This window comes from Eutrigla gurnardus (assembly GCF_963514095.1).
Source record: "Eutrigla gurnardus genome assembly, chromosome: 17".
Taxonomy (NCBI): Eukaryota; Metazoa; Chordata; class Actinopteri; order Perciformes; family Triglidae; genus Eutrigla; species Eutrigla gurnardus.
Genome location: NC_139928.1, coordinates 10877299 through 11019083, shown reverse-complemented (window position 1 = coordinate 11019083; position 141785 = coordinate 10877299). Strand labels below are relative to the sequence as shown.

The window sequence follows — 141785 nt, the reverse complement described above, 5'->3', positions numbered from 1 at the left end:
AGTAATTTTTATTAAAGTTACCAACCATAACTTAAACCTTCAGTCATCTAAATTGAATCAGTGACAAATCATTACTCCCACCAACACGACCATTTACATGAACTCTAAAAAAAGAAAAGAAAAAGAAGCTCCGCACAGTTTTATTTTCAAATTCTACTTTTAAGCACGGGGGTTCCTGTCAGACTAATACAAACCCAGCCACCTACAGGAGAGGAAGAGGCCACAGCTCTGCCGTAGAAAATGAGCATGAGATGCTGCTGTTTGTGGTTAAAACAACAACAAAGGGGCTAAGATGCTGGAGACAGAAGGGGTGAATGGGTGTTGGTTTGAAAGGCACTAAGGAGAGAGAGAGAAATTCAATGTCTCATCGAGTCTGCCATTGATTAGTAGCTACTGTACGGTTCAGGCAACGGGCCAAAGGCTGCATCTCATCCCAGTCTAATAAAAGTCTGTTGGGCCAGAACGTTCCAGAAACATGACAGAGAGCCGATCTCCTGACGCCACATCCCGGCTGGCCAGAAGTGACTTAATGCAAGCTCTCATTGAGGTCTTTTTCTGGCAAACCTGTTCCTCGGGTTAACAATCCATTTAGATCAGTTGTTCTCAACCTTTTGTAACTCGAAAACCAACTTCAGATTGTTGGCTGTATTCTGCTTACTCGCACTGCCTGTCATTTATCAATACGAATTGGGTCATATTTCCTCGCCACATGCTTTTGAGCTTTACTCACTTTTTTTCTGTTTGAAAAACCACGTTTGCTACGTGTGCTGTACCTGATGAGGTTGAGCACATTTTGATCAAATAAAAAAAAGAAATCGCTTTGTAAATATCTCTTTAGTGAGAATAGAGAAACGGGTTATCTAATGCAGCTCTTCCCATTAGTGTGTAAACTTCTCATGAATTAAACAGAACACTTCTTCTTAACCTTGGAAAATCAGAAGCTCCGCGTTGTTTTGTTTTTTTTCTTTAGCAAACTGAGGTGATGCTCCCATGTCAGCCATGGATATGTCATCTCTGCAGCAGTCCATGAATGCCTTGTTGTGTCATGATACATGCCCATCAGAGGATTTTGAATTATGGATCAGCTGCTTGACATTGACAAACAGGACTATAGAAAATCATTCTGCCAACATCAATGACAATGAGAGAGGGCCTTTACCTGCCCGTTTGACATTTTTTACATTCAATCGAAAGGGAAACAGAGTACGTTGCTGACAGATCCTCACAGTCCTCATGCTAAGCCCTCTCTAAAAAAAGAAAATGGATAGCTTACGGATGTAAACACTAGTGTAACCTTTGCCCAAAGCTCCTCCACAAAGAAGATTTTGTTTCAGTGAAACATTTGACAGTATACTTGGAGGGAGGTAAATGCTGTGTGAGGGGGCATTTCACGGTCAGTTGCCTGTTTATTAGGTACACCCGGCAGCTTTCTATCCTGCCGTAGCTGCTTTTACTCTACAAGCAAGCGGGTAAATTGATCATTGATCATATAACACACACACACACACACACACACACACACACACACGGAAAGCCTGAATGAATGAGTTGATGCACGTTTATTGGTTGGGGTTTGCTACAGGCTTTTATTTGATATAAGAAGGATGAGAAGACTATCGTATCTGGGAGAACTGAATCTTTTAGCTTTTCTTAGAGAGGACTGGGAAATGCGTGCTGTTAGTGGGGAGCTTTATTTAACACGCAGTGTTGCCGTCTTTAATGCATCTTTGGAAGCCTTTAAAAGACTCCTGAAAACCTACCTGCTCACCTCGGCCTTCGTCATGGACTTCCTCATTGTTGTTCTCTGCTCTTCTTATTTGTTCCCCCTCCATAAGTGTCCTTTCATCCCTTGAAAGGGGCTATAAAAATGTAGCTATTGTTTTTATGATTTATTGTAAATCCCAGAAGGGGTCTTTGCCGTGTGTGAAGAGTAAGTGTTAATATAAGGGATAATGTACAGCGAGCCCATTACTGGGAAATGCAGGACCCTCGCTGTATATCATTGCTTATTGCATGGCTATTTATTAAAGAGATCAATCATTTGATACAACATATTTGATTTAATTGATTTGATATGAATGTATTACCTCGTTCAGAATCTATCAAAACTGTCTATAGCAACAGTCTGTTATTCACAGCAGAAGTCTGCTATAGAGAAACAACACTAGAATGCATTAATTGACCAATCAGAATTGAGTATTCAGAGTGTAATAAGATTGTTCTACTAACTAATTCTCACCTTTTAAGAGCAGCTTTCAAGGGGTCACATGATTAATCACATGTATGTTCACTTCAGGATTAGCCAATCAGAGACAAGGATTCATATATTCATATATGCAGTATCCTTTACTCTTCTTGCTTTGACTCTTTTTGTAAGGCTTTTTTGTGGATTCGAGTGGAGCTGAGCGATTAGGCAGCAGATTTTGGACAGAGCACACAGCGGCATTTTTATTATAAAAGTATCGGTCCTTGAATTGGTTCAAGCCCTAATAAAAAAAACAAATTGTTTGGCTTTACTGTGAAGCCACAGTTATAGAAATGTTTATCATCCTGCTCACAGTGAGCTTTACGTTTGACTTCCTGAACCAGCAAGTCAACTTTTTGTTTACATACTGTAAACAATTTTCTTGCCCACCCTTTTTTCTCTCTCTTTTTTTCACCAGGGTTGGGTTTCTTTCTTCTTTGACTTCTTGAAATGTCGCTTTTGTTCATTGATTCCTTGGTTTGTGTGTAAAAAATGTCTCAATGAAAATGTCAAAACCACTTTATGATCAGAAACACCTTATAAATAAAAACAAATGTGCTGTATCGTTTTCAGAGACTGGCGACCCCACTATCCCCGGAGGTGACTGAAACATAAGAATGCATGCTTACAGGACACACGTACATTGTTGCTTTCATGTGCAAACTTAATTTTGACACAATACATTCATTTCCATGTTACCAGAAGAATATCTCAGTCAAAGTAATGAAATGGAGCCCCACTTTGGGAACCCCTGCTCTAGTCTGTGGAAATGCGGGTTCTCAGAAGGTACAGTTGAACCAACTGTAACATTTCACACTCCTTGTGTTTGAGACTAAACCATGGATTTTCTGTTTGCGTTGCAGAGATAACAGCTGCACTATTTAAGATCAGACAAATGGAACTATATTGTCACACATTTTGAACGCACTGGCTTAAAAGAGTTACAAGATACAGACAGAAATGTTACAACCGTGCGGGTCTCCCCGGGAATGATTTCTCATTGGTTTCCTAACTGGTTTCTCTGGTTGGGCCCGAGGATATTTAAATGTGTGTCCAAGTGTTGAACGCCACAGTTCACCGTGTGACAACCAGAAAGAGACATCCAGCCCCCTTACTCTGTGGAAAGGTGAGCGCAAAATGCTTTTATTCAGCATGATAATCTGTTGTTGAACAACGACGTTGACTGTTTTTTTTTTTATCTCTACTCGTAAGCGTCACAGAGTACTAATTATATTGCGTAATATATTGAATTGTGTTACAAGTCGAAGTGAACCAATCCTTTTTAAGTTTTTAGGTACTGCTTGTACCTTCAGCTTGGTATCAGAGAAAGTGATATTTTTTCTAATGCAGTCCTTTATTTTTCAGACTGGTGATTTAACTCCTGCTGTAGTTATCAAAGTGATCACATCTGTTTCTTTTCTTTTTCTTTCTTTCTTTTTTTTTTTTTTGCTTCCACAGATGATGACACAAGCTTCTCAGAAAACACAGTATTTTTCAAATATAGCCGCTTTCTGTCTTATCTGCTCTATCGTTGGATTATTTGTGTATTTTGAGCCTCCATCTCCTGTGTGCTCATCTACGTTAACATTAGCTGATGAGGGAAAACGTAATGGCTCATATCCACATGAAAAACCCACAGTCCTGCTGTGGTTCTGGCCTCTCGGTGTCAAGTTTGATTTCAAAACTTGCTCGACCCACTTCAACATTGATAGCTGTGTCCTGACAGATGACAGATCTCTCTACAGCGAAGCACAGGGAGTCATTTTCTTCCATAAAGGAATAGACTGGAACTTGAAAAACATGCCAAAGGGGCCACGTCCGGCTTTCCAGAAGTGGATTTGGTTCCACGTGGAATCCCCCACGAACACGCAAAAGATACCCGGTCTAGACAACCTGTTCAACTTGACCCTGAATTACAGAAGAGATGCCGACATCACGGTGAGGAACGAGCTCTCGATCAGGAAGGCGGAAATTAAGGATGACTTTGTTCTGCCCAAGAAAGACAAACTAGTGTGCTGGATTGTTAGTAACAACAACCCAGCAACCGGAACGGCCTTGAGAGAGAGATACTATCGTGAACTGTCCAAGCACGTTAAGATCGACATCTTTGGTACGGCCTTCACGGGGCACCTTCTGAGTTATGACGAATATTACTCGACCATCGCTAGCTGTAAGTTTTACCTCTCGTTTGAGAACTCGGTGCACAGAGACTACATCACGGAGAAGGTTAATGGGCCCCTCGTGGCCGGGGCGGTCCCCGTGGTTTTGGGTCCACCGAGAGAAAACTACGAGCAGTTCCTTCCCGCTGACGCCTTCATTCACATAAATGATTTCCCCGACGCCAAGTCGCTGGCGACGTTTCTGCTGGACATGAAGGACGAGGCGTACATGCGTTACTTTGAGTGGAGGAAGTCGTACACGGCCGCCCCTCATCTCCTGTCCATGAACAATGAGTTCATTCAGCCCATCTGCCTCGCCTGCGACCGCATGTCGTGGGACGAGGATTTCCATGTCGTTCATGACCTTTATGAGTGGTACTTCAAGTGAAAATATCAATAAGAAGATCCTTTGATGCACATTGATGCACAGATTATATATAAGTAGTTACCGACGAGCTAAAATAAGCCAAAGAATAGTTGTAAAGTGTCATTCTGTGTTTTCACTGTAATTGCTGGCTGGCTCATTAACATGTTATATCTTGTGTATTTAATCACTAGGAAAACAACAGTGTATAAACAGGGTTATGTGCTGGACTATTAGTATATCCAGGCTAGCTGTTTCTCCCTTTTCCCATTTGTACGTTAAGCTAACCAGCTAGCTGTTTCCCCCTGTTGAGTGTATCTATAAAATAAACAGGGCAAGCTGTGGCTTCATATTTACAGGTTTTAAAAAAAAAAAATCTTAAGCCAAGTGATGCAAAGTAGTTGCCCTGTTTTTGCATAACTCGATGAGACAAAATGCAAATACATCAGTATGGGCTTAGATGCATCGCTCATGTCATACATTTATCATGCTTTCTTTAGGTTTTTCATAAAGGGTTGGGTGGAGAACTGAAGAAGATTGATGGGGAAGCAAATCAGGTTAAAACACCATTTGTTACGCCGGGTAAATACAAAGGAACTGATTCTCTCTGTGACTGTGCTGCTACTCCTGGAATGTCAACATAAATAAATGAATATACATGTCTGATACTGGCTGCTAACGCAAATATATTGTATTACGGTCAAGGTGATTTGTTTTACTCTGTAGATGTAATGTTTCTGGGTTTTTTTTAAAAATATGAATTCAAAACAAATGAATGTGTGTCACTAATTTAAGTTATTTTACAACATCTTGCGATACTTGTTCGGCTCAACAATTCAGATTCAATTAATTAAATATAAAGAATGTTTCAACATCAGTATTCAAAAAAACAATACTCAACTTCTATGAAAATCAATAGTTTTTTAAATCAAAACTCAGAGTTTTTAAATGCTTTGCTGTCTGTCCTGACAATTATCCTTGAGTTGAGTTTCACGTCTCTGACCTGTGCAGATTCATTCAGCATCCTGCAGAACGTCGACACACTGGCCTTCACTTCGACAGGGACCACATTTCCCACCAGCTTAACACTTTTTAGGGCATTTTGCTCATTTGCATTGGAACAAACTTTATAAATTGCATATTGATATGGTCTAAATGCTATTAGGCTGTATAGACTGTATTGACATATTCATCCTGTGACTACCGGTGTTTGACCAACAAAGTGACGCCTGTGGATGCATACATTCACATTTAGGTCATCGGTTACAGACATCCGTCAGTTAAGGACTTGGCATTCAAATAGCTCATATTTACTTACCCCTCCTGTCATCTGCAAACATCATTGGTGACAAGGGTGTGTGTGTGTGTGTGTGTGTGTGTGTGTGTGTGTGTGTGTGTGTGTGTGTGTGTGTGTGTGTGTGTGTGTGTGTGTGTGTGTGTGTGTGTGTGTGTGTGTGGGTGTGTGTGTGTGGAGCTTGATGAAGTGACAGAAAAGACAAACTGCTTTTTATTGTTCACATGTTGACACTGTTTATATTTATTCTAGTACTTTTGAACTCTTACTCAAGTTAATTGAGTACTTTTGTTGTTTCTTTTTTTGCTTTGCTGGCTATTTAGGAAACGTTTTAGATTGTGAATGGACTTCATTTCACTTCTTTGAGAATTTAACAAATTACACACTGCCAAATATGACTTACCTGAACATACTTTCTGTGTGCCATCCATAATGAGGATTCTTCTTACCTTGCAGGTTTCAAATGGCTGCCATGTTTCATGTGGTACGAGCCTCCCTGGCAGGGATTCTCATGCTGACTGGATTCCTAGTTCTGGTTCTAATGTACTTCAAGTCGCCTCCGTTGCCTAAATGCTATCCTCCCATGGCTCATTCACGCCACCAGACAGACAAACCTGTGCTGCTGCTGTGGTTTTGGCCTGAAAACAAGCGGTTTGATTTTCGAGACTGCAAGACGCTTTTCCAAATTGACAGCTGCCACCTCACAGATGACAGATCTTTATACCCCAAAGCTCATGAAGTTTTGGTATTTCACAGAGCCATCCAAGACGATCTCTCCAACCTTCCCACCTCACCTCGAGCCCCATTTCAGAGGTGGATCTGGTTCAACATGGACTCGACCGCGAACACGCGCAGGATAGCAGGCGTTCAGGGCCTTTTTAATTTAACCTTGAGCTACAGGAAGGATGCGGATATCCACGTTCGCTGGCACCTGGCGTTGAAGAAGAACGCGGTTGGAGATTTTGTGCCTCCCAAGAAGGAACGATTGCTTTGTTGGATGGTGGATAAGGATGACCCCTTCGTGAACTCTGGGGAGGGATACAACTACTACAGAGAGCTGGTGAAACACATCAAGGTGGAGGTTTTTCACAGCTCCTCTCCAGAGCACTCAACGGGTGAGAACTACTTCCTGACGATCAGCAGCTGCAAATTCCACCTTTCCTTTGAGAATTCAATTCACAGAGATTACATTACAGAAACGTTCAATGGACCTCTTGTGGCCGGCACTGTGCCCATCGTTCTGGGCCCTCCGAGAAAGAATTATGAGGATTTTGCCCCGGCTTCTTCCTTCATACATGTCAACGACTTTCCGAATGCCACAATGCTGGCTGAGTTCCTTCTGAGGCTGGATAGGGATAATGAGGCTTATATGAGGTACTTTAATTGGCGGCGATTCTACACCGCAAGACGCCATCTTACTGAGGAGAACCATAAGTTTGCTCATGCTATCTGCCAGGCCTGTCATCACGTGGGCACGAACAGGGAGTACAGAGTCATAGCTGATCTGTACAAGTGGTTCTTCCTGTGATGCTGTCATCGATCTCCTGTTCTCCCGATTAAAAAGACAAGTTAGAATAATGCTATGCAGAGAAATGCTTCCATTAAAACTATATTGAGATGTACACTCATATTTTATGTATTATGTATGTTACACCTGATTGTATAATACATTTCAGCTCAGCACAAACATTTTTAAGCTGTTGTCTTTAAAGTTTTTAGTTGATTTAATTTTGTTTTTAATATGATGTTAAAAAAACAACTTTGTTTTGACTGAAAGACGGGAGTCAGTTCACCGATATTACTATAAAACAAAAGCATTTTCATTGTTTTATCTGTGTGTTTTGTGAATAACAGCAAGATGGGGACACTTTTGTGACAAATGTTGTTCCCAAAGTTGCTCTTTGACTTTTCCTCAGCGTAAATTTCATTCACCTCTGTGCTGTACTGTTGTGGAGACAGAAACCAATATCTCAAAACATGCATATGAAACTAAACCAAAGCCAAATATCTGCATAGATGCCACTAGATGAAATTGAGGAAATGTGTTTTTGTTTCGTTCGTGTTTTATGTTTTGAATGAATGAACCCTTTGATATCACTTCATTGGAGAGCAGCCAATTTACACAATTAATTTCCTCCATTTTAAACATGTCTCCATTAATTTTTGTGTGATTTAAGTGATTGCTGCCATGATGATAAATACTTCTCGCATAGAACTCTGACTATGAATTTGTTCAAATTAATGTTAATAAATGTACTAGATGACATGCTTACACCTGAATGGGTGTTTTTATATTATTGTACTCATATTAAATGCTATTGAATCACATAAAGGGCTGTATGCGAGTTTGATTTGACCAGGAAAATTCCATCTAAGCTTGTTTTATTTATTATTATTATTATTATTATTTTTTAAATCCTGTGTATAAGCATGATTTTACATTAGTGTTCTATCCCCGTGCCTTTTCTATGTTGTTGAAAGGTAAACTTCTCTTGCCTGAGTGTTTCTTCAGCTCATCCAGAGCCTGTGATCTCATCAGTTTAATGAGCAGCACAACGAGCCTGAAGACTGTCGGCTCGAAGGTGTTTGGAGGTTTCCACACGTGGGCGGAGGCAGCGAGTCGTTGGTTTCCTGGTTACGGCCCTGGATCGAGCGCGTGTACAGAATGTGCGCGCGCGTGAATTCGTGCATTCCGTGTGCGCGCGCGCGTGTGGAGTGGTGCTTAAGTACCTTGGACAGCGCCAGGCGACACACACGCGCTTCAGCAAGCGGAGGAACTTCAGCGAAGCGCGCTCTCTTTACAAACAATATCCAACCGCAGAGCCAGTTTGTTCACTTTAACCTTTAAAGTCAACTTGGACCTACTTTTTCTCTCCCAGCCGCCGTATGAAGCTGCAGGCGAGAGCCGCGCCGCCTTCGGAGCACCGTTAAGCGGTCTCCCCTTTCGCCCTCTGTCCGCCTCCTCCTGCTGGAACTGGAGAGATGCCCGGGGTAGGATGTGCTCCAGCCGCAAGATCCTGTGGAGCCTGCTCCTGCTGTCCGTGGTGGAGGTGGGCCTCGGGGTGGCGAGCATCGTCCTGGGAGCCGTGGGCATTAGCTGGGTCCGGGGCGAGCACAAGCCGCAGCAGGGCGACGCGTCGCCGGTGTGGAGTGGACTCTGTGTACGTCCTGGGACACAACTTTTGTCCTTACTTTCCCTTGTTTACTTGCAGAAAGGATAAGTATCTCCATTGAGTCGGGGTGGCTGAAAGTGCAGCTCAAGCTATCTTATCGGCGAGTATCTCAGAAGCATTCCTCAGGCTTCACTGTACATCTCTTTAAGTAAAAATACATAGAGTATTAATAGAATTATATTTAAATAAATATAACATTTCTAATGTTTTAAAAAGCACACATACAGTATATATATATATATATATATGTGTGCTATATGGACGTATAAAGGGAATGGTGTGGCACAACTACTACTCTCAACTACTACTTTGAAATAAGAGAAGGTTATGAGTTTCATATAAATGCTCCACATTAATACACCCCAAAATGTTGCAACGATGACTCTAACTAACCTTTTGATTCAGGAAAATATCATTTAAAAATATGACTAATCAGCACTTCCTTAAAAGGTCTTCTGGGCTTTTCTATTGTTCAGAACTCTGTTAAACTATGACACACTTTTACAGAGTAGAAAGCTCTGGTTAAACCTAGTGTATTGAATTGATTTTTGTCCAAACTGGTGGTTGTTTATCTAATGATGGCTTGGTCCCCAGAATTAAGATCCAGGGTACGGCGAAGACTAAATATTTTACTTACTTTTATGTGACTTAGAGAGAGACCCACACGTCTAGTTGGCCTATAGATGCCTCTCTGCTGGAGCTAAGGATCGGTTTCATTCATTCATGCTTGGATTGTTCCTCGGTGCTTTGGAACGTCGAAGCTTTTGCACACAAGCGTGCCCTCACTCCTCTGCATGTGTCTCCTCCTGTTACAGTGCCGCTCTCAGCCTCATTGTCTCGATTTTGTTGCGGACCGATGAAACGTTGAGTTTCTCGCATTTTCAGAAGCTAGACATAACCCTGAATCATCTTGGTTATGACTGCTGCTCCGGCTGAGGTAACACAGTCTGTCTGCTGAGAATTACTGTATGTGCCTGAAGTCACGACGAAGCTGCTATGCAGTGTGGCAGGTGTGTGATTAACCTCACAGCTGTTGAATGCTGAGTCAGCCGCTGTGTCTCGTGATTACCCAAATACTGACAGACCGCCGTCCCCGGAGTGGATTGGATGTCCACGTATCCTGCTGGAAAGTGATCCTCGTTCACATCTCATGTTTGTCAGGACTTTTGGAGTTTTGAAGCAGTTCCTTTACTCCTGAGATTACTTCAATTCATTATTTGTAATATTTTAAGCTACTGGACAAAACCCCCAATCTTTATCCAAACTAATCATTCCTATTTAGTTTGCCTTAAGAGACAGATTCTTAGGTTAATATTCATTATACTTGAGAAATCTAAAGATCTATATAAATCAAAGGATTGTGATATTTCGATTTTGCTGGAATAATAAGAATCCTTTAATAGTGGATGTGAGACACTGGAATTCCCACCTAATCAGTTCTTTTACATCTAACAATACAATTAAGAATAAACTGAAAGTCACTTGACAATCAATAAAGTTATGTTCAGTAGATTTATTTTTGCAGAGCTGTCAACCTAGCAAACAGCATCCTCCGCCCATGATGGAGCCGAAAGCTCCGTATAATCTAGTAAGAGCACCTTGAGTTACTCATAATAATACCAAAGGTTAAAACCTTCAACCTTGACTGAAAGTAGGCTGATTTTAAGTCGATAAATGAAATACAGGTACTACAGGTATACTTTAACGGCATGATTTAAAATGAGAGAGAGAGCCAAGGAATTACATCACACCCTCCTTTTTTTACACACACACACACACACACACACACACACACACACACACACACACTATTGTTGACATCCGGCACAATGTGGCTTCTCGCTAGAAGAATAGCATCCTCTATTTTTAGAAGGAGGACGTTGCATTTGAACGAGTGTAAAGAATACGTTCACCCTTCTCTCTTGTTGGGAGGATGAAGTGATACAAATAGTTTACATTTCATTTAGTTTCTTAACCATTCATTTTCTTACGACAACGTCTGAAACTGACATTTGTTCTCTCTCTCTCTCTCTCTCTCTCTCTCTCTCTCTCTCTCTCTCTCTCTCTCTCTCTCTCTCTCTCTCTCTCTCTCTCTCTCTCTCTCTCTCTCTCTCTCTCTCCAGTTTCTGCTCTGTGGGATGTGCGGAGTGCTGTGTGCTCGCAAGAGGACAGGTCTTATTGTAAGTGCATGTATATATTTAGTTGTTTTGTTTCCTGCTAGCCTCTTTTGTTGTCCTTAAGTATTAGTTTGTGGTCTCTCTCCAAAGACAACGTGTTCCTGCTGCAGCTAACAGTAAAGGCTCTCCAGGGATGTGACACGCGGGGGAGTCAAAGTGTTTTAAATGAATCATTTCACATTTTGGGGGAACTACAGCCAGCAGCTGGTTAGCTTAGCTTAGCATAAAGACTGTCCTCCTCTAGTCATCACTAAAAATCTGCAGATTACACATCATATCTTCTTTGTTTAATTCGCACAAAAAGTATTTGTGCGGATGGGTATGTGCCAAACTATTTCATGGTGGGGATGAATGTAACTTTATGGAGTTTCTGCTGGTTGCCTGGCAACTGGTCCCTGGCCAAGAATACTATGACACATAACTCAGACTTATAAAGCGTTGTTTAGTGAACTTTGGTTGGCAGATTCGGTTACCTTTAGACAGATCCAGCGTTAACTGTCTGCTTGTTTACTGCCTTTGTTTGCTAAATCTGCATCTACAACCGGCATTTCCTTTGAAATGTATATATCTTGAACACCGAATATGGTTGCGATGCGATGGGATGACTCAACAACATCATATGTCAGGCGCCATTCATAAGATGTAAATCCGAAACTCATAAGTTTGCACAGTGAAGGATGCAGTTATATGTCTGCTCTGTGTCATCAGTATTGACACATCATCTACCCCAGGAAGTTTACAAGTAAAGAAAGTTGTGTGTGTGTGTGTGTGTGCGTGTGTGTGTTGTCTCGTCCTGCAGGTGAGTACAGTGTGCTCTGAAATGTCATCTGAGGAAACCAGAGGAGACAAGCAGTCACCTCTCCTCTTCTCTTTCTGTCGTTCTATCCATCTTTTTTTGCTCAGTGATCGCGTCGCAGTCTCTCTGTTTCTCCGAATCCTCGTGTTTCTCTCTGACTCTCTCTCTCTCTCTCTCTCTGTCTCCTGCAGCGAGGGCACTAATGATGGATCAATGTCAGCACAATCTGCTGTAACAGAGACATCCCTCAACCTTTCTCTCCCTCTGTCTCACCCTATCCATCCCCTCCTATTGTCTCCGTCGCCATCCTTATCGTGACTTTCCCTTTTTTCATCGCCCTCATCTATCTTCCTCCTCTATTCCCCTCCCCAGTCGCTCCGATGCTCTGACTCGCTCCGTCTTCCTCCCCTCATCACTTGCATCCCCTCCCTGCTTGTTTGCCTGCGGGGTGATGATTGCATTAGGTCGGTTTGGCTCCCGAGTCCTGCCAGCCGCTTTCCACACTTCACCGGGTAATGACTGAAATTGGAGAAGCCCTTTTCCATGCGGTTGAAGGCACTAAAGGCATCTGTACTGGGAGCAATGAAAGAGAACCTGAACTCCTGACACAAAACACACACACACACACACACGCTTGCATGCACAATAAACGGAGAGCAGAATTGAATCGATTGGATTTTATTATTCTGATTGCAAAGTAACGGGACTGCAGTCATTTTCCCATCAGATCCTGCTGAGGAAGAAAAATGATTCTCGTACTGGGTTTGAGATTTCCAGCCGCTTTACTATTCTAAGGAGGCAATCCGTGAAATGTGATTGATTAAATACTGAAAGGAAAATCTCATCCGCCGTCTATACATAAAATCAGACACACACACAAGCACAAAAACAAGTGAGTGATGCAAACATATTTACAAGTCGTGCAATATGTCTAGAAGAGACAGCGAGCTCTGAGAGCGATCCAATTTTCTAATAGGAAATGAGATTTATTTAGGCTGATATGCATTATTCATCAGAGCAAATGTCCAAAACAGCAGAGTGATGGATATTGAAGTTCAATAGAAGTTTATATATCTCCCACCCCATCACACATTGTCAGTTTGCTTAGAGTTTTGTGGATGACATATGAATGCTGCTGTTTGCATAGACCACAGTCTCTCTCTCTGTCTCTGTCTCTGTCTCTCTCTCCCTCCCCCCTCTCTCTCCCTCAGATGATCCTGTTTTCAGCATGCTGTATCTGTGGTCTGATTGGTGGGATCCTCAACTTCCAGTTTGTCCGGGCGCTGAACAAACGACCGGACTCCATGCACTCGATCCATCTGGCCGCCATGACTCTGGCCTGTCTGGGTAGACAAAACAAAACAAAACAAACAAAAAAACATGTGATGCAGTACGGCACAGCTGAACACAATTATTTAACACTGATATTCAAAGGTTTAAATTAAATGGCACCAAATGTTGAGGGATCAGGGACATGAATCCAAATTTCACGATGATCCATCCGACAGTTGTGAATACATTTCAATGGATAGTGGCACACCACGAGCATGGCTAAAATATATATAAAAAAACAAACAAATGGGATGGCTCTCTCTTACTTTAAGATAAAGAACTCTTCCATTGTTTCTCCAGCTGTTTCCCCTGTTCCTGTCTTGTCCAGGGATCTCCTCCTGTACTTTATCGACATGGCTCACCTGTCGCCTCGCCAGCTCCGAGCAGCAGAGGATGTTCCTGGAGAGGGAACACTCGCTGCACCACTCGCACGAGATGACCGAGAAGGTAGGACATGACAGCAGGAGAGAGCCTCTAATTGGTCCACTTGTCGACGGGATGGCCTTTAGCTCGGACGTGTTGTCAGAAAAATGTATGTTTCATGACCTCATGAGGGTTTTAAAGTTTGTGTTGTGACGGCATAAAGTCAGTTAGCACGTGTGCTTGTGTGTCCCCTGACAGGAGATCCTGGACAACTCCAGTAACGGCATCCCTCAGATCTCTTACAATGGACACACCACCGCATCACCATGACAACGGATCACCAAAAGGCGACTTGCACACACTGAAACAGAGGCGCTTCATGAATTGTTTGCTGTCAGACAACAAATGCAGCATGTTCTTCGTTCTGCATATCCTGAGGGAGACGCAGTAACTATATCCTGACTGCAGGGAACAAGACTAGGTCTCTCGCCTTCGAACACCTTTTCTCTGAGTGAAAGACGGACATTTTGAGAACAAGAGGGAGCGACGTTTGTTCTGCTGATTATGCAAACATGGGTTCAAACCCCCTCCGATCAACTCAAACCAAAGCCGGGATGGAGAGCTGCCGTTTGGCGTCGTAACTCGGGTGGCAAACACCTACGTGGCATCATCTAACCTTTTAAGCTAATGAGCAGGTGGGGTCGATTTTATCCAATGAGATGCCTCAAAGTGATGAGCACAAACCACGCATGCAGCTGATTCACGTGAAGAGATCCTGCTCTTCCAGTCTCAATGTCTTTATTCTCTCTCTGTCTTGTTATGGGTTTATGGAATGCAGACCTTGAGATAGCCTAAAGTAAATTGTATGTATTGTTCGATAATGGAATGCTTTGATATGAAATACAGTGATGCGCAATGTACTGTATTGTATATCCATGCTTGTACATCAGGAATCTAGCCGTACCTATAAATCAAACATATTTTTATAAATGCTTCTTATAAAAGTGAATTAAATTAAAGTATGACAAATCTGAGTGGCTTGTGGATTATTTCAGTGAAATGTTGTGCACTATTTGTAATCACACACAGCGGGTAGCAATATAAAGAATAAAAATATAAAGAAAATATAAAGAATCAGCCTTTATTATTACACTGAACAAGGCAAATTACTTTTTGCATGTTATTACTAGTTGCCACTCACAGCATTTTAATTGTTGCCTTTTCGATCAATGAATTTATTAAATCTTAAAAGCTAAGTGTATAATATTACACATTGACTGCATATCAAACTGTCAACATAACCAATGTGTAGTGAGGTTTAGGAAGTCGTTGCATTATGCGACCACAGTTTAACTCTGTGATGTCTTTAGTTCTGTTCAAGGTGCACACACGTTCGTCATAAAGTTAAGTGCAGGACTAAATCTGTTTTATAGCTCCTATCAAACCGTCTCACAAACAAACAGTGTCATGTACACTCACATGCATGCACGCAGACAGACACACAGCCTCTAATGAAGATATACAACGTCCTGCTCCTCAGTAGCCTTCCTCATTATGTTGTTTGCCTGCGCCAGAAAGCACCACACTGTGTGTGTGTGTGTGTGTGTGTGTGTGTGTGTGTGTGTGTGTGTGTGTGTGTGTGTGTGTTATAGGGCCCTCAGCAGCAGAAGCCACGTGTAGCTCTTGCTGACTCAGAAATCTCATCACAATTTATCACTGTGACAACAGAAAGGAGTTGGCAATGGCGCCCAAGAGAGAACCAAAACTGCACACTGAAGTGTGTGTGTGTGTGTGTGTGTGTGTGTGTGTGTGTGTGTGTGTGTGTGTGTGTGTGTGTGTGAATCATATGACCTCCCGTGGTGCTGCTCTGTCAGAAAACAGTAACACTAGATTAAACTTTGTGTGTGCACAAAGTGTGTTTTTCTATGCATGTGTGTGTGTGTGTGTGTGTGTGTGTGCGCGCGTGCTCTAATTGACACCTCAGGTCACCCTAATGATCTTAATGTGCCGTCGCAGGTGAGAACAGGATACAGAATCAATGACCGCCTCTGATCAGATGAACAGCTTTATGGCATCCTTGCCAGGCTAGTCGGTGCACACATTGCAGTAAACAAAGGGCATGTTGGTGAGGAAATGCATCATTACATTACAGATCTTGTGATACACATAATCCTCCTTACGGAAGAGGATGAGGACCACATGTGAATTTTTAGAAGTTATAAATTCAAAGTCTTTTAAAGTCAGAATTCTTACTCTTTTCTCAGGAAAGTTTTTAAACTACAATTTATATTGTGAAAGAAATTATTGTCCATCACTGAGTCACTAAGTTTTTGTTTGTAAATGCAAATATATCTGTTATTTATTAAGTATATAACTTGAGTGAGTGTCACTATTGTAACTACTCATCGAGTGTAAGTTCACCTCCTGACCAGCAGGCGGCAATAAAAACACATTCTAACAGATGTCGAGCCTTCCGGAAAGCGGAAATGTCGTGTCTCTTCCGGTCTGCCCAAACAGCAGCATGGCGAACTTGGAGCATGTCGAACACCAACCAAAACACGTGAAAATGTCCGGCGACACGTCCGCCGCCAGCGCTGACGTCCAGCCGAGCGAAGGGCCCGGTGTGTCGGGCACCGACGTGGCCGAGCTCCCCTGCGCTATCCCGTCGTTCGCCGCCGCCGCGGAGCTGCTGTCCGCGCCGTACTCGTGTCTGGTCATGAACACGCACCGCAGGCACGTCGCGTTGCCGCCCGTCTACCTGAACAAGAAGAGGACGGGGATTCAGGGGGAGCTGGAAGCCGAGCTGCTCAAGTTCTCTCCAAGGTTGGTTACCGCACACGAAAGCACTTCAGTAAATAATAAATGCAGTAGAAAGTTAACTGTGCTTAGTTACTTTTCACCGCTTGGTCCAGGATGTGATCAAGGCTGTAAATAAACTAGTAAGCAAGAGTAGTCTGGTGGTTTTCAGTCCTGCTCTCATCTAATCTTTATTTTTTTTATTTATTTGTAGCTAAACATACCTATTTTAGCACTGCAATGTTGTAATGTTGTGCACATTTTGAGTGCTGGTCCTGCACGTGTTTAATCTGAACATACATCGCACACAATATGTATTCAGCTTATTGTTTTCCTTATAAAACTAATTAAACTTGACCTGTGTGACAGTCTAAAGGGAGTACCCCTGGCTTATGAAAACATCAGGATAGTGGGCAACAAGGGAAACATCTACGATGACAGCGGCTACATCCACATGGACATAGCGGCCAACTTTATTGTCTTCCAGCCCAGAAAAGGACAGAAACTGCTGGTGAGTAGATTTACTGCACTCGCAGCCTCACATCCCACCTACACACATTCAACCATATATAATCAATGAAAAGCACCTCATGAGGAGTTCTGGTGCAGTTCTGAGTGAGGTGTTTCCAGTGTGCTCTGATTCTGGCATCGGACAGCTGTTTTAAGTTTCTCTATGCAGACATTAATAATATATATTATATATTATAATATAAGACAGACTATACTTTTTAAAATAATTTATTTTGATAATTATACTTCCTAATGTAACTTATTTCATGTTGTTGAACTTTTCTGATATAAGTGGGAGGAATTATTTAAAAAAAAAAAAAAGTTTAAACGACTCTATTTCCTTACTAGTCCCTGTTGTAGAAAGACACACGTTGGCGTAGTCAACGCGTTCAGGCACTCATGCTCATAAATGCCAGCTGGTGATATAAAACGTTATTAAAACATTGGAATATGTGACCAATGCTGACTTCATCAGCTTTCCGTGTTCCGCCTGACTGATCACAAATACGTTTCCAGGGGAAACACTGTGGCGCAGATTCGTTTTGAAAGCTCGATAACCAATGATGTCATTTCACCGCTCGCTCAGTCAGGCAGTGACGGACTCTGGCGTTTATAGGCCTGGCTCCCACTTTTCTGCCGTCCAGCCAATAACGGACGTCTCATTTCTTCCCCTCTGGCAGGTTTGGCTGCACCTCTCCCGTCACTATGCTGATTACGATACTATGACACCACATCGGCGTAATGTCGTTGCTGTTAAAAATGACAGCAAGTGCTTGTTATTTTCCTTGGAAACAAAAACGGCATGGCTGGTAAAACACAAGCCCCATGCAAACCAAGAAAACATTTCACAAGCCAACAAGTCCGATTTAACCAAACTCCGGTGTGGTTTGAGTGGGCAGTTGTGAATACAGTATCTTCCTTTGGTGTGAACAAAACTTAACCAACCTGGACCGATTCAAAGTGAACCCGGCAGTTCAATAAGAGTGAAAACAATCCTCACACCCCTCAGCAAATTTATTTTATTTTATTTGGTGCATCGTAACACTGAACCTGACTAATGGCTTCTATGGCCAGAAGAAGATCTTTTATCTCTGACCCATTTTATGCAAATCTGCATTCCTACTGTGTTTCTGTTCCCAGGGTGTAGTGAATAAACTAGGAGTGAGCCACGTGGGCTGCCTGGTGCACGGCTGCTTCAATGCCAGCATCCCCAAACCCAACCTGGTTTCTGTGGAAACCTGGCGGGACGCAGGGCCGAGAAACGGAGCCGAGCTGGAGTTTGAGGTGACTGCCCTCGACGCCGACACTGCTGGGGTTCTGCTGATCAGAGGGCGGCTCAACAGGACCAGGCAAGTGTGGGTGGTGGTGGGGGGGGGGACTGATCTGGGTTCTCTGTTGTTAAACGGCAACAAACTTGATTAGAAAAATGTGACACCTGCGTGATTCGTGTGATGAAAGCTTCGGTTACAGAACGTTGGCTTGTCCAAATCGTGCAAACTTACGAACAATTAAATTCACTCTAGCGATACATACAGTAGTTCTATTCATTTTCTATGGAAAGCGAGCAGTTCGACTGTCATGGACGTCAAAATACTTGTTTTCGATGTAAGGTGGGCCTCTGGGCGCAGGTTAAAGGCGAGTTCACACCGGACCGAAAATCGGCGTCTTTGAGAGAGTCGGCATCCATGACATGAGTCTACTTGGTGTGGTCGCTCGAATCGGCCCACGTCGGCGTTCATTTCAGCCGATTCAAATGTATAATCCGCCATCCGAGTCGGTCATTCTTTTACCATTCTGATTGGTGGAGGCTAGCAGCTTGACTAGCGAATCAGTGAAGCCCGGAAGTGACGATGGTAAACATACCAGATAACCAGTGGAATCGGGTTACATTTTACATTTTGGATTTTTCCGTTCAGAGAGTAATCACAACTACAGTCCACAACCTCACTCTGCTGACAACAGTGACTGGTGAGGACAGCGTGCTCTGTGTTATGGTCTAGAGAGGACCGGCTACTTCCGGTTTTCGTGTTTTTTGTCCCACAATACAGATTAGCGCCGCCTGTTGTTTTGGAGACATTACATCTCGCGCAAGCGCGGAACGTATGGCGTCGGCCTTAAATCTGTAGGTGTGAACCGCCCATGTCGTTGTTCGAGTCGGCCATATTAAGTAGCCCGACTTCATTTACCGACGCGAGTCGGGCAGTTCTTCCGGTGTGGACTCGCCTTAACTCTCCAGAGAAGTGGCAATTTTATTGCATCCGTCCGCCGGATCGGCTCATCTGGTCTTCCCTGACTGGTACTTCTGTCAGTTGCGTGAGTCTGATGCATCCCGCCTGCCGTCCTCGCGTGTAGCGGAGAGAAGGAGAGGTGGTTGTGGATGAAAGCGTGTCAAGAAAGAGGTACATAGCTAAACGGAGACACGCTCGAAATTTTTATACAGCTTTCATATGTTGATCATTTTAGTTTAGTTTATAAAATGTCAGACAGTATTAACCGCCACAATTTCTCAGAGCACACGGTGATGTCTTCAAGTTGTTGTCTTGTTTGGGGGCTGTCACAGTTCTTCTGCTGTCTTGCACTACTTATTTGCAGCTACGCACACTGAAAAATACCCTCTATAATAATAATAATAATAATATCAGTATTTGTAACTTTTTAACAAAATGACAGTGTTCTTAGTCTGTTATACAAAGTTGTTGTGTATTGTTTGCCGCTACGCACACTAAATAATACCCTCAATAATAATAATGATAATTATTATTATTATAATATCAGTATTTGTGACTTTTAACACAATGACAGTTTTCTTAGTCTGTTATACAAAGTGGTTGCGTAATGTTTTTGAATGTGAAGTTAAACCCTTGATTGATTTCCTGTGTCCTTCTGTGTTTCAGGGTGCAAGAGCTGCTGGCAGTGGGCGAGAGCTCAGAGTGTGCCGTCCCCACAGACCAGCAAGAACCACCAGAGACGGAACCGAACCCAGAACCCACCGAGGAGTCTCCGGAAGACGCCCCAAAGAAGAAGAAGAAGAAAAAGAAGAAGGACAATGTCAAAGAGGAGGTGGAAAACGGGACACCAGAGCTGAACGGAGTGATGATCGACGCCAACGGCAATGAAGCGGTTGAGAAGAAGAAGAATAAGAAGAAGAAAAAGGAAAAAGAGGTGAAAGAAGAAGAGGAGGAGGAGGTTGAGCGTTCTCGCACGGAGGTCCACTGCAGTGACTCCAGTGGTTACATTAGTGACAAACCAAGCAAAAAGAGGAGACATGAAACGGGTATAAATATCACATCTAGTTTTAGTGAAGCTCCTGAACCCCCAAAGGCCAAGAAGAAGAGGAAAAGTGACATTGAGCAGTTTGCCTGAAAATATGAACGGATCCTATAGTGTTTGGAAATTGTGTTTAATAACTGAGGTGATACAACTTTAATGGTTCTGGGGGAATATACAAATGTGCCTTAACAATTAAACACAGTTTGTATCAAGTAAGATTTCTGGTGGGTTCTTCTGAGCTCCTCTAAAAACGTTTGAACAGAAGGAGCTTATTTAAAAGCACATGAGGGGATAAAGCGTGAGTTCTCATTGGATTGCAACTCCCTTTCACAGCCTGAAGGGGGAGCAAAACCGTTTCATGCATCATAGGTGTACCAAGCAGGAGTTTAGGAAATGTTTTTCTCTCTTGAATAATAGCTGCAATGGAAAGAGAATGTATTTTACTCCCAAATATTAATCAGCATCCTAGAAACGTTTCATGCACAGGAAAAAACTGTGCAGTCAGGAGTTATTTGTGCTGATTCGCCGTCTTCCTTCAGTGTTGCATTCACTGTTTTGTCATGGAGGCGTGTTGTCTGTGTTTTTAGATGAAAACCAGCAGAAATGGACTTTAAATATTCAGTTCTTATGCGATTAAAGAGCTCTATATTTAAAAATATTTAACCATTAAATGGCCATTATTTCTCATCAGACATTCAAAATGCTGCTTTTTTTAACACAAAGGTTCTGTGAAAATATCCAGTATAGAAATCTATAAAATTCCTTGATTGTGAGAATAATAAATCCCTTTAATGATTATTAGTACAAAGATCTCTTGTTTTTCATGGCAAATCCCTCCCACAACAAAGTCGTTTATGCTTCCCAGCGGGTGTCAGGTGATAAAGTGCTGAGCGACAGCCTAAAGATCTCGGTGTTTTCTTTACCCCCCACCACACGCCCCTCTGCCTTTCAGTAGGGAGTCATTAGCTGTTAGGTGCTAAAAGTTGGCGAGCTTATCGGGAGCCGTCTAAAGAGGACGGATAAGGAGCTGCAATTAACTTTGCTCATCTTCATCCGTCACACCTGATCACGTACATCTGTGCTTTGCTTTATAATTAAAAATCAACTTTGCATATCTGCAGACTTGAGGCCCACAAGTATTTATTCAGTTAAGCCAGCTAATTCACATGTCGTCTGTTTGATGGGAGGAAGTCTACTGGGCTTACTGGCCTGGCGAAGGCCAGGCAACTAATCATAGCCAAGAAATAATTCAACATTTCAAGGTTAAAACAAACACACTCAAGTGAAAAAGGCATATAAATCTAGTCCTTTAATGGATTATCAACCATCACATCTGCCTTATTTGGTTTCAACAATGTGGCAAAGTTATGTAATGCATTATGACTAATCTTAAAAGTACTAGTAAATTACTCATTTATACTTCCCCGGAAGATTAACTCCATTTAAAACTTTTTCCAATGTACTTGTAATCACATGACCATTACAAAAATAATCACCCGATGCTCCGAATGACCACAAATTCTGCTTCTTCAACTGTAAATACACAAAACACTCAAGACTTGTGCTCTTAAGCTCGATTCAACAACGGTGATGTGGAAAGTTCAAGTGGACTCTTAGCGGTTCACCGTCCTTTGTCCTCTCATGACCCCCCTCCTTACCGAATCCAACCCCGGCCCATGTGCCCCTCTCTTGCACCTGTACCCGCTCCCTCCATCACCACTCATTCATCTTGCCGTTCCTCCTATCACTCCCTCACGCCGACTTCCCATCTTCCCTTATCCTGCTTTCTCTCTTCCTCCTACTTGTCTCCCTGATTTATAGGAGGCGGTGTGCAGTTCACACACATTCCACTTGTGACGCCTCCCCCTCCAGCCTCTGGACTCTCATATCTAGGCACGGTCGTTTATCTTCATGATCCTCCGATGGAGGGAGGGGGGGGAGGGAGAGGGAGATGAGACAATAGCAGGAGAGTTGTTTTTTTTTGAGTGGGCCAGACTATCTCTTCGTGCACCTCCGTCTGCCTCTGGAGGAGTGGCCTCTGATGTGTGTTTGTTAATGTGAATAGATTGGCCGTGTGTCCGTATCTCCCGTGTCAAAGTTTCCAGGCCGGGCGGCTCCTACATGAAAGAGCCCCTGAAGTCTTCACGGAGAACAAACAGCTCCCTGACGTGATCCTCCAGGTCCAGGACACACACTCGCAAACACACACACACACCCACGACGAGCCGTGCCGCACACTCACCGGCTCACTCATGCAGACACACCACATCCTCAACCCGCAATCCACAAATCCCCATCCTCGCACCCCCCCGTCGACCAGGCCTAATTAGTTATGTGGTCGGCACTCTGCTCCATCCCAGAGCCCCAAATGGCAGCAGGTCATAAAACCCTTAAGTGTTCCACCAGTCAGAGCTGTGCAACCGTGGCCATATATCCTCCAACCCGACCCGGCCAGGGCTGAGTCGTATCAAGGCCCGTCTCTCACAGGCCCACTGACATCCATGAAATCCCTTTATGGCATTTTCAAAGGCCTTTCCGAAGAGATTTTTTGGCACTTCTGCTTTGCATCTCTGTTTTTTATGCTCCCTCAGGTAGGCAACAGGCCCGCGCTCACGGAGTCAGTCAGGCTCAGGCACTAAACACTTTCCCAAGGGATCAGAGTCCACACACACGTATACAAGAGCACATGCACACACGCTATTAACCCCAAAAGTAAACGTTGCTTGTGATTGGTGAGTTTGATCCCCATAGTTAGTTTGTCTCCTTGGCACCCGACACCCACCGTCTTCCCCTCTGTAACCCATGGCGACGACAGACGGGTGTTCCTTGTGACACCATTTTGCTTAATGGAACAGGGATCGGTTGTGTGTGTGTGTGTGTGTGTGTGTGTGTGTGTGTGTGTGTGTGTGTGTGTGTGTGTGTGTGTGTGTGTGTGTGTGTGTGTGTGTGTGTGTGTGTGTGTGTGTGTGTGTGTGTGTGTGTGTGTGTGTGTGTGTGTGTCATCTTTTAGAGTCACTGGACAGTTTGTGTCATGTTCTGCAGGTGAATGGACGTAGTAACAAATAGATTTTCTTCGGGTGCTGCCCCTCAGTAGAGCTTTCAGTTTTGTGAGACATCGTATTTTTTTTTTTTAAGTTAAAGCAATATTTAAAAAATATAAAGGCTGGATTATGGTAGAAGAGAAATGTTTTGTTATCTCACCGTGTCAGAAATCAAAAGTGCGTACAGCTGTTGAACGGCCACACTGGAAGGTGAAGTGAATAATCGGTGATAAGAGAGGGAATATTTTCAGAAAGTCTCTCCTGACAGGCGTTCATAGTGTTGCAATCGGTCGAAAAGAAAATTTACTGGTTATGTAAAGAATGAAAAAGACCTTTCAAACCCTGCTGACTTTCTAACCTCAACACAGCTGGCTAATCTCTCCACCAATTGGGTGCGAATGGCCGTTTGGTGGTTTTGAAAAGTAACAGAATTGTTGCACACGTCCCCCCCGAAGTATGACATAAGAGAGGTATGTGAGGGGAGGAGGGTTCCCGAAGTTGATCGACCGATTCTCCAAGTCGGTCTGATGAAGCGTCCTGGTGCCTTTAAATATGAAGCCAGCAGCCGATCAGCTTAGTTTAGCATGAAGACTAGAAGCAGGGCGAGAAAATCAGCTCACAACTTTGAGTGGAACAGTTAATATATTTGACTCAAATTGAATCAGTGGAATGTAATATTACATTTACACATTCACATTGTTCATATCCACATCATCTTGATTTCTTTGGTTATTCGTCCAAATATTTTATTTATGTTTTTTTTGGTCTGCATATTTGTGTGTGTGTGTGTGTGTGTGTGTGTGTGTGTACTTTTCTGGCCAGCAAGCGAATTGAGATTAATAGGGCTCAGTATAATCAGGAGTTAATGGGAGGCTCACAGGCGTCTAGACAGTGTTCAGACCAAACTGTAACTCCTACACCCAAAACACTGAAAAAGGTAAAAAAGTTTTAATCTTAATCTTTAATCTTTAATCTTAACTGTGTGCAGCTATTATGATAGTAACATCATCCACAGAGACGACGCTAATATTGAAAGAACGAGGCTAAATCAAGAGTGTGCAAATAAATGTTAAAGTCAACACGGTGAGTTACAGTGGAACAACAAGTCTAATGTAAAAAAATGTATTTTTTATCATTGCCTGTACCTTTTGCATATAAATCGAGTGGAGAGCAGAAATGTGGAGGGGAGTAATGAGGGGAGGGGTGAGAAGAGGAACACAGCATATCATCAGATTTTCAGTCACAACCTCCCAAAACCACAGAAAAATAAATAAGCCAAAAAGGGGCAGAAATAAATTGTACGCGTCTGGGAAAGAAGAATGATCTCATGTTTAGCCATGTAGCTTTACAGGACAATACCCAGGACACAGTCGAAACATTTATTATTGTATTTTTATGACAACCTCGCAGAGCAGATATGAAGGTACATGTAGGAAAGGGCGCGATAGAGACCGAAACCTGGGTGGCCAAAGGGGCTGCTGATGATGTGTAGCTAAGAGCCGATTGCTGGAAAAGCACTTATAAAGTCATTGATACAAAGATGAAGGAAAGTCCCCTGATCAGTGAACCGTGCGCTGACTCTGGCAGGCAGGATCACTCTAATTACCAAAGACTACATATGACAAATGTGTTTAACATAAAAAGAAAGATCTCCCAGTGAGCTTGGATGGTAAAGACAGCAGCACTTTCTCATGCTGGTTAAATAAGAGTCTCGGTTGCAGGTCTGCAAAGGTTCAGCTTTGGAAATAGTCATTGTTGTGTCATATTTAATTGCAAGATATAAGAGGAAATGTATGTCATTATGGGAACTCTGTGACGACTTCATCAGTAATCGCTAATTCAGAAGTTTTATTGAAGTTTCTCCTCAGTGCTGTCCGTAGTTTCCCGTTCGCCTCTTGTTCCTAAGCAGTTCTGGCACTGTGGTGTGTCGGAAAAAAAACTCTAATCTGTCTGGAACAGTCACCCGAAAGCATATTTTACTGAAACAATCTCAGTATAAAGACGGGGGGGGGGGCAGTGATTTCAGACATTATGATTTACAGCCCTCGTCTCCTTAGTCCTTTCAGGCTTCTCGGCATAAACCAGAGTTCCAAATATGTTAAAGCAAATGAAACATGGCACCCTTAAAATACACAGCAGAGAGCGGGTGACCTTCTTTCAGAAAGCAATCACAGACGTTGCTCAGACTGCAGGAGGGGGAGTGGGGGGGGGGGGGGGGGTGAGCTGAGGCAAGGTGTTGACATGGGTGACAGTGGGCGGGGGAGTCACGCAGTGAGGTTTTTAGTGCGGCGGCGGAGAGGCAGAGCTGAGAGGTTTGAGAGGTTTGGATTAAGAGAGAGAGGGTAATTTGGAAAGGAGGAGCTGAGGGCATGCAGCGGTTTGGGGAGAGGGAGGGGCCGGTTTGGAGAACGAGTGGGAGGAAATGGGACAGGGGGGGAGCAAGGAGATATATGATGTGGTATTGGGGTTTATCCAACTTCCACACACACACACACGCACACACACACGCATGAACCCTACCTTTCGTGGGCCACCCGGCCGTGTAATCACTCCGTGACTGGCTGTTGGAGAAAATGCCCAGCCAATCATGGCTGTAAGAGGAAGGTGGGACGAGTGAACCAATGAGTCAGCTTCTGGGTGTGGAGAGACAGAAGGGAAGAAAGGCCAGGAGAGTCCCAGTGACACAATGAAGAAGAGGCAGATGGGTCAGGAGTTAAACTCATCTCCCTAACTCCCCCTCACTCCCTCCCTCTCAAATATTCAACTGCAGATTCTGCTTTATTGGCAAGACCCTTATTAAAGACAAGGCTTACAATTTCAGTTTAAATCTGTATGTAGTCACTGTACAACTATCAGTTGTCTTCCATTCACAATGGATGAGAGGGAGCTGTACATTTGTAAAAACAAGAGATGAGAACGAGGCTGATGTGGAGGGAAACGACCCAGAAAAAAAAAACCCTGAGGAGGACGCGGTGTCAAGGAGAAAGGAAGGAGCAGAACGAGAGAGAGAGAAGTGTCTAGTGTCAGATTTACAGTGGTGGTGGGAGAGTTTGGCTGTGCTCTTACAGCACACCGAGGACCGAGCCAGAGGAGGAGTAGCAAGACAGATTTACACGGTGACAACAGCACCGGCTGCTCTGGAGCAGCACACTGGACCCATATTATTCTCCAGTGATGTCTATATTAAAAAAAAACAAAAAAAACACTGCTACAGCAGTGGGGTAAAGGCGTTACTTAAGAATATATGTCTATATTTTTTTCCACACTCAATCATCATGTGAGATAATCAAATCGTGTTTCCCAACACCCATTCTTCCCAGGTCCCCTAATGGTACTTAGATTTTACTGTGGTATTATGATTATATATGGACCCAGCATCCAGTAGGAGTTTACTGTCAAGATGGTTTTTCTGCTATGTGGTGTAAAATAATTCACGTACGATTTACGGCCTGAAGTGCTCGGTTGCATTTGGATATAAAAATGTATAACTCAACCTGTGTTGACCTGTCCTGAGGTTTGGCCAAAGACCTGCAGAATACTGAACTGAGATGGTGAACATCTGCATGTTAGTGTTGTGATTGTGAACATGCTGATGTCAGCATTTAGAGCAGCCCCTAAACTCATGTCAATAAAAGAAATCACTTCAACTTAAAGTCATTCATATGTTGGACCTAAAAGACCCTGGAAAATGCCAGCCCTGGAAATGAGTCTAGTCTAGGTTTACATCATGTTGCATGTCAACAGGTGTATTGTTAAGGTTTTATTGCACTTACCTACAGTAACAAGTGTAGTTGTCATCAACTCGAGTGATGGTTACTTCACCCGCTTCACTTCACTGTCTCGAACTCTGCTGGTCGTGTGTGTGTGTGTGTGTGTGTGTGTGTGTGTGTGTGTGTGTGTGTGTGTGTGTGTGTGTGTGTGTGTGTGTGTGTGTGTGTGTGTGTGTGTGTGTGTGTGTGTGTGTGTGTGTGTGTGTGTGTGTGTGTGTGTGAGAGAGAGCTCCTCCACGGCCCCGACACAGAGCAGGGGAGAGGCTTCAGCGTGATAATAAATACAATGGTTTATTTTGGGCGGTGTCTGTTTTTGGACACCTTCATACCTTCCTGGGGGTTAAGGAGCGGCTCGGAGGAGCGGCTTGTCACTCAAATGAGAAGAGCCACCGTAAACGCCATTCCACCTTAAGTGCCTGAGCCTAAAGTTGTGGCTTACTTCAGGGCTAACCCCCTTCGCACAGGTAGCCAAGATGGCGACCATTGCCGGTGAGAAGTGTCGAGCGTTCCACACTCAACTTTTTGACCATTATAAGTACACCATTCAGGCACTTAGTGCACTGCATTTTTCCATACTGCACTCAAAATGGCAAGTGTGAGGAAAGAAGTGTGTGAATTAAGGCAAAGCATGAAGTCTTTAATGAAGAAAAGCTACTTAACTGCATTAAACATACAGACTTCTTGACAACATTTCAAACCCCAAACTATCATTAAGCTCACTCTGTCTAACCAATAATACCAGACAAGCAGGAAATGGGCCATTATGAGTCTCTGTGTGAAGGTCCATCCTGTGTGTTTCCATTCCATCTGTAGGTGTGTGTGTGTGTGTGTGTGTGTGTGTGTGTGTGTGTGTGTGTGTGTGTGTGTGTGTGTGTGTGTGTGTGTGTGTGTGTGTGTGTGTGTTTGTGTGCCTCTTTTGGGGTTTTACTCCTTATTTAAGACCAATATTTACCCAGCAGCCCCAGGGTGAGATTACCTCATATTCTCCCGCCCAGCTGTGCTTTCTCAGCGTTTCCATGACAACCGGCGGAATGTCCCCTCATGTTTATCTGCCTGCCGGGAAAACAGAGAGGGAGAGGAGGAAGAGGCAGCGGAGGGAGATGGGGAAGATACACTTAGGTTGGATTGTGTATACAAGACGGACACTTACGCGCTCGCGCTCTAGTGTTTATGGAATAATCACACGGGAATGCATAGGGCGCAAAGTTACTGTTGGTATGTGACTGGAGTGACTGCTATCAGAGCATGTTCACACAACCAGGGGAACTAACAACATGCTCCTGAAAGTTGATGGTCACTGCCAAAAATATTTGTACCTGCCCGTACTCAGCATTTATAAGCAGAATATAAACCCTTAATTAATGGTTTATAACACACTACAACATTGTTGTAAGCAAAGTAATTGCTTGCAAATATGTTTGCCTGCAACAAAGCATCCACAGGGTATAAACGCTCAATGAATACTTGGCAACAACGTGTAACATAGCTCATATATAGTTACACATGGGACTAATTCTTACAGGGAAGAATTATATATCCTCATAGAACGGTTTGGATGGTTTCTTCAAAAAAGTGACTGTTTTCCCATGAATGTTAAGATACATGAGCAATCAGTGTGCTTGCACAAGTGCCTGTAGTGCAGTACCTGTTTAGGCAACAATACTACTTGGTTAAGATCTGGAAAAGATTGGGGTTTGGGTTAAAATGGCTGTTAAAGTGGTGAAAAGGCCCATGTTTTTAGACCCGACTATCCACCTGACCACCTACGGCCTGCGCCAACTTTATTGCCATCTACATCATCCAAGTTATAACGTCCTCATTTTTCAAACGCTGCTTATAAATGTTAATTATGGTGGCTTACATATTGTTACCACACATGCTAACATCATAGTCCTAAACATTAACATTCACAGTAAACTGCACAAGACCGATACTTGGAGGCTTTCACGTACCATGAGTGACCTGTCAACCAACTGCATGAATGAATGGCATCTTCAGCTGAAAAATCCAAATCTCTGCAAAGCTCCAGAGGTATTGTTCTGGCATCGACCGTAACCCCTGACGACACAGAAAGGACAAACCAAAGGAGAGCTTATATCCTCGCGGATCAGTCCATTTTTACAGTATTAATCTGATCAGTTAGTTAGACCATCTCTGTGAAGCTACTGTGAAGTTAGGATTTCCTTCGCCTCTGGAACAATGCGTCACCATGAGTGGGCTTAAAAAATCCCCAGCACACTGGCTGAGTTCTGAAACTTTTAGACGAGCGCAGGCACTCCTTCTTAAACCACTTGTGTTTCCTTTGAGTAAGTTCTTTAACCCCAAGAGACTAAAAGTCTGTTTTAGACTGTTTTTGTTCCGGACACGACTTGTGTTTGTGTATGAAATGCAACCTTTATTTCTATCCATTATTAGGATCGTCATTGTTTGTAGTCGAACTTCCATATTTAAGAATTATACAATGATCATTGAGTTGGTGTCCCCCCATATAACCTCAACAGCTACATAATAGATTTCAAATAATCTCTGAAAGGACTTACATGTTAAAGTCTCCCTGCAGGTCTACAGCTAAATATACTGTTTACTCATATCAGCTGAGATGGACACGGTGAATTACTTTCACCCAAAACCTCCTCATAAAGTTTGTGAGGTTGTGAGGAAATCCTGTATAAACCTTTGTCATTATTGCTTTTCAGAAAGCAGAACAATGCGAATGGATGTTGAGTAAAGTTTAACCTGAAAGAAAAGAGTATCCAGGTCAGATGAGACTGGATTCTTACTCAGCATCTTTGTCATCACCACCGTCACCAACACGTTTGGTCTCAGTAAATGCAGAGCCAAGGACTCTCTCTCTCTCGCCCACAGTTACACTAGTGGCTCTCACAGCAGTGTGGACTCTGTCCTGCCATGGAAACGGGCAGTTATTTGCTTTAATTTGCAACAGAAAACGGTGGCGTATAGTGACTTTTAGGGAATGTTCTATTTGGTCTTCTCCCGGCCTGTTTAAGTGATAAAAGTATCATTATTTAGCCTGTGAGGCAGAGGGGAGAGTGCAAACAACACTGTATGACCCTCTGTCAAGAGTCTTCCTTCTTCAGAAGCTCATTAAAGGCCTCCAGGAGGACAGCGAATCAATTCGCAGGGCCCGCCAGCTTCCTCTCTGCCTTTTTAAGCCTCTCTGTTCGGATTCAATGCACTCGCCGGCTGACTAACGTTGGAGATGGACTGGACTCGGAGGTGGAGGGGACATATAAAAGATGTCGCGCTGTGAGAGAGCATCAGCGACTTATTAAAACAGCAGGAAAGGCCCTTGGACTTGAGCCAAATAGGATCTCTCCCTGTCGCGCTCTGACCGGATTCGGAGACATTTGGATTTACTTGTTGCGATGCTGTCCTGCTTCGGTCCCTGTGTCCGGTGACTTATCCCTGCCAGTCTTGGGAGCTTTGGTTGGCGTACACTTTTGCGCTTGGCTGAATAGCAGACAGGCTATAAAATTGATCGTTTTTCTCTGCGAGGCTGCTGTTTCGGGCTGAATGTGGAGATGCAAGACTGCTTGGTGGACTCCAGGTTAATAGATTTTGTCAATGACATGAACCTGATGGAGTTCCCGCAATGCACTTCGGGACCAAAACAGCAGGTGGATGATGAAGCACCCAGCCCGGACAGTGCGACCAGTCTGAGCGACTCGCCCTGGAGCGACCTGGAAGACGGTGCACCGATGTACTACAGCCGCGGGGGGCACGGCCATCACAGCAGATCCAAACGGAGGAGGATCATCACCGTGGTCCAGAGGCAGGCGGCCAATGTGCGCGAGAGGAAGCGGATGTTTAGCCTGAATGAGGCGTTCGATGAACTCAGGAGGAAAGTTCCTACCTTCGCCTACGAGAAGAGACTGTCCCGTATCGATACACTGCGTCTGGCCATCGTCTACATCTCCTTCATGACGGACCTGCTGGAGAACACCTGACTCAGAATAGTCCAATATGAACGTTATTCCTTGGGGATGGATTGACTTTTATACTGGTGAACAGTTGTACATTTACATCCAAACTGTGATCTTAAACTAGACAACAAACAAATATTTGATATTATCCAAACTTTTCTTTCGAATATTTGAAAAACTCCTCTCAGAAATGTATAACTATTTTTGCCAATTACATAAATTTAGACATGACCTCTAAATATTTCACTCATGACTTATTGCTGCTTGAAAATAAATGTGCCGTAATTATGTTTGATGTATGTGGTCTCTGCATTTAATTGAAAGAAATTGAGACCAAAATAGATTAAATTAATTCAATATTTTTTTTTATATATTTTTTGTATCATAAGTCTCCATCCACAGTATTTTTAAATATATAATTGTTTGAAACCATAACATTTGGTTCAACTTTCAATAGAGGATGTATTAGTGTATATCCTCTGTTGAAAGTTATACAATATGTTTAACTTTCAATAGAGGATATATATAAACATGTTAGGGAGATTTCTATAAGTAAGACTGAAGCTTCAGGTGTGTTATTTCAGCACCTTGGAGAGCGGCGCAGTCTCACCTGAGCCGACGCAGACATTGAACAGGTGTGTTGAGAACAAGGGCAGCTTCTTCTCAAACAAAAGTGAGAACAGATATTATCTATGGTCTCTTTAAAGCCGTATCAACCGTGTCACGTGCAAATGAGTAAAGAGTCATGAATCGCAAAGCCCGGGCTCGCTGCCCGCCGCTGGGTGTTATCTTAGGCACCGAGGTGTAAATTGATTCCGTTCAGGGAGATCCAGGCCCGAAAGGCGCTTGTGGCTGTTCTTCCTAATGAAAAAGGGGGGACCAGACCGGGTCCGCTGCGGACCTCCTCGCCAGAAGTGAGGCCTCCCTGTAGATGATTCACACCACAGACCACCTGCAAAAGTTGCCAGATCTAGTTTCAGCCACATGTCGAGGTATCTCTCCTGGATTTTTTAAAATATTATATCGCGGTAAGCCCCAGAGCTGGGTGGTCATGTGTGCGTGTTTAGACTCTGTGTGCGCGCCTGTTTAGACTCTCTCTCTCTCTCTCTCTCTCTCTCTCTCTCTCTCTCTCTCTCTCTCTCTCCTCCCTCCCCCCTCCCTCCCCCCCAACAGTCCATCTTTATCACCTCCAGTGTTTGCATTGCACCCCAGCACCCCAGCCGTAAACCGCCTTCAGCGACCCCGCTGTGAGCGCAGATCCGCCCCGAGTGCTCCGTGGGACGGCCCGTCTTTTAAACCTGAGCCGTGGTGTCCAGATCCCTGCGGGAGCCGGACCCGTTTAAGCGCATACCTCAACGCGGGGCCGCTGACGGGAAAATAAACACCTCGGTCTGCTTCTAGGAGCAGAGACCTCCCGCTGCGACAACCTCCTGTGTTTCAGTAGGTCTGATATTTTTCACCGCCACCACTGCGCCCATCTCAGGCCGGTGTCTAGACCTGCACAGGGAGACTCGAGGCCTAACAGGCTTGTGGGGGCATTTCCATCATGCTCTCCTTCTGGTCCATTTTAAGAAGTCCACGCATATTGATGTGTGGTATATGACTTGGAAGATAGCATAACATTGATTATGAAACGTTTTGTTGCTTTGTTTAATTAACAGTAAATCCAAGAGTGAGAGAGATAAACAAAATCATGCATTTGGGACATAAAACCACTAACTGCTCAAATCTACACCTAATTCAATAACACCCTACACTCTCCCTATGCAATCTGCTTTAAAGGAGTCTTAAACTGCATTTCTGATATTATAGCTTCTCTCCTTCCCCTGTAGTATTATGTTACACCCCTCCTCACCCAATCACAGCTCTCCCCAAAATCCTCCTGCCCGCTCCCCGCTATAAGAGCCCCGGTCGTCCCATTCTGGCAGACACCTCTCCCTCTCCGTGGAGCCCACACCCCTTCGCAGGCCACACTTCTTATTACCTGTCGCGTTTGTTGATGTTGTAGCCAGTTCGTTGAATTGGGGTCAGGGGTTATTACGCTCCTACAGACCATAGACAAGTCTTGGAAGAGACGATGCGGGAAGAGGACTCCTCCCCGATGGACAGCGCGGGGAACAGCGAGGAGGAGACCGACCGTCAGCTGCCGCGGAGAGGCGCGAGGAAGCGGCGGGCGGCCCGGAGGCGCGCGGACGACGAGGAGGGAGACATGGAGAGTCCGGGCCCCGGGAAGAAGAAGTGCAGAAAGAGCTGCGACGGAGGAGGCGGCAGCGCCGGGAGCGGTGACAGCGAGGCCAGCGGCAGCAGCAGCCCCGAGCCCTCCTTCGAAGACCTGCAGACGCAGCGCGTGATGGCCAACATCCGCGAGCGGCAACGGACCATGTCCCTCAACGAGGCATTCACGTCGTTACGTAAAATCATTCCCACCCTCCCGTCGGACAAACTCAGCAAGATCCAGACGCTGAAGCTGGCGTCCCGGTACATCGACTTCCTGTGCCAAGTTCTGCAGAGCGATGAGCTGGACGCGCGAGGCACCAGCTGCAGCTACGTGGCGCACGAGCGCCTGAGCTACGCGTTCTCGGTCTGGAGAATGGGGGGCTCGTGGTCCTTGTCCACTACGACCCACTAGCAGGGCTGCTGATGCTCCAGCACGGTGAGATGAGCGACTTGTACTTCTCATCCTGCAGGGAAAACGCGCATTTTACGCACAAGCACCCAGATGGAAAAACAAGAGTTACATAGTTATTTATTAAAAGAAATATAGTTAAATATTCTAGTTTACTTTACCTGCAATATTTGTACTCGAAATACTTCTTAAAATGTATTCAATTAATCTGTTTCATTCCGTAATTCAAACGGTTATACTGTATTTCCACACTATTGTATAATTCACCATAAACGTAACTAAACTACTTAGTGAGGGTGGAATGTGCATTTTGTGTGGTGATTATATGTTAACATTGTTTGGGTTACCTTATGGGGTAAAGCAGATTTACTACAAATGAATGAACCTGAGTCCTACAAACGATACATTTCTATGTATTGGATTTATTTTCTTCATCAAAATCATGTTTCTTTCACAGATGATCCAGACTGATGGCCAGTGGATCAGGTCGACCCTTCATAGACTGAAACAGGCTAAACATAGCTGAGGGGCCAGGCGCACTTTGGGCCTCAGAGGAGGAGGAGAGCTGGCTTTTCATATTTCCCGTTGCAAGGACTGTTTGCAAGGGAGCACTTAGGACAGACAGGACGGATATGAAGAAAGAAAGACCACTGCGACTATGAATGTTGTAAAAGCAAAATGAGCTCTGAGAAAACCGCTCTGTTTTGAAACGTGAGAGAAAAATGACAATTCGTTCCACATTCCCTGTGACAATGTTTCACAGTAAATGAAGTATTTTGTATTTATTTTTTCTACACAGGCTCGAAATTCCTTTTCCCTGCTCAAATAAAACAGTTATTTATTTTTGTGATATCACAGAATGCTGATCAGGAGTCTGCACATTTTGAGTGTTGTAAATATTTGGTATAAATCTTCAATAAAAAAATATGAAAGTATCATTTTTACCTCTCGATTGTCTAGTATATACTTTATAACAAGAGGCTGGTTGATGGTGGATGTTTGAACCAAAAATGGTTTCAAACACATAAAAGTTTTGGAAACAAACTCATGTCCCATATTCTCAGTTTGAGCCTATAGAGAGTTTATTTTCATTGGTTGTTGCTGAATCTCCAGTTAACTAAACCACAGTGGAGGGGGCAAAAGAAAACATTTCATACCCGTGGCCTATTCTGTAGTGATTTCTTGAGCTCAGGGATCTGGGGAAGCCATAATTAGCTGGTGGTCTGTTTGAACAGGGTGAATGTGGAGCTGTGGGAGGCATGCATGATATTCCCAGATGTCCTCCGATCCACAGGTCAGCATGGGAGTCTCCTGCGGGTGTTACAGCAGCTCTACCCCAAGAGCTTTAACAGGTAAAAGGGGTGGACGCGGGTCATTAGGCAAACTGAATAGCCTGCGTGGTTACATAACTGATGAAAAAAAGTAGTTATTCACATGTGAACAGTGATCAAAACCACAAAAATGTATAATAGCACCGTGGGGAAAACAAAATAATCTTAACTCCAAACTATTAATCTATTTTTTACTGTTAGTTATCATCCGATATCTTGATTTTTACTGCAAAATGAAGATGTGTTCAGGCGGTAGCAAAAAAAACCTTTGCATGAAGAAGATATAACAAATATATGGATTTCTTCATTTGGGGACATACTAGTTTCAATCTTCTCTTAATTTTAGGCTCATAAATGACACATCAATCTACAGAAAATAAATAAATTCTTGAGTTTAATCACTTTTACAAGCTCAGAAAGTTTGCCTTTGTACCCTTCCTCCCAAAAATATCTCCATCACTATCATTTTCTGGACTTAAAAAGGGCCGTGTTGAGTTAGCGTAGGACTAGATTAGACCAGGGCTAGAGGACTAGATTGGAACCCATTGCCTTTACTTGCCAATTACTTTAAATGTCCTTTGATAATTGCTTAAAGTCCACACAGTGAAATACTCTAACGCTCCTAAAGAAAAAGGCTAATTCAGGAGCACTTGGAGCTCTCGTGGGTGAACAATGCTGAGATACACTTCATAGTGCGTTCCACATCTCTCCGTGGGGCTGTTGAGGGATGATTATGAGGAGCGTTGCTGTGTTTTTGCTTCACGGGTTGCGTGCGGAAGGTAAAGCCATCAGCTCTGACCCGAGGTCCTCGCCTGCCATCGGGGGGGAATCGATTCCCACCCTTAGATCACCGTGGCCGTGTTATCTTAAACTTGAGGCTGTTGCTCTGACACGGAGGAATGTCACCTCTGAGGCTTCGATACCCACACACACACACACACAACCACACACATATATATAGGCCGTACACACACAGAGAGGAAGATTTCTCACGCCTACCAAACAGGGATATACATTCCAGGGAGAGGGGGGGGGGGGTCCTCCAACTCAGCTCCTGCTCCACTTTGATGTATGAAGGTAATAGGAAGACGGCTTGTTATCAGCGTGAAGGCATCTGGCTCTCTGGTTGTAAGTGTGCTATGATAAACTCTTTGATGACTGACACACTCTCTTTCTCCCGCTCATTAATCACGGCTAATATCTCCTTGCTTGCAGTCCTTACACTCTTCTAAATGTCAAAGGTGCAGGCCTGTGTCTTTTACCACGAGCTGTAAATCTTTGCAAAATTGGATTTCTCGCGCCTCTATAAAATGGATATAGGCTCATGTTTGTTTGCTTGTTTGAACAAACAGAGGGCTTCTTGTCTTACCTCTCCTTTTACTTTCAGTTTGCTGTCTCCCTCATTTCCATCTCTCTCTAAAGTTCCCCATTACAGGGTAACAAGAGCTGGTTTGCATTAACCCTTAACAACACAGAAAGACGAGGGGAGAGGAAGCTGGACTGACACACACACACACACACATACACGCACACACACAGAAACACACACAAGGGGAGAGAGATGCTATTTGGAAGTCTGGTTTCCATTAGAGCTAATTATCTGTGTTTCATCTCAACCCGAAGCAGTTTGTGTGTGCTTTTTATTTGTGTTCTGTTGCTTTTGACTCATCCTACCCTAATCAGGACAATCATACCTGAGGACACTGAAATACTGCTTTGAATATCTCTGCTACCCCCTCCATGGCCTTATAGCAGAACTTGTGTGCATTTAATTTCCAGCATTTTATGCCTTTTACTTGATTATACCGGTAGTTTGTCCTGTCAGTTTGGTGTGATGCATAGAAATAGCAGAACACAAAACTATGTGATTTAGTTGATGTGTCCAAACATTCTCACTGGAAACACTCACTTAAATAGGCTTTATTGGTGTCAGATTTGGCTGACACACATACTAAGTCATATCTTGAGATGCTGATGATGAAAATAAAATAAATCAAACAAAACAAACAACAACAAAATACAGCACATTTTCTATAATATAATGAATAATACATAGATTAAATGTTATATATATAGAAATAAAGAAATATAATTAAAGGAGAGGATGATCAGAAAATGTCACAAGTAAATCCTCCTGGTTGCTTCTTTTGCTGTGGCAGGAAGTGACATATTTAGCAGACGACTTTTTTTTTGACTTTTTGTACTTTGTATTCCCCAGAATGGGGGGCGATTTCTCTCTTTCTGTCAGACTTTTGAAATCAAGGCAATTCTTTTACGATTTTGGGAAGAATTCCTCCATGACGTTTCTGTAGTTCTGGCATTGTGTTAGAAAATGTCCCTGTTTCTCACAGCCTGTCCTCTCACAATACTATAATATTAACTGTATAGTTATTATGAAATGAATAAAGCGTCTTGAGTTTAACCTGGGTTTTCCCGATCGAGTCCATATTAAAAGCTGGGCGTGTGGAGTTCCAAAGAAGTGGAAATCACTGGAGTACTCCTTTATTAACCCACATCTTATTTGGGCCACAAACATCGTACTTCTTTTAAATGTTAAACATGAAGCAACAAGGGGAGCCTATGGAAGCAGGGGGGAACGGAGTGACAGAAAGGAAGTCAGGGCAAAGCGGCCCTGTAACATAATGAGCACTCACTCATTCCCTGAGGACGGTGCCAATTGCACCCATCACTTCTGACCTGTGACTTCTCCAACTGACCCCGCTCCCTGAATACAGCGAACCCCAGCAGGACCACGAGCCACCGCGTTCACCTCCACAAAGCAGCCACTCAGTCCACTAATACCTCTCAGATGGATGGACAGACGGGTACAGGAAGACAGGGAGGGGATGGTGGAGAACATTTGAGTGGGAAGAGAAAAAAGGCTGAGTTTCAAAATGAACGTGCTAGTGAGAAAAAGAGGACGCCAACTCAAGGAAAGGAGGCAGGAAGGAGGGAACAAACTTATATGAATCCTCTCAGCGCTCCTGCCCTGAGGCTGTTTATCTTGCAGATTGAGTTAAGCGCAAGCCTCTTATAACTCTCCACATACCAGACAATATCACAGTGACCCCGTTTTACGAAATATAAACATACGCGCTTTATCAAAGACCAGTGCGGCTCATTCAAACACATAGGCTCTGTCTCCTAACTTAATTTACCTGGCTTCATACAACGTTCCTTTATTGGATTTGAGTTTTCTAATTCTGGCTTAAAGTGGGGGAACTTGAGGGGGTCCGCTGATAGAGACTGAATAGGTATTCTCCATGTTTACCTTATAAAACCACAGTGGCCTCTTATCACGCGCACATCTATGGACTATCAGTCTGGAAAAGGCCTGGGGTCACGCACAACACACTGTGTGTTATTTCTGCAGAGAGAGGCCATTGTTTGGCTGAACATAGGTCCATTCACGATGATGGGAGTGTGGCTGTCAGTGGGGAAATGTATGTTTCCTTGTTGTGTTAATGGTAGAGAAAATTGTCCCGACTCTACCTTAGACACACACACACACACACACACACACACACACATACACACACACACACACACTGGATGTTGCATCATCCTGGATGATATAAAGTTTTTAAGCTTTTCTCTGTTGAAAGCAATAACCAGAACACAGCCGCAGTTTAGTGCTGATATGAGAGCCAATGTCACACACACACACACACACACACACACACACACACACACACACACACACACACACACACACACACACACACACACACACACACACACACACACACACACACACGCACACACAGGAGTGAGGGATGACTTGGCAGTAAGAGTGACTCCAGCCTTAGTGTTGGTCTTAGGGGAGCTATGCTGGGAGAGAAGTAGACGTTGAAATGTGCAGCCTTCCCTCTGGTGTTCACTGTAGGGTGGTCTCTCTCCTTCTTTCGCCACCTTCTTTATTTCTACGTCCCCAGTATTTCACTCATTACTTTGAGGTGGTCCCTTTCTGCCAATCGCCCCCCCTTTGTATTTTCTCGTCTTATCTATCGTATAATCTTGTTTACTCAGTTTAATTTCTCCCCATGTCTCATTTCCTCCTCTCCTTCAAACTCCCTCCCCTTTGCCCCTTTTTATTTAGCTCCACATGCATATAAAAAAACAACCCTCATCATGCCTCACTATTCAGTCGGTGCCGTTTGTCAAAAGTCTGTTCACAGAGCCAGAGAGTGAGTGTACTTGGAGGAAAACCAAGCCGAGGCGAAGAGAAAGATGCTGGGACTGTAAGAAAACAAAGTCTTGCTGATTCAGTGATTATTGCTGGCCTGCATTTTTTCAAACCAATTGTACTCTGAATCACTGTGTGTGTGTTTGGGGTTTCTCTTTACTTGGCAAAAAGTTGACTATAAAACCATCATGTTTGCTTTTCTGACAGTTTGTTTTCTGCCGGTCGCCCCCTTTCTTCTCTCTCAGAAGGTGAAATTTGTGTGTTTTTACAAGCCTGGCATTTGGTGTCACATGAACTGGTTGCACGTTTTTTTCAGGTCCTGTAAAACAGACCTAAATGCCCCATAATTCTCTTCCCCTGGCTGCCTGGTGAGGGTTAGTGCCAACTTCCAAAGTCAAAGTCAAACTAACAGGAACTGTGTAAAGTAACACCACCTATTTTTAAAAAAGAGGCAAAAGGTCTTGTTGAAACCAAAAGCACATAAATGCAAGGAAGAACACATTAACACAGAGATGTGTGTGTGTGTGTGTGTGTGTGTGTGTGTGTGTGTGTGTGTGTCTGTCTGTCTGTGTGTCTGACTGTCTGTGTCTATGTGTTTCCAGCAAACTAATTTCAAGAAATGATAGCATAATAAAAAGCCAGGCGCCAGGATTACAACAGGGCAGAGGAGTGTGTGTTTCTGTGCGTGTGTGTGTGTGTGTGTGTGTGTGTGTGTGTGTGTGTGTGTGCGAGCGCATGCATGTGGGAGAGTTATAAATAGTTGGATCATCTGGAATACATTAGAGGTGTAGTGTATAAGTGAACAGGTCCGCTACCTGCAGCCGCAGAAACCTCAGAGCAGACGCCGCAGAGCCCCAAGCTGCTCTCTCTCTCTCTCTCTCTCTCTCTCTCTCTCTCTCTCTCTCTCTCTCACACACACACACACACACAAATTAATAACGGCAAAGAAATACAGCAAAACTGAGTTGAAGTAAAGTGCTGAACAGACAGACAGTTTGGGCGTCTGAGAGGAAGTGCCTCACACTTCAAGTGAAACAGGGTCATTAGCAAGGGCACCACAGGGATATCAACTCTGCTATTAAACGGTGGGCCTGACGTGGCTTTACAGGGAGGGGGAACATAATGTCTGAACAAGGTCGTTTAGCTTAGAACTGGCTCTTCACCACTTTCTGGGGGCCACACACATTAACAGCACCTGCATGCACTGAATGCAAAATCCACACAGAAATATGAAGGGAAGGTTTCGTACTGAAATAATACAGGTGAATCACCGGGAATGAGTATATACTCACAATAGCTGTTTACAAACATTTTTTCCATATATGCTCTGTGCATTTTCACACCTGTATGCAAATCTCTCAAGTCATCTATCAAGTAGTTTAATTTTATATTTTGCGACGTCCACTGCTTTCACGGCATCTTCTTTTTGCCGCAAATCTAAGGCCCCCAAAATCAGGAGTTGGTGCAGGAAGTGGACCCTCCCCCCCATAGGCCATTTACACTCACACACACTGAAACCTGAGCCACAGGAAGTGGTCCTGCACAGCATCATGTCAGGGCAGAATAATTATTCACCATTTGAAAAATGCACTTTTTTCCTCCTCTTCTATATTTTCCTCCTCCCCCTCTACACCCTCCTCGTCCTCTTCCCTCCCTTTATTGTTTTCATTTCAGGTCCTCCAGAGAGGAACGTTCAAGGAGACAAAAAGCTCTGCTACCTGCGTTATCTCAAAACGAGCTGCTGCTGCGGTTGCGCAGGCCCCTAAATTCCGGGAAAAATATTCTCCTGTGGTGTTCTGTGAAGACTGGTGGTATTCCTGCCCACAGTATCCCCACAACGCTTTTGTGGAATTTCCTAAATGGATGAAAAGCAGGTTTATTTAAACTCTTTTGAAAAGTGAAACATACATCTCCCTTATCTCTCCACGACTGTATTATCTTACCGTACAAACCCAACTTTGAAAAGACTGAGAGAGCGAATAAAATGAACAATTTTGTGCTGTTTTTTTATGAGAATAGAGTGAACAAACAATAAAACCACCCAGTTAACGCGTGATGTGGGTGATTAACACTTTACAGTTCACGAGTCAAAACAGGATGGGAAATAGATTCTTGGATCTTTGGAATAATATATAATAATCTAATCTATGGATGAATTGATAGAGTTAAGCCAGGAAGTAAACTGATTGGGGTTTTATTTTAGACTAGCATACGCTTTTTTAAAAATCATTTTTCTCTCTAGATATTAATCACATCATGCTCTTTATACTTTAAACCCTTCCAACCCAAATCACTATGCACTCTGTTGGGGGATTTAAAACATACGTTTGATACGAGTTAAATACAGCCTTGATGTTCATGATCATTGGCCAACAAATGTCGGCAATCATTTGTTGGATTGACAATTTGACAGAACATTTTTAGTTTTTTTTCGTCATTGCAAACGCTGCTACAATGATGGGTTATATATTTGGTTACATGCAAGTTGGTAGTACTTTAAGAGCTGAGGACGAGTGCTCGTTTCAACTCACGACCTCTTCCTGGTCATCACAGTTTCTTCAGTGTTAACAGTGGTATACCTGGGATCTCGGAGGGGATCTGGCGCAGGAGTTGGGGTGTGATTTTGAACCCCAGCTCCTCCTATTCACATGTGGCACACTGGACCTCAAACCTTGCCCATGTGTATGCACGGGTAGATGAGAGACTCACTCTGGTTCAAACCCTTGTGGACATGCAGTCAGTGCATCTCATGTTGCTTTGAATACACATGAAGTCCTGAATGCCAGACCTCTTTCATAGCGAACAAATTCACTTAAAGCCCCTGCACTGGTTCTTCTTGTCACTTCATCCGCCCGCATTTCAATGCATTGTGGTTAGTGTACAACCATCTTGGGACCTCGCAGTACAGTGATGTAACCGTGGGCTCTTTGTGCAATGCCATGCCAAATGTTATTCACTGAAAAAATATGTTTCCCCACAAGGACAGTTAACTCTCGGGCTTGTGTGTGTCAGCGGTTACACGGGGACCACAGGGATGTGGACACAGTGTGACACAGTTGTTGTGCACCAGGAAGTGTCCACTCTCCTCCTCCTGCCAACGCTGTGACTGTGTGGATTGTGCAGAGGTCGGGGGGGTTTAGTTAAGTGGAGATTTTGGGGGAGCAGCGGCCAAACACACTTTCCCCTCAGGCGAGTGGACAAGGGACACACACACACACACACACACACAACCTCATGCACACGCTCACATACCCACAAGTGGTTGATTCTGAAGTAAACATCTTGCCCCATTAATACCCACAGTGCCTTGGGCTACTTGGCCCACTGGCCTACCCTGGTGACCCTTGTTACCGTGGTGATTAGATATTGGGAGCCTTCATCTGCAAACATTTAGCCAGTGTCACCCCTAATCTAGCTCCTGTCACCCGGCCACCGCGGGCTCAGAAGCAACGCACACAAACATGCAACTGAGGACACACAACGCTCCACATAATTACCAGCTGACGAATGAAGGCATCTTGTCTCTGCTACTGCTGGCAGGTGAAAACCGTCAAACGCTGATCTATTTTTAGGAGTTCAAATAACACGCTGCCTAAAATATATTTTCAAATATAAAACTCTTACCTGGAAGTGGCTGTAAAAAAGGTTATCGTTTTTTTTTTTACAGAAAACAGTGGCTGTTACAAACACTCATATTTTGCTAAAAATCGCTATATTAAAAGTATTGTGGATATAAAAGTAGTTGCTGAAAGTAAGACAGTTTTTCTTTTATTGTAAAAGGTGACATTTTGCAGATCCAATATGTACCTATAACACGTATTTCCTTCATCATTGAATTACCATTGGCTGTCGCATTCCACCTCCTGACCTCTGAACTATGACACACAGGTCCTCCTCCTCCGGGCCAAACCACCATGGACACCGTGCCTCAGGTCACTCGTTGGCTTACTAAGCAGAGCAAAGGGGTTTGTTACGTCTGCAAATAAAGTCTCCTTTATTATTAATCTACTCCATTAACGTATGGTCTTCCAACAAATGCCAACAGGTTAATTAAAACATACTTTTTTATATGTTCGCACCAAAAGGCTTCCAAAAAAATAACATCCCAGTTTTAGTGTTCTCTTAAAATGACCTGATGTGCTGCTAAGTTTGGGATCTACATGACGGCTCTTTGGCCAGTCTTTTGTCATTGAGAGTGACGAACACACACACACACACACACGCACACAGGAATAGCACACTTTGGTGGGGAGCGCAGTGCCACAAAAAGAGATGAAAATGTGGTATTAAAGGCATGACACCTCAAAAGATCAGTGCAAATGAAAACAGGCTGAATTAAGGCAGACTATGGGAGAACCCTCCACACTAGAAATCTGAGTTGTGGTGATATTTCAAAGTTACAGTCCCAGTTGAATTGAGGCTAGTAACAAAAATATAGGGAATGTTGTACTAAACAGACTTTCACTTGGTCCCTCAAGTAAACTTCAGAAATGCTTGAATACATGTTTTTCAAAGAGCAAGGATTTGCACTCATATCGTCTCAATTTGCATTTTGCTGCCACACATTTAGCCATAAGAATACCTGTTTTATTCACACCTCAAATTCCTCTCTGTGTGTTATGCTTGTGGATCTGCCGTGCTCTTCTTCTGGGGATTGTTGGATGTTTGCGAAACTATGATAGGCATGTACATCGTGATTTATTTGAGACATTCCACTACTTTTGTGTAACCATCCACTCACCATTACAGGAGCTTGTGATGAATTGATAGTGACCTCTAGCGGTAAAGATGGAACATTGCAGGTTAGGAGCTGTGACAGAGATGTCTGTGAGGTTCTCTAAAAACACAGCAACGCCTGTCACATGGGCGTCTGTTTGCTCATAACAAGCTTGTAACTCCTAATGCCATAAAGGGGCTCTGTCCACCTGGAGACAGGGATCATGACCCAGAACGACACAGAGACCTCTTTTAGCTAACAACCTTTTTCAGTCACTGTGGGACTCATTGTGTTTGCGTCTTTGTTTCCGTCCCAAACTCCCTGCTCCCTCTTTGCCAGGCAGTGTAAGCTATGGCTCCGGTTAATGAAGGTACCACTGGGGCAATACATTATGCATTATCACCAGGTTTGCAGGCACCCACTGACATTATACGAATATATGAATTACAAACATCAATCACACTCCCGACAACGAGCAAGGAGCAGCAGAGGAGTGGAGAAGAGGAGCAGATTAGCAGAGCAGCAGAGGAGCAGATGAGCAGAGCAAAGGAGCAGAGCAGCAGAGGAGCAGCAGAGGAGTGGAGAAGAGGAGCAGATTAGCAGAGCAGCAGAGGAGCAGAACACAGGAGCAGAGCAGCAGAGGAGCAGCCGTTCTTTGTTCTGACATAAACCCCCAGAACCTTCAGACCTTCCCTACCCCACTCAAGTCCACCAGGCAAACTGGGAGTTACCTGATCTCTCCAAGGCCCCACCAACAACGCCTTGCTCTTAGACCAGTTTACCCGTGAGATGAAGTGTTTTGAAACATGGCCAGGGCTTCCCTCAAATGTTGTACATCCTCCTGGCTGGTGACAAAGATGTTTATATTGTCTGCATATGCAGAAACAACAAGAGGAGGATGGCCAAGACTGTGGGACCCTGGCATTGAGAAACCACTCAGCCGCTCGATCAACTTGCACAGCAAGGGCTCAATGGCTAGACTGTAAAGCTGACCTGAAATAGGACAGCCCTGCCTTATGCCTCTCTGCACAGGAATTGGCCGACCCAGCCCCGCCCCCATCTTCACCATACACTGTGCACCCCTGTACAATAAACCAACCCACTCCAGAAAACCACGCCCAATTCCAAAAGCCCTGAGTGCAGAAAACAAAAAGGAGTGATCCACCCTATCAAAAGCCTTCTCCCGGTCCAAAGAAACAATACCCAATTGGTCAACCTTGCAATCAGACTGCACTCTGGTCCTTCTTGTACAGTCTTCCCATATTTAACTTTGTTTGACCCATAGTGTCAGGGAGACACCATTTGTAGCTTATTCAAAATACTCTTTTTCTTTTTTTAGATTACCATTGGGATACAAGTGACATTTAGCGGTATTTTGCATCTAAATTTTTTTCTGTGATTCTCAGATTGAGATTTTGCTCATTAAAAACTGTGGCATCATCAGTCAAAATTGGTGGTGGTAGTGGTTGAATCCATTCTTAAAGGTAATTTAGTTTAATGACATTGTACCACATTTCGAAGAATCACACAGAAATCTCCCTTAAAGGTCATAAGACTAAAGTATTTTTATGTAATCAATCCAAAAAAATTGCCTGAATTTTATTTTCTGTAAAGTATTTTGTTCATCGTGTTAAAACGGGATAAGATATAAACATGATCAAAAATATTCCTGCATTGATCACGATTATCGTTGCTCTTGTGTCTGTCAATCAGACACGGGTGTGTTTTTGCGTCATCGCTGACCAGCCAATCGCATGACGACGTCCTGAAACAGGGCACTCGGGACGTAAACCTCGCAAACATGGCGACGCTCCGGACAGAGTACGGAGATTGGAAATGCGACCGTTTTTAACTGACAAAATAACCTCCTCTTCGCGTGTTACAATGTGGCGGGGTTAGCCAGAGCCGCCGCACGCACAGCCTTTTGGACGATGATTGCAGAGGTGAGTTAGCGCGGCTGAAAAAGACGCGAGTATCGCGACCGTAGTTTGTTTTCCAGTGATAGACGCGGCCAGTTAGCTCGTAGCAGCTAGCGCCCTAGCGTTAGCTCCCCGCAGGTAAACACACAGCGTTGACAGGGAGAGGACGAGTCACAGCCGCGGTGCTCACGGAAAGGCTGTCTGCTATAAGAGGCAGCCAGCCCGGGATTACACGGTTAACGCCAAGTTAAGGCGATGAGATTAGGACAGTCTCACTGTCAACACCGCGCTGGAGTTATCTCGACACAAGGCAATGTCGGTTGTAAGTTATGCGTTTAGATTATGAGTAACGTCCCTCAACGACGAAATTCTACATCACAACACACACAGGTGAGCAGAGAGCCGTTTGACCGGGTAGAGAGACAGAAACCGAGCCTAATGTTAAAGTTATGTACATCAGCGAGGTTGAGTTACAGCATAGTTGTGGACTAACGTTGACGTTACTGCTTACCAAACTGTTTATATGGTTATAAGCTAACATTTGTGTTCCTAACAAGCAGATAATGATGTCAGTCAGAATAGATCCTTGTTCTGGTCGGACACAAACAACCGGCCCAACACAGGTTTCCCCTAAAATATGAATCCTCACTTCATTGTTGCTGATCAGTGATCGATAACGCGGCATGATGAGCCAGTTTTTTTTTGTTGTTGTGTTTTTTGTTGTGTTACTTGTGATGACATTGTAGTTTTGCTACAGTTGTCACGTGATGCAGTTTCACTGGTTTCCTGATTTGAGAGAGAATAGAGACATCTGCTGACAAGCACACTGTCCACCTCTCCTGAGCGGCAGGTGACCTCGGCACATCCAGGCACCTCTCCAGCAGTTTAAGTACAGTTTTAGCCTCTGTAATAAGGCTTTAGCCCCGCACTGCTCTGCATGTCTGACAGGGAGTACTGATTTCTGTGCAATGTGCAGTCAGGTGTTAAACTAGAAATCAGTAGCTCTTTGCAAAATGTTGCTCCCTGCTAACCTTTAGTCTGAACTAAATGACATGCTTGTATTGGGACATCCTGTGCTGCACAACAACTTTTGTGTCCTTTTATAAATTACAGGGTTGTTACGGGTCAGGAATTTCTGGAATATCGGGCACTTTTAGAAGTCTTTTCCAAACAGGGAAAGTCAGCGGATTTGATTTTGTTTTTGTGCCAAGTCATGTAATATTAGGGAATTTTGTTTGTAGCATGTTTCAATTTGATCAAAATGTAATTTTTACCATGCTTTATCTTTTTTTTTACTGGATTATTTAATGAGTTTCCCCTATTCGTGAGTGGTTGTTATGGTTACTTTTTCAGTGCTAATTTACTCGTCGTCAACAACAAATAACACAGTAAAAGTACACTGTTCAAGGAGTGAAAACGTTTGTAATGTAATGGGTTTAAAATACTGTGGCTGTTTTTGTCTGCCCAACACAAACGGCCTGTTATCAGTCAGTCAGGAACCCTGCTGTTATGAATTTATTTTAAAGTTGGGTCAGAGATGCTACAGAAGATACAATACGATACAAATAGGGCCCTTTCAGCCATCACCACTGTCATTATCAAGATCTTACATAGGAGGCTGTTGCCACTACCTTCATTCTGTTCATTATAGTTTGGTTCCTGTTGTGATTTGCATTTGTGTCAATTGATCTCATGTACATGTTTACACACTAAGCTGTAATGCAAATGTTGCTGTCATGTTCTGTAGTTCTGTTGCACATTTAATAGTAAGATCAGGTTTGGATGTCGACATTGGCGTGGACTTATATCTGTGCGACTGATTAACTCCTTTGTGCAAATGGCGTACACACAAAGCTTGATGAATACACCTTTTTTTTACACTGAATTAGTTTGTTGTAGGCTGATAGTGCATTGTGTGTTTATCCACAGGCACACAAAGTTATCTCTGTGGTTTCAACCCTGGCTAAATCTCATTAAGGTGTCTTAATCAAAGCTTGGTAGACATTAAGGCCAGCACACTGTCTCATCAGGCCTACTAGTCATCTATCCCATATCTCCCTCCTTCCTATAGTAAATAGAAGAGGTTGCCCGGGCAAACATGCTAACACTTATCAAGCATTAAGCCTCATACATACCTGTGTCTTGTATCTGGTTATACATCTGTAGGGTGTTGAGGTCATGCTGAGACACAGAATGCATTTCACCTTTGGCAACACAGTTGGACTTGTAACATCAATTTGTCACCCGTACTACATGTGCTCACATGTATCTACCACCACTTCAGAAAGTCTAGTACTTCCTTCTGCAGTGATGAAATAGTCCAAGACGCCTTGTTAAATGTTAGTAGGGCTAACGATTATAGTGTGGATATCATAAAATTCTACTCTGGCATTTTTTCTGTGTATGTAGTCACATGCCCATTACCCCTTGTAACATTTTAACCAGAATTTCAAGTATGTATGAGGTGAAGTACTCTGCTTGTACTCCGCTTGTCAAACTAGTTTTGCTGTGATTGCAAAAGAAGAACAGTATATCAAATTATCTCAGATTATATTTTTGTGTTAGGTTCATTATGAGATACTGGCATGTTGAAGAGTCTTTTCTCTCCTGCTGTACTTGTTGCTCCACGCAATGTTAATTTAGTTAAATTAATGGTAGTTTAAGGCTTGTTGAAAAGGGATTGCACAGCACAGGTTTTAAAATAGCTTGTAGCTAGATTCAGTATCTTTGCTCTACTGACTATATTGTTTCTGAGCTGATTTGTTTGCTTTATTTGACAGAGTAGGTTAGAAATGATGGTGACTTTTCAGCCAACCTGCCATGGACAAGACGACATACTCTGGCAAACTTTTCAGTAACATTTTGATTAAATGTATGTATCGGTGAAGGATAGCCTGAACGTTTGAAATTTAAATAAAGGGATAGAACTGCCACCATAAGTGAACCCCAGCATTAGACCCTGAATAACCAAGTAAATGTCTTCAGTCTTCAGAAAGTGTGGAGGATTTGTTAACATCTCCTTATAATCCTGGTGATATCAGTTCTCTTTTTAAAATGAATGACAACATGAGACATTTTTCTTGTCCCATCTGGAAGTTATTGGTGGTGCAATTGTTAAATTTATATACTCTTTTCATTCTAGAGGTTTAATCATAAAGCTAATTTGATAGCTCTTTGCATTATGGTAGTCCTGGTGGATTAGGTCAGCATGATCATGCCCACTCACTCTCGCTGTAAGGCATTAACCATGGCTCTCCCACAGGAGAGCTTTAATGGGCTGAGTTAACCTCATGCCCAGTAGCTACACTTTCGCTCGTGGACTTGTGTATCTATATAACAAAAATAGCAATTTCCACCCGAGTTCTTCCGACATGTGTGTGTCTGCGTGCAGTATGTGTGTGGTTGTGTGTGGCTTTGTTTTCAAGTTGTGCCAGGAAAGCTGGGAAACGATAATCTCCAAGACACTGATAAGAGGCTGTGTGTGCAAGTCTGAATGTGCCTGGATGTCAAGGACGTCCAACAGTGGAGCACTCCTCAAAAACCTTTCTATGTGGCTGTGCTTCTGTATGTTTAGATTATTAATTGCTGTTGAAGTTGCTCTAAGGAAAAAAGCAAGACAGAGAAACGGGCAGATGAAAGTAGAGTAAGGACACAAAATCAATATATGAGCAAAGTTATACACCGTTCTGAAGTTATTTTAGTGATGTAGTAAAGTGAACACGAAATGAATATTTCATTACTTGATCCGTGGCCATCATATTAACAGTAACATAGGTAATGATTTTTTTTATCAGTGCATCTTATCACTTAATTGATTAATTATTTGAATATGTACATGAAGTAAATTTATATATGTTTTTGAATAACAGACACAACCCCATTTCTGTCTATCTGCAAATGCAGACCTCTTGTTCGGCTCCCAAGTATTATTACACTCCTTATGTGTGTCAATTCAGTGTGGGTTGCGTAAGGAGCTGCCTAGATGTTTAGATGGCGTGCGTGTGCGCGTGCACGCCCGTGCGTGCATGCGTTCCCGATGGGTTGGGTGTTAATCACTGGAGCAGATGGTTCATGTTTAAAACCCTGTGTAAGCTGTAATGACTCAAGAGTGTCGGTTATCGTCTCTCCTACATAGACAAGCCTCCACAGCCTCATCGCCTGATCACACAGCCCTACTGAGAGCTTCCACATCCATTGACGTCACACTACACACTACATTCAAATACTTCCTCTGATGGGAATGATTACATTCGGTTTGCTGGACTTGGACGATATTTCTTTCATAAAATGAGTGTTGTTGGATATTAACATGAATCAGCATAATACAGTGATTGACCTACATTGGGGAAATAGTAGCCTACAGATGTACAGACAGTGTTGTGAACAGGTGTGCCAACATTAACATCAACAAGCATGACTCTGTCCGTCTCACCTATGGTGTTATTGTGACAAAACGTACTCTGGAGACTTGGGTTTTCTCCTGGAGAACTATCTCGTAGTGTGTGTCACCTGTTGCTGATCAATCATGTGCTTTGAAAACGAAAAGAATTTGAAGACTCCCGATTACAAGATAGCAAGCTGTGTAGTGTGAACAGCGATCTGCCGTTCATGTAAGATTTGTGGCAAAGTATAAACGTATCTGTGAAGATCATTAGGCCTCATCCACACATACCAAACTTATTGTTTTAAGGGGTGGGGGCAATGACATCATCATATGCCTATTTGCCATCTACATGAACACGAAACGCAACGTTTTGTGTTTACACACAAAAACATTTCTGCGTGGACATGGCCTTACTTTGTATGTCAACCAAACTCAACTGTAATAATACTTCTTCAGCCAGCCCTATTCTCTTCCCAGAGTCCTTGCCCTGTTGTTAGGGATTTTGTCTAAGCCAGTTATGACTTGAGAGAGAGAGGGTAGTCTAGCCAGTTTGGACACATTCTGCAGCGTGGTCACCGGTGTTTTCACATGCACTCACGCCACTTGGTGAAGGAATATAGAGGCACTTTGTGAACGTAGAGCTACGTTCATGTAGCTCAACATTTCTGCTAGGAGAGTTCATCTTGGCCATGTGGTGAATAGTGTAAGAGTAAGCATTCATGTAGCCTGATCAGGGAAATCATTTGAAAATGAAAGTTTGATAGGTGAATTATTTATGAATTCTATTGAAGTTTTGTTATGGGGAACTTGGCCAGCATTATGATGAGGACTCATGTTGAGCATATGTAAGTAAGTTTAATGGTTGTGCAAGAGTTGTCACTTTATCCGCACTATGCTAATTTGCACAATCCACATGTGCATGTGGTGAAGAAGTGTGTGACACACCGTGGTGTTTCCAGTGTGCTCTGATGATACTGGCATTGGACAGCTGTTTTCAGTTTGTCTATGCAGACACTATACTGTATATGTTCCCATCTCATAAACCATACATTAATAAATAAAGTTGTGTTCACTGCAGCCCTTTTACACAAAAACTAAAAACCTACTTGGTGATATTTGTAGTGTATTAGAAAATATTATTGAGAGCTATTGATGTTTTGTTCTGCAATTCTTTTAATGCTATTTATTTACAACTTTTATATAATTAATTTATATAATAAATGTAATTTATAACTGATGATGATGATATCATCTGCTGCGGGGGCTCAGCAGTTGATTGTAGCTGACCACGAGTGTAGCCCCCCTCACTGCTCTCGCTTTGGTTTGAGTTAGTTGGTAACTTTTACATTTGAAAGCTGCTTATAGAATAGTTACGGCCTACCATCACAAATGACACTGCTGGATTGAGTGTTTATGTAAAGGTGGATATGTAAGTAACTTGTGATCTGAAGTGAAATTACTTAATTCTCACTGTGTGAGAGAAATCGTTATTTAATTTCTATACAGGTGTGTGAATTCTCCCGTCAGTGTGTTTTTATAGATCACAACTTTTGCATGGAAAGTGCTGTATGTCTCTTTCAGGGCCAGGTTTATTGTTGATAACCACAGGACATTATTTTATAAGTTTTATATTTTATGTTTGGCTGCTGCCCCTGTCAACAGGAGGACAGCTTAGCTTATGTGCTGCTACTGTTCCCGTACATCTAATCTTGGTGATACACTCACTATAATCTCTATAAACAGATTTTTGATTTGCCATGTTGAATCTGTAAACACTGAGTTACGATTTTAGTATAGGAAGAGTTCTGTTTTCTCTTTGTAGTCAGAGTAGTAGAGACTAATCACATTCAAGCAAGCTTTCCAAAGGCAAAAGAGGTGGAACGTACGTGCTGGAATACAATCTCGGAGCCCACCAGCTGTCGTCTGATGATGATTTTGCTTTTGTTGGTTTAAATTGGTTTGTAAACTGGCAACTCAGTGTTGTTGTTGTGTGATCAGCTAGTGTTCTGACTACGTTTGTTAAGCTGATCTGGAGCCAATCAAGTCATTTTTTAAACCGGTTTCAGCTTTATGAAGCCTGATCCGATTGAGATCCTTTGTTCAGTGTAACCCATCGTGCTGTGGATAGACCGTAACGAACAATGGTGGCCAGTTTGAATAGAGATATCCACAATGACAGCAAAGCAAGCACAACAACATCCAATGGCAGAGTAAAGTAATTATGTAAATACATTCATTCAGGATACCTGCATCCTGTACCATCTCCAGCCTGTCCACTGTCATACTGTAGATAGTCAATATCAAATTACCCAGAGTGGAAGTGGAAATACATTTCACTTATATATATATTTGACTCATTTTAGAGAAATGCAAGCCCTATTTGCAATCAAGCATTTATAATAAGACTGATAATTCAATTACAAGTTCAATTGAGAAATTAAATTCACTGTCCAGTGGTCCTTTCTTGCATTTTCTATTGACGTTCACTCATTCACGTTACTCTGACCACATTTCTCAACAGCAGTTCGCATAGATTGTCAATAGCCTCTCTGTGTTGTGTTCATGCTATAGGTTGTAATCTGGCCGGCAGTATGTGTGTCATGCGATTGTCCATAGCTGGCTGTGGCAGAGAGGACAATGTCTCAGTGTCCTGAGGAAGGTCTGTCTGTCCCTGTCTGCCTCCATCAGGGGAGCTGCTTATCTAAGGAACTCTGGTGATGAATGTAGGGCAGCCAAAGATCATCACAGCTGATCATCACAGTGTTTGCCTGTTGGTTGTGAGCTTTATACAGTGTGTGATTATGTGAGAGCTTTTCATTTAAACACCATTGTGTAGATAACAGCGATGCAATACACACACAAACACTTGGTAGCCTGATTGATACGGGACTTTTCAGGCCTACAAGGAATTAAAAAAACTCGGGTCTAGCTTGAGCATATATCTAATATATTACACTGTATGTACACAGCCTGTTTAAACACAAGATGTCGATTACATTCCGATCTTTGATGTAAAAATTTCAGTGTGTATTTCTTGTGTGTCTAGAAACACAGATTTTCTTGCAGTGTAATTGTTTGAAAACGACACATTTACTGTTGTTTTGTCCACAACTCCTTATGTTTTTCTATATATGGCCCGTAGTCAAAAATGTTTGGCCACCCCTGTACTAGAGTAACTTGCGTAGAGAACTGGGACACAGATTTGCCAGCTGGAAACCATAGCTCGGTTTCCTGCACTGACACAATAACAGGAAAACCATAGGATGTGAGACACACACACACACACACACACACACACACACACACACACACACACACACTGTGCCTGATACATTCTAACAATACAACACACCACAGTGTGTCTTTTTAAGTAATATTTTCCTGTGCCGACGTCTTAACGTGTAGAATGGTGTTTTTTATGTGGATGACATCATCATGATGCTCGATGATTGATTTATGTGGGGATTTTTCTTTACAACAGAAGACTTTGTTTGAAATTATAGGTTTGTGAACAAAAAGCCTATCAGAAATAACACTATCGTAAACAACACAATATATAAATATAGTATATTTTGAGCGTAGTCTTAGTCTGCATATTAAAACTTCTGTCGTTAAGTCTGTCAGTGATAGGAGATGTAATGGCTCCATGAGGCCAAACTGAGGGATTCTGTCTTCTGACCAGTTTGTATGACTCCCAGGCTGGTTAAAGTATAAACTGAAGTGTGCATGGAGTGTTTACCCTGTGTTTTTATTTGTGTTGCAGGCCAGTCTGTCCATCTGGGGATGGGGGGGTCTTGGAGTCGTGCTATTCCTCGTCACCTTTGGACCCTTTGCCATATTCTACCTGGCCTTTTATATCTTCTGCTTCATTGGAGGGTGAGCAGAGGACCACTTAAACCATCCGTCACGTCTCTTTCATATTTACCGCAGCACCTGATAGACCAGTTTTAGCTGTTCTCTCATTCTCACTTCTGCTTCCCAGGGGCTTTGCAGTCACTCTGCTCTATGGAAAGATCAACTCGGAGAAACACCTGGAGAAGTGCGAGCAGTCTTACTTGCCACCCACGCAAATTGGTATACTGAAGGTAAAGAGCATGCATTACGCACACACACACAATTCGACCACGCCTACACAAACAAATGGACTTGTAGAAAATCAAGTTCCTTTGTTTGAGGAAGTCTGCTTGTCGGTTACGATGCGGATCATTAGTGCGTTTTCATTGGTTGTCTTTCTGTGTTTCTTTTCGCCTCCTTCAGACATTGGATGAGATGAAGTTGGAGCTGAAGCCTATCAAGATTGACAGGAGACTTACTGGCTCCAGTTTCATAGATGAACCACTACAACAGGTGCCCGTGTGTCTGTCTGTCTACCAGCTCTGCCAGCAACACATTTGCACCTTTTTGACTATCAGAATGATCGAGTATCATGATTAAAAAAAATATCACACGTGAGCAGCGTTCTGTGTTTTCATACATTCCCTTGTTTGGTACCACCAGCTCAGCAAAAACTCATTTATTCATTCTCACTCAGTTTATAAGGCACACCCTGCTACAACTATTGTAGTCTACTTACCAGTCAAGTTTTTAGTACTACCCTCATAGTATAGATTTAGAGTAAGTATGAATTACAGTGTCACACACTGCGAGGCAAGCAAAGGGTAACAGGGTTATGACTGGGTGACAAACACTAACACTCCAGACACTTTGGACCCTGGCCCACTTTAGTCACTGACTCGTCAGGGGGCCCAGGTCAGCAACTTCAGAGCCTCAAATCAGGAACTAGTCATAACTGTCAAACAGTGCATACCTAAAGCCTGGAAGCCAAAGTGTCTCCTGTTCATAGGAAGTTGGCTCCTTGTGGTTTGTGTCATCAGATTTGTCTTGAGCAGGATTCCTCCCAGCTGATCAATGCTGGCCTTTGTCCGACAAAACATAATTATTTTTCCAACAAATGAAAATATAATCAAACAGAAGCTCTAAATAGGTAAATTAAATAATAACTTTATTACATTATAATGGGTACTTACAAAACATGTTGCTCACTCACATTCTGCAGCTTGAGTTACTGAATACTGCATGATTTTTAGTCCTGCTTATATGTTTATTATGAGGTTGAGAGATAGTTGACTACTGACTAGATAACGTCATCTTAATACTTTTTATCTTGGTTTATGTTTATTACTTTGTCATCCATCAAAAAGTTGGTTGACCAACAACATTTTCGTTTGTTTTAATTTAATAGTTAATCAACTGCTTTAGTGGGGGTTTTTGTATTTAATTACTATGTTATTAAAACAATATTTAATCGTTTTGAAGACTACCTAAATCATGTAAGCAGATAATGCTGTACTTACATGTCCTTCTAAAATCTTATTTAACATTCTTTCCAGAAAGAAACTGAGAAACTGTCCTAACAGAGAGTGGAACTGAATACTCTTTCCATCATGTGGCTTAAATAAAAGGCTGTAAAAGGGCTGGAAAGTTCTACTCCCTGGCAGTGAGTCTGCTGGTAATTGATCCAGAATCTCTTTAAGCTTAACACTTTCGTAAATAGACCCTCGAAATGATCGTTGGTCTGCAGCGTTGGAGACAGGCAAGACGAGTGGCTTTTATCTGTTGGTCACAGTTTTCCTTTCCACCCTATCCTGTTGTTACAACACAACGTAAAGCAGCGTGGCCGGCGGTTAGGTGCAGACACAGCAGTTTGTGATGGTCAGATGACACCGGCCCCTCTACTATGGTACTTCTGTTTCTTCCTGGGAATGCACATTAATCATTTCAGCAGCACATGACACCTTGAGCACCAGCACCTTGAGGTCTCTAGCACAGCGTGACATCGTTTAACCCTGTTTCATGCGCTCTGAAAGACGTTTATGGTCTTGATTTTTCTGGCACATTCTATTCGTCTTTTCTCAAATGCACAAAAAAACCATTCAAAACAAAATCCTCCTTCCCTCTGCAGCTCAATTATTTGCCTATATTGACAGTTACATTGTTCCATTTGATGACGACAATCAACAGATTCATTATATTTCAAAAAACGCTTTTTTATCCATCTTGCTCGCACTCAAATCTTCCACCTCCCTCAGTCCAGCTCATCAGGTTGGCTTTACTAAATGTCTTTCTTATTTCTCTGTCTCTGTAGGTGATCCAGTTTGCTCTGAGAGATTATATCCAGTACTGGTACTACACCCTGAGTGAAGACGATTCCTTCTTACTGGAGATCAGACAGACCCTGCAGAATGCCCTCGTCCAATTCTCTACACTGTACAAGACATACGTTTTTTGTCTCAATATTGACTGTTTTATACAATCCAAATGTGCTGTTCTGTCCAAATGTTTACATGCTCTACATTATTCTTGTGTGTTTATGTGCCAAGGTCCAAAGAGGTGGACTGGCAGCCTTACTTCACCACTCGCCTGGTGGATGACTTTGCCACCCATTTACGTGTCTTTAGAAAAGCCCAGGATCGCCTCGCTGACAGAGAGGACAAGCAAAGTAAGCACATTCATACACACTTTTCTTTCCGACTCCTCACAGTAATCATTAGCATGTTTGCCATACCTCCTGAGTTCTTGATCTGAATTTAACGATGATTGTGATGAATTAGTTCTGAGCTGAAAGGGATAATTCTCCCCCCAAAAAATGACTATTCGTATATCCATTACTCACCGTGTCACTTTGAATTCCTGAAGAAAACCTTGTTTTTCTCGCATAACTAGAGAAAAGTCCTGATGAATTGAAGTAAACGGAGGTCACGTTTAATAACTATTACATCAAACCATCGGTTCACAAACTCACACAACTCCTGCAGTATAATCCAGGGCTCATTTATCCAGTCGTATGCTCACTACTTACCAAACACATGCACCTTTGCTGAAACCATAGTATTTAAAACAGAGGAAGAGTAACGTGTCTTTTTCAGCCTGTCTTCCCATAAATGCAGGTGTTTGGAAGGTAGTGAGCATACGACTGGATAAATGAGACATAAATGAAAATTGATATATTGATGTTTTAATATAGTTTACCGTCGTCAATCACGGCCCCCATTTACTTTAGTTCATCAAGTCTTTTCTCTGGTGTTTTTATTGCTTTGTCACGGTGGAGGCATGTGAGACAAATAAAGTTTTCTTCACAAATGTGAGGTAACACAGGGTGAGTAATTGATATACAAATTATAATAAAAGCATAACTTCCTAAAAGTTTTTTTTTTTTTAATCCTTCTTACACAGTAAGATTTCATTACAGAAACATTTTTCAATAGAGTTGTTGATGAAGTCAGGTGATGATGACAAACAGTGATGTCTGAACAGGGGATATAACAGAGGAGCTGGTGGACTCCTTCTTTGAGGCCGAAGTGGAGATGGAGAGGAAGATTTGTCGAGACGTGGTGTGCACTTCACAGAAAGATGAAGAAGGTAAACCCACACATGTAATGTGTCCAGCCTCCTCACACAAACGTGTTTGATGCTGTAACGGGTAAAAACGGAAATGATGTGTGTGTGCGACAGGTTTTCTTCGGGACTTGTGTGAGTTGCTTCTGTATCTGTTACTACCTCCTGGAGATTTCCACAACAAGAACATGAGATACTTCCTACGGGTGAGAGCACACAAACAAACACAGAATCCCACTCTCACTTACACAGTCTGTCAAACGATCGCGACACACTCGACTTCATTGGTGAAAGATGGGAATATGAGGCGCATATTCAGTCACACTATATGTCATACAACCTGTGTTGTTAATTTATTGTGTAATGCTGCCACTTTGGCTGCCAGCCAACCGACAGCAGGCTCCCGAATAGACTCCACTGCCATACCAGTAACTACCTCATCTACCTGTAGTGCAAGTTCAGTGGTGAACCTGAAAAATGCCGTGTGATGTTTTTTTTCAGGAGGTGCTGGCACGTGGCGTTCTACTTCCTCTGATCAACCAGCTTAGCGACCCGGACTACATCAACCAGTTTGTCATCTGGATGGTGAGAGTTGACACTCACACGCATCCATGCTTCCTGTCTATTAGCCATTAGTTGACCTGGTATTAATGTTGTGGACACGTAATGTGATTTTTGTACAGATTCGCGACTCCAGCTGTAACTATGAAGCCTTCATGAACATCCTGAAGCTGACGGATAAACCTGCTGAGCTGGAGGCCGTCAAGGACAAGGTGCTAGAGGAGCTACAGTACCTCCGCTCACTGGACACTGCTGGAGATGGTGGGCACTCACTTCTTCCTGCTGGCATACACACACACACACACACACACACACACACACAGGAAACTAAAGCAGTTTTCTCATGTGAACTGTCAAGAGACATTTCATAGACTTTGTACTAGGGAGCCCCAGGGTAAAGTCTGGTTCATGTCTGGTTCATCTGATGCAGACATTGGCATTCTCTCATACAGCTCCTGCAGGTAGTGTCTAGGGTTGAAAAGCATGTGTGGGAGGGGCTTAATTAGCCACATGAGAAAGATGACACAAAATGTAATGTGTGACTAAATAATTAAGTGCATTGCTTTTATCTCCACCCTTAACGTCTTTGTTTCTCTGTCCTTTAGACATCAATGTGATCAAGAACCAGATAAACAGTCTTCTGTTTGTGAAGAAGGTGTGTGAGACCAGGATCCAGAGACTACACTCCGGCAAGGTGAGAAACTGCAGCACAGCCTCATAGTGGAGGATCCAGCAAAAACATATCAGCATCACTTATTGTTAGTGTGATGGTAAATCATTGTCGGCAAGTCCCAGCTGCGATCGCTCAAAGTCAGTTTTGTTGAGTTTTATCTTTTGGAGTCGGACAAAGAATAGTGTTAATGTTTCCGCTTTGTGTGCCAGACTTCACTTATCCGTTTTGCTGTGTCGTGTAGGAGGTGGATGCCTTGAAGCTGGCGGCCAACTTTGGAAAGCTGTGTGTTATCCCACTGGACCACATCCTCATCCATAACATAGCCCTGCAGTTCTTCATGGGTAATTCTGGAAATACATCATCACATGGCCTTAATCCCAAACATTTCTCTTGATATTGCATAATTGATTCCATTTCTTCAGAAAATATAACCCCAACCTGTCTCGTTAAGCACGCTCCTTTTCGGTCCCACATGACCTCATCAGAGACTCTTAAAGGTCACTTCACTTTACAGATCAGATTACGTTAGTGTGTTTACGTGTGTCTGCAAACTAGGAATCAAGCCAAGTCGGATCTTGTGTGGAAAATGAGCAAGAGCCAACAGCCTCGGCATTATGGCTGATTCTGTCATTTAAACAGTTTTTTGTTTTTTAAAGAAGAAGAAAAAAAAGTGAAGCAGCGGGGTCACAGTATCATAATCTTATTTACATTTTAACTCGAGTCAACCACGATTGTAACAGTTGATGGATATTTAGTTACAAGACCAGCTGCCAGAAAATGCTGAATGTTAAAGGCACCGGCCCACTTACTATGCTTCCATGTGTCTCTTGATCCAGACTTCATGCAGGCAGCCGGGGCCCAGGCAGAGCTCTTCTTCTGGCTCACTGTGGAGGGCTACAGGGTGACGGCACAGCAGCAGCTGGAGGCCATGCAGGGCTGGCAGAAGGATGGCAAGAAACAGCCCAGCGCCACCAAGGGGCTGCTGAAGGCTGCCGCACTGGGTGTCTACGAACAATACCTCTCGGATAAGGTGGGAGTCGTGTTAAGATGGAGGGTTTCTTGTTTGCTGTAATTTCTTGGTGAATTATGTAACTGCTTTCCTTAGCCTGTGTCGTCTAGTATTTTGAAAAAGTATTTGATGGCTTCTCTTTTTTTCTTCCCCAACAGGCGTCTCCCAGGGTGCAGGTGGACGAAGCATTTGTAACAACACTAGGGGAGAAGCTACAGAAAGACGACCCCACGCCAGAGATATTTGATGAAATCCAGAGAAATGTACACAATCTTTTCTTTACTATTTGATTTAACTGAACACAAATAAATGTGCTGCCTTGCCCTTGTTTCCCACCTCTAAATAAATTGTTTCACACATTTACATCCCAGGTGTATGACATGATGCTACGTGATGAGCGCTACTACCCCTCCTTCAAGCAGAGTCCTCTCTATGTCCGCATGCTGGCAGAGTTGGACATGTTGAAAGAGCCGAGCTACCGGGGCTCTGATGATGGTGAGGGAGAATCCTTCAACGGCTCTCCCACAGGAAGCATAAACCTAGTAAGTCTTCTTCACTTCCTGCTGCAGGGCTCAGAAAAATCCTGACGCTGAGGCACACCCGGCGTTGTTTTTGTCACCCGTCATCCACAGTGAAGCAGCACCGTACTGTGATACTGTTAGCAAACTGTCGTGATATGATAACTTGATTCTTGTGATTTCAGTCTTTGGACGACTTGTCCAACTCCTGCCATGATGATTTAATGCACCTACATGCCTTCATCTCTGACACAGGTACACACAGAGTCTTATACACTCCTTTTGTGAGCATTATTGACAAAAAGTTTTAAAGCATGAGGGTGTTTTCTTTAAATCACTCTCACTTTAAGTCTCTTTTTGTTTGGTGTTCCCGATGATCAATGTTGACGAGGGGTGTATGCTTGATTCAAGCCATTTCTGTATGCTCGTCAGATTTAAAAACATTTAATCTGATTATCTCTTGGTGTTTGGGTGTTGTAATGGTTGGATGTGTGAATTTCTTCTGTATATCAGGTATCTGTTAGTCCCTCCCTACATGTTTTTTTCTTTCAACTTTTCGCTCCATTCATCATTTTTTGCTTTTCCACTTACGACTGTTCCAGTATTCTTTTTCTTCCATTTTATCACCTTCACTGTTTTTCTCTTTTTCCTTTTTCCTTTTGCCTTTTTTCCTCCCTTCCTGTCATTCTGTCACATTTCCCTCCCTTCCATCACATCGGCATGCATCTCTTCCTTCCTCCCCCAACAACACTTTGAACCTGCACATACTTCTTCCATCTTTCTTTTCTGCCTCATCCTCCATTCCCATTTTGGATGTATTTCCCGTTGCGGTAGCTGACCCTTCTCTCCCCGGCTTCTGGGGTGCTGCAGGGGTGTGCAACGACCATGGTAAGACCTACGCGCTGTACGCCATCACTGTGTTCAGACGCAGCCATGACGGCAGTGAGGACTGCTGGAAGACCTATCGCCGCTACTCTGACTTCCACGACTTCCACATGAGGATCACTGAACAGGTGCGTGTGAGAGATGGTGTTTGTGTGCCAGTTATTGAAGAAGTCAGCAACATTTCTGAGTTAGATCTTAGTGAACATAAGCGATACTCCTCCTGAGGGCTGCGTACATTCTGTTTTAGTTTGAGAACCTGACGTCGATCCTCAAGCTGCCGGGGAAAAAGACCTTCAACAACATGGACAGAGACTTCTTGGAGAAGAGAAAAAAAGACCTCAATGCTTACCTACAGGTAACAACTATATCTTAGTGTTGACTAGTCACATTATTGTCTTGCATCATTTTGTAGACTGTATATCAATAACTTGTGTGTGTGTGTTCCAGTTGCTGCTGAACCCAGAGATGGTGAAGGCCTGTCCAACTCTCATTCCTTACGTCTTTGACTTCCTAGAGAACAAAGCCTACAACAAGGGCAAGGGAGAGTTTGCACGCAAGGTCACTACATTTTTTAAAAGAATAAGCGTTTCAGTGTCATTCATTGACTACCAAATAACTGCAGTTATAATGTGTGTAGTTGAGATTTTAATCGCATGTATTTAATCACAGAGAAATGAGAGGCTGTATTTTACTCGTTGTTTTCTAAAGTACATTATTTTTTGTTTTTCTTTTATTCCCCCATCAGATAGACACATTTGTAAATCCTCTGAGGAGCTCCATGAGAAACGTGTCCAATGCGGTGAAGACCCTGCCAGACAGTCTGACCGAGGGCGTGACCAAGTTCTCCGATAACATAGGCCGCATGTCAGAAAGACTGGGTCAGGACCTGAAACAGTCCATACTCAAGGTAACGCCATCGCATAGAGCAAGTAGTTTGCACACAGGCAGACAGAAAGGGACAGTCAACGGGGAGGGAGACGCATGCTGCAAACAGCTGTTTCTATGCCCCTCCCCCAAGATGATTTTAGATTTTGATGATTCTTCATGACTCTCATTTAAATTCAGTGTGTGAACCAGGTGTACAACTGGGACTCTAAATCTTCTTCAAGTCAAATGTGAAAGAGGTCTGATGTTCCTCGTCTCTTTTCCAGGTGCCTCCACTCCTCCCCAAGTCGGACATTGACCCTGAACACTGTCGAGTCTCCGCTCAGCTTGATGACAACGTGAGTCAGTGGGCATGTTGGACGCTGCGCTCTTGCTTTATTTTCCTGGTGATTGGATCTATCTAAATGGTCTTTTGTGTGTTTGTTTGTGCATCTAGGTGGATGACAACATCCCACTGAGGGTAATGCTGCTACTGATGGATGAAGTATTTGACCTTAAGGAGAAAAACCAGTGGCTACGCAGGAACATTAAGAACCTGCTGCAGCAGCTCATCCGGGCCACGTATGGAGACACCATCAACAGGTCAGACACAAATTACACAGAGCAAAGTAATATAGGCACATAACACTTTGCTGTAACACTTGTGATCTTGGGACTTTGAAGACTTTTAAATTATCCTATGTATATTTCTTTCCGGCGAATTTATGGGATTAAAGTTCAAAGATCACAGGATTTTTGCACACATGTACACACATGTTCAGAGCTTCAGCCTCTCAGAAGTCTTTAAGTGCAGCTCATAGCGTCACAGTACAGGACAACCTGAGTCATCTTTCCTTTGTCTCTGTAGGAAAATTGTGGACCATGTGGACTACTTGACCTCCCCTGAGCAGGTTGCAGACTACGTCAAGAAGTTCAGGTAACCCCTCCTTTCCTTCAGATAACAGCAATTGGTCAAAAGAAACGGATGAATAACCCTCGGTGGCTCCGTCTCCATGTAGGGATTCCTACTGGCCCAACGGTATTCTAGCGGAGACGCCACCTCGTCGGGACAAGAGCATCCGTATGAGGACACGAATAGCTGCCAAGACCAGCCTTCTGGGTATCATGCCAGGTAAACACACACACAAACACACACACACACACACTGCAGTCTTTAATATTTGATCTGTTTTTCATGTGAAATGAGTTTGACTTAAATGACAAAATTATTGGTTGTATGGACTAGATTGAATATAATCTGATGACTAAAAAACACACTTTGACACAGGAATAAGACTAAATTAAGATAAGTAGTAACTAAAGGTTGATTAAAACGTAATTAATGTTCTTGTACTTGAACTAAAACTATGAAGCATAAAAATGACTAAAACCAATAAGCTTGTGTTGAGCTTTATTTTTAACATTTTTTCTAGCATCTGCCTTTCATCCTCACGTTTCATTTTGTAAAATATTTGGTTGTATGTTTAATTTCTTTTTTTATCCAACTAGCTCCATGCTTCATTCTTGCTCTAATGCCACATTAAAGGGGCAGTTAAGGGATCTAAATGCTCCTCTGGTCAGCCCAAGTACTGCACTGCTGTGAGGCCGGGCAAAAATGAACCCACCTGGAAAAGGTTCTTCTTTTTCATTTCCCTGAGTTTGTACACGATTCTGACGACTGTGTTTCTCTCCCTACGTCAGACGAGCTGAAGCACATCATCGGCGCGGACACCACGAGAAAGGGCATACTCCGAGTCTTCGACATGTTTCAGTACCAACCCATGAACCGCCGGCTAGTCTACGTTTTCCTGGAGGGCTTCTTGGAGACGATGTTCCCCCAGTACAAATTCCCCGAGCTCTTTGTCAAGCTGCACTCCCGCTCGCCACGCATCCATAGATACGGCCAGAAACTCAAATCATCCTCCCTCAAGAGGTGACAGGAGAGGACCGAGGCGACGGGACATGGGCCGACGAGACACACAAAGACTTGAGAGCTGAGAGAGTGAGAGTGGGGGGGCTTGATGTGAACGTTGAGGTATGTGTGTGATTTCTGCCCTTCCACTTCCCTCACACACTCTTTTCAGTACAAAACACTCCAATTATCGAGCTGATTATTTCTGTCCAGACAGAATTGAAGGATGAACAACACACACTCTGCCCTCTTCTCTCACACACTCACACAAACACACACACACTCACGCATAACTGTAATTTGCACCAAGACTGGACATGGCAGTCATTTCTTTTAGTTTCCTCCTCCTTTTTTGGACTTGTTACTTGTGTTTAGCATTGGGCCAGTCAATGCTGCTTTCTCCTGGTCCAGAGAGCAGACCACAAATACTGTATTATTTTTAAACCGCAGGAGAAGATAGCATAGACCCACACCTTGCCTTACCCTCCCACTTCTGTCTTTTGGCCATCTCGACCATCTCAGTGACCTGGCCACTCAGCTGTAGGCAACAGTACCCTCATGCTGTAGACATTTAATCTGCAAAAAGCTGCACACTTGTAAACATTATTTTTCATAGCAACCAAATATGTCAATAGCACTGGGTTTTTAAAATGTTACTGAACAAATAGGCGTCGAAAGAGATGATTTAGATTTTTATTGTCTGAATCTTTTCCAGCCTCAATGCCTCTCTTGAGACATTAGGATGTGTTTTTTTTGTTTCTTTCCAAAGTGTTACATCGTCTGTACCACCCATAATCCTCGAAGAATAGATCCATATCCCCTTTAATGCTACTGTCATAGCCTGTGACGACCAAAGCTCATGCTGTTCCGTTGGTGTGTGCGCACTAGTTTGGTGTTGGAATACTCTGAACTTTATTGTGCTTCACATCCTTAATCTTGTGAGGAAAGAGAATGCAAAGCCGACCTTTAGCGACCTCAAAGGTGAGGCTGTGAGGACACACCGGAGTGTGTTACAGTTGTGGGAGGCTCAGCTCCGGCTGTCCAAGCGCACTATCAAAGAATGTACTCTCTGGTCTAGTGTTTTTGGCTTGTGTAGAATTGTGTGAATGGGTGTGTGTGTGTGAGTGTGTGTGAGTGAGCGTGTGGTTTTTTAGCACGAAGATGCAACCCTCTTCAGTCAGAAACTGTGCCAGTGTGAGCTAGTGAACCAGCCTTAAAACTATATACAGTTACTGACCAGGATACGCACGCTAGAGGTAGCTGTCCTTCATTCGACTGAACGTTACAAGGAAATAAAGATAAAGATATATCCACTTTTATTAAAAGAAAAATGTCTTTAATTTTGTGCAATATTTTTTTCTTTCTTTAATGCATGTGCATTTGAATCATTGTATACTGAAAAAACAAAGTAATTCATATTGTTTTAATAGTAGGAAACATAAGAAGCTTCCCCAGAAATGTCTTCTTATCCCAACAACTTAACATTCCGTTGTTGTAAAAGTACAATTTTTATTTGACAGACTTGTTTTAAAAGTCTGAGGTTTTTTGTTTTGTTTTTGGTGTGCGGGGGGGTATTTTACACTTATCCCTCGTCCAGTCGTACAGAATCTGTGTTTTGGGTGTCGATTGGGCAGTGGCAGGGGGTTTTCTGTGTCGCAGCCTGATGATTAGCTCGTCGGGCTAAAAGTAGTTCAGAGGCAACCTCAAACAACTGCTTCTTTTTAACTCATAAGTGGCGTTTTATGCATTCAAGCCTGTTCTGTTGAGTGTGAACAGATCTTTGTTGTTATTAACTGACAGCTGGAGGGACCCATGTCCTGTAATGAGCACTTACCGTAGCAACTGTGGGAGGGCGATGGGCTGGACGGAGCCCCATTCTGCTGCAGCCATTGGATGGAACGCCCTCGTCTGCTTTGATTTGCTTGCACTGAGCAGCCCTGGTGGACTCTGTTGGGCCGAGTAGGAGGACATGAACTGGAGCCTCGCTTACTAGGAGGTGAATATTTTGTTCCCACGGTGGAGGAGGTGTCACTTCTAACTTTCTGCACATCTCTCCCTACAGGAAGGCTTGTCTTTTTTTTCTTTTTTTTTTAACCCCAGTATTTATGAATCTATAATAATGAAATTGTGCATATCTGTGTACAGTATGTGTTAATAGTGTGCCTAAATGTACTGTCAACTCTATTTTCATATTTTTCTTTAACCTAAAAAAAAAATTCAATCAGAATGTCATGATCATTTTATGCGACTGAAAATGACTTTATGGTGTTTTTTTGCATCATGCTTATCAAACTCTTCCTTGTGAGCAATTGTGCTCAAATCAGTATAACACTAATAAAAGATAACTCAGACTAACTGACCCACAAGATGTCTTCAGTACTTTGTATAGATCTGCAGGTTTGGTGTAGCTGCTCTGTTAATGAAAGGCTACTAATGTGGCTGAAGTATCCCTGATTGAAGAACCTCCTTGCTGTGTAATTTGAGGGTGTTACATTTAATGCAGGCACAAGGTTTACCAATTGTAGCCTTGTTATTGTAAGGTTGCAGTTTCCAAATAAATAGCTACATATTAAACACTACAAATCACAATTTATCAGTAGTACAGATGCAACTTCTAAGAGCCAAAACAGTAGATGATAACAGCTGTAATTATACCTGTGAAATACTGTAGCACTGTTAGGATTGTTGCCATTTATCTTGTAATAACGGGTCTCTGCCAGTAACGTAAAATGCAATGTAGTTATTAAATATCAGGATTCAAACTGTTAAAGTCAAATTCATTAATTCATTTAAATGGCAACTCAAATGGAAACATGCTACAAACAAAACTCCCTGATATTCTATGACCAACAAATTATAAAATATCCTTACATTCCCTCTCTGGAAAAGACTGGAAAAAAATCCCTGATATTCAGAAATTCCCTGACCTGTGGGAACCCTGGCAAATGTCTTATACTGCACTCCCCTTAATGTTGTGGTTATTTTATATCTCTGCATGCCCAAAATAACTCAAATTAAATTGTGTTGGATATAGATACTTTTTTTCAGTCCTGAAAATAACTTTTTGCTCTTAGGTATATTTCTGCATACATTTTTTTAAATGTCAAAAATGACAGAAATACATTAAATATGACCTCTTACGTCTTTAATTCAACCAATCGATAGCGTTCAACATTATCTCGGTCCACCCACATTCGCCACACACCCACAAGTCTTTAACTATGGTGTCGTATTGTCCATGAATATCTGCAGAAACATCGCAGCATTTCACGCTCTTCACGTCTTCCTCTGTGATTTTCCTACCGGGTCAGCGATGATAACGATTCCCCACGCAGCCAAACCTGAAACACAACACGCGGCTCTGCAGGTTACTTAAAAAACACGATTGTTGTCCCAGTTTAAAAAAGTCAGAGCGCTCGATAACTTACAAGCGGCAAACGTAATCTGCGCCACCGTGCCAATGGAGGTAGGTCCGCCTTGCCGCATCGTCCTCCGGGCTGCGTTGAACACGTACGCTCCGGACAGGACCAAACCACCGCCGGAGATGACCCGACAGCTCCAGCAGTTCTTCAGCATCTGGCTGGTCCGTGACACGGGGGCGTCTCCGGGTCCCGCTGGTGCCTCTGGCGCTGTTGACATTGTGCTACAGGGCAATGTGTGCTAATGCTAATGCTAACACACGTCCTGCTCAAACACGTTTGGACGCGTCAGACAAACATGGAGAAATAAACCGTAGTCCGTTTCCAGAACCCGTTTTGTATCGTTGAGCGATACGTTCACATTAAACACAACGTTTTCTCAGGTCCTCTTCATGCTGGCTATAGAAAGGTCATCGTATTTGTAAAGTGGTTCCGCGTTATGTGCCTACCGTTTCCTGTATTGTATTTTCAAAATAAAAGTTGTATTTACCTCTTCTACACAATCCCATCCCGTGGAAGTTTATCACCACTAAACCAGGAATTGCTGAGTCAGTAACGTGAGTTGGACTTTTGGCTTTCAAGACCCCCCCTTGTGTAAACAATCGCTGTCATGTCAGCCACGTCTCTCTGGAAAGAAATTATGTTTTTGTTCATCGTCGTTTTTGGCAGTTTCTCCCTGACGTCAGCAGTCGGCCAAGCCGTTGCGGACTCGTCGTACGTTGCTGCCGTGTATGAGCACAACGTAATCCTGAACCCGGAGCCACATGTCCCCCTGTCCCGTCAAGCTGCTCTGCAGCACATGCAGAAAAACCTGGATATCTACGAGGAGCAGGTCGCCCGGGCCGCTCAACAGGTATGTAAGGTTCTCCTCATGAACAACAACACTGCTCAACCAGTATCCATATCCTTCAAGATGACATGAAGATATGCTTGAAGTATGGAGAAGAAGAAAAGCTTTCAAAATTAAATTCTTCAATTCTTCAAACAATGTTTCCTAACCGTTTATAAATTATATATACTATTTATATATTTTCTTTGCTGAAACATTATTACATATGATTGTTAATGTTTAACTGTATTTGGCCTTCAACACTTTAATTAAAGCCCCAAATGCCATAAAAGCACAGTCAATATAATATTAAAGATAAATACTGTCATCAGGAGTGGTTGCATTTCTGTGTAGGTGGACAGAAAGAAATATATTTAATGTAACAAAGTTCATACAGACAGTAACCACACTTGTCTCACTTTTGTACTTAATCTTTCCTCGGTCAGGGTGCCCAGATACTGGTGTTTCCCGAAGATGGTCTTCAGGGTTTCAACTTCAGCCGTTCTTCCATCTCTGGCTACCTAGAAACCATTCCAGACCCCCAACAGGAGAGCTGGAACCCCTGTACGGAGCCGGGCAAATACAACAACACTGAGGTACACACACACACACACACACACACACACACACACACACACACACACACACACACATTAAGATAGACCGGTCTGTGAATATTAATCACATTAGTGTGTGGTGGTGTTTCACAGGTTCTCCAGCAGTTGAGCTGTATGGCTCGCCGTTACAACCTCTACCTGGTGGCCAACATGGCTGACCTGCAGCCTTGCCCCCTGAAGAGCGACCCCTCCTCCACCTGCCCATCTGATGGACACTGGCAGTTCAACACCAACGTGGTTTTTAGGTGCCGTGTAGACCTGGATATAGAAGTAGTTTCGCTGGAATCCAGCAACTACACGATACATATTTTTCCAAAGTAAACTGTTCACAGAATCTTCTTTCATTACAGGTCTGATGGCATGTTGGTGGCACGCTACCATAAACACAACCTCTACTTTGAGGAGGCCTTCGACACGCCGCCGAAACTTGAGATCGTTACGTTTGAAACACCTTTTGCTGGAAGATTTGGTCTCATCATCTGCTTTGACATCCTGTTTCAAGAGCCTACCGTTACGCTGTTGGAGAAGGTAGAAAAGCAGCCACTGAAATTCTTTACCCGACTCTACATTCCTGTGTTTGGTCCTCTCTTTTCCTCACATCATCCTCTCCTCGAACTCCTGTTAGGGTGTGCGTCAGCTGATCTACCCCACAGCCTGGATGAACCAACTCCCTCTACTGGACACGATCCAGTTCCAGCGGGCGTTCAGCTTAGGTGCCAATGTCACCCTGCTAGCAGCCAACATTCGTAATGACCAGCTGATAATGACTGGAAGTGGCATCCACACCCCTTTTTCTGCCACCTACCACCACGCCCAGAGCGGAGACCCAGAGGAGGGCAGGCTGCTGGTAGCCAGGGTGCCAGTCTTAGACCCGCTGTGGGCTGAGCAGAGCGTGGCCATGGAGGACGTTGTGGTTAGTGGTGAGCCCACATCATCTACAGCTACAGACTCTGGATACTGTCACAAAGAAAGCTGTTTTGATTCTCCTCCTCCTGAAACTGCCGCTTCAGTCCCTCCCTCCTCCACCACCTTCATCTCATCCATGATGTACGACCCGTTCACATTTGTCCTCTTAAATGAGACGGAAGGCAAAGTGGACGTGTGTAGTGGCACCTTTTGCTGTCTACTTCAGTACCGCCGGCTACCACAGGGCAGCAGTAAAGAGCTCTACGCATTGGGAGCATTTGCTGGAACACACACAGTGAACGGACGTTACACTCTGCAGGTATGAATGAGAATATATATAATATAACTGCTTTATGAGACTCTTGTCACATTTAATATACATCTGTTGCAGGTGTGTGCACTAGTCCGCTGTGCAGCGTTGGACGTCAATTCCTGTGGAAAAGAAGTGGTTGAGGCCGAGTCTAAAATGGACTTTCTGTTGGAGGGGAGGTTTGGGACCAGATATGTGTACCCATCAGTTTTGGCTCACAAGTTTGTCCTGGAGCAGCCGGAGCATCTGGAAACAGCTGCAGATGGCAGAGTGACCATGAAACACTCAAACATGACTGGTGGGCTGGTCACTGCCTGTCTGTACGGACGGACGAATGTATCACCTGGACAAAGAGTGAACCGTTTTGGAATCGATGGGTGTGTCGTTGGGAAAAATACAAAGACATTTAAAAAACAAATCTCTGACCAAGACTGTAATGATGATTCTGCTGCATAAGCATGTCTTCTGTCACATTCAAACTAAAGTAAACCAAAAACAAATCTGTTTATTCGTTCATTACTTAATCTTTACAAACATTGCACCAGTAGCGTTCACCGTTTGCCTGAAAGTTGCTTGATCCTAAAAGGGCAATATTTATTCATTCCTCTCTCCCACACACGCACACCCACACATATATACACACACACGCACACACACACACACACACACAGTGTCAGTCATTTTCCCGTTACCAGTATAGTACACAGACATCGAGAAGTTACAGCATTGCAAGTTAAAAATTCCTTGAGCCACTCATTTGGGTCATTGATCAACTGACTCCTGGACCAACCATACAGTTAACTGATTTTACATCCGCCCGCTGTCCTTACCAGTTCCCATGGATTCAGTCGCCCATTTGAATATCCGATTAAATAATAACTTCCTCCCCTAGGAAATGAAAAGTGGTTCAATAACAATGACTCAGCCTTAGCAATGTGCATGGGTGACAGCTACCAGTGTCTGCCATGAATAAAAACTCAAGTACAGCAGGGAAAACAGTAATCAATCTCCTGGTCCCATAGCATTGTCTCACTGTTTTTTCTTTAGACAATCGTGCCAAATAAGCAGTCCTTTTCTCCAGTAGATGCACATCTATAAATAATTGAAGTCATTTTTTAAAAAGACTTAAAACCACTCCAGAAAATATCAGCAAAGAGTAGGAGCAAAACATTCTTTAAATTTAAAAAGACACGGGCCTACTGACCATACAGTGATGCTGTCTGAAATAAATGTAGTGTGTATTGACATTATTCTATATTTAAGTACATTATTTTAACCCCATAGGTATGCGCCTTAAAAAAAAAAAAAAAAAAAAATGAAACTGGTTTACAACAAGGGCTTACCTAAAAATATCTGCTAACTGGCTCTATTTTCTTTCTCTTTTCTCTCTTTTAGTTCCTCATCAGTGATCTATTAAGGCTCCTGAGTGGCTGGCTAGCTTGCCAGTAGTGTGGGGCTCTGTCCAATAGCAGGTATATCCTCAGTATGTCTCTGAATCTGAGTCATTCAGTTCATTATCCCCAGTGAGAGATGACAGCGGCCGCTCCGGTCTGCAGTAGGAAACATGGTCAGGCCTCAGAAGGAGAGGGGTGTCAAAGGCCACGCCTTTGGAGACATGGTTATTGGTGGGGTGTTGGTTAATGACTGTCTGAGTAAGAGAATGTTGAGGCAAAGCTGCTATGGTAACCATAGGGGAAGTGGGCATCATGGAGTTGAGGATGAGTGCCAGACAGTCGGCCACATCACGGTTGGGAGCACAGGCCAGAGCTGGAGTGTAACCTAGGGATAAGAGAGGAGCGAGAGGATTAGAACGACTACTACTACCGAGAGTTACAGCCGCATGGTATAGCAAAAAGTTTGTAAGTCATAGTATAGCATGTCGAAAAAAAATAATAAAAAAGTCATATTATAGCATGTAAAAAAAGGTCTCAAAAAAGCCATACTATAGCATGTCGAAAAAAAGTCATAAAAAAGTCATAGTATAGCATGTCGAAAAAAAAGTCATGGTATAGCATGTCGAAAAAAAAGTCATAGTATATAGCATGTAAAAAAAGGTCTCAAAAAAGCCATACTATAGCATGTCGAAAAAAAAGTCATAAAAAAGTCATAGTATAGCATGTCGAAAAAAAAGTCATACTATAGCATGTCGAAAAAAAAGTCATGGTATAGCATGTCGAAAAAAAAGTCATAGTATATAGCATGTAAAAAAAGGTCTCAAAAAAAGCCATACTATAGCATGTCGAAAAAAAAGTCATAAAAAAGTCATAGTATAGCATGTAGAAAAAAAGTCATAAAAAAGTCATACTATAGCATGTCGAAAAAAAGTCATAAAAAAGTCATACTATAGCATGTCGAAAAAAAAGTCATGGTATAGCATGTCGAAAAAAAAGTCATAGTATATAGCATGTAAAAAAAGGTCTCAAAAAAGCCATACTATAGCATGTCGAAAAAAAAGTCATAAAAAAGTCATAGTATAGCATGTCGAAAAAAAGTCATAAATGGTGAATGGACCTGCATTTATATAGCGCTTTTCTAGCTAACTAGCTATGCAAGACGCTTTACACTACATTCCTGGGGGTTCAGTATCTTGCCCAATGACACTTCTGCATGCAGAGTGGCGGAGCCAGGATTCGAACCGCAGATCTTCTGATTGGAAGACAACTCACTCTACCTCTGAGCCACATCCGCCCAGCATACATAGTATGTTGAAAAAGTATAGTATGTGGAAAAAAAGGTCATAGTAATGTCTGTCGGAAAAAGTCACAGTATAGCATGTCGGGAAAAAAAAGTTAAAAAGTCATAGTATAGTATGTTAAATAGTATATTATTACATAACAGTTTGACTGCATGCTATCATGTTGGGCAGCATGTCAAAAAGTCATCAAGTCATATAAAAACATGTTGAAAAAATTCATAGTATAGTGTGTTGAAAAAAGAAAAAAAAGTCATAGGATAGTATCTTAAAAAAGTTATAAGAAAGTCATGTTGAAAAATGTCATGTATAGTAGAAATCAGAAAGAAGGGGAGTATGTCAAAAAGGTAATCGATTGAGAAGGACAGGCGGATGTGCCACAGCTGTTAACAGCATCGAGGCATAAAAACATCTCACTCTCATAGTATGTATGTATGAATAGTGAGCCGTGTGATACAGACCGTCCTCGTCCACCGCTAACACACTGGCTCCTTTCCCCAGCAGCTCCTGGACCACCACTGTCAACCCCTTCCTGGCTGCTACATGCAGGGGCCTGAAAAAGGATGAAGGTAGATGTTAGATACATCCAGCCTGAACATAGCAGATTACTCCACTGCACGGCTGAATTTCTGCCTGCACCTGGGAATAGTACGTACGTCTGGAGAGCAGTATTGGTGGAGTTGATGAGGTTTTTGTCGCTGATCTTCTCCAGAATCAACAAGGCACTCGTCTCATGACCCTGAGAGGAACAGAGAGCAACATTTGAACATTAAAAATCAATATGATCATAGATGTCCTGCACAATATGAAAAAAAAATCACTTTGACTTGTTCATATTTATTAAGTTTTTGTATATTTGACATGTGAACCCATCGTACATACTCTCTTTAACATGCAGTTTGTTGTATTGTATTTTGTGGAAAGCAATAAAAAATAAATAAATCAACGATTATTTAGATGTGTAATTGGTCGATGCACCAGCCAACAGATGTTCAATACTGAACAGGTAATTATTTTTATTTCCTTTGATCAGATATCCTTGATGACACGTTGACATCCATAACTCACCATGTCCAATGAATAAAAAAGCATTTCCTATCACTATGAATGTTTTTGTTTTTTTTACCTTGCTGCAAGCCAGGTGTAATGCTGTGTTCCTTTTTGTATCCTGTAGTGTGAAGTCTGCTTTAGCACTGCTCACCAACATCTCTGTAACACACGAGTGGACATGGTTACATGTCAAAGGTTTAGAAATCTAAGGCCAACAGTGTACATACGTGACAGCGGGCGTACTGACCCACAGTATTGGTCTGTCCGTTTTGAGCTGCCATCATCAACGGCGTTCTGCGTGTTTGTGTGTCCACAACGTTTGCCTGAGCTCCGTGGCTCAGCAGAAGGGAAACGCACTCGATATGGTCGGAAAAGGCCGCAGCATGGAGGGGGGTCCTGCATCGACACGAACACGGTCGACAATATACCAGCAGCCCCAAATAACTTTCATAAAAACATGATGCATTTATGTGTGTTTGCATCTCTCACCTGCCCTTGGAGTCAATGGTGCTGACAATAGTTGTGCCCAGGGAGTCAATTAACATCTCAGCCACTCCCTCGTTATCGCTCATACTGAAATACACCACAAACACTGTCAGACACCTTCAACTAATGGCTACATACATAAAAAAACACATTCATTAGCACACATTTTCTTACACAGCACAGTGAAGTGGACTGAAAGAATTGCCCATAATCTTCTTGAACACCTCCTGGTCTAACAACACCTCCACACAAGCATCGTATCCTAGGGAAACAGAGAGGATGGAGGTACAATAGCAGGGAATGATGTAGTTGCTGTAGCTGTAGTTTCATATAAAACATATTTCTGAATTGTCATGCTGTGTGTCAGTACCGTTGTAGCAGGCCCAGTGCAGTGCTGTGTAGCCCTGGTTGTCAGTGAGGTGCGTTTGTGAGGTGGTGTTAGTGGCCTGCAGCAGGGCACCCAGTACACCCATGCGGCCGCAAGAGGATGCCAGGTGAACAGGGGTGCGGCCCCGGATGTCTGTGACACACACGTTGGCCCCCCGCTGGAGCAGGGCCTCTACACTCTCCTCCTGGCCCGTCACTGCCTATGTGAAAATCAGAATGTGTAATTATAATACATATAGCACAATGAAATATTATAAATAAAGTTGGAATGATACAGGGTGTGCATGTCTCACCCCTCGGTGAAGTGCTGTCCTTCCCCAGCGGTCCTGATTGTCTACATTGGCTCCTTGACTGAGTAGAGAGTACACACACTCTGTGTGTCCATTCAGCACTGCTAACATCAGGGGAGTCCTGAACAGTGTGGATATGTGACATAATCCAGTTAGTGTATGCATTTATGAAACAAGTCGAGTTAAAATAAACAAATAGCATATTAATCAAAGCCATTTTGTCACACTTACTGTCCGTTGGAGTCTTGTACATCCACATTAATGTGTTGGTCATTGTTGCTCATGAGCAGGCGCAGGCACTCTGGGTGGCCATTCATAGCTGTGGCAGACAGACACACACAGCATGTTTTTTGTTATTTTAAAGCTAGAAAATACACCTCGGTATGTGAGGGTGTTGCATCCGAACAGGCTTCTGTGGTTGTATGTATACCTGCAGCATGTATGGCTGTCTTTTTAAGTGTGTAGTCACGGGTCATGGGGGAGGAGCCGTGGTGCAGCAGCAGAGAGACACACTCCTGGTGACCCTTGGAGCAGGCCAGGCTGAGGGGGGTTCGGCCCTCTGGGGTGCAAACATCCACTTCCAGCAGCGATGACAAGAGAATCTCTAAAGCTCCACAGTGTCCATGGTAAGCCTAAATCAATGGAAGAGACACACCAACAGACTGATTTCATGTCTAATAATAAGACATGGCAGAGACAATGGAATCATGTATGAGACAGATGAACAGCCAAATACAGCCAAATCCTTAAACTCACTGCCAGATGGAGTGGACTGACGGGGGCCTGGCTCTCTGAATCACTCAGGATGTCTGAGCCTGATGTCTCCATTATCTGAAATAGAGAGATGGATCCCGTATTACTAATGTCAGTTTGTATACAGAGCAGTTATATGCAAGTCAGTAGTTGCAAGTTGCACAGAAATTAGGCCATGCTCACATTGCTGCATGTGCTCCAAATGTATTGAAAGAGAGATTTGGGGTGTTTTGTAAAGCTGCGTGCTACAAGGAGTTTTAGAGTGAATTGTTATCCCAACAATACCAAGATAGAAGAGGGATCACACTAGCTGCACTTGCCCACCAGATGATCTAATCACTATGTCCCCCATCTGCCCAGCAGAGGGAGTTATGTACAAAGAAATCAATCAATGCAAGGGCTCACCACATCAAGAGGTGTCCCACTTGCCATCTGAAAGAAACACAGACAAAAGCTGATTATAATACCATGGCAAGTGTACTTGCGTGCTTCAGTTTTCTCAACAGTTCTAAAACCTTTTAGCACATGGAAGTGATTCGATGTTCTGTCTGTAGGACACGCAACATATTATGACTCTGTGTGTGCAGCTGTACACACCAGTTCCAGGCAGAGTGTGCGTCCGTAAGCTGAGGCATAGTGCACTGCACTGTAACCCTGTCTGTCTCTCATTGCTGGATCAGCATCGTTCCTCAACAGGTACTCCACACACCTGGCAAAAACAAAAAGAGAGGAGTTTTTTAAAGCCTTTATCTGACACTGAAGTCCATGAACTGTATTTACTAAACACAAAGTAGAGCTTACTTTCCATCAGTGTCAGCTGCAGCAGCGTAGTGCAGGGGGCAGCAGCCTCTCTGGTCCAGTTCATTGATGCTTGCCCCAGAGCCCACCAAGGCAAACACACAGTGGTAGTTACAGTTGGCTGATGCATAGTGTAGTGGAGTCCTGTGATGGTCAGAGAGCCGACAATGGCTATTATTTATACCAGTGAGGACTGCATACTCCAATCCCCAAAAGATGTTCAAAAGTCTTTTTTCTAGACTGTTCTATTCCTAGAATTAAAATACGTGCGTCGCTCACCTTCCAAAGTTGTCTTTCCTGTTAAAATCTGCTCCAATGTTTAACAGCAGGTTCAGACACTCCAGGTTCCTGGTTGGAAAAACAGCGATATATCAATCTATTGGAATCAAGTGCACAGATAATATGTCAGTGCAAAAGGAAGACGGAAAAAAGAAAGTGAAAGGGTGAAACTCATTAAATAAGGAACAAAAGAAAAGCATAAAAGTGGCTCAGAAATGAAACAACAGTGAGGAAGTGACTAGAAATGATGAATCACCCTCCAGCTGCAGCGGCATGTAGACAGGACCTTCCAAAGTCATCAGGGGTGTCTATGTCAAACCCTGGGAAAATATGCAATCGGCATCAACTAGGATGTCAACTAGGTGATTCCAGTGACAAGAATGGCGTCGGCATGAATGTACCTGAGGACAGCAGCTTCCTGCAGCAATCCGAGAAGCCGCTGAGAGATGCCAGGTGTAGAGGGAACATCCCGTGAATGCCTCTCCTGAAAGAAATGAAGGCAAACAAGGCAAGTCATCACATGTAAAGTGAGAGAGAATGGGTACATTTTGATAACAGAAAGAAAACATAAAGAGATTAAAAAAATGGTTTACTCTGTAGTTATCAAAATGTTCTGTATTATATATGCTTGTTTAAACGTAAGCACATATTATATTCAGTGGAAGAGAGACAGATGGTTAAATGCCAATTGTTACTAACTTGGCGGTGTTGGCTCCATGTTTGACGAGTGCTGTGATGATGAGCTCGTGGCCGCAGCGGGCTGAGATGTGAAGGGCAGTGTTCCTGCTCTTGTCCACACAATCAATCTCAGCTCCTACACACACATACATACATAAAGAGTATTATGTACACATTTTCATTAAAACACTCACTTAAGCAGAAAGCACACTGCCGGGGCTCTCACCATTTTGAATGAGGGCCTGGGAGCAGGAGAACCTTCCATGGGTAGCTGCCATGTGGAGGGGGGTCTTACCATCCTTACTCTGGACAGATGGAGCGAGAGGCAGTGGAGACAAGCAGAGAGGGACAATGATTATGATGATGTCTATACAGTATATCAGTGTTGAAGTGCATGTATATGTACCAGTGTGGGAAGATGACTCAACTATGAGTCTAATACAATACTGAAGTGTTAGGAAGATGAACAGAAGCTATCTTAGACCTCCATGTGGACCAAACACACACCCACACACATTCCCTGAGCAGCTTGCAGCCTCAGGGATCCACCCCCTCCCCCGTCATCTTCCATATGGCCTTGCATCTTGAGGCTGGAGGGACCCTAATATCAGTTTCCATCGTTACCAAAATATTAACAACAAAGTCATTCCATCTTTCTACTGGATACTGGGCAGCATACCCAAGGATACAGACTCCTCTTCTTTGTTCTTTTGATAATATGTAGGACGACAGGGGATGTGTACATTCACTTAACTGTATCAATTTAACGCCAATACCGTTTCTCAGTTAAACGTGTGTTTCAGTTTGTATGAAAGTGTATCTTCATATGGACAAACCCGCATGTTGATGTGAGCTCCGTGGGCCAACAGTAGCTCCTGGCACAACGCCCCCTGGCGTGAGGAGGAGGCGAAGTGGAGAGCAGAAAACCCCCTCTCATTCACCTGAAGCAAGGTATCAAACAACACAATTAAACACACACAATCACCATGCATGCACCATCTTGCACAAGGAGAGACACACACACCTGGTTGACGTTAGCCCCTGCCTGGATGAGCTCACTGACCACGACATCCTGTCCATTGTAACAGGCCAAATGCAGTGGAGTGTTGCCGTAGCCGTTCACCTCATTCACCTATGCAAAGCAATGCAAAGTAATCTATATTTTTGCATTTTATTGTTTTGAGAATATACCAATATTATTTAAAAAAGCTTGCATATATACATGTTATGCTGCTAGTGCATGCATATGTGTGTGCGTGTCTGTACTGACGTGGACCCCTAGGCTCAACAGGTAGTGCACTGTGCTGCTCATGCCACTGGAGGCGGCTGCATGGAGCGGGGTGTAGGCTTTTTTGTCCTTACAGTCAACCTCTGCTCCGCTGGCCACCAATATTTTCACCACCTCCAGGTGACCTGAAATAGAGAAGGAGAGGACATGACAGGATGACATGAGTCAAATTCAAACACTGATACGTCAAGACTTGTTAATTTTCGCAAGGTACTATTTACGGAAGCGACAACCAGGGAGGGAGAGACTTCATCTAGTTCGATAAAGTGTGTTGATATTAGAAACCACATACAACAGTCTCACCCATGTAGGCCGCCCAGTGGATGGCTCTCCTGTCCTTTTTGTCAAACGCGTTAATGTTGGAGCCTCTGGACAGCAGCAGCTTCACCATCTATTATAGAAAAGCAAATTAACTAGATGTTAAGGTGCATGTGAGTGTCTCTGTGTGCGTCTACAGGACAACCTACCTCTATGTGCCCACTGAAGGCAGCGTGGTGCAGAGCGGTGCGTCCCGCCCGGTCAGACACGTTGACGTTGCTAAGCAGTGGGACCAGAGCCTCAGCACAGCGCACCGCCTTGTTGCTAGCTGCAACATGGAGCGGGGTCTGCCAGTTCTTGTCACGGGCGTTAACATCTGCACTGTGCTTCAGCAACACTGCCACTGCATCCTGGGTGGAGGAATAGCATGGCTCAGTGTGTGCAGACAGTGTTTTTTTTATTTTTAAATGCCTCTGTGGACATGCCAATGTGTGCAGGTGGCTGTGTGTGTGTTGTTATAAAAGTGTTTGCTATTCTTGGTGGGCTTTCACGCCCACAATAGCACTGCGAAGGAGAGCAAATGCAAGGGACTGTGTGAGTGGAGGAATGTACGCAGGACCATAGAGAATAGGTTAAGAGATTTTCTAGGTGTATCAAATACCAACACCCTGCACATGGGTTATTTATTTTACCTCTTTAAGGCCAGATTCTACCAATCTGTAAACATGATCTTCGGAGCAATAAACAAGGGCATCTCACAGGTATGAAAAGCTGTAATAATCTAACTGTGAGACTAGATTTCATAGCTTGTGAGAGAGATGAACATCGTCACATGATTAGTGGAGTCACCCCAATACATATTAGCACATGTGTTTGTGTAATGTGTTACCTCACTACAAGAGGCGACAGCTCGGTGAAGAGGAGTCAACCACTTGTTATCTTTGGCGTTAACTCTGGCTCCTTGGGTGACAAAAGGGAGAGAGGGAGAGAGAGAGAGGTGTCAGAGTTAAGCCAACAATGGCAGACACAACAACACATTTAAAGGCCCAATATATGAAGAGTTAAAAGCTTAAATTAAAAGGCTTTTCACGTGACTTATGGAAAGGTGGTGCTGTGAGCCAACAGTGCCTGGAAGCTATAAAACTCCCACGATCCTGTTTAGCACAGCGTGGGGGTTTAAATAGCCCACGAAGCTGCACCTGTTGCCTGCTCCTCACATTATTGAAAAACAGTGAACAGAAATACACACACACACACACACACACACACACACACACCACAACACAAGATGACTTCACAGAAAGTCAAGCCAACGCTATCAGATGATTGATGAATCACCAAGTCACCGAGAGAGAGAGAGAGTGACAGCCACAGGCCAGTGAGCAGACAGACACAGGCAAGGAAACTACTGAGTGAACAGGAAGCAACATTTGAGAAAGAGAGAAATGAGGAACAGGCGATGGCTTTGACGGAAAGCATGGCAAGATTTTTGGTTTACAACTCAAACAGTTGTGTTTCTCCAAACAAAAACATTACTTCAGTGTACCTTGGAACAATTTAGTGTCCAATGAAAACCATTGTAATGAATCTAAGATTGTGACAGATAATAGGGAAAAACAATTAAAATGGTCTGGCCCCAATTATAGATTTTTCTCTAGTTTAGCAAAAAGCAGGATTACAAGATTTGATTCAAGAATAAATGACTTGTCAGATTTGAAGTGCAAGTATGATTAACGACCGTGCATTAAATATGGAAAGGAAATAATAAACCTAAGACAAATTTAGAAGAGCTAATATGAATGTTAGAGGTGGGAGAAATAATGGGATGCTTTCTTGAACGATTCTGCATCGATAGAGAACGCAGAATCGATGCAGTAAAATCTATAATCGATTATTAATTATTTTTGGGGGGGCAATCTTCCACATTTTTTTACATTTAAAGTAATGTGGCACATCAACTGTATCATATAAATAGGAATTGGTTTAAAAGATTTGATTTAAATCCAAAATAGAGATGCATCGAGAATCGTTGAATAATGGAATTGCGACCCTCTGAATCGTAATCAAATGGAATCGTGAGGTGACTGACGATTCCCACCACTAACGGATGTACAGGTAAAACAAACAGGACCAGATTGATACTAACAGCCAGTCTGGATAGAAGAGTAAACTTTCAGGTAGAATTGCTACTAAAGTTGAATGGCTATTAGGTGGACATTAAATAAAACTGTCTGATAGCTGAGTGGTTGTAGTGTTTACCTGAGAGGATGAGCAGTTCAATAATCTCTGCATCTCCCAGGTAGGCTGCAGCATGCAGAGGTGTCCTCTTCTCATTGTCCTGACAGGAGATCCCAAAATATAGAAAAACACAAGTTTAAGCGTGTGCATTATTTTTTTCAGATACATGCTCACACATAAAAACACATTGTGTGGGGGTAAGGGCATAGATAGCATGCCCAAACAAAATCTATAAACCTCACACTGTTGCAGACCACAAGAAACATGAGACTAGAGCCACAAAGAGAAAAATGTCTATCATGTGTTCACTTGTATTCTGCATTTCACTCCATCACTTCAATACACCCTGCTGCCCCACCCCCACCCATCCGTCTTTCAGTGCAGCAGAGAGTAATAAACTGGGGCTTTAAAGAAATGTCATGTGACTGCAATACATCTGAACCAGTGTTGCTGACTCTGACAGACTCGAGTGTGATGACCCGAGCACTATATTGACCCACAGAAAAAAACAGACGGACAGAGAGAAATACAAAGACTGTGAAAACAGAATCTGGTGTAATCTGAGGAAATATATTAAAAAAGGAGGAACAGAGCACATAAATAAATTCCGATGTGAGGAAAAGGGAGAGGTTATGTCTTTAAATGATAGCAAAGCATATTTTTTTATGAACAGTTCATGTGTCCTGCCCTGATTGACAGCTATATACGATTGGGAAGCTGTCAGAATGCACTCTGAGTCAGTCAATCGATCAATAGCCTGATGACTTACTGCGCCTCTCCTTGGGTGTTTTTTTTCTTCTATATTGGTGAAAAGCAGTTACAAAGGGGAGCGATCAGACCAAAAACATTTATACTGGGAGAAATCAGGGGAAATAGCCATGAAACTCACCTGAATGTTCACATCCTCTTTCTTGAAAATGAGGGAGCGAACTTCATCCGGGTCCACGTTGAAGATGGCTCTCAACAGAGACGGCTACAGTCACAAGGAAAGGACACAGAAATGCTGATGTACAGTACTACACAGTCGATTTGCAAGGCAGTCATTCTCTATGCTGACAAATGTGTTGTCAGAGTAACAAATGGGAGTCTCACACGGACCGAATCTCTCAGCTGGAAGAGAGAGCAATAGCACATGGCTGTATACAACCAATTTGTTTATGGCAGCAGCAGCTGCGGCATACATCACAGAAACACAAGCACACACATGTAAAATTAAAAGTCAGTGAGGGATGAATGCTGAGTCCTGTTGCCATGATCTAGGAACGACAGATCTAGGAACCCTTCTTTAATACTACTTCATTTCAGTGTGTCTGTGTGTGTGCTATAGCAGGAGCATGAGAGCATGGTGCCTGATACTGAGTGGGAGTTGTAAATAGTGTTGCTCAGCGGTAACCATAAACCTTCAAGAGGTAGTAGGGTGGGCAACAGAAGAGCACGAGTCCATTCAAATTAAAGGTTATGGGAAGTAACACTATTTTAAGCTCACAATTCCATTCTGATTATTGTTATGTATTTATAAGCATGATTCATTTATCGTCTTTGTGACTTAAATATTATCTTGGACAACATATAGGATCATGAAACCTTGATGTTGAAAATCAAAGTTAAACTAGTTAATCCACAACAGAACAACTCTGGTCCACATTGGGGGTTTTTTTTCATCATAAAAACACATTGTTATTGTTATTGTTACATGAAGTCTGAAAACTATTTAAACATTTTGTGACACAGCTGTTGTAGTTTCCAATTATAATACATTGCAGCTGGACAATAAACTGCATTATGGCTATTAGGTCGCTTCTCATCTTTCAAGTACTTTAAGCCTGTTGAGCTGTGGGTCCCATTGACAATATTTGTCATCAGTACTACATACGTATAATGATGTGGACGTGCTCCTTACTCTCAGCGTCTCTCCAGTTTCCCCATCCCTCTCTCATTTCGTCCCAACTAAAAATAATTGGGGCTGTCCGGCATGCCGGCATCTGTCTCATGCCTATTACACTGATGACCACTGCAACTATGTCAGGGATCGGAGAAGTTAGACATGGACTAAGAGAACTAACCCTTTCATTAGAGTGGGTTCATCCTCTCTGGCTTTCCCCCGTCTCGGTGTTAACTTCAAAGAGCAGCTTCCGAAGGATGAAAAGACTTACTACCATTAAGTCCCTTACCCTTACCCTTTTCACAGCCAACACTGAAGACTACAAAAGCCCAGGCCTTGCTGATAATCTATAGAAACCAGCAGTCATCTCATATAGCAGGCTATATTGGTGACTGTATTTGGTGCTATATTTAGCACAGGATGACAAGTGTTGGCAGTCCTTGTATTTTTATCAATGGTGCGTGCACTTCAGCACAGGTTTACACTTCAGGCCAGGTCTGAGAATTGCTGTTTAAAATCCTTCACACAAGGAACTGTAAACCTTAAACATTTGCAGAACCACAGCTGAATCAGCTAACTCTAATTCAATGAATGAAGAACCAAACAGAAGGACCCATCTCACCTTTTCCTCCTGAGCAGCTGCCCTTCTAGAGGCATGATGGGATCTGCGGTCTGGGGATGACTTGGGCCGAGGAGGTGGCGGTGAAGAGGAGGGTTCATCCTCCTCCACCTCCTCCAGCACCACGATACACACACGACTAGCCCGCTCCGACCGCATCAGGAAGGCTCACACACACCAACACACGCACCCTCTCTCACACACACACATAAATACGCAGTGTTCCTTCTTACATACGTGCGCAATTCAGGAGGACAAAGGTCAGCAATAAATCCCATAAACGGAGATATTTCCTCGCCAACGAACACTGTACATCTTCGTGTAAAATCCAATGTGAAATCCAGCTCTGTCCTCTTATCTGTCAGTGTCGCTTTGCTGCATGTATCCTCTCTCCTCCTCTCTCTAGCCGACACTAACACTCTCTGTCAGCAGCAGTAGCGGAGACAGCAGGGAATTCCTCTGCGTAATGGTGGCGGTAAGCGGCATGCGGCAGAATGAGCTTGGGCTGCCTAGCAGCGCACAGGAAGCTACATATCCTCACTGCTGTGCTGCAGCCAGGAACAAACACACGTCAAATACACACACACACACACACACACACACACGGACCCTGTGATTAGCGTGGACGGCAGCCGCAGCAGCCAGTGTATGTGTGGGCATGCGTAGCTCGTTTCAGGCAGACTGCTGAAGCCAGCTCTTTCAAAAGAAGAGACAGAGAGAGGGAGGGGCCGGGGGGGAGTCTGAATAGAAGGAGAGAGAGATAGAGTAATTGTAGGCAGGTAGCTAGAGCAATACAAAACACAAAGAAACCTGACAATAAATGGAGCAACGGACATAGAGAGAGCAGGGACAGCAATGCGTGCAAAGTGGTTACAGAATGTTAACCAAGAAATTAAATGACTCAAAAGAAAGAATGTAAGGGGCCAGAGACTGGAGGGAGCGAAAAGAATAGAAGATGGAAAAAAGGAGAGTTAAAAGTAATGAGAAAGGATGTGAGAAATACTGGACTGAGAGAGGACCATATTTTGATGCCTGATTGTTATCGGGTCACTTGCTAGACAGTGCCGCTCCACGAGAGTTCATTTAAGTCTAATAAAGAAGGTGCAAGGGGAGTACAAGAGAGAAAGATGATGCAGCATTATTCTTTAATGCAAGCCATGCTAAGTTGTTTGTTGAGAGCTTTAACACTATCTGGGTATATGAATATTTCTGCTGTATTGTGATTTTCTGATGTTTGTTTAATGGATTTAGTACTATAACAAAAAACAAAGCTCTGATCATTAGTATTACACATTAAAGTCATGGTGGGAAGTGAGCACTGAAGGTCTCCTTATATGTTACTAAACAGCCAAGCTTGAGAAAATCTAAAAAGCTGCAACCCCTAGTAGAACCCTAAAAACAAAACCATGTGCACTACAACGATTTGATGTTTTTAGAATTTGTAACAAAAAAAAAAACTAAGCTAAAACAGAAGTTCCCTGTCCTTCTAAATGTGAGAGAATAAAAGAAAATTAATAACAGATTACTGCAAGTTCCAGTATATTATTTGGTGTATTGGTGGCATAGCTTCAAAAGCCCCCATCTCCTCATTATGAAACTGGAACAAACTGGCTTTGCCAGAGAATGCGAGGGTAGCTAACAAAACCGCTCTGTATGTGCATGTCTGTGTGTCTCAGTCTCCTTCATATTCAACACAGATCCTAAAAAGAGCAATCTTGCCAAGCCGCACAACCCCATTAACTCGGAGAGAGGGACAGTGCGAGGGAGGGCGAATGAGAGAGCAATTCAGTGTAGGGCTAATTTTTGAGTCTAATGTATTTACCATTCATAAAGTGAATATGAAACACAGCCTAACATCCTTCTGCTCTTACAGTCACTGAGTTACAAGGGACAAACAAAGAATGTTTTTGGGAAGCAAGGCATATCAAAAACAAAAGGTTTTGTCTATCCTACTTGCTAGCACTGCAGATACTCTCATGAACGTTGCCCAACCACATCTACAAAGCAGATTTGTTCCCATTTCCCAAACATAGAAAGAGGCTTTGTGTGAACTGTGTGTGTACAGCATATGTTTAAAGTTATAAATGGGACTCAAGAGCAAGGCAAGCATGTGGAATGGGCACGGAAACCTTTAGAAACAGTACACAGCGATCAACACGGACTGTACATTCCAAAACCGAAAAAGCATGACAGTCAACAAAAACAACAAAATTCATTTTGTTATCTGATTTCATGAGAGCTCAAATGCCTGCTTCATAAACGTTGAGGTTGAGGGGAGGTGGTGCTCCTACAGGAGTGGGACACTAAGACAAGATACAGAAAGTGAACCCTATCTCACCACAACAACAGGATGCAGGCTCAGTATTATCACAAATACCCACAAAAATAATTTCCTCACAAGCCCTGAACTTTACCTCATGTGAGAGACCCAATGTGAAAGTGTGCATGCAGTATGCGGCTTGCAGTGACCTCTGCTCTGACCCTCTGACAGGATGCATTGTGAGTAATGTAATCCCCGTCCAGAGACACAAAAGCCAGCGCGCACGTGTGTGTGTGTGTGTGTGTGTGTGTGTGCTGGGTCACATACTCGCATAGGCAGCAGCAGTGACGATGTCAACATCTAGAAATTTCAAAGCTTTTAAAATCAAGAGAGGGTTTATCTGTACTAACGCTTTGTTGTCCCGATATTGCATGCACTGTATGGCACGCACAACATGCCATCCATTACGTGCTGTAACTGAATGGCAAACAGCTGATGAATCATGAGCATTACATGGTTCTGATCTGATACAGGTACAAGTTGTAACACACCGTATACACCAATCTGAAATTAACAGTGACATTCATGGCAGACTGTGAAAAAGCAGTTCATGTTTCTATTTACTCTTCTCCAAAATGTGCCCTTTTCATTTGTTATTGCTCATTGACACACACTCAGACATGGCAAAGCCTTTGAGAGCAAATTGGAGTTCAGTCTCTTGCCCAAAGACACTTTGGCATCCCTAACTAGTCCAGGAATTCAACTACCAACCTTCCAATTAGACAACCTGCGCTACCCCCTGAGCCTCGGCTGTGTTGTTGTTCTTTATGCTGTGAACATTTCCCTGTGCACAAACAAAACGTTACGTGATGCTAAGAGGCTCTTTGGCTACCAGCCAGTATAAACAGCATATTGCTAGTGTATGCATCCTTGAGACATTTGAAAAGCCGTGGGCAAGTTTACACAAACAAAAACAACACAAGACTCTCTTGAATGGTTAACCTTCTGCTTTCATTGAGTGTCTCATTGAGAGTCGTGAATGCCTCAAACATGACTTTCCTTAGGCAGGACCTCAGCCTGGTTAGGCAGTCTGCATGCTCCAAAGCTACAGGATGCCCTCTAGAGGACACACAGGAGCCTTTGCCAAAAGTGACACTAACTCTGAGTCCTGTCCCTCAGAGTGGAACTATTTTGGTCCCTTTGTCCAGTTCTCTGTCAGCAAGCACTACAGAGAACAATGGAGAATAGAGAGCATGATCTTATCACATACACTCTTCAGTTTTTTTGCGTGCCTGTCCGGAAGACTGGTCAGACTGGGACAGGACACAGAGCTGCACCATTACTGACCCACTTTGACCGAAGTTCCCATTTTTTTTAGGTACAATTGAAGGGAAAATTAAACTACCATGTTGAAAAAGATGTATCCAAGCCATATTTACATCAGGTAAGATTCTTAATTACATAAATATCAATGTTTCTGTTGATTTATCCACCAGCTGACTAAATTGTTTCCTCAATGAATTACTTCTCTCCACCTGTCAATCACACATATACACACATCCACTCTATCTGGTTACCTAACTGAAGAACGTGTATGACTAAACCAACAATGTTTAAATCTGGTTGTTACTTGTGCATGTGTGCATTACACCGACGTCATCACTGCCTTTATGTCCCAGTAGTGTTAATAACAACGGATTTAAACTTGTGGAAAGTGTCTAATTCACGACCACAGCTGGAGACTTTAAAACCAGCACCACCTGCTATTTTAGTCTGACAGCCTTTCTAATCTCCCGCAACAGGTGACTTCTGCCCGCAGCTGCTGCCCCGGGGAACATGCAGGGAGCTGAAATAGACAGCTGACAAAGCAAGCTCCCTGGGTCGAGACTCGGCCTGTTACTTAAATCGGAATTGTGCTATCCAATTTAACATAATGCGTTTCACTAACATTAAAAAAAACCTTATAATAGGAGTAGCATAACAACGTTGCATTGCATGAGTCCGAGTGGCTTGCTAGCATTAAGCGAGAGCAAAGGGAGTTAGCCACCCTGTTAACCTCGTAGCTATCCAGCGGTGTTGCGTTCAACTATCCGTCGCTACTGGAAACACCAAGGGTCAAAAACGCCAGAGAAAACTGCCGCGTCGCCATTTATTTGACATGACAGTGGCCGTATTAACCGAGCAGAGTTAACGTAAAGCAACAGGTGACGCGACGATGGTAAGGTTCTTTACGTTAACTGTTTTAACTGGTTACCGCTAGCTAGTTAACCTAGCTCGATGCCAGTTAACGATAGCAAACCCAAACAACCGCACTGGCGGGTTCAACGCCGAGTCACCGCGAAAAAAAACGACAAGTTAGCAGTTTAACGTGAATGAAGTTAAGCTCAAATGAACAGTGGTGTTGACTAACGTTACATATACACACTCCAAGAGGAGTAACTTAATCCGTTTTTTTACAACAGTGATAGCCTTTGACGAGATGACTTAACGTTAAGCGTGAACGAAGAATACGCTACCTGGTCTTGTATCTTCAACACAGCCATATTCCCAAAAGGAGGCAGTCACTGTACTCGCCTTGGAGTTACAGTAAATTAAGAGTGGGAGACGGAAAGAAGACAGACTGGAGCGGAGTCAAACGGTGCAGCTCCCCCCTCTCCCTCTCTTCCTTCCTGCCGTGGACAGACTCACCAAATCATGGGACAGAAATGACAAAACGGGATAGTTGATATCAGCACATGGATCTACTTGGTGTTGTTGTGACGTAATCTACCTGAAACCCTCTTACTTTCAAACTTGAGGATTTCTGGATTTCTAACAAACACAGGGAATAAATCCGACTTTCAAGTTGTTGTTTTTTTAATTCAATTCTACAAAATTACATATGAATACATGTATATACAATAAACAACATACAGCCCAGCACTAGGACTCAGTTATCCCCCCCATGAGTACATTACTAGACCAGTACATCAGAATCCAACAACAGCACTTTTTGATGTACATTTTAACATCTGTAGGATTTTTAAGGTAATGCATTTAAACCCTTGGGTCTGTGGAACCTCATATGCCGTTTCAGACGGGAATTATTAGAAAATTGTTTGCCACACATACCACATTTGTTTGTCTTTGGGTGGCTTTGAAGGTGATGGACCAAACTCTCCGTAGACATTAAATGTTTTCCACAGATTCCGCAAACGCTGATTTTATCCACTGCGTGCGTTTGCACGTGTGTCCTCAGTGTGTACATGTAAGAGAAAGTCTTTCCACATGCTTTGCAACGATGATGACCGGTGGGATTCTGACTGACAGATAGTTTTGTTGATTTCTTTATATCTAAACCCAAGGGCGGTAAATCTTTTTTTATTTTCACACACGCTTTCCTTTTGGTAGTGAGTGACTTTAAACTACAATGAGGTATTGTGTCCTGAGCTTCTCCAGCAGGATGCAATATTCCACCAATCCCACTATCAGGCTCCATCTCCAGAGGTTGATTTGAAGAATTTGGAAGAGGACATCCCTTGCCGCATTCCACACTGTTAATTTCGCTGGGGTCTTCAATACAACTGTCTGCACAGACCGTGTTGAATGCAGAGTCCTGGGTGTGCTGTGCCTCCGAACGTCGTTGAACTTTGTCTTCAATCTGCAACTGCACAGAGTTCTGCAACTCAGTATATCTCCCTGGAGATAAAGGGAAACACATTCAGTTGTTTAAAAGCTTTCAGATGCAGTGAAAGTGAAGGTATCCATGCCAAACTCTTCCACCAGACCTTGTCTGCACATTTCTTCTTCCTTCTTAACTTGAAGCAGCAGTGAGGCCCGTTGGTCCAGACTGCAGAACTCTTGCTGACACCAGGGTTCAGGACTCGGGGGAACTTCCTCCTCAGTGGCAGAGACAGAGGGCTTATCCATGTCTAAGGGGTAGTACAGAGTAATGTATATTATTATACTTATAGACTCCTGAATACATTTGTTTGCAGTCAACACTCCAAACCAGGATTTGAATGCATAGCTATACAAGTGCTGCTCTTTTAACTTATGCGAGGAATACTGACAATTCGTTATGTAACAGTGTTCACAGTTTCATTACAAATTGCAATGGCTAATAATTAATCACGTGTGAACAAATGAGGGGCATGAGAAATATCATAAACTAACCTGTGTCTTGGCTTTGCTGCAGTATTGCATAACCTGTAAAGCAAAAGACAGTGTATAATTACTTCTAGTTGGTGGGAATAACAATATTACCCATTATTCTTAGTGGTGGCACAGAGCGGTTATCTAAAAAACAACAACAACAACAACAACAACAAAAAAACAAGACTTTACAACAAAACAAAGGAATGGTAAATAACAGCAAAGTAGTGAGAATTCCAGAAATTGTACCAACCATGTTGTTTAGATATGTGCACCTCAAAGTTGCATTTCCGATAAATGATCTTTGTGCAATATGGGCAGTGCCAGTGACTTCTGCCTTGGATCAAGTCTTTGCATGTACATGGTACAACAAATTTTTCTGAAAAGAGAAAAGATAGACTAGATACTACAAGCAAATACCTTAAATGGCTGTACGCTTAAAAGAACAGTGTTTTAGCATTTATTTCCCCATCAACTTGCATACTTGAGATTGGCCAGATTAAGGTAATCCATTATAATAAACAAAGTATCTTATATTTACGAAACTTACCAGTGCCATCCTCAGTAAAATGGACAGCAAATAGATAATGTTTTCTCATCAAATGTGTCTCAGTAGCTTGAATTCTCTTCAAGCAGTAGGGGCAGTCGCCATTGGTTGCAAACTTTAGAAAGTCAGCACGTGAGGTGAAGACACACTGCAAGCCTGGAAAATAAATGAAGATCTAATTTCGTTTCTTTGAAGATAGTATAGCATTTCATAGAATTATTAAAATACTGACACACTTCATCAAATTAAGTAATAAGACCAACAATAGTATGAGCAAATCATTAGTTTTATGTCATTACTGGAAAAGCAAGTTGCACGTAACAGTAATATTATGTATTTACAGAGTACTGATGTAGCACATCACACTGAGGTAATGGTGGTGAGTTAGTGGTGTCTATGTTGAAGACACAATTTCAATGTAAGTCCAGGCTTTTTTTCAGCTTCACAGAAATCTTAATGAACTGATTTTACTGAAGAGGATAATTTACTGTTCAAACTTAGTCCTACCAATGGAATGGCAGGGGCTGTCCCTGGCCTTGTTGACAGGACTTGAATCTGATGCACCCCGGCCTGGAGCAGCAGCAGCAGCAGCAGCAGCAGCAGCAGCAGCAGCAGCAGGGGTTCTTTTGGTGGTGTGACCTGCTGCAGAAGTGAAAAGTAGAGATTAAGTTACAATAAAAACCGTTGCCATTTTTCTTGTGATACCAATGCTGCTTATGACATTGGAGAGCTAATGAACAGAATGATTATGATATGAAGCCATGGTCATGGCATTTTTTTATTGAGTCCTGCTAAGATATTCTTAATCGACTAAACACTCATTAGATTTTGCCAACTAGTCAATTAATGGTTTCAATCAACGGATCTCTCAATCTGAGTTTCCCCATGATGTCTCCATAAGTTTCATGGAAATAAGTAATTCGGCATTGAAAAAGATTCTGGCTACAGAAATCCTACCCCAGCAGTACACACTGCTCGGCGGCTCGCAAGGCGCACGGCTCGGCTCGCGGGGCCAGCAGCACAGACGCCATTTTTACAAGGACCTGTCCAGTTCCGCTCACACCTGGAGCCTGAAGTGAGGTCCCACCACTGATCTATAATAGGTCTGTCGGTGGGTCCCGCCCCCTATAGCAATTTTGTGTCTCATTTGTTGTTATTATTAATTATTAATTAATAATTTTTTCAAGGTTTTTTATTTATCACTTGCACAGATGTGATGCAATGCAAATCACGATAACAAAAACATGATATCGGCATTATAAATCGGCATCGGCTGCCCTGCTCTCTAAATATCGGCATCGGCCAATGAAAATTCTATATCGGTCAACCACTATTTATGTGTAATTAATTAATTCTATTATTTAAGCAGGTGCTTTTCCTCTTCTGAGACAGAGATTAACACTGAATGCAATTTTCCAGTCAGATGTAAACCTAAAATATTGCGGAACGACTTTATAGTACATACAGCACCAGTGCTCGACACAGCTAGCTATCTACACAGATATACGTTAACGTTAGCTGCCACATTATATGTCTGTTTCCTCGGAGTCCTAGTAGCTTTAGCTCTGTCGGCGTTCATTCGGCACGTATCATGGGAGCCGGTCTCGGACGGACCAACCTCTTTCTGTCGGGCGCGACTTGGTTTTGAGGATGACGTCCAACAGAGAACGGTTGCGGTCGTTTTCGTCCTTCAAACGGCTCGCTTGCTCCTCGTAGTCAGTCACTGTCTTTTCAATAGCACCCAGTATTTCAGAGGCAGCAGCCTGCAGCCGCTCGGACACAAACACTTTGAGATCCTTGATTTGACTCATCTTTCCACAATGTGTACACTCTTCTTCACCCCTCCACCAGGAAACACGTGAGAACTACAGGAAGTGAGCCAGTCGGACATGTAAAATACATTTCCATTTATTATTTTCAAAGTAAAAGCCCTTCGAGGAGCAGTGGTAAAAACATTTCATATTGGCACATTATTTTTTTTTACCTAAAGGTGTTCATTAATTGCAAGAAATTATTGGACGGCATGAAGGTCTCTATGACTTGTAAAGAAATCTTCAGATGAAACAGTCTCAACATTGTTACATACGGGTTAAAAGCAATAAACCATTCAGCCGTCACGTAGTTCTGATGATTCAGATTTGATCAGAAATATGTATAAAAAAATAATGGCAAAGCTGTCACAGTGCACAACTGTCCTCAGTCTCTTTTGGTGTGCTCCTGTGCTCCCGAGGGGGTCTGAGAATACCATGCTTTGCATGACATGGAGTCCGGGTCGCAGTTAAATCCAAACTTACAGCAGTGCTGACCATCTGCACAACACGCGCCCTGAATCAGGACAAGTTTTGAAAAAAAAAATACAGTTATTAACTTGTAAATTACTGCAGTAAAGGATATACAAATATGCATTTCTAGGATTACAGCCAGAAGAAGGATATTCAAGTTTGTGATGTTCATAATCTGACAGATTTTCAAAAATGATGTTCATCATTTAATTGTTCTATGCTTTACACCCTCTATATTTCTGTATGTCTAAGAACCAAATTGTTTTCCTTCACATTCATGCATCATTACTTCATGATGGCTTTATTAAGTCATGGCCGATGCATACCACTTTATATGGACAGCAGCTCCACTGGCCTTTGGCTCCTTTGCAGCAAGATGTCCCCGCTTTGCAGTAAAACTTGGAATCACAGCGAATGACTCCGGCCTCACAGTTGCCGCCTTTGGCTTCTGTCAGAGCTGTCAATGGTGTCTGCAAAAGGTAGATTTAATCATAAATGCATATTAAAAAACTAAGCAAGAAAATCGGTTTTTAGGGCCTATACGTGTTTTAATGTGAGTGGATGGTCATTCAGATTCACCAATCCCAGGATACACAACAGTCAAAAAGGCACATTTACGGATATGTCATACCTGCTGCACACCACCTTCGTCCTCTGAAGTTGAAGTGAGAGAGGCAGGGAATGAAGGCATACTTTGTTTGGGGGTGAAAGGATATCTCAAGCCTTGCCTCACACAGAATCTATACGTTACGTCACAGTCAAAGCCATAAGGACAACAGTGGAAGCCATCCAGACAACACCTGCCCTACAAGTCACAAGAAGTCACCGATTATTTATTATTTGCACACCAATTAAATGCAAAATGCTGTCGCAAGCTTTGACCTGTCATAACAGAGGAAGGGATTTTACAACAGTCTATAGGTCAACTCACAGGAGAGTATGGGCAACAGAACCAGACACCTGTTGGGTGTCTGCAGCAGGTAGTGCCACTGGGACACGTATGATAGTTGTCACAATGAACAACTGAGCTCTTTTCCTGGTCTGGCACATGGTTATTTTGGGGCTCCCGGACGAGAGAAACAGGTAGAACGGGAGTGCTCGGTTCCTCTGCAGCCTCCTTCTTCACCATTGGCATCTGCATCCACGGCTTTTTCTCACACATCTGGGTCACCTGGTTACAACGAAACCCTGAAGGGCAGCAGTGGGCCATGTCAGAGCAACACACAGCCTAAAAACACACAATACAGACACACGGAGATTAAGGAAAGGGATCGCTTTACCAGAGCAAAACTGTTAGTTTGTCAAGTTGCTTCATGTGTTGACAAGGAGACATACATTTGGATATGGACAGCAGCTATACCCATGCTCAGTCATACAGCAGGTTGCGAAATCAGAACAGACGTTCCCGTCAGGACATGTGATGGAGCAGGAGGCAAACCCCCACACAAACACTCCCACTGTCAACCACACAGTTACCCACGTCATCTGCAAGAAAAAGGATTGTGTTTATTTGGATCGGTCGAGTGCGTTACATTCACGCAGTTTCAGCAAAGATCTTCCTTCCTTATGAACTTTTCAGCTCATAGATGAGATTTTGTGACAGAAATGTGAAACCTCTTATCACGTTGTACTTTTGCTAACATTGTTTTCATTTTTGCTTGTACAAGAATCTTCCTTCCCCTCATAATCTCACTGAATAGTACCAATGGAAGTTGTCTGTTCATAAAGCACCATATGCAATTCTGCTATGAAAGGTTTTGATGCAGATTCATACTTTTTTATATCACTTACCTTGCAAGTGATTCAACAGCTTCTTGGCGTACTGTACTGGATCTCTGACTTCTCCTGAAGTGAAACTGGATGCACTGCTCTTTATATGGTAAGTCAGACACACCCCCTTTGTCCTGTGACTCTCTGATTAGGACAATAAGACTTCCTGGAACGAGTTCACGCCCATACTTGGATGTTAAAAAGTGTTTGTTTAATCATTTGTATGAGGCTGCAAACACACACACACACACACACACACACACACACACACACTGATTTAACAGGGAAGACTTCACATATGAACCTTTGGCATCATTGATCAACATCACAAGACTTGCTGTGGAAACCTCAAAAGAGTTGATGCTACATGATAACACTTATTTTTAGATACAGAGGTGCAATATAAACAAGTTAATTTACTTTATTTTCAAGTACTTAAGTATAATTTAAAGGTGTGTACTTTCCTTTTTTTATTCTACTTTTTGATGACATAGGTGCGTTTAAATGTGAGATGTTTTACCCCTCGTTGCAACAGCCTATTTTGTATTGAGTGATCAGAGTACCGTTTCCAATATGAATGAGTTTTCTCATTCATAGTAAGAGGGAAACACTATGGGACATGGATATCGCACAAGTAGGCTGGTTATCTACTGGTTGACATTCATTAAACAGCAACTGCATCTGCAACTCACCTACTGAATAAACTACAAACTTCTTACACATTAGATGTTTTATGCTGTAATTCAGGCTCATATGCGGCTTAATGGTAGATTGTAGTTATCCTGCAGACTGCAGCTTATGTGGCACTGAAGTTAACATTATGCACAGTGTGTCTTACTGCATCACAGGCACCTGACTATCTTTTAGGGAAGTGAGAAAGTGCATAACCAGATGAACAGTTTGAAATAAAAGTGGGGAACATAAGAGCAAATCCAGTGGGTGACGGTTGACGGACCATTCAAATGTGATAGTAATAAAGGCTAAAACAATACTTTATTAATGAATTCCCATTGTTTACACATTTGAACTGCAGTGTAACAATTCATCCATCGGAACAATTATCCCTTGTATAAACTTTGCAGCTCATATTTCTTATAAGTCCAACTTCAATATGAGGCTGGCGAGACATCAGGTCTACATGCATGACATAGGCACAAGCATGACAGCCTCATCTAGCAACTAGAGATGCAGGATGTCAGAGAGAGCAACTCCAAGAGGAACGGCACACTTGAAGATGAAAGCAAGTGCCAGTCGCTTTGAAATTACCATGAGGAGGAGGAGAAAAAAAAAGGGAGGAATTCACTTCAGTCCCGATGTTAAAACTAAGAAAAAAGCATGGTGGTAAAAAACAGTAGATATGTACCGGTAGTTGCCACTTAGTTTGTTTAGTGTTCTCCTTCAGTTTCAGTTCACTCACAGAACCCCAGCATTACAAGTCTGTGGTTTTCTCGTTCAAGCGTGATGACTGAAGCTGGATAGACGTTTTTAGAGGCCAAAGGCCAAAATAACAACTTGTGAGATCTCTAAAGCTACGGCTGCTAGTCGAGCTCCGAGTCCGACTGAGATGCTGCCTTCTTTTTCTTTTTCCTGCCGTGTTTCTTGTGCTTCTTTTTCCTCTTCTTCTTTGATTTGTCCTGTGAACGGAAAACATTGGAGGTTTGAGTCCCGAGTCTTTTCAAATCAAGCATCAATTACACAGCTGGATACATTTTTTATGTTAGTAGACACTTATAATTGACCCCCCCCCCCAAACAGCTGATATCACATGCCAGATCTGCATTATGAAAATGCACTTCATGTGCACCTTCCCAAACCATCTTTCAACCTGCAATTAAATAATCAAAATCTCTCAAACCAAAATCTCATTTGTGTATTATGTAAGTGGAAGAAGTAAGTAAGTCAATTTCTCACTGTGATTTTCTCCTTTTCCTCGCTACTTCTCTTTTTCTTCTTGGCTTCGGCCTGTGGGAAAAGTTGAAATGAGGCCGTTAACGAGAAGAGACTCACACAATACTAAAAAAAAACCCTCATGACCTTAATGCAACAATATTGTTGCACAATTATGGGATGCACAACCATCCGCAACTGTTTTATGACAAGTTGCTGTTACTGTTCTCCTTTTTTCACTTCAGATTTTGCCGTTTGTGTTCAGTTTCACAATCATGTTCATCCAACAATGACATGATAGGAAAAAAAATGCTGATATTAAGACTCTGCTATGCTCTGAAAGCGATGCTCAGCCATTAAGGTGAGAGCCATATTTTAAATGGTGGTAGTTCATCTGTGATTGATAATCACATATAGTCACCCGTCTGCCTTTCATTCACTGAGGTGCACCAAGCAGTCTGCCTTGCACAACGTTAAGAGCTACGAGTTGAACTCGCAATGACCGTTAATCTGAATGGAGCCTCCTCCCAAATTTAGGTTGAACAGGGGTCAAACTATGTGATAATTTTATTTCCTTCCCCCAAAATTTGAATTAAAAGAGGAACTAAGCTTAAAGAGGAACAACGAGGAGGTTCAAGGTGAAAACTTTATGACTTACGTTTTGTCTTTTTTTTTTTATTACTTGTTTATTCAAAGCAAGGGAGAAGACTGCCACGTTTTTAGTAATTGTCTGGTAAAAGCTATATGTTTTGAAAGAGATGCGTTACATCTACAACCATATATAAGAATAATACTTACTACCTCTTCCCCCTCAGATTCTGCAGAGGACTCTGAAGTCGAGTCTTTATAACTTCGCTCAGCCTTCCTTTTTCTTTTACGGCTCTTGTCATCCTGACAGACACAAGACACATGATTTATAACACCTGGACCCAAATGTGTTGGGCTTAATTTGAATGGCATGAACAAAGTACGAAAAAAAAAAGCATCAGATATTAGTGGAAATATACACATTTTTGACAAAATCAACACCATGAAAAAGTGAGAGGGTAGAGGGAGGAGTAATTTACTTTATCTTTGTCCCCTTCTTCCTTGATTCTTCTCTTTTTCTTCTTGGGGAGAAAAACAACACTTAGATGAAACAATGGCATTTTAAAAAACATGGCCATTGTAGGACAACTGTTTGACTGCACATTTTTAACATCAGAACGTGCTTCTATTGATGTTTACTGAAACAAGGTAGGCCAAATGTGCTGTAAAAAAATCAAATAAAAACCTTGCTTTCAGCGTCAGATTCTTCCTCTGAGCTGTCTGACGCTCTCCTAGTTGATGACTTCTTTCTCTTCCGCTTTTTCTTCACACTTTTCTTTTCATCCTGTATACACAAATAGAAACGCAATCAAACGGTGTAGTTCTTGTGACGGTTTCATGGTTCGTGGAGCTGATATTACAGGATTGCTCAGGGAATAGATCACCGTCTTTTTTTTAACTGATCGATTTGAGCTACGTAGTCAATCTATTTCCGATCAACTGTTAAGCGTCAACCAATTCACTCCAGACTATCAAAAACTCCCAACTGCACTATATTCAAATACAGGCAGCTATTTCTAGAATTCAGCAGCGTTCCTCTAAATTGAAGCTGATGGATTATGAATGTGTGGTTTAAGCACTTTGCTGGAGCAGCGCTCCAATTTTCCTTGTATTTTTAATGCAATGACAATAAAGGCATTCTATTCTATTCATTATGGGTGAAAATTGTTGGGGGTTTAGTTTATTTCTGGTGGTTGGCAATATGAAGTAGACGTCGACGTTTGTAATGACTTACCACATATTCAGATTCTGAAGGGGAGCTGCTGGAGGAATCAGAACTCGATGAGGAGGAGGAAGATGAAGAATGCTTGACCAAAACACAATGAAAGCAGGGTTCATTAGACTTGAGGTTTGTCGCTTGTGAGGGAATTGGAACACAATATGAGAGCATCAGGCAGAGAGAGTGTGTGAGTGTGTGTGTGTGTGTGTGTGTACGTGTGTGTGTACGTGCAAGCTGGCCAACAAAATGCTGGAAGTCTCTCCTCACCCTGCTGGCTTTCTTTTTCTCTTTCTTCTTTTTCTAAACACAAATGCAAAGCCAAAGTCAGTAAAAGATGATGATGATTTGAGTGTGAGCTCATACAAATGTCTGATGAAGGAGAGGTACCGTACCTCTTTTTTCTCTTTCTTCTCTTCTTTTTTCTCCTTCTTCTCTTCTTTTTTCTCCTTCTTCTCTTCTTTTTTCTCCTTCTTCTCCTCTTTTTCCTTGTCGGTTGTCTTTTTGTCTTTCTCTTTGTCGATTGCGCCTAACAATTTCTCTCGGTTTTTTGCCAGTTCTTTCCTCCATTTCTGAAAACAGCAGCAAATATCAGGAAAAAAAGTATTTAATCACTATATTGTAACATTTTGCCAATATGAAGCTACACATTCATCCACATATGAAGAACTGGGATATGAACTTGGATAAAACATTAAGTGAAGACATAATCTATATTACAAACATACCACGTTCATTTTGTCCTCAAAGTCAGCCAGGGCTCGAGAGCCCTTCTTCTTCTTTTCCAGCTGTTCCTTTAACTCTTCCCTGAAGAAGAGATCATAAATCAGGTGTAACATATTTTTAATGTTAAACTTGTCAGCAAACATTTGCAAAGATTATGCCTTAAACTGTGAAAATGCCACTCAGCTGCAACTTTTGCCTCTCAATGCTTCAGTGGCGGCTACTTTATTAACATCCCTCCCATGCAGTGTTTATAAAGATTGGCCACTTTTCATCAGCAATGATTGACAGTGAACAGATAATGCATAACTCCATGCTGCTATTCATTTGTAAAATGTGTTTGATGAATCAAGATTTGTTTTTTTTATTTTTTTATTTTGAAGCTAACCAATATTGTGGTACAAGCTATTGGTATTTTATGTTCCTTTTACTTTTTTGCATTGAAAACAAGTGGCTCTTTGAATAATGCAAATGGTAATTTCACACTGGCAGGGAAGTCTAGCAGGTAATTAATTAAATGTGCCCCCTTGTGGCTAAAATTGGAGTGCATTTTATTTATGATCAGATATGCAAATATATAAGATGAGATTTTTGGTATCCATGTAAAATTCTCAGTGTGGAGAAAAGTAAAAAAGGTACCAATACCAAACAACTTGTTTAGCTGTATGGATTAATTCATCTTTTCGAATCAATGAGACTGATATATCAATTTTCTTTCTACAAGACAACTAGAAGCTATTTGCCTGCAGAAAGCAAAATTATTTATGGACAGCGTTTTTCATGTTAGCAGATCAGTTTTTAATGTTTCATCAGGGAAAAAATAAACACACACAGACATGAAAAAGGGGTTAGATGATGCTGCCGTCAGTGGAATCTGGATCATTTATAATCAATGCATTCGGTAATGAATAAACAGACATCAAACCATGATAACCCGACATTTATACACATCAGAGGAGCTCTCCCTTTGCTCTCAATCTACTTTGACATGCAGAGTGAGAGCAGAGCACCCTATCCTGATGAAAAAATAATTATCAGAAAATCCAAAGGAAGGACCGCTGTGGCAAAGACATTTGTCTTTTTTTGTGAACAAGGAGCATTTATACATTTTAGGGTAGTGAGGAGGTCTCACCATGTCGGTCGAGGCCTGCTTAAATAATCTTGTATTGTCGGTCCAGCGTTATTTGCCGGTCCCCTGGCTCGAGCAGCAGCAATGGGGTTAATATATGCCTGCAACACAGAGGAGATATTTTTAAACATGTCTAATGGAGTTTATGAAAATACATACAGATGCCAGATTATTATGAGGAACCGAAATAAACAGTTTTGCAGTTAAACAGCTACACACATATCCCCTATTAAACCATACAATTGAAACAACAACGCTGTAAAAACAGTTGAAAGTGGAAAAAAAAACAAAAAAACATAACCTTAATGAGGTTTAGTTGGGTGTAACATAACATTAAACACCTGTCAAATGTGTGTGCTTTACGGTAATGTCCCGCAACCTGTCAGCAAGAAATCTCACTTGCCATATTTACAGATAAACAACAACAATATGCGCTTCGGCGATAATTAATATAGCATGAGTAAACAACGTTAGCTAACTCAAAACACTGGACTGCCGTTTATCCAAATATGTCATAAGTTTAATGGATCCCTGGTGGGGTTTCAAGGCCATATATAGACTCAAGATGCAACGAAAAACACTGCGCAACATCACCACGACGAGACGTTGTCCAAAATGTTACGAGCCACCGTTACGGTTAGCATTTGTAGCTTTGCGACCGATGACGTTGTTGCTGGAGCACAATGCACCAAGCCATCCAAACACAGAATTGGTTTTGGTTTCATTTTCAAATATATGTTAACGCGCATGTAAAAAGGACCAGTCTCGGCCTAGCATCAGAATACCTAGCGGAGGAAACCACTAGCGTCAGCTGGCCAACGCTAGTCGCTGCGCTAACGCTAGGCTCGTCTTGTGTTTAGCGTGACGCAAACTGTCTAACCAAATATAACCGTGTATAAATGGTTTATCGGTTTCGCACAAATTGCGCAAGAAAACTCACCACTCGATTGTCTCTCTTGCCCATGTCGAGTTATTAATGGGGGGCGGGATATCCAACAGAGAGAGCAACCATCAGTGCTACCTTGATAGCATTGACTTAGCCACATCAGCCTGGTTAATGGAAGCTGTGAAGTCTTTTTTTCTTCGTTTTTTTGGCGGTGTGCAAAACAACGGCATGGTGAATTATCGCCACCTGCTGGTACGGGGTGTGTATCGGGCGTCTAAACACCACAGTAATGTGATGAAATAAATAAAATGTAGTTCTCTAGAGGTACAATTACATTTCTTTGATTCCAATGTGTGCTGATATCCATAGATATATCATACTCCGCACTATCTCTTGAATTATACATATTACTTCACAGTCCATGTTCTAGTTTTGAAATTGACACTTATGTATAAATATTATATAATTATAATTAATTAATTAATTAATTATTAATTAATTATATAAAATAAAAATAATCTATATGAGTCATTAATTTACAAATGAGTCCGACACAATATTCACAAAAAGCTGCTTTTTTATTAAACTGGTGCAACACAATAATAAGACACCAATGCCTGCATTCATACATAAGTATAATGCCATGAGTGTGTTGTTCCTAGCCAATTAGCCATTTCCATATGCTAAAAACAAATGTGACACAGGGACATGTGTAATTTGAGTTATACCATGGATCAAGCTATGTTGGTTTCAAAATAGTGACGGTTCTAAAAGCTCAACAGTGGAGAGTTTTGTGTTACAGGATTGAAATGTATTAAGAGTCATTATTTTCAATTGTATTTAGAGCTTTCATTGCATTGTATGCACCACTGACAACAGATGTGAGTTTTTATCAAATAGAAAAGTCACACAGTGCTTAGTCAAGCAGACAATTATACATGAATCTACATCGTGTTCGCCATCTAGCAATTAAAAGTTGCTGGCAAAAACAGTTAATACAGGCAGTTATCTTCAGACAGTAATGACTACAGTAACATATATTTGATAAATAGGAATGACAGTAGACTATGATCAATGACATGATCGTGGAACAGCTTGAAAGAAAACCTGAAGGAGTTGTGATGTGGTCAGTTAGTAGCCCAGAGATGTGCAAACTGTGCCCGAAAAGTTCGGACGACCATAACAAGAACCTGAGAAAGTCGGAGAGTGTGTCTGTCTGTGTGTGTGTGCTAGCAGCACTACCTGTTAAGAAAACGTAAACCAGTGTTAAAATATGTTACTGTTCTGAAAGAACTACTACATACAAAAATACAACTCTGGATAACTTGCTTTTTCCTTTCTGGTAAAAAATGACTGAACTTGAATATAACTGGACATGACTGTAAAATAAAAGCAAAAAAAAAAAAAGATTTACACAAAATATTTGTGCATTATTTCATTAAAAACCACTGTAAAATTAATAGTCACTCTCAATCCAAAGCAAATGAAATTCAACAAGCACCCACAGAGCCCACACAACATTTTCAATAGACAAAATACTCTCGCCAAACAACATTCCACAGACCCTCGCTACTCTACGTCTATCCATTTTTTTAACAACATATCTATGGGCTGACGATGCACGTATCAAAAGTTCTATCATTACAGCTTGTATTTAGCACTCTATACTGTACAGTACCAATGCCTATCCTTTATACATTCCTTACATTGTCAAACTATTCTTACACAAATTCTATAATCATCTTAAGAGTTGGTGTAATTGGTGTAAGAATATTGTATGCCCCAGCATCTTAAAAAAAAAAAGAAAAAAAGAAATCAAGTAACAACTTGATGAAAACAAGCATATAAGACTTGTCAATAAAATTAAAATTAAATACAGAATATTGGCGACACTATTCTGTGTCAAATGTATTCATGTTGAATAGTGCTGGTGGGGCTTTCTCCACCTATTGCAAGCCTGTGCATTACTGTAACATTCGGATAGTAAATAATAATTGTATCTTATAATGATAAAAGCCCATGACGGCAGACTAGTGAGTGGCAGGAACATTTCTATTGAGTTCTTTCGTCATTGTCTCAGCACTGATTTCAGCCCGTTCTGATGAGTTCCTTGAAGAGTGCAGAAACCATTAGAATCCCGCTACTGGTCTGCAGTTATTCACGACCTCCTCAAGGTGGCAGTATTATAATACACATAGGACTGGAATAAAACACGGACATGGCAGTGAGTGGATGGCTTGTGGTGCCCAATCATTTTTCGACAAGTAGGTGTGTACCAAACGTGTTCATTTCAGTGGTCGTGTACACACTAAATGTTTTGTACACATCTGCTCGCTGCACACTCCTACAGTAAGCATAAAGGCAGGTGAGCTCCATGCTGTCCTCCCAGGCTCCCGGGGGGTCCGGTCCCCCAATCAAGAGGGCTCTTGCGAGGCTAATCACCTGTCGTGAAGAGGCCTCTGCTTCACGGCCTCTCCAGCCCGCTCGCCCAATATTACCAGTCGATCTGAGATGCAAGTGTCTTTGCATTGTTAACACAGTCAATCATCAACATTTAACAACCTAAAAGCAGCAATTACAATCCATCAGTTCATGGAAGGAAGATAGCTTTTGTGCATTTTTCAGGGGGGTGAGAGTGTTGATGTCATCATTCTTGACATTTATCTTCACCCTCTTTAGGAGTACTTCCCTCGAGCTTTGCACACTGACTATAAAAAGTATTTGCCCCCTTTGGTCTAGTTCATGTTTTTTTTTTTTTTTTTTTAAACATACAACAAAAAATCACAGTTCATTAAGCTTTTTTGACACTGATGATGAAAATAAAGAGAGAAAACAAGTCCCTACCAATGGATCTAAATGACTTCACGAGTTGAATGATGGGTAGAATCACGATCACCTGTGTTTTAAATGTACATGTATCTGCAGGGCCCATTAGCTGGCATAAACTACACTACCAGCCCCAAAAGGGTTATTGAAAAGAACAAACCAGTGGGAGGATGCCAGTAAAATATGAAGGCACAAATCCAACTAGAGCAGGTCAACAGTAAAGGTTATGTGTGAAGAGGCAATAAGGCCACATTGGCATCAGGGATACTGAAGGAGGTACTGGTTCCTAACTGGGGTGGGACACTTTGAGCCTACAGCTACGGCTGCCTGGGCACATTGCATATCAAGATTTACACCGAACTGGCAAAGAAAGCCATTGGTGGAACAAACTCCGCTTCCATTCGCCCGAAGGCATCCCAAAGGATGACACCAAAAGGGCATCATGTTGTAGCAATGGTAGAGAGTTAAACCAACACAGCAAAACCTGCTGTCATGTTGGGAGAACAAGCAGGAAAACAACAACCAGGAAACGTAACCCTAAAGCTGCATAGGACCGTCTTCAACAACACTAAACTCATGCTCACCGTGCAACCTGACAGAGCTCGAGGACTTTTGCAAAGAAACCTTAGGGATGTTTTAATCGCATAGACTCAAGGCAGTAAACGATGCCAAAAGGTGCCTCAAAGTACCTCCGTAAAAACGCTCTATACATCTTCTTTAATTGCATCTATTTCTTTTTTCACTTTGACATTTTATCTGTATATCAGCATCAAAAAAGCTTAAGTAACACACTTTGATTCAATGCTGTAAAAGTAATAAAACATGAAACATGGGTATGCAGAACACTTTTTATAGACACCGTACGGGATGAGTAAGGGTGAAGGAGGACGATCAGGCAGTCCTCTCCTCCATAGTGGGCTTGTTGCTGGGGATGGGCTGAGCAGCGTACACACTTCTACTTTGGCTGTCCACACTTTGAAAGTAGGGGTGGCTGAGTGCAGCAAAGGCAGATATCCTCCTGGAGGGGTTGAAGGCGAGGAATTGCTGCAAAAGGAGAGAAGAGGATGAACTCATAAAGTAGATAAATGTAGAATATTATGATAAAAATATGGGTTTTGAGGACATGGTAAATGACTGAAAACATTATGGATTTGGACAGGGGCTCGTACTACCCACCATTAAGAGGGCCCGTCCTTGTTCGTCCATATCTGGAACCAAGTCCTCTATTGGCTTAGGGGGCCGGGGGCTGAAGGCACTCTGTGGTAAAGCCACTTCCTGGGGCCAGTCCTCTGCTGAAGGTACCCCAACAACACTGCGGGGTGATAACAGTCATTAGTGTCTTCATATCAGCAATGTTCAGCATTCACTGCCTCTCCGGTTCAAATCCGGTTTGCACTGGAGGGATATTCATGCTCGCTGAGCAGCATGACCTAATGTGGGAGCTTCTGTATTAATTACAGAAAGGTGTGCGCATCCTGTTCTATATTCAGGCCATATGCAGGACAGTTCAATGAAGGGAAAACGCTGGATTTAAGTTCCCGACATTTTAGTGGACTGACTTGTCTGTTTCCAACATGAGCTTTTCACCAGGTTGGACACCAGGACCTCTGAAACTGTAACAGCAAATGCAGCCAATGATACTTACTCAAAAATCTTTCCCAGCTGATCAACATCTGAGTTTCCTCGAAATAGCGGTCTGGGAAAGAGAAAACACAGTTACATTTGACTGCACCGATGAGATGTGGTCGTCATAATGTGCTGCACATAACCATGGAGATATGGGATGCATTTTGGTTAAAAAAAAAAAAAAGTGTACAGCATTAATTATGTTGTTATTGACCTACTTTAGATATTAGCCCCAATGCTAACTATCCCACGGTACACAGCAGACAAACTGCTCTAAGATAAGCTGTTGGCTCAAGGCAACAAGGAATGTTTGACTCTGATGTGAGCGTTTGAAGTCGCCACACACTGGCAGCTCCATCTCATGTAGTCAGAGCTGCGAAGGAGTGTTGGTAGTACCACTGAAAAGGGGGAGGGAAGGGAGGGATGAAAGGAGGGAGGAGAGCAGCAGCAGGGCTGCTGGTGGTTCCTGTGGCTTTGGGCCGTCTTTGGGTGCCCGTGGGCGGCCATGCCTGCCCTGGCACCCGCACAAATTCCAGTAGTCATCATCAGCACAAGCCTGCCGTTTGCCGCAGAGAAAAAAGTCTATTTATCCCTGGTGTGTGTGTGTGTGTGTGTGTGTGTGTGTGTGTGTGTGTGTGTGTGTGTGTGTGTGTGTGTGTGTGTAGGGGAAAGTGGGAGGGAGAGGCGTGTGACAAAGTATTCTAACAGAGAAAGACATATGGGAAGTGGACCTAAAGGTTTTGCTTTCAAAGAGACACCAACAGTGGCGACAAGATTACATTTCTGAAAGAGTTACTCCTCCCAAAATGACAGCATGAAATGCAGGAGGGTCAGAGAAGCCTTCTTTTTGTTTATAGTCCACTTGTTTGAAATGATCAGTCACCAGCAGATGTCAATGTAATGCAGGACTCGGGGCACATAGGTGTGTATGCATTCTGTATCCAGACAAAAAACGCAGTGCACCCCACTTCACTGAAGTCAACAGACTGGCTAGACACCATGTGCTCCTTGTGTTTTCCCACTTGCAGGAAGCTTTGCATAGCTCAACACCCACACTTTCCTTCAGACTCAGACACAGGGAAATTAGTCACACAGTGGTATTTTGTACATTTTTACAGTAACGGCAAACTCTCTGTCACATGCTTCCGTTCAAAGTGGAATGGAGATAAAGTTAGTTTCATTTATTCACAACTGGCATCCTTAACTAATAGATGTCTCAGTGGGTTTTTTTTTTTTTTTACTCTTCAAACTCTGCTTTCTGGAAAAGGATCACACCACATAGGTCTTTCGGGGTAAAGCGCCGCGCTGAGGTTTGAAAGCCATTTAAGATCAAACCAAACCAGTTCTGACTGTTACAAAAGAAGCACACACACACACACACACACACACACACACACACACACACACACACACACACACACACACACACACACACACACACACACACACACACACACACACACACACACACACACACACACACACACACAAAAAGATCACCTACAGCAAAGTCGTCATGCCAAAACAAGTAGGGCTGATAATTCCAAGAGGTCCATTTTTAAACTTGGAGTGGTTTGTTGGAGGGGGGATAACTGCGCACACACACAGACACACACACACACACACACACACACACACACACACACACACACACACACACACACACACACACACACACACACACACACACACACACACACACACACACACACACACACACACACACACACACACACACACGGGTGGCAGTGAAAGGAGGACGCAGACTGGGTTGGGACAGGCAGCTGAGTCACGCTTCCTTTAATGCCAGCACAGCTCTGTCCCACATTCCACCAAGACAACCTCTGGAATGCGTGTGTGCATGTTTGCACGTGAGAGCGTCAATCTGACTGGGTGGGAAATGGAGGGGGGAGGGGGGGGGAGAAAGAGAGAGAGAGAGAGAGAGAGTGTGTTTAAACCTGTGTCCAGGGGATTTGTGTGGACGTGTGAGTCTGTCTGTCAAAGGGTTTGGATGTACTGTAGATGCGGGCGCGTTGGTGTCTTTGAGGATTTATCAATCGAGTTTCAAACTGTGAGAAAGTCAACACGGAGGTGGGGCCTCTCCCAGACCATTAACACAACATGTTCAACCTTTTCGATTGGAGGAATGTCAACAAGCAGGCGCTCTCGCCCCCATTCACTCCAACCGTGTATCACCCCAACACTATCCCAGCCATGCAGATGCAGACTTGTATGACATTTGCTCAAATTCCTTTGACACAGTTCCTATTGACTATAGATAGTCATTAAAAGGGAGTTTTTTTTTTTTTTACAATGGCATGTTCAATAAGAGAGGAAAGTGCTTGGGGGGGGTAAGCACTGAAGTTTCATGACTCACAAGTAAAACATTTTGAGGTTGGATTTGACTGCAACGTTACAGGGTGAACTTGGGTATATATATATATGATACTATTTCTAAATTGATGTACTCATTCATTCCGATGAAGAAAAAAAAAAAAACATTTCATTTAGATTATTGAAGGCAAGTGGGGGTGTCTGACTCATACCCGAGCTGCAAATCAATAAACAGCGTTTTCTCATCCTCTCTTGTTCAGCACTTTCCCTCAATCCTTTTTTCACCGCTTCTCCCAGGTGCCCTTTAATCTCTAACAGGTGGCCTTTTAAAAGCCATCCTAATCACCTGCAGAGAGAGAGAGAGAGAGAGAGAGAGAGAGAGAGAGAGAGAGAGAGAGAGAGAGAGAGAGAGTGTATGTTCTGTTCATGGCCATCAAAGAGCTCCGTCTTGCCTTCCGCCTTAAGGCAAAGTTGGACAGGTGCCAGATTGTGAAAACACACCCAAAGCTTTTTACAGCTTATTGTGTGAGGGTGAGAGAAGTACCTTAACCTAGACAACACACACACACACACACACACACACACACACACACACACACACACACACACACACACACACACACACACACACACACACACACACACACACACACACACACACACACACACACACACACACACCTTTTAAAGAAACACTATCCTCTACAACACACACACTACATGATATGTTTGTGCTGTTCATGATGTTTTTAACACAAAAAAGAACATCCAGCTGCCATCCACCTCAATGAGTCAAAGGCTTGAAAGAGGTATTCTATAACTGAAATACTGTCTAAATAACTGGTAAAAAAGGTAGAGAGAAATAGTGGTCAAAGAAGACGACTCCCTGAGCACCTGAGAAGACCGAGCGAAACCATCGGTAATGCTCTTATCAATACTGAGACTGATCGACACCGATCAACAAGAATAAAACATGATGTGTGGTAAAATGACAGCTTAAGCGCTTTCGTTACACAACTGATCAATGATCAGAAACAACAAAGAGGACCCAGTTCTTCACCCTCACATATTAGCGCTTGCTAAGATATGTGAACGCATCTAAAGTAAAGAGCTTATCTGGCACTATGAAAAATTGTCACGTGTCACCATTTTACAGCAGGCTACCGAATAAAGCTTGAACACATGACCTGGAGCACACATGCACAAGATGCACCAAGGGCCGACGCAACAACACTGGATGGTTTTCATTGAAACGTGTTTGTTCCACTGTTAACTATATCAGGCAGGAGGAAACTCCCCTAAAGACAACCCTAAAATGCCTTAAACGTGCATTCTCTCCGCTGGCCATCAGGGGGCGACTCCTCTGGTTGCAAAAAGAAGTCAGATTGTGTGAAAGTCTATAAGAAAATTACCCTACTTCTCACTTTATTTATTATCTCAGAAAACCCTGTAAACGTGAGTTTATGGTCTCAATCGCTAGTTTCATGGTTGGTAGAGTCAAATAGAGCAGGTCATGCTTCAGGGTTACCTTGTGTTTGAAAGGTTGCTACCACGGCGTCGCTACCAAGCTACCCATGCAATTAGCTAAATATTACTTTAATACTAATCTGTTAAGTTTACCTTGGATTATGGAAGCTAACTATGTTAACAGGAACAGCTTTGCACCAGAAGTCGGATCGAACCAGATGCCACACGTCAACTTCTTATATACAGTCCATGCCACAACCTTGTGGAGGACCAGCCAATGCTTGTTCATAAACATATTCATAGCCTGATTTATATCATATTTTATTCCTAAAACCATGGAGAAAAATGTACTTTTTGATTTATGGAGTGATGAAAAGAAATATTCAAAATATCCTCAGTATTAAACTGTTGACTCTCATTTGTCAACAAAATGCAACAAGAACCTGGCTTTAGATTTCTGTTCTGGAAATCGATGCAAATTAGCAAATTTGTGTCAAACATTGCCAGTGGAGTCTCTATATTACCACCAAGTCCCACGTGTCGAGCCTGAGTCGCTGTGTGTTGCATGTTGGGTATGAGGACGGTTGGAGAAGGAAACATAAATTACAGGCAGGGCTGCTCTCCTGGCACTCGGCCCTAGCTCAGAACGACTGTTCTTATCTACTCTAAAGCACACCACCGCATTTTGGCAAGACCCCAGCTCACTGCCGAATACAATACACAGTCCTGTACATAATATGGCCCATAAATATGAATATTAAATCGACACTGTGATGATTAAATACGTCTTTATGCCCTGGAAGCGTTCTTCTTTCCATAGGCAGGCGTTGAACTTTTTTTCTTAAAGTGGTCCGTTATTAGTTTGGCTCTCCAGTGTGTAAAGTTCGTTAGACCACAAACTGACAAATACCTACACCAAGAAGCAGGATCTTGACTCGCAAGCTGCAACCACAGCAGCCAGCCTGTTATTACTGTAATGGTTTGATAAGTCAACTGAAATGTGATTGCTCCGTGCTCGCGACACAGCTGACAGGTGTCATTTTCAGAAAAGATTGACAACTTAAGAAACACCCAAATAACTGTAACGACGGCAGGAGGTTTTGTGGTATAAAGCACACTAGAGTTGCCACCTTGAGGTGTATGCCTCCTGTCGACCACATTCTAAGCAAAATGGACGTCAATGTGGGATTCCAGAGACTCTTCAGGGAAGAATTTTCCAGTGAGAAACATGCTGTCCTCACCTCAAGACTATTTTTACAGGAGGAGTACAGAAGACTGATAGAGAGCAATATCACATGGTGCAAACGACAATCACCTGAAGCTCAATATCAGGGAAAGCCTATGAGCTCGTGGTGAACTATCAGAAGAACAGGAGGCTCGCTGTCCTGGTTGTCATCCAGGAAGGGGAAGTGAAGAGGGTGGACTCGTGTGAATACTTTGGGGTCCAAAATCAATAAAAACTGGACTGGACTCAACACTGAAGCCCTCTTCATGGAAGGGACGGAGCAGACTTCTATATTTTAATGTGTGCGGCCGGCTAGGGTTCTACAGGCTATGGATATGAAATGACCAATATCATGATAGAAGATTTTGGCTGTACTGCTCGGAAACCTAGGTCACACCAGAAATCTCTGCGCTCTCACCTCCTCCTGAACATCTCCGCGAAGATGCAGCCGACACTCCACAGGTCCACTGGGGTGGCGTAACTGGACTGGAGCAGCACCTCTGGGGCTCGGTACCACAGTGTCACCACCTAGAACACACAGCAGAAAGCCACGGAGAACGTGAAGCACAAGAAGACACACAGGCTCAAAAATAACCCCCAATTTATTGCATGTAGCTTCACCTGCCAGCAGCGTTAAGTAAATGTCACCACACACACACACACACACACACACACACACACACACACACACACACACACACACACACACACACACACACACACACACACACACACACACACACACACACACACACACGGTTAATACTTCTCTGCCCCCATCTTAGGCTTACGTAAGACATGAAATCATATCTGGCAGGACACGTCTCCCTGCTCCCATTTTTGGTGTACCCACATCATCACACACTCTTTCCACAGCAATCCACGGGGGACAAGCGCCGTATACATGTTGGTGCATACGTGCAGTACAGGACCCATTACAATAACCAACAATACAAGGTTTCACGAGGATTAAACCGAGCAGATGGCTCACGTAAGTGGAGTGATAACGATCCATCATTGATATTAACCCCGCGGCCACTCTCCTCCTCCTTCCTCCCGTCCAACGCTGCACCCACCTGAGTTATAACGGCAGCCATTTTGTGCCACTTCGCACTAACCGTGTGTCCCTGTGACTCTGTGTGTGTGTGTGTGTGTGTAGCCATGGCCTGCAGGAAAGCAGCAGCATTGTTAACAGCTACAGTAGGGAAAGCCTCCAGACAAAACTCAGTGACCCCTAGTAAGAGAGTGGACTGGTTCCAGGTGCTTTCCTAAACTCCAGATTTTTCCAACAGCTTTTGGCTGCAGTTCCCCCCTCAGGCACTGCAGAGTGCTTATCGGGATCTTAGAGTCTGAGGCGAATGTTTGTAAGCAAAAACGAGTGCAGTGTCACCTAGATCTCTTTATTAGCTGCCTGGCTTGGACTCTCCGTGGGAGTACAAGGAAACGATACCCGGAGCCTTTCCCCATGTTGTCCCGTATGTGTAATATGAGAGCAATGACGTTTGGCGGATGTAGATAGCCAAATATGAACTATTAAAATCAAGACATTGTTTATGTGCTTAAGCGCCCTCTGAGAAATTACTTTTGAGTCAGCAGTCAAGTGACTTTATGCTTTATAGACTTTTGGATTTCTTTCACTGAGGGAGGCTGATTTTAGTAATAGACGTGTTATTTATTTAAACCCTGTCCAAAAAACACACCTGTGTGATTTTCCACCCTGAACCTCAGTAAATACACTTCTTCATCGTCGCCTAATTTAAGGCCTATTGGTGAAAACATGCTAGCAGCAGTGGTGGTTGTTCCACCACTTTGTAACAGATATCTCAAAAACGATTGAAATGAACTGCTGGGAAATATGTTACAGATATTCATGGTGAATGTTGGCGTGTAGAGGGGGGATACAAGGCTGATCTGAGATGATTTGGGATTTATCAAAGAAAACGGGAGGTTTTATAAATCAGAATACTTTTTGGGCATACGTACATTTCCTCATTTCTACGTATGCAAACATTTAGTGTGGATCCTACGCGCCACTTTCTAAATGAGACCCCAGATCATTTGACACAGTTAACTAAAGAATAATTATCTAAGTGTTAATAATAAAGTATGAATCTGATAAGTCAGTGGTGATTTTCCTGCAGAATACCGACATCTATAACAACCACCACTGTAATTTGGCGAAAAAAGACTTAAGTTACAAGGTTGCAGGGCAATATTGCATTACCCACTATACTTATTATATTATAATATATATATATATATATATATATATATAATAAACCCATAAAAAGGGCATTATTCATAACTGTAACTTGAGGGGGATTTTTGGACATCTGAGGGAAACTCAAACTGACCAAACTTTACCCCGAGCTGGAATTCTTAAGCAAGGCAGCCAACAGAGAGCAATAAGAGGAATAAAAAGTTTGGTCACATTTTTTCTTCTACACTGAATGGCACTATTAATAGAGCCGGGGGCTGCCTTTTGCAGATGTGTGATACTTTCTCATCTCCGGCTTCCTGCTTCAGGGGAAACAGGGAGGAAGTTGAGGCTAGTTGACTGAGATGGGTGGGCTGAGTCACGTGATCAGAAACGAGACGTATACCGATGAGCTGATGAATGAAATGACCAGATCGACGGAACATTCCAAGAACAGTGAAACCTTAAAGAAAAACATGAATGGAAGTTGCACAGCTACCCACACCGTCGGGTGACAAAAGGCCATTGATGCTTTTTAGCACAGCAAAATTCAAGGCTGCATTGCTTTCATTTTTGTAAGAGTGCATCCAGCCCCCCTGGGCCGTCTTAATAAGAGATGCACGATTGACCGACGGCCTGATCAACACCTTTATGACTCCTCCTGCACTTGTCTACTGCATGAAGTTAGTAGGCCTGCACAACACAAGTGAGGGCTTATATAAACACTTGCACGCATACAAGCATTCTAGGAAGAACCACAGACCTAGAGCTCGGGGTATTACCGCCTCGAGTGCAATACAGTGTTATTCGAAAACCTTGCCACAACTGCAGATTAAGGTGTAAATAACACACATGCGTGCAGTCACAGCCACACTTAAAGAGAGCGGCTTTTTGCAACTATTTCTTTTGTAGCAGTGCATCTGCATGTGCATTTAAGGATAAGACCGCCATTAGTATATATTTATTTCCTTCTTTTTTTTCCAGTGAATATTTTGGAAATGAATATTCATGCATTAGTCCATATTTGCTTACTTTCTGACTCCCGTACTTTTTGAAACTCAATCCAGTTTGTTCTGATTTAGGACAAATACAGCCTTTTTAAAATGAATCACCCAACCGCGTGGTTTACACTGATTTTCTGCACCGATCCCCGTCACTTACAAACAATTAAGAGTTTGGGAAATGATCAACTCTCTGCTTCTCAAACAGCTCATCTCAAACCCTCAGGTTCCACGTTTCAGGGTGCTCCTTTTTATTTCCAAACAGTCTTCAAACTGCGCTCCAATCTCTCGTTCCTTCTTTATTAAATGCCTCTCTTTCGCCATCTGTTTCTGTATGCCCAAAAGTCTGTGAAACACAGTAAAGTCTACATACAATAGTTGGAGAGCCTGTAATATCCATAGTGCATTTTGATCACGGCGTTTCACATTCTCCATAAAATTCTCAACCGTGTCTGTGTTAAGGATGTTTTAAGTTCGTTACACTGAATTTCTCAACACGATTACTTGGACAAAAAGAAACACGCTCAGAGTCGTGCACTCAACACAAAACTTAATGGATTTCACGGAGATGATTATAACCCATACTTTTGTCAAAAAGAAACATTGCAATGTTGTTCTGAGCCTTTTTTTTCTGTCCTTTCCCTTCCTCTTCTTCCGACCACGTTTGCATTCCTTCATCCTTAGACTGTTTCTCACCCTTCTCATTCTCTGTTCTGCTTCACATATCCCTTCATTACCCACTCCTGCTCTCCCTCCTCTGCAGGCTGCATGAAACGGAGATACAGACACGCAAACACGCACACACAGTATGTAGGACGATCACACACACAGAGCGAGTGAGTCAGCCCTTCACTGTGCAAGACAGTGTTTTCCTCTTAGGTCAGCTGCTTCGAATTTTCAATCCGTCTCTCTGCCTATCTGACACCCTTCTTCCGCATGGTAACAGAAAAGCCAGGGTAGGTCAGATAAAGCCTAGGGAGGGGGAAGAGAGAGAGAGAGACAGAGAGAGAGAGAGAGAGAGAGAGAGGCTGACTCCAGATTAAAGGACAACATTCTGGGAATTCCTTTCTGCTGAGAGCATCCTCCCCCTTACCAACACCACCGCCATCCTCCTCCTCAGCCCTCACTGCTGCTTCCTGCTCCCCACTCCGCTTCAGGGAGGAAATGGCTTCTCCTGCCCCAGAGGACCTCCAGACCTCCTGGGCCGGACCTCCAAACATGTCCCACTTGCAACATCCGGGCCTGCACCACCAGCGCTGTGTGCATGCACAGCGGTGGACTATGACAATGGGGCGCATGCTATGTGAGCGCGGGGGCGTTCTAGTCTGTGTTATGTGCGAGGACTCGCACGTGACTCGGTGAGCACCTGTTCTGCCTGGATCCATGCGCTCCAGTGTCAAGTGGTTTGTGTCTGTGAATGTTTGCACCTTATCTGTAGCAATGTGTTTGAAGTTTCATTCTGGTTTATTCCAGCTGATTTCCATATATTATGGGTAATAAAACCGTGTACTCCCCAAGCTAAAAGGTACCTTGTGGAGTTTTTCACCACTGATTGCTATCAAGCAACAACTGGAGACAGGTGAAACCGCTAGCCTGGCTCTGTCAAAAGGGGAAATATTCCCCGTGTACCACTTCTAACGCTAACCAAATAACAGGCAATGATTGAATTAGATATAATGTGTTTATTAATGGTGCTGGTAGGTGGGCTTCTTAAACTTTGGGCAGATCCTGGGATCGTTATTTCCCAATACTTCCAGTCTTTATGCTAAGCAAAGCTAATCGCCCCTTGGCAGTAGCTCCATATTAAACGGACAGACACGAGAGAAAGTGAATGAGTGTATTTCTGAAACTATAAGACAAGTCCTTTAAATGGCTTTCACTTGTTCTTTACGCCCAATCAGATATGATTGTAGTAATGTTGTTGTGTGCCAGATTTGCAATTACGTTGATGAGGATGACGGTATAATGACCCATAGTAACGACGGCCCAAACAACAAAAACAATGCACAGGTTGCACTGAACCTCAATAATGAATGGGCAGATTATGTTGCTCATTCTTCAGCCCTCCCCCCCTCCCTATATCCTCCTCCACTCTCGCAACCACAAACATTTTCCTGTCACACTCCATGTGGACTTCCGAGGAGGCCTTTCGCGGTGACCCGATGCCATGAGGACGAGGCCAGGGCTTAAGGCTGCTGCGCCAGAGGCTCTGGGGCTGATGGAGCTTGGCCGGGGGCCCGTGTTTACATTCCCTCTCACTGAGGAAGCCCAGGATGAAAGAGCACCACTGCACACACACAGACACATATCATCTACACACACATGCACACTTAACAGACAAGTACTTTGGATGCACCACAGGCCAAATGATTGTTGTAATGGAGTCAAGAAGGGCGGGATTGAAAGCTTTAACTTTCAGTAATTACTGAACAAAGTTCAGAAATGACCAGTGCATTTAAGTCCTTCAGGTAAATCGACTGTTTTAAACTAAAATTTGATTGGATTCCTGAAAACAATCCGTCACAAATTAAAGTCTTTCTACGGAAATCTAAGGAAGGGAAACGGATAAAGGCTTCGGAGCGTATAGGCAAACCAGAAGAAGAAGAGCGGATGTTATAATAATAATATGAGCAAAACTATGCACTCTGAGAGCACAGTGGAGCTGAGGCTGTAATGTTGTGTCTCCAGAGAGGCCCCATTCGAAGCTCTAGCAGTCAGCCATGTTGTAAACACCATTATTTCACCCCTCCCTCACTTTCCCTTTCTTTCTCTTGTTCTACAAAAAGGACAATATACAGTACCAACAATACAGCTGCACCAGGCCAAGAAAGGAAATAAGGAAGGAGAGAGAGAGAGCGAGAGATTTAAGATTTAAACAGGAGATGAGGGGGAAAGGTAGAGGCCGAGGGAGGGAGGAAGAGAGACAGAGCTACACGGCTAGGAGGAAATGTGCTAGAGCAGCACACAAACTGTATACAGTAAAACAGAAAAAGGGGGCACTACAACTGTTGCCAAAGTATGCACAGTGTACAGGAATGCAGCATGGGGCCCTCAGCGAGTGAAACAAAGACAGCACAGTCAGTGGCTCTCTCTCCCCAGTGCTACCACATCCGCACATCATTAGCTGGAAAATTCCTGATATATGCTGTAATTTTTTCTCTTTTTTTCCCCCCTCCTCTTCCTCTTTCCTTTGCTGGTACAGACAAGACTTTAATATCCAGATGTAATGTAGATGCTGGTGTGTGCACACGCTCACCACACACACACACACAGGTCAGTACCTCCTTTTCCCCACCTGGAGCGCTGCCAAGAGACCATCAACAACTAATGCAGTGAAGGGCAGTGTGTGTGTGTGTACGTGTGTGTGTGTGTGTGTGTGTGTGTGTGTGTCTGTGAGAAGGGGTTACTACCTCTTTCTCACACACTTAATCGGAGGTACACACCGGGAAAATTAAATAAGACCTGCAATGTGCATGGAAAAGCATGTTTCTAATGCATGTGTGTGCAAATAACAATGTAGTTCTCTGCCTTTAAATGCCTTTATGTACAGTACATCCCCATTCATATATCTGTGTGTGTGTGTGTGTGTGTGAACTGTGTGTGTGTGTGTGTGTGAACTGTGTGTGTGTGTTTACTTATGTCAAATTGGGGCCAGCCCCTTTGCTCCAGCCGGCTGCAGTCAAAGCATAGAGGATGACTTTTCCTTTTTTTCCCATGCGGAGCTGTTTGAGGAGATATCTAAACATTCCCAGAGTGCGCTGCACGTGCTCTCCTGCGTGCAGTACAAGGGTCCCCCCCCCTTCCCTCTCCCTGCCGCTGCCTGCCTTTCTTTCTGTCCGTCTGTCCAGAGTAGAAACACATTGTCTGGCAAAAGAAGAGATTCACAGATTGTCCGGTTCATCCTTGGTCATCACTGAGATATTTCGGTTTCATCAGTGTTCCCAAATTCGTATGGGAACACTGTGTATGTGGCGGCATATAGTTCAAAGATTGCAGGAGTCCACGAACTGCGTGTTTTGCAAGTTTTCTTAAAATCACTATCTCGAAACAAAGCGGAAATCGAAATAAATCTTAATCTTATATAAGGCCAAAAAGAGCCACTATCAATAACCACATGGTTTCCCAATTAAAGACTTCTTATCTGTATTAACGTCACTATCTTATAAGGTTAACATGACTTTAATCTACACTTTCTTCCCACCCATACACAAAGAGTTCAACTCACATTCATAGTCAAACATGGGCCCAAAAATAGTGAAAATACAAATCCGAAGCGGAATAGAGTCTGACTGCTCTTGAGAGCTCTGCATTGTAAAAGCCTGTATGCTGGTTGAGAGTGGGCAGGAAATCTGGTTTCAATTTGTTTAATGTCGTCCTAGATATGGGTGTCTTATTCTGGTAAGCATAGTGGGAGGGCTACAAGCAGAGGAGCTAGGGGGAAGAATTGGGAAATACCTCCGATCAGGTGACAGTTTCACTTTTCTGCATGTGACTAAAAACAGAGTTTAGAGGAAACTATGAGAGCGACTGTACATGAGAAGATTCTACATTAAAAACAATCGGTTTTACTTAATCATAGAAAAAGGGAATTTAGACTGAAAAAGGATCCGGCTTGAAAAGTCCTAACATTTCTTTTTTGCAATCGTGTAACTCAATAAAAAGACCCACTTGAGATAAGCTCTGGGGCAAGACAAAAACACAGTTTTACCACTAATAAGCTTATCTTGTCATCCCCTGTGAAGTACGCCAACAGTTCCACAACAAGTGCTAACACAATAGTCTGGTGGCATTCCCCTCCAGCTTTCCAAATCTAATTTGACCGAAAACGGCATGCGCATGACATGCATGTGAGGGAAAGCTAATGGCTTTCATGGGACCATCCTGTCAGTCTCCTAGTACAATTGGTGCCAATATGTGGCAGACGAAAATGTAAAGACCACCAATGGAAGTCAGTGTTACAGTATGAAGTTGCATGTGCTGACCTCTGGGGTGACTAAGCATGTTTTAGGTCTGTTCTTCTGAGTCCTCTGGACTACCTTTAAATTCTTCCCAGAGTCAGGAGCTGGTAATTATTCTTAGACCAAAAACCAGAATCCAAAACTTAGGAATGTCCTCACTTGGCCAGTTAGGAGCTACTTTTAGCTTTAGGATGGTATAGGAATGTGCCCCCTGACTTTGATTGGATCGGTCCAAGTAAGATGATGAACGATTTCCTTACTTGTTTTATCTAGCCGGATCTTTGATCAAACATGCCCACATTTTAAACACTATTTGCATGTTAATAAGTCATGTTTTAACACTGCATTAAACAAAGGAATTTCAGTATTCCTGCAGACTCTTGGGTTTGCTGTCGAATTTATTCTAATTCCAATTTATTCGAACATCAAAAGAAATGGTTTTCCCTAAAGCGTCTTGGCAGAAACGGGATCTCAATGAGAAAAAAAAGAGACCCCTCCGCTCTTTTCTGGTATGTCAGATTAACCCATCAGCTTTTCCCATCTGCCTGTCACTCAAGGCAGCACAATGAGCCTGTAGACAGACTGGGGTCATTAAAAAACCATCAACAAAGCAACGGATCTCCAGGGACTGCCAGGGGCAGCCTAATCTGGACCCCAGTACCAACCCAATGGGTGGTCTCCCTCCCTCTCTCTCTCCCTCTTTCGGGGAGGGTGAAATATGTGCAACATGGTCGTTGGGGTGATGTAGATGAGGCTGTCCGTCACCCAACAACCACGAATGTGGAAATGCACCCAGACTTCATTGCACGCGATGTTATAAACACACACAGAAACAAACAAACCGCATTTCTTTTTTGTCAATGACATAACAACAAAGCACGTTGCTAGGTGAGACAGCAAATTCATCGCAAAAAGAGAAGTTCAAGCAACGCCGGTATATCATCAGCAGAAAGTACAGCAGGGATCTTTTCAGTTAGTGATAAAAAAAAAAAAAAAAAAAGAAGGGCGAGGGACTGTTTTTGATGCCTTTATGCAAATGCTCACTTCAGCCATCTTGTCATTCTAGAAGTGCTAAATGAATCACTTTGAAAGTGAGAGAGAAGTGCCTTGTTCACTTAAGCAACAGCAGTTCTCCAAAGCCCATCTGTCTGCCAGTAACGGTGGCATTAGGTGACTAAATAAGCAACTGCTGGTCTATTGGGCAAAGGGGAAGATCCTCTTAAACGCCGCGTGTATCTGTGCACAAATGCGCTGCATAAAGTGTAGATTATCTGGTTTTATTAGCGAGAGGAAATACTGAATGGAGATTGTGTGGGTGTGTGTTGGACTGATAGGGGGATTCCAGACAGAGGAACATTCATCTACAAGCAGAGATCCTGTTCTCCCTTTGCACCACACACACACACACACACACACACACACACACACAGACACACAGACACACACACACACACACTCACACACAATCTCTAATACCAAGAAAGGAAACGAGTGTGTGAGTGGCTGCACAAACACATTCACATGTTAAGTGCCTCTGTGCGTGCGTGAGTAGTTTCGGGGTCTTGATATATGTCGTTCATATCTCAAAAGGGTGGATTCCCTGCATGATTATTCTACCCTGGACAAGAAGTGTCCCCGTCTAGTCATAAATTAAGTATAACATTTACGGAAAGACAAAACCACACACTCTGAATGTTGTGTAACACCATGTAAATTCTATGGTTAGGTACGTCTTCCTCTCTGAGAGTTAACTGTGAATTACCATCAATCTGAATGATATATTGCAGAAATTATCTTTTTACGTTTTATCTGAATCATAAAAAAAAAATACCCTTGATAATAATAATACTGAGAAATTACTGTTTAGGGTCTGGACTACATGTTGAAACTCAACCAGTCACAACAGTCCTTCCTCACATTTCCAACACACAAATTAATCAGCACTTCTTAAAAACTGCTGTCTTAATAATGAATGGTCCTTTTTAACTTGTTATCAAAAGCCCTGTTGTTACATTTAAATCATCAGTTATATATATAAAAAAAAAATCTAAATCAATTCCAACTCTAATTCCTCACTCATGCTCCAACAATATTCTCCCTTCGAGGCTAAATAAATGTTTGCTAGGTTTGATTTCCTACAAGACCTGTTATAACATTATTAGGTGTAACATGAATAGGTATAACAGGTGTATATGTATACATGTCAGTTGTAGAAGCGAGGAGCACCTGCTTGTTTCCACTTGTCCGACTGCTCAGTGACAATGGCACCGATGGGTACGCGTCTATTCTGATGCTGAGAGCAGAAAACAAGTTTTGCATTCTTTCCCAAAGGATGTTTATATTTACTTTAGATGGGCAGATGCTGCACTACTGGATGAGCCTGACTTAAGTTCCCATGAGCTTTGCTAACTTGGCATAATAACAAAAGGAAATAAAAAGGCACGGCCTTCACCTACAACCCTTCCCTTCCAATCCTTCCAATAACAGATAGGGTGAATAACATTAACTTGCTGTGTATTTTACACATTATTGGTTTTATACCAAATTTAGTTGCCTGTCCATTGTAATGCCAAGAGTATATGTCACTATTTACAATTTCACAGCTCCAAAATGAAGCAAGCACAACTTGTACACCTTGAGGCCTTTGATACAATGAATCCTCCATGGAAAAAATATATGACAATTAATAACACAAACTTGAAATTCATCTTTGATAAGACTGACGTACAATTAATTGACAATATCTAAACCCAAGTTAACCTGAGGGGTCTGGGAGGTTCGCACAAGAAGCTAAAGGCATTGGGTGCATTTATCTGTGTGAATGTGAAGCAGATCAGATCTCTTGGTAAATACAGGTATATAACAAGGCGCTGGGCTACTGTGGCTGGCTAACTTAATCTTAAAAGTCTCATCTCTCACTCTTCCAAAGACTCCTTTCAGTCGGCCTCTCTATTTTATCTGGTCATCAGAGCCCAGAGCTCAACAGTTGGACATCAAAGTACCGCCAGTGGAAAGGGAGGGGTGTCTGTCTCTCCTCATCTGTCCCATCCCTGTCTGCAAACAGCCACTGAGGGATTCCTGAGACAGATCATGGGGGCCCTTGCCTCTCACTTTACACAGAGAAACCCTATCATTTGGCTCGCCGCTGCAGAGCTACCCGCTGATGCCATGTAAGTGCCCGCTACATCACATTAGACGCTTTTCATCCAACTCTCTGGAGATGGGAGGGTCGTTCAAACCAGTGTGTGTGTGTGTGTGTGTGTGCGTAAGGCAAAAATATAAATGGACAATGATAAAAGCATACACAATGTGCAGAGACATGCTTTCTTAAGTACACACACAAACACACACATTACAAAGACTTTCCACAAAGATCCTGCATGGCCGGTTATTCACATACTTGTGTAAAAGAAGATGAAATTAATTTATAATTGAAGGGAAAATTGAAAAGAAAAAAGGAGGACAAAACGTTTTATAAGGGCATATAACGTTTCTTTGTATTGCTTAAGCACATTATATCAATGAGCTCATTTTTGTTATTCTCTCACTTGTTTTTGCTGATATTTTTCTGCATGTTTTTTTTTGTTGTTGTTTGTTGTTTGTCTCTTTTTGGCTACATGAGAGTTGACTTTACGGGAAAAAGGAGGAGGAACTGTTGATTTAAACCCCCGGCTATTGGCCGGATGTTAAAACGTTTCCAGTCAACTACTTTATTACTGTTTATTTTCATCGCAAGTTGCTTCTTGCCCCATTGATGAGGCGCCATGTATCCAATTGAACGAAGCCTAATTCACAAAAGCGAAAGCTGAACTCTCATTGACTGCTTGCTTGTCGGTCACATGATACGTCGGTATTTGGAAGGAATACAGAATGCCTGAGAAGCTGTCTACATTTGTTTATATTTTTAGATTGAGTGTTTTTCTTTACATTAATAAAGACAATTAAATTGATGCATAAAAATTGCACTTGTACACAATTGTACTGTGTGCATACCAATGTAAACAGCAATAGAGCCCAACTTTGTTGGCCTGTATTCCATATGAAATCACAAACCAATGAGATCTTGTAATATTCCTCCTATATATCCAAGTTTATTTGTGACCCACTTTTTGTTTTATCAGTCGGGGACCTGAGATCACAGTATTTGCTTTGAATCCTACTGAATGATGTGAACCCTGTAACTCACCACAGAGGTGAGCGCCATCTGGAAGCTGTAGATGCGGGCGAGACCGAAGTCAGCCAGTTTGATCTGTCCTCCGCTGGTCACCAGGATGTTCTGGGGCTTCAGGTCGCGATGAACCACACGGTGTGAGTGCAGGAAGTCCAGCCCCTGGAGCAGCTGGTACATCATATCCTGTAAGAACACAAGGCAGAAAAAACTAAGAGAAGGGTGTAAAAACGGTGAGGACTCATAATAGATACGGTGAAGTGAAAATGAGGATGATCTGAGCTTTGGGTTGTCATGACAGTGTTTACCGTCATTAGCTAAATAACACTGACGAGTGTGACACTGAGGAAACAGCAGAGACCAGCAGTTTTCATATGTGGCTCTGACTTATTGAATCTCACCTGATGAATTTGATTTCCAAAATAGTTCAGCCTTAACTGTCCTCGCAAAATGTCAGAGACAGATGGCTTCGTGACCCCACAGCTCTACATTCAACATTTTAACTAATTCTTCTGTCAAACCCGGCAACAAAAGGCCTGAATGACGAGACCCTGCAGTGAGAAGTTAAGTACAAAAGGATAAGACACTGTGGTACGGAGGGAGTTAACTAGAGGAGGCCTGTGTCTTTTCTTGTTGACTGTGGCAGATGTTTGATAACTGACACACACACACACACACACACACGCACATGATCGAGGCAGAAAGAGGCCCCGTTCTGTACTAGCATGGATCTCTGTTTCTCAGCAGCTGTCCTGCTCGATATAAAATCATTCTCTTTTTATGCCCAAAAGCTGACCTCAGACCTGGCCATAGCCACTGCACCCCAGACACACTAGCAAAACTAACATGGGATGAACTATGTAGAAACCAGCTTAGACTTGTTCTTTTCCAACTGCAAAACCCTTGAACAGGTCCCACACCTGAAAACAAATAACAAGTCATTACAAGGGATTGTGGCCGGGTGGATTAGGCAGGGCGATGGTTGGATTTGTTTGATAAAAGGAAGGCTTGCAACAACAGATGCAAAGGAATAAATAAATACAGAGTTTATGTACGTAAAAATGCAAGTCCGTTAGAAAATTAAGGGGATGTGGTTGTGTGGCATCGGGGCCTGGAGACCCCCCTCCAAAACACACACACACTCCCTCCTATACACACACACACAGCACCCTATACACACCCCCAAAACCCTCCGCCAAGACCTCACAAGTGACATGGACCCGAGCCCGCAGCTCTATTCACTGGCCGACCAGCTGGTGAGTGAGTCAAAGGGGTCTGCACACTCAAGCAGAAAACATTAGCAAACGGCGTGGGGCTGGCTGCTGTGCTGGCCATAGAGGAGGAGACAGGACGCCCCACACAATGCTGTGGAGATGGGGAGTGATGTGTGTTTGTTTGTGTGTGTGTGCGCGCACACACACACACACACACACACACACACACACACACACACACACACACACACACACACACACACACACACACACACACACACACACACACACACACGATGTCCCTCTGGGTCTGTGTTTAATAATATGTGTGTGTGTCTAGATTTCCGTTTGTGTGTGTGTGTTCACCTTAGACTATGTACGGGGGCATCTGTGTGTGTGTGTAAACATGCACATGTGTGTGTGTGTGCCTTCTGACCAAGGGCAGGCAGGATGCATAAACAGACCTTCCTTTCTACATCTCCATCCAGCCATGACCCAGTGAGCGGGGCAGCAGACAGACAGGGCCATAAGAGAGTCAGGGAGTTGGTTAGTGTGTGTGTGTGTGTGTGTGTGTGTGTGTGTGTGTGTGTGTGTGTGTGTGTGTAGAGGGGCTGACACAATAGCATGCCCCCCCTCAGTTCCTCTCTGCTTTAAATAGCCATTTCACCGTGCTTCCTTTCAGCAGCATTTCCTAGTAAACACTAATTATCTCAGAAGTGTGACTCTTGGACAAACACACAAACAATCTTGGCCCTCTTGACCCAAGTGTCAACTTCTCTGCTGTATCAATTAGCCTCACAACTGAGTAATAATACGAAAATACTCATTCAACAGCATAATTTGTGGCATTGCAAATTCGGGGAAGCACCTAATTTAAAAAGCTTTAAACAGCCAAATACCACCACAGAGGCAGGCACGGAGTGCAACGGTGAGCTATCTCTCATCTCTCTCGCCTCGCACAGTTGATTTCAGCAGCTCAAGACTCACGAGAGTTGCTCAACACACAAACCGTCTTCAACTGGCAGCACTTCAACCTTCAAAAACCCCACAAACAACTTGGCCAGGAGGGAGAGGGGAAAAAAAAAATCACACAAAAGGGCAACAGATCTGACCCTGACAAAGCAGGAGAATCAGGAAAAAAAGTAGTCCGCCCTCTGCGAGATGCAGTCAAAACATAGCTTTCTGAGTGCGCCTCCTTTTCTAATGCAAATGCACCAGAGGCAGCCATATTGTTTATTGTAGCTGGGCACAATATGGGACATCTGCCGGTTAGCGTTAGTGTAATTCCCTCCCCATGCTTCATTAACCTCCCCCTTTATAGGCCCAGAGAATGGAGTTGTGGAAGCTTGGACGATGGCAGAGGAGGAGGGTGGGTGAGACCCAAGCGTTGGCCCGGCTGAGGAGCACTAAGGCTGGGGCAGCCTGGCTCCTTGATGTCCTTCCAGCTCATTTGATTCCTGGAGGAGGTCCGCTTTCATCAATGACCATGTGGTGGGTCTTGAGTCTGAGTAAGGCTGAGTGGGTGGTGGAGGGGGGGGGGGGCTACAACGGGCAGGCTGAGGCGGGGAGGGGTGTCTGATGCTGGGGGTAGATTGGTTTTGAGGGAAACTATGCCTGTTCTTTTTGGTTTAGGGTCTTTGGCTGAAGGTTAATTTTTTTCTTTGGTTAAGGGGAATCATTTAATGAGCAAGGCACAGGTGAGCTACGTGTTGGGATTTAAGGATATCTGGTGTCATCTTGTATAGCCGGGGGCAAATTAAGTTGCTGGGAAGGGGGGTTACTGTGCAGTGTCCACTGTCCTAGAAATAACAGGGGATGGTGCCTGTGTCATCTCGTCACTCCGTCATTGTCCTTTTGTCCCCTCAACGCTCCAGCTGTATGGATGTTGGGAGAAAGCAAAAAAGCGAAAGAGGGGGGGGCTTAAGGGGTCCGAACGCTTCAAATGTCGTTCTTGTTAGATCGGTGAAAGCCATCAGAGACTTCCTCCCCAAAACTTTTCCCAACAGCAGAATCGTTACTTTCTGACAAACATGTCCACTTCACAGCTGCTGGCCGGTTATGCAGAGTTAAGAAATTAAGCAGGATTTTAACTTCTCAATTATCTCAAGGCGTCTTTTTTCCTGCCTCACAAATACTTGCTTCTCTTTTTAGTGTGAACTATCACGCGATTCTATCCCCAGTTGAGAGATTATAGTGCGTTTTGATTACTAACCAAGCCAAATTAAGCAAAATGCTAATCAATTATGAAAATTGTCCATTTGTACTGTTCATTGAGTAACCGATTAATCACCTTCTCATTAAGCACTATTTCCTCTATTTTCAAATCCAAACGTGGTGAACAATGAAATGGCTACAATTGACAACAGAGTTATTTCTTTAAATCAATTTTTCTGTAACATATTTACATTAGATTAATCATTTTAATTGGCAGTGACGGGTTTTCATGTCATCACGTGCTTCGATGCTGCAGTAGAAGCACCATATTTGGTGCCGTGCATCATTATCAACACAGTCATGACCACACGAGACATCTATAGAAACTAGAGTACCACACACTGTATCCACTTCAGCAAAAACCCTGGGAAAGCCTCAGGTGTGATCTACCCAACTCGTCTACGCTTGCAGAGCATCCTGCAACATCACAGCGTGACACAAATCTTTCGCACATAAACTCCGCCCTCAGGTGAAAACCAACGGTTACTCTAGCTTCCAGAACTTCTCAAGTTTCAAATCTGACACTTAAAACTCTGACACCTCCCCTACAAATATACAGATGTACAGAAGCTATCAAATATATCACACAATACATTTCCAGACCTTGGGGTGAAACACGATAAAAGAGGTTTTCAGGGATGCAGAGTGTGGGAAACATCCATTTCCGGCCTTTTGGCAAACTGTAAATGGACACTCGTGTGGATTTATCGGATGGAGGCGGCAAGCTTGTATTTGTTTGCTTGAGTTATTGGTAGCGAGATCAAACTACATCAGAGGACAATTGTTCTCATCACATTGAGTGCTCTTAGTTTAAACACAAAAGGGTGCCAGTCTAAAGTTTCTCACACACGCCTCTTTCTCTGTCTCCATCTGTAATGCAGCGTAAACTTGGAGAGAGACGGGACGGAGTGAAAATAGAGAAGGCAGGGAGCCTCTAATTTGGAGCCCATCTGCCACATGTGCTGCCCTTCAAAATGCTCCGGTACCTCTGATGTTGGATGGAAATGCACTCTGTCCTCGGTGCCTCTGGCCAAGAAAGCTCACTCACTCACACAGACACGGCTGTGGCCGTGCAGCGCTCAAGCCACAGAGTATTAGCAAATAGCTTCCTATACATTTCGAAAAGTGTACGTGCTGTTTCAGTGGCAGTTTTTACAAACGTTCTAGGAATAATAACTATGCTCCTCGCTGCTGCTTTAATGGTGAAGCAGACAGGAGTCACTTTAAAAAGACGGCAGACAGCGTCTGTCTACCAAGGTAACGATGGCGATGGTTACCTTGATGGTCTCCGGTGGTACTCCGGGGTCAGGGGCCTTCTCCAGATAGGTGGTCAGGTCCTGATCCACGTGCTCAAAGACCAGGGTCAGTTTGGTTTCTCTGTCGGTCCGAGAGACTGTACACACATCGAACAACCTGGAACAAGAGGAACAGATGGAGGGGATCAATACCATTGATTAGCATGCTGCAACATAGCTTCTAACTAACGGCAATAAGAGTGATGTCTGTGTTGTTTATTCTCAATTCATTCTATTGTTCAATCATTCACCATTTCCTTCAAAATTAATATGCAGTGGTTTATAGTGGTAACTTGAGACACTTATGGACACGCAAATCTAAATATAGTGCACTTGAAAACAAACAGAGTGATTTCACGCACAGCAGCAGATACGTCAAATACAGGTGTAACTAATGACATTAAGAATGACTTAGGACTTACTGGAACACCTTAATGTAATGCTATAATAACCTTAATGTTATTACATACGCCTGTGTGTGTTTCCTGCTAGAACAAAATGTCTGCATGAGAAAGGAGTCAATTGACGCAGCAAAAATAAAAAAGACAAGGGACTTCCATTCCCTTCCCTTTGCATTTTATGGAAAAGGAAAATAATCTAATAAAACCTCAACAGGTGAGAGTTGGACACAAACTTTATGGTTGATGAGGAAAGCATCACCCATGCCCAGACATTAAATCCTATGAGTCTGGCTATTTATTAATCTTACAGAAACTAAAGAGAGAAAATTAACATGCTTGGAAAGCAGAATAATGTGGTGCAGGACACTCTGATAACACTGCGTCAGGTTTCACTGAAAATCGACTTCTATACGAAGCTTTTGAGAGACTCGAGACCACCGAGGCCCAAACACCAGCATTTGTTGCCGAGTTTCACTGAGCAACAAACTAAGGCCAAGAATCCAGATTATGTCGGCAGACCTGCCAAGGCAGGCTTTGGTGAAAAGCTGAAAAATGCTATCCAGCATGTCCTCTTCAAAGAGCTTGGGGACCACGAGCAGCATTCTTCAACCGGCACTATGACAACTCCTGATGCTCTATGGGAAGTCGAGTGGAGCCTGGCTGTAGCTGCTGGAGGGGCAGCACCTTTCATCCCAACAACAACACTGGAGACGAAGGAGCCATGAAGCATCTGCATCAAGTGATGGGTGGCTGTAAATCAAATTAACTTTAAGGTATATTACCATTTTCGTGAATGTGCCAATAAAGTGATGAATAGGATTGGCAATGGCAATTTAAATTAAGAACAAAAAAAACATAAAAGTGTTGGTTTTGTCTCCCATTACTTAGAAAAGTCATCAAAATGTAGGCATATGTATGTTTATTACCAAATATTGACATTTAAGAAACTACATCTATTAATTTTGCTGAAAATATCAACACAGTGATCCTATTCAATGTCAACAACGTCCATTTTGATATCTCTTCAGTACATGTGCAATAATTCAAACTAGCTCATCTACATAAGCCGTTTGAAATCAAAGCATGGGAAGAAATGACTAAATCTCCCCCGGAAACTCTTTCGTTCCTATCTGACGAGGCATCGTGTGTCCTTGCCAACCTCGTAATCAGCCGACTTGGAAAGTCTGGAGTCGGTGCGGTGAGTGAGAGGCGATTAATTCAAGGTATTAGTACTGTGCATGATGTCACAGAGTAGATGGCGCCCTCCTCTCGCAGCGCTGGGGTTAAACGCCCCTCACAAGCTCGATTGTTGAGCTACAATGGGGGCTCTCAGCAGACACCGAACATATGGAATGAATAATGGGCCTCATTACAAACATCCAGGGGTTTCCTCGAGTCACACAGAAGGCCTACAATGCACCCTTCCTGGCCTGAGTTGCTCTGCCACGCTGGTCGGCTAAACTGGGAGACAGTGAAGGCCATCTGAAGGTTCAAAGAGCCGATGGTTTGCGATCGTGAACCAATTTATTGCAACAAATGCTGCGGCATATAATTTAAATGTGCTTCCACGGTAGTTCAACCATGAAACACAAAACTGACCAAAGAAAACTTTATCGCCACTGACGTATTTGTCTTACAGTGAGAACAAAACCCATTGTGATTTCCATTAAGAGAAAACGAACCATTATCCTCCATTATTCATTTATATGCTGGGGAATTATTGTTAGAGGCACAAGGGCACTAGCCATGCGTCAAAACGTCCATTTAGAGCTTCCACTTCAATCCCAAAGCACTCAATATTCCACGATAAAAAAAGTACCAAGGTCAGGCCTTGGCTAGTGCCAGCATATGACGCAGTATCTATTGACCTCTGCTTGAACAATTCATTACAAAACTGAAAGAAAATGGCCTCTGTGTGCAGAGCAGAGAGGAAGACGACTACAAACTGGGCTGCGAGTAATGATCTTGAAATGGCACGAGTCAGTAAACTCAGTCTGATGATGTCAATGTGGACTTTATTAAACTGCGATAGGGGTTTTTCACCATTAATATATATTTTTATTTTTGTTTATTTTACAGACCAAACAATTAATTCAGAAAATAATGTACATGTCAATCAATTCTGAAAATATTTGTTATTTGTAGTTTTAGTTAACTTATTAACCAGGATGTGAACCTTGAGTTTAAAATACTTAATACCAATCAAATAAAAATTAATGTAAGTCATAAAGATCCTGCAGAAAGGTGAAAGCTAATGTGTGTACGTCAATACTAATGTGTCCTGTCAAAGTGCTTGTGAGTTCCTAAGACAATATTTGATCAAATTTAGATTTTTAATGAACCCTTATTAACAAATGGTCTCAAATATATCAATCTTTTCCCAGCATTCATACATTATAAGAATGCATTTGAAAAAAAGGTGAATACTACACAGTTCCACTTCATTCTGCACCCCAGTGCCTTCTGTAGCATCTTTAAGGCCAAGCAGAGTAACTTCTCAAGCTGAATGGGGTTGCCCTTTTCATTATTTGGGTGGATCAGTGTGAATGCAGGCACGGTTTCAAACTAGATGCAAAACTAACAATACAGACAACAATGAAAACGCCTCCGTCCCGGTGTCCACTTACTGCCCGCGAACCTAGCAGCAAGCCGATCGTTGTTGCAACCCACATTTTCATATTGTCAGCAGAAAAACCTTTAAAGAAGAGAACATCTGCCTCAAAAACATCAAGTGCCAGTGACCTAAAGGTCACATAAGGGAGCCCGGTCACCACCACAGACCATCACAAGAGTGTGTGTGTGTCTTTGTCTTATACATTCATTATGTCTCACACACAGTTATCCCCACATCTACCCCTCACTTACCTGACAACATTGGGGTGATCAAAGGCCTCGAGCTGTCTCAGTACCGCCACCTCCCGGATGGTCGAGAGTGGCATCCCCTCTTCCTCCGTCTGGACACGAACTCGTTTCAGGGCTACAAAGCGTCCCCCGTTGTTCAAATCCCTCGCCTTGTACACTTTCCCGTAGGCGCCTTCTCCAATCTCGGCCACGGGTTCATATCGAGTACCAGTACTTTCTTTGTCCATTTTTGCAGATTTGTGTGTTTTGGTTTGCTCCCTTCTCGTCTCTGGTTGAAAAATATTGCGGGGAATCCCGGCCGAGGGTGACGAGCCAGAGAGGTTTTTTTTCTCACAAAGGCATTAATTCACAGAAAAAAGTCGGCACATGCAATGCCTAGATGACAGAGAAGACAGATGGAGGAAGACACCATCTTTGTCAGGTTGGGTCAAACGGTGGTCCAGGTAGGCAACAACAGGACTGTCATCATGTTTTATTCCGACTATCAACACAAGAGCCCCGTTGCGTCCCGACTTCCACTCCTCCTCCTCCTATTACGCATAGCAACTCATGTCCTCCTACCACTAACACAAAGTCATTTCAAATAATTCAAATAAATCACTTTTATTTTTTAAAGCTAGGTTTTGCAACAAAATAAACAGTCTGGCGTGTTCAGAAAGTCGCCCCACGGTGCGACGTTGTTGGAGAAAGTTAAGTGGGCTGTCTTAACCCCGTTAAAAGGAAATTAAACGTTTAAAGAGAGCACAGCCTGTAACAAGTCAACGCTGCGTTTAAGTTAGCGACACGAACCAACTAACTAGCGTCCCTCATCTCCTTTTTATCCAACTTTCTGTTTGAGGCGACACAAACTTGGCGAGCACGTGGCTGTCTACTGATTGCATTGTCTGAACTTCCTACGGCAACAGTGCAGCTTAAAAAAACACCGTAAAACTCAACATTCACAGCCCGAATCGTCGCAAACGTGTAGAACAACGTGGCGACAGAGTTTTAAAGATGTTTTCATTCGCTCGCGACGCTTCCTCGAATTTATTTCTAATTTAATTGCGCGTGGACTCGACTAGGCTTATTTAAATCCTAGCAAATCGGGGAATTGCTCTTTCGGGTTTTTAAACGCGCGAGAGCATTAAGCGACACTTCCAGCCCCGTAAAGACATTTTCTAAAGCATACAGTTGTGCAAAAATGTGCCCACTTTCGGTGTTTACCTTGGTCTGTGTTGTCAGTAAAAATGTCGTAACGTCGGCATGTCCGATAAAGCGCTGAGGAGGCATTCGTGTCTCGGATAAAAATGTCCCGCATCAAACGCATCCCTGTCCACTGTCCTCCATGCGGGGGCCACACAGGTAGTTGGACGGTGCAGGCTCTAATCCCCCATCCCTCAGACTGCACCAGCCCAGGCAGAGACACTCGAACGAGGGAGGAGGAGGAGGAGAAGGAGGAGGAGGGCTGTACGAAAACTCACACAGACACTCTCACTGCAACTTTGTGTGGGGGTGTGTGTGTGTGTGGAGGGGAAGGGGGTGTAGGTTTGGGGGGGGGGGGGGTCATAGGACAAAGGCAAACGCGTGATACAGCCCTCCAAAACCACGCTCTTCTTTGGATTTTCTCCTTTCTTTCTTCTTCTACTTTTTTTCCCTTCTTCCATATATCCCCGGATAGGCCCATGCAGCCGCAGCCCCGCTCGCCCGTGTGAGCTCCGGCTCTGCCTGGCTTTCCCACGCCGGCTGAATGTGGCCTGACCCCCTTCAGAGAGGTTTGACACGGAGCGGGGACATTTCCGCATTCCTCCCCGACTACAAAGGCACACCGCCTCCTTTTTGCTCTCCCTCGGCCTCCTCGGTGCTTTGCCATTCATAGTCCCCCCCCCACCTCCGCGGGTTTTGTCTCCTGTGTCAAAACCGGGAGCGCCGCGGGGATCGGAGAAGGGAGAGAAGGCGGTTTATTGGATGGACGGCCACACTATCTATCTCCCTCAAACCATTGAGCGACTCCCGTGGCAACAATGCGCCAGCGGGGATGCGGTGTGACAGGCTCGCCCTAGATGGTCCCGAGGGGTCAGGTTCAAGGCCCGGTGGCTTGATCTGTGGCAAGGGGACTCCTCTGCTCGGGTGGTCGTCTGCGAGGCTCCATGCGCCAGGACAGGGCTGCTAGATGGCAGGTTATTTTGAAAATATGGGAAAGTCTGCAGAGCGTCATCTTCGTCATCATCTCAGGGTATACCTTTGATTAATTTAAGTTATTATGAAATTATGCAAGTCAATCATATTTTAGTAATAATAATTATAACGTTAAATATTTCAACAAATTTACTCAACAATAAATGTATTTTTCTATTGAAATGTATAGAATTCACATTAACTAAATGTTCTACATGTAATTATGATGTTACGGAATTTAATTGTAATATAGAATTACTGTAACTGTCACTTCAAACTTTTAAATATCTTCTAATTCATGGAAATTGTATATATATAGTTGAATTCCTTTAATATGTTTATTTTTGTTTTGTTTATTTAAATATGACCTTTTGTGCTTGAAATACTCACTGTAACTTAATTTTGTAGCCAATCAGATGTAGACATGAAACAATATGCTCTGTCTTCTTCATACATAAATACAGTTTGTATTTCTCTCTCTCTCTCTCTCTCTCTCTCTCTCTCTCTCTCTCTCTCTCTCTCTCTCTCTTTCTCTCTCTTCAATGCTGGACACGGTTTAGACATGACAAGACTTGATGTCAGATTATCCCAATGAATAGCCAATTACAGGCGTGTAAGCAACCTCCATTATCATAACTTCATTGGGAGGCTGTGTTAGAGACGCACAGAAGATCAGAGGAAGGACCTTCCCCCTGTGCGGTTATTTACATGCAAACTCGTCTTGCATGCCGCTTGTAGAATCCACCGATTTCCATTGAGCAAAGTGAAGTTGGGGGAGATAATGACATGGAAGTATGTACGAGAATCTCCACTGCCCAACTTTATCGGTAACCTCCCAAATTCAAACTATTTGCATCACAAAACCACACAATGCAGACGATGTTTCCCAGACCAATTACTGTAAATGTGGCATTTACATTTTTTCCTCATCATTGTTCTCGTCAAATCAGCTCTGAGAGCCATCGCCCAGATTGAATACATTAGCATGCATGCTTCTTATCAAGCTGGAGAACAAACCAATTAGAGCCGTTGTGTGCGGTGCAGAGATGAGAGACAGACACACACACACCTCAAAGACACACCTCAAACACACACACACACACACACATTCCACAGCAGTCATTGAGTAGTCACTATTATGACACATAGACTTCTTAAACAGTTCACTGTCTGTGTTTGCCATGTGCTCACCTTGATGGGGCTCATGTTGTGAAATAATTTCAGAGAAATGGTTGATTATGAATATCCTCCTCATGAGCAATATGGTCAAAATGTAATTACTGTGTAATCTTTTGCTTTTTGATGTTGCAATGTGAACAATAACAGCATGAACTGGCAATTCAAAATATTAAACATTTCTTAGATATTTGTTTTTTAGCAGACTTAAATATTCGAATACGCAATTACTCTGTGGCACTAATTTTCATAGCTTATAGTTATTATCTGTTTGTAAAAGTGACATATGAATTAGTGTCAAGCAGTCAGTGAACAGGGTGATAACAGATCTTGGTTTCCGGACACAAATAGTTGCTTATTAAGGTGTTTTTGTGTGGATTTGGTGACTTAAGGCACGTTTACCAGAGTTCAATCAGGGCGTCTCTGTTTCGGTATGTGATGTAAGGTTTTGAGACAGACATGCATGGTGTGTGTGGGAAACTTTGATTCGTCAGGAAAAATAGTGAAACAAAATGTAAAATTGCTTAATCAATAGTTGTTCTGCATCCAATGTACTGCTCAAGTAAATGTACAGGTGCGTCCTCTGCAAAACGATCAATTATGAAAAAAGGAAAAAAATAAATGCAGTCTGCAGTTAAAAAAAGTTACTGATATGTATAATTGTTTTTGGTGCTGGTTTTAACTTTACAGTTCAGTATAATGCAGTGGTTTCCAACCTATAGGTGTCAGACGCCCTCTACAAGATCACAAGATAAATCTGGGGGTCGTGAAGAAAAATGAACTTCATTTTTATTACTATTATTTTGTATTTCTAATCTACTATTTTATGAAATATTGGATAATTGTATCTCTTTCCCCTTCTTATCTTAATAAAAAAAAAATCTCTTTTTATAGAGGGTCACAAGTCTAAAGGCTGGGATTTACTTGCTTCATTTAAAAAAAAAAAAGTGAAAGAAAAAGTGTTTCAAAAAAAGTCCTTGTAACAAAAGCTGTTAAAAATAATGCAGGCAAGCAACAATGCTTGTTGTCTTCTCCTAGTATGTCCAAACCAGTGAAGACTTAAGCATGGCTTGTGGTGGCTCCTTATCAAAACCTTCAACACTGCCATATAACAGTTAAGAAAACAAGTTGCTGCCAAACGTCCCAACTGGCATTTCAGCTCAGTAATCCTGGGAAACTGCCACTGGTGGTCATAATATGCAAAAATGCTGCCTAACAGAGCCACTCCTTCACATTTAACTATTATACTAACAAATGTTTGCTAAACGGGTTGTCTAGACCATTCCTTGGGTACGTACGTACAAGTCCATAATAAGCTCTTTCTGCATATTTAAATGTTCCTGTGTTGAGACAGGTTCAAGATAAGGAATCAAATATCAGGGAAAGGGGAGGACCTAAAAATGATAATTGTAAGGACTGCACTGCTTAGTTTTGTGAGTTTCATATTTATCTCTCAGAGTTTGGTTGAAGTCTGGTAGTTGTTGGCAAATTCTTTTTAAATATAACAACAGTAACACAAACTTAATGTTTCCATTTAAATCACTAAAACTTAAAGCTGCATTTATACATGTCCACTGAACACATAATAGACACACTATACCATATAATGTCATTATAGTAAAAAAGTTGCCTGTTTACACCTCCAGCAGACACAGAGCAAAATAAACTTTCATGTTTCTGTCCATTGAAAACAAATGTAAATCCAATGTTCACTTTTTAAGATCTCATAGTTTCCACCAACTCCTAAGGGAAATATCTGCCCCTTTAACTGCTAATTGCTCCACCATATTCATCAGCTAATTGCAGTCTTTAACTGTGTAGTGTTTGCTAGAAACTAGTTACCTACCGCAGCAGGACGCAAGGCGGATGACACTGGTGAGCGTGAACCACAACAGTAAAGTTGGGGTTGAAATATCGAAGCTTAGCCCCGCCCCTCGGCATCTCGTACCGATGTACAAGTACCTTTAGCATCTGTATCTGAGACGCACCCAGCTTTCAAGCAACTACACTGTAAACCAATCCATGTCATTGATGCTCTGAGAAAGTGAGAAGAAGTAAAGGCTGAAAAGGTTTGGTGGGGATGGTTCAAACAAACACAGGACTTTCACTCAGGAGACAGCTGTTTCACTTTACAAACCTAGTTTTTGAATGCTTAGAACCCGTCGAGCTGAGACAAAACCATGTTCTCTGTGAGTTTTGCTTCCATTTTACGAAAGGCTGTTTGACACATAGTCATATAAAGCATCGATTAGTGCAGCTTTATTGTGAACTGCTTCACAATTTGAGAACTGAGACGTGGATTCACAAAGGCGGGTCATTTGACTCATTATGTGCCTCTGCTTACGAGCACCCCAAAAAAACACCAGCCCCATCTTTCACTCTGACTCTGAGATGTGAAGAAAATGCGTTGTTTGTGTGTCCGAATGTGTTATCTCTGTGTGTATTTATGTGTGTGTGTTTGTATGTGTGTGTGTGTGTGCGCGTGGCAGCTGCTGATCAGTCCAGCCAAAAAGAGAATTATGTCCCTCCCGAGGGGGACGAGAGGGGCCAACAAGGGACAGGTGACTCCCAGTCTCTCCCAGATCTCCTTACACCCTCTCACCCACCCACACACAGCAGAGAGACGGGGCGAGATTGATTGTGGGTCTGTTTACCAGATCCCCACCTAAATGGGGGTGGGGGGGGGTCCATGCCACAAGGCATAGGGTGATAATACGTCTTTAGGTAGACAGATGTCACACCTGGGGAATCTGATACGATGTGTGATATTAGATTCCTTTTTAAGTTCCTGTTGTCGTGATTTTCAAGTGTGTGCCGGGTCTCACCCGCTCCTCAGTGGCTTAATATTTAAGCGACATTTGGAGTGTGAAGACAGAACCCGACGTGGTGCCAGCGGACAAACCAGAGTCTGTTTTTGTGTCGCTGACTTGATTTCCCCTCTTCCTCTTTCTTGTCAATCCAGACTGAAGTCCAGAGTGTGTGGTGCAAGTAAAGCCCCTTCTCTCCTCTTCCCTTGCCCTCTTCTTCTCCCCGACACCGGCCCCCAGACACAAGCCTCTTTCTGTTGGGGCATCGCCATGGCAACGGAGCTACAAACTTGAGGAGGCGACATAAAAACCTGCTCTTTTAGGGGGACACAGGAACACCTGCCACCTCCGCCGATGGGGAGGGCTGGGCTGAACGCCGAGCCACGAGCAGACACACACTTACATACAAATTCATGCAGTCACAAATGCAGGCCCACACACACACACACACACACACACACACACACACACAGATTTACTCCCACACAAACATAAACAGAGGATCAGTGTAACATTCAAATGAGACCTCTAGCTCACATCTGCTCCCCTTTAGAAATCCATTTGTCTTCTCAGGTTGTTTGATGGCTTTCTTTACTGTTCTGGCAAAAAAAACAACAACAAAAAAACAAGGAAAGCATTTTATAGAAATAAATGATTAATGAACACTTTTGGAATTTTTTCTTTGCTATGATTTATCGACTCTATTTTGAGGGGGTGCTTTAACACCACCATAGTCAAAAGGCGTTTTCAACATGATTTTATTAGCTTTTTCGGCAAATAGAATATCTCGGTTTGTTGACAGATACAGTAGTTTGTCAAGAGTACACAATTTAACCCAGACCTCTTGTTGCCCATAATATTACAGATCAAGCTAATGTCATTCCGCTCATGGCCGATAGGTGAACCTTCATCAAACAGACAGCATGTTAAAGCTCCTGCAGCCCCTTTAAAGGCCCCAATCAACAAGTGTCAGTTTGGGGTCAGCCGCGTCCTCCTGCTGCAGGCGGAATATTCTGGAGGGACTGGTGAGTGAACCTCTGGTGCCTGGCTGCTGTTCATTAAGAGTATTAATGATTAACTGAGAGTGCTATTGTCCCCTCGGGCCCAGCTGTCCCTCCTCCGCCGTTGATCCACTCCGATGCCTCTGGGCCACTAAACTGGCTCCATTCATGTGCTAAAGTGACAGCTGCTCCTCACATTCCGCAGAAAATTAACCGCAGACGCAGGGAGAAGAAAAACAAGCTGGGAGCAAATTAATAATATTTGACAGATTTCTTTTGTCTTTTTTTTTTTTCTCCAAGGGATGGACTGGCGATTAAAGGGTGGATCGGAAGGATTATTTCAAGCCTGTGCTGTAATAGTTAAAGAAGCGGAAGATGGGGTGGTACAGATAGTGTTTGCTGTGTTGGCGCTTAGTCACTCAGGGGATGTGAATCAAGTGAACTCAGCAACTTTATTGTTGAGATGAAAGCCATCACACCATTTGTTTAAGGTGCGGGACTGTAAAAAAAAGGCATAATCAGGGTTAAAATAAAATGCAATCACGGTGAGGTGTGAGTTATTTTGATCAAACATTTAACATCCGTGAGACTGGAATTCTTCATACAAATTTGCATTTGTTATCACCCGATCATTAAAGGGTGGCATATCATTTGCCATATCTGACTGTAATCAAGATATAAAGGTTGTAAAGGACTTTCTCAGGCTTGTGAAAGGTGCTGCTTGTCCAAAAGACAGAGTAAATGACACAGATAATTCTGATATAACATGGACAATTTAAAGCGGACAGAAAGAATGCAACCTGTTGTTTACGACCGTTGAAAAACCCACACATGGCCATCATTCACTGTCTTTTGTGCAGAAGGAACAATCCAGCCGCTGACCAATCAGAGCCTTTATCATCCTGTATTGTTTTATAACATCTGTAAAGAAATCAAAGTCGGCTTATCTTGCCGCAGGGACGGACCTTTAATTGGACGTTAAAAGGCACCGCCGGCTCTTTCATTGTGAGGAATTGTTATTGTTACACCTGGGATCAATTATGCCATGTTGTGTGTAATAAGTTGAATGGTCACAGATACTGCGTGCGCATGCTGGAGTAAATGGTCTTACATTGCTTTGTATTTGTACCAGCCGTGCTTGGAGAAAGGTGGGATCTAATTACTGGTAACATGATGGTTGTTTTCCACATTGCTTTCAATTAGAGGATCTCTTTCTGTCTTTGTTTATGGTCTTTGCACGAGTCAACACATACTTTACATTCCAGGTTTTGTGCTCCAACAAACGGGTGGAAACACCTTACAACATAAAATAGCTTTGGTGTGAATACAGATGGGTTAAGGTGTCTAAGGATCCGTTTTTGGGTTATTGTTCGCTCATATAGCCACTCTGGGTGAGGGTCCACTTGTGAGCAGTGTTCCTCTTTGCTGTATGTCGACATGAATTGTGAGACCTTTTCCTCTTGCCAATCCTGTGTGACCGTCACCTGCAACGTCAGGCAGCAGCAAAAACATTTCTTTAAAACTCACATGCGATTGTCAGACCTCTGTCGAAGCTGACACTTATTGCTAATCGGTTCGATATGAACTCCTTAGAAAATCAACCATCAGGTTGGCTTATTTTTTACTTCACACCTCTTGCTGATTACATCTCCGCATTGGGGTTATGGGTATCGCATCTAAATACCTTCAAACCTTGTAATCTGCAAAGTAATCTCATACTACCTACTATCTCTCATTCTACTACGCTAAAGTATTTTACCGTGACACCTCCGGAGAGGGAGGGAGAGACCAACAGATTTTAGGCATTGGATTCATTTAAAAAAAAAAAAAAAAAGCCACCCTTTGTATCGAGTGACTATCAACATCAAGCACCTTCCATGAAAGGAAAGAGGCTAATGAGGTGGTCTCTGTTAGAACTGAAGGTGTGTGTGTGTGTGTGTGTGTGTGTTAGGGGGCTGGGTGTTTTGATTCCTACCTCCCATGGCAATTCCAAAATACAGAATTGTGCTTTCAGGAAAGTGAAAAGTATACGTGGTGCTACACTACGTTGCAGAATGTCACCTTTTCCTCTCAGGTTACTTGAGGCTGTTACTAAGCCAGCAAGGCTGGTCAAATAAGGTTCATATATGCCCTTTTACCTCTGATTGGAGCAAGCCCGGTGTTGTTTTCCCCCTTATCCTGCGCTTTACGACCGAGCGAAGCAAAGACGACAAGCACAGACCTGAGCAAAGGGAGTACTGGCTTTCAGGCCGGGATTGTGGTCTGTCTTAACAGCCAAACGCTTTACTGCTGGAGAGAACATAGAGGCGGCTGTGTCCGCTCGGCTCTGTATGCATGCACGTGCACCCACCCGCAAAAAACACACACACACCAGTTTGGTTTGTGGCATGGACGATGTAAACACCTATTTTTCATAGATGTGTGTGTGCCTGTGTTGGACGAAACTCTGCTAGGGAATTAATTAAAAAGTCATTACTGCAATGGAATAACCCTGTACTGCGGAGATATTTCACTCCTTCATGTCTGGAGTACACTTTGCATACTCCGTCTCAAAAAAAGTGCCCATTCAGACTAAGAATCTCTGATTTTTAATCTTTCTTAGGAACTCTAGGCTGGAGAACAGGAAACAAGATAATACGTCTGTGTGTGCATATGGGTGTCAACTATGTAAACACAACTGTTGAGGAAAGTTTTTATCAGCGCTACACCTGCCATTGACAGATACCATGCCACATGCACCGCACTGAATGTACACTTTAAGTTATGAGTTATTTAAGTTTACAAGTTTAAAATACAGCATGTGCTCGATCATATCCACGCTAGAGCACTACGTGAATTCAGGAACAAATTACTCAACTGAAGTAAAGCGATGACATAGGGGGATAAAGAACCTACACAGACTTGTGCAAGAATGCAGCCGCGTTCCTATAGGTTCACACTGAGCTCTGCGCATGTGGATATGTTCGGTTGTGGAGCACAAAAGGTCTTTGACGGAAGGCAGAAGAGGATCTGGGTTGCAGGCAGCAGGATTTGACATCGGCTTATTTCCTGTCATTGACTGCGGGTCACATGGCGAGTGCGTGGGCGCGAGATAGTGGAATGCATTAAAGGGGTGAGGCTCTTGTCACCAGAAACACACACACACACACACACACACACACACACACAGCAGGCGCAACTTAAAGGAAGACATACAAATATGTAGCAAACAAGTAAATGTGCTTCTCCCTTGCATTAAACATGAAAACACACTGATCTCACAATGTTTTGAGTGATGTTAAAAAATCAGGGTGGAGAATGCCAGGATCTCTGAAAGATTGACTCAACCTACGCGCCCCGGGTCATACAGTCAAGGTGCTATTTAGGCAACAGTCAGAGCCAGAGAGAGATATAAGGGTTCAACGGTGCAGCAGTAAAAAAAAAAAAAGAAGAAGTGCCTTTCAC

At 42.9% G+C, this 141785-nt stretch overlaps 12 protein-coding genes across 20 annotated transcripts; 7 read left to right on the top strand and 5 right to left on the bottom strand.

Moving 5' to 3' along the window:
• The first annotated feature begins 3261 nt into the window (after window positions 1–3261).
• Window positions 3262–7593, top strand: LOC311027464 (uncharacterized protein). Its single transcript, XM_084031487.1, has 2 exons — window positions 3262–4788; window positions 6519–7593. Exons 1-2 carry the CDS (start codon window positions 3590–3592, stop codon window positions 7588–7590), a joined length of 2271 nt encoding a protein of 756 aa, XP_083887613.1. The 5' UTR covers window positions 3262–3589; the 3' UTR covers window positions 7591–7593.
• A 1237-nt stretch (window positions 7594–8830) lies between these two features.
• On the top strand, window positions 8831–14923 carry tmem196 (transmembrane protein 196). 2 transcript variants are annotated; one of them, XM_084032176.1, is made up of 5 exons: window positions 8831–9223; window positions 11359–11415; window positions 13420–13555; window positions 13869–13987; window positions 14162–14923. In XM_084032176.1, exons 1-5 carry the CDS (start codon window positions 9059–9061, stop codon window positions 14231–14233), a joined length of 549 nt encoding a protein of 182 aa, XP_083888302.1. In that variant the 5' UTR covers window positions 8831–9058; the 3' UTR covers window positions 14234–14923. The 2 variants fall into 2 exon arrangements, with proteins under 2 accessions (XP_083888302.1, XP_083888301.1); XM_084032175.1 differs by having other exon boundaries at window positions 13869–14072.
• A 1491-nt stretch (window positions 14924–16414) lies between these two features.
• Window positions 16415–21486, top strand: polr1f (RNA polymerase I subunit F). The gene is made up of 4 exons (XM_084032537.1): window positions 16415–16726; window positions 17069–17210; window positions 18350–18558; window positions 20104–21486. The coding sequence occupies exons 1-4, from the start codon at window positions 16425–16427 to the stop codon at window positions 20570–20572; spliced, it is 1122 nt and encodes a 373-aa protein (XP_083888663.1). The 5' UTR covers window positions 16415–16424; the 3' UTR covers window positions 20573–21486.
• A 9360-nt stretch (window positions 21487–30846) lies between these two features.
• LOC311027867 (fer3-like protein) lies at window positions 30847–31289 on the top strand. The gene has a single exon (XM_084032049.1). It carries the CDS (start codon window positions 30881–30883, stop codon window positions 31256–31258), a length of 378 nt encoding a protein of 125 aa, XP_083888175.1. The 5' UTR covers window positions 30847–30880; the 3' UTR covers window positions 31259–31289.
• A 1865-nt stretch (window positions 31290–33154) lies between these two features.
• twist1a (twist family bHLH transcription factor 1a) lies at window positions 33155–34779 on the top strand. The gene is made up of 2 exons (XM_084031752.1): window positions 33155–33887; window positions 34318–34779. The coding sequence occupies exon 1, from the start codon at window positions 33312–33314 to the stop codon at window positions 33861–33863; it is 552 nt and encodes a 183-aa protein (XP_083887878.1). The 5' UTR covers window positions 33155–33311; the 3' UTR covers window positions 33864–33887; window positions 34318–34779.
• Window positions 34780–45870: 11091 nt separating this feature from the next.
• Window positions 45871–66573, top strand: snx13 (sorting nexin 13). Of its 3 annotated transcripts, none has more exons than XM_084033076.1 (25): window positions 45871–46037; window positions 54161–54273; window positions 54380–54482; window positions 54655–54744; window positions 56543–56664; window positions 56778–56896; window positions 57712–57816; window positions 57910–57998; window positions 58294–58377; window positions 58476–58614; window positions 58959–59047; window positions 59268–59367; window positions 59863–60056; window positions 60194–60298; window positions 60407–60577; window positions 60739–60808; window positions 61388–61566; window positions 61686–61793; window positions 61886–61996; window positions 62184–62345; window positions 62590–62661; window positions 62760–62905; window positions 63171–63239; window positions 63322–63434; window positions 64004–66573. In XM_084033076.1, exons 1-25 carry the CDS (start codon window positions 46026–46028, stop codon window positions 64237–64239), a joined length of 2901 nt encoding a protein of 966 aa, XP_083889202.1. In that variant the 5' UTR covers window positions 45871–46025; the 3' UTR covers window positions 64240–66573. The 3 variants fall into 3 exon arrangements, with proteins under 3 accessions (XP_083889202.1, XP_083889201.1, XP_083889200.1); XM_084033075.1 differs by lacking the exon at window positions 45871–46037 and adding an exon at window positions 46240–46403 and having other exon boundaries at window positions 61424–61566; XM_084033074.1 differs by lacking the exon at window positions 45871–46037 and adding an exon at window positions 46240–46403.
• Window positions 66574–68223: 1650 nt separating this feature from the next.
• Window positions 68224–70793, top strand: btd (biotinidase). Its single transcript, XM_084031942.1, is given in 7 exon segments — window positions 68224–68486; window positions 68909–69058; window positions 69173–69324; window positions 69430–69607; window positions 69705–70304; window positions 70377–70622; window positions 70624–70793. Coding segments are annotated over 7 exon segments (1599 nt in total). The 5' UTR covers window positions 68224–68243; the 3' UTR covers window positions 70654–70793.
• Window positions 70794–70825: 32 nt separating this feature from the next.
• Window positions 70826–88927, bottom strand: ankrd28a (ankyrin repeat domain 28a). The gene is made up of 29 exons (XM_084031941.1): window positions 88770–88927; window positions 82382–82465; window positions 81514–81592; window positions 80144–80214; window positions 79464–79664; window positions 79300–79387; window positions 78979–79121; window positions 78733–78840; window positions 78545–78649; window positions 77935–78013; window positions 77730–77844; window positions 77432–77514; window positions 77287–77350; window positions 77031–77099; window positions 76755–76895; window positions 76551–76662; window positions 76359–76385; window positions 75957–76031; window positions 75631–75832; window positions 75432–75519; window positions 75204–75321; window positions 74894–75110; window positions 74698–74785; window positions 74527–74610; window positions 74285–74433; window positions 74114–74196; window positions 73644–73726; window positions 73449–73540; window positions 70826–72074 (listed from the first exon to the last, which is right to left on the bottom strand). The coding sequence occupies exons 1-29, from the start codon at window positions 88794–88796 to the stop codon at window positions 71776–71778; spliced, it is 3174 nt and encodes a 1057-aa protein (XP_083888067.1). The 5' UTR covers window positions 88797–88927; the 3' UTR covers window positions 70826–71775.
• Window positions 88928–89111: 184 nt separating this feature from the next.
• LOC311027758 (uncharacterized protein) lies at window positions 89112–92745 on the bottom strand (the record flags this gene model as incomplete). 2 transcript variants are annotated; one of them, XM_084031910.1, is made up of 7 exons in its annotated part: window positions 89112–89931; window positions 90021–90164; window positions 90409–90531; window positions 90641–90766; window positions 90938–91090; window positions 91442–91576; window positions 92553–92745. In XM_084031910.1, 5 exons carry the CDS (start codon window positions 92743–92745, stop codon window positions 90473–90475), a joined length of 666 nt encoding a protein of 221 aa, XP_083888036.1. In that variant the 3' UTR covers window positions 89112–89931; window positions 90021–90164; window positions 90409–90472. The 2 variants fall into 2 exon arrangements, with proteins under 2 accessions (XP_083888036.1, XP_083888035.1); XM_084031909.1 differs by having other exon boundaries at window positions 90409–90441.
• Window positions 92746–92826: 81 nt separating this feature from the next.
• LOC311027759 (progranulin-like) lies at window positions 92827–95153 on the bottom strand. Its single transcript, XM_084031911.1, has 6 exons — window positions 95008–95153; window positions 94552–94701; window positions 94148–94444; window positions 93848–94021; window positions 93543–93686; window positions 92827–93259 (listed from the first exon to the last, which is right to left on the bottom strand). Exons 2-6 carry the CDS (start codon window positions 94699–94701, stop codon window positions 93131–93133), a joined length of 894 nt encoding a protein of 297 aa, XP_083888037.1. The 5' UTR covers window positions 95008–95153; the 3' UTR covers window positions 92827–93130.
• Window positions 95154–95960: 807 nt separating this feature from the next.
• On the bottom strand, window positions 95961–101607 carry fam133b (family with sequence similarity 133 member B). 5 transcript variants are annotated; one of them, XM_084032284.1, is made up of 12 exons: window positions 101470–101607; window positions 100533–100630; window positions 99406–99484; window positions 99157–99249; window positions 99073–99093; window positions 98948–98980; window positions 98696–98767; window positions 98147–98245; window positions 97941–97982; window positions 97672–97764; window positions 96898–96948; window positions 95961–96620 (listed from the first exon to the last, which is right to left on the bottom strand). In XM_084032284.1, the coding sequence occupies exons 1-12, from the start codon at window positions 101491–101493 to the stop codon at window positions 96525–96527; spliced, it is 801 nt and encodes a 266-aa protein (XP_083888410.1). In that variant the 5' UTR covers window positions 101494–101607; the 3' UTR covers window positions 95961–96524. The 5 variants fall into 5 exon arrangements, with proteins under 5 accessions (XP_083888410.1, XP_083888406.1, XP_083888408.1 ...); XM_084032280.1 differs by having other exon boundaries at window positions 99073–99249; XM_084032282.1 differs by having other exon boundaries at window positions 97675–97764; window positions 99073–99249.
• A 367-nt stretch (window positions 101608–101974) lies between these two features.
• On the bottom strand, window positions 101975–132558 carry cdk6 (cyclin dependent kinase 6). Its single transcript, XM_084033073.1, has 8 exons — window positions 132407–132558; window positions 131207–131578; window positions 127923–128058; window positions 123236–123403; window positions 111312–111421; window positions 105887–105937; window positions 105418–105553; window positions 101975–105285 (listed from the first exon to the last, which is right to left on the bottom strand). Exons 2-8 carry the CDS (start codon window positions 131428–131430, stop codon window positions 105133–105135), a joined length of 978 nt encoding a protein of 325 aa, XP_083889199.1. The 5' UTR covers window positions 131431–131578; window positions 132407–132558; the 3' UTR covers window positions 101975–105132.
• Between the last annotated feature and the right edge of the window lie 9227 nt (window positions 132559–141785).

Excerpts from the sequence above, each read along its gene's own strand:
- LOC311027464 (XM_084031487.1), top strand. The coding sequence starts at position 3,590 with ATGCAGTCCTTTATTTTTCAGACTGGTGATTTAACTCCTGCTGTAGTT. Across the intron at positions 4,789-6,518 it reads CTTTATGAGTGGTACTTCAA|GTTTCAAATGGCTGCCATGT; the intron begins GTGAAAATATCA and ends CTTACCTTGCAG.
- tmem196 (XM_084032175.1), top strand. The coding sequence starts at position 9,059 with ATGTGCTCCAGCCGCAAGATCCTGTGGAGCCTGCTCCTGCTGTCCGTG. Across the intron at positions 9,224-11,358 it reads CGGTGTGGAGTGGACTCTGT|TTTCTGCTCTGTGGGATGTG; the intron begins GTACGTCCTGGG and ends CTCTCTCTCCAG. Across the intron at positions 13,556-13,868 it reads CATGACTCTGGCCTGTCTGG|GGATCTCCTCCTGTACTTTA; the intron begins GTAGACAAAACA and ends TGTCTTGTCCAG.
- polr1f (XM_084032537.1), top strand. The coding sequence starts at position 16,425 with ATGGCGAACTTGGAGCATGTCGAACACCAACCAAAACACGTGAAAATG. Across the intron at positions 16,727-17,068 it reads CTGCTCAAGTTCTCTCCAAG|TCTAAAGGGAGTACCCCTGG; the intron begins GTTGGTTACCGC and ends CCTGTGTGACAG. Across the intron at positions 18,559-20,103 it reads GGGCGGCTCAACAGGACCAG|GGTGCAAGAGCTGCTGGCAG; the intron begins GCAAGTGTGGGT and ends TCTGTGTTTCAG.
- LOC311027867 (XM_084032049.1), top strand. The coding sequence starts at position 30,881 with ATGAACCTGATGGAGTTCCCGCAATGCACTTCGGGACCAAAACAGCAG.
- twist1a (XM_084031752.1), top strand. The coding sequence starts at position 33,312 with ATGCGGGAAGAGGACTCCTCCCCGATGGACAGCGCGGGGAACAGCGAG.
- snx13 (XM_084033074.1), top strand. The coding sequence starts at position 46,356 with ATGAGTAACGTCCCTCAACGACGAAATTCTACATCACAACACACACAG. Across the intron at positions 46,404-54,160 it reads CTACATCACAACACACACAG|GCCAGTCTGTCCATCTGGGG; the intron begins GTGAGCAGAGAG and ends TTTGTGTTGCAG. Across the intron at positions 61,997-62,183 it reads AGGGAGAGTTTGCACGCAAG|ATAGACACATTTGTAAATCC; the intron begins GTCACTACATTT and ends TTCCCCCATCAG.
- ankrd28a (XM_084031941.1), bottom strand. The coding sequence starts at position 88,796 with ATGGCTGTGTTGAAGATACAAGACCAG. Across the intron at positions 79,665-80,143 it reads CTGTCGCCTCTTGTAGTGAG|GATGCAGTGGCAGTGTTGCT; the intron begins GTAACACATTAC and ends TCCTCCACCCAG. Across the intron at positions 77,351-77,431 it reads CAGGAAGCTGCTGTCCTCAG|GGTTTGACATAGACACCCCT; the intron begins GTACATTCATGC and ends ATATTTTCCCAG.
- LOC311027759 (XM_084031911.1), bottom strand. The coding sequence starts at position 94,701 with ATGACGTGGGTAACTGTGTGGTTGACAGTGGGAGTGTTTGTGTGGGGG. Across the intron at positions 94,445-94,551 it reads GCTGCTGTCCATATCCAAAT|GCTGTGTGTTGCTCTGACAT; the intron begins GTATGTCTCCTT and ends GTGTGTTTTTAG. Across the intron at positions 93,687-93,847 it reads ACGAAGGTGGTGTGCAGCAG|ACACCATTGACAGCTCTGAC; the intron begins GTATGACATATC and ends TACCTTTTGCAG.
- fam133b (XM_084032280.1), bottom strand. The coding sequence starts at position 101,493 with ATGGGCAAGAGAGACAATCGAGTG. Across the intron at positions 97,983-98,146 it reads AATCTGACGCTGAAAGCAAG|AAGAAAAAGAGAAGAATCAA; the intron begins GTTTTTATTTGA and ends TTTCTCCCCAAG. Across the intron at positions 97,765-97,940 it reads AAGAAGGGGACAAAGATAAA|GATGACAAGAGCCGTAAAAG; the intron begins GTAAATTACTCC and ends TGTGTCTGTCAG.
- cdk6 (XM_084033073.1), bottom strand. The coding sequence starts at position 131,430 with ATGGACAAAGAAAGTACTGGTACTCGATATGAACCCGTGGCCGAGATT. Across the intron at positions 123,404-127,922 it reads TACCACCGGAGACCATCAAG|GATATGATGTACCAGCTGCT; the intron begins GTAACCATCGCC and ends GTGTTCTTACAG. Across the intron at positions 105,554-105,886 it reads CAGCTGGGAAAGATTTTTGA|TGTTGTTGGGGTACCTTCAG; the intron begins GTAAGTATCATT and ends ATCACCCCGCAG.